Source organism: Coregonus clupeaformis, unplaced genomic scaffold (assembly GCF_020615455.1).
Source record: "Coregonus clupeaformis isolate EN_2021a unplaced genomic scaffold, ASM2061545v1 scaf0077, whole genome shotgun sequence".
In the NCBI taxonomy this organism is placed as follows: domain Eukaryota; kingdom Metazoa; phylum Chordata; class Actinopteri; order Salmoniformes; family Salmonidae; genus Coregonus; species Coregonus clupeaformis.
The window spans coordinates 133,894-278,072 of NW_025533532.1; the positions used below are offsets into that span (position 1 = coordinate 133,894).

Sequence of the window (144,179 nt, forward strand, 5' to 3'; positions counted from 1 at the left end):
CATATTACAACCTATGTGTTGTGATAATTGCGTTGTTTGCTCTGTAACCTGTTACTTCATATGACTTACGACAGTGTATGTACTGTATATACTGTAGGCCTAAGGCCGAGACAATAAAAAGACAAAGTGACAGAATAAATACAACCATACCTTTGTTTCATCACACAACCGGAGAGCAGCATCTGTCCGGTGAAGTCCACAAAGCATTTTGCATGTTGCATGTAACAGCTACATGACCTACAGCATGGTCAAGCAAGTTAATGTTTCCAACATTTTCGGACTCCTAAACAACTATTGGAGAGTTACCGCAAGTCGCAAAGAAAACAGGAGCTGCCTCCACTATTCCAGCACCATTTCAACTTCAACATTTCAACATCATCAAATCACCAATTTAGTCCAATCAACGTAAACTAAATATGACTTGGCTGTCCATGGTTCTGATTTGGGTTTGTCTGTGTGTATGTGTGTGTGTGTGTGCTTTCTTGCAAGTAGAAAAAACATGTTGACTCACCCTACTTGCAGAGAAACGCCAATGCCATCCTCCTCTCTTAAAGGTGAAAATAAATATTGACGAAAACGGTCTATCACTCTGTCATACATTACACGCTTTTATTTTTGTTGTCCTAGGCTACCTGGCCAAAATGCTTGTCGCTAGCCTAACTTCCTTTCATGGGAAATGTTAGCTAGTTAACTTTAGCCTTCTACATCTAGCTACATATTGAACTTCCATGCTCTCAGTCCAGGGGCAAAATGTATGAATTTATGGTTGGATCCGAATCGCCGTTATAATCATTGGCTAGTAGGGAGAATTAAGAAAAACTACAAGTCCAAATCCCTATCTGCATCCATGGCTAATTTAGGAAAGGGACCATTTTAGCTAGCTAGCTAGACACCGGAGGACAACAACACAACGTGATGCAGCAATTCAAGTTGTTTCTGTTAATGACGTATTTCTCTTGATGCGATGTGATAGGAGTGAAGCCAAATCCAAACTGGCTTCCCTTGACACTTTTTTGATGCACCAGGACCATTCACAGTTAAGCTCACTCAGTTTAACTCAACGCTTATTGGCTATTATTTTATACTTTCTTTTATCAAGGGAGGCCAAATGTTCGCTGGCTTCCTCTGCATTCAATGCAATGGCGGCAACAATGTCATACTCTTTATGACCAGACAGCATCAGAAAGATGGCTTACACATACATTCTGATGTTTTCTCCGGTGAGATACATTCAGCCTCTTGCGAATTGGGGGGGCTTCCCTTGGCATCCATGATTACATGCCACTGCATCAGAACAAATTCATTCTGATTCTTTAACAGACTAAGGGCATTCCAAAGGGCGGGGAATAATTGGACCAGTACCGTCAGGGTTAGGGGAGGGTTTGGCCAGCTGGGCTTTCCTTGACTCATCGCGCTCAAGCGACTCCTTGTGGCGGGCCAGGCGCCTGCAAGCTAACTGATGTGAACAGCTAAGCAGTGTTTCCTCTGGCACATTGGATCGGCTGACTTCCTGGTTAATTGAGCAGTGTGTTAAGAAGCAGTGCAGCTTGGAGGAGCATGTTTTGGGTGACGCATGTCCTAATCTTCACCTCTCCAGAGCCAGTTGGGGAGTTAACGCAATGAGACAAGGTCGTAACAACCAATTGGATACAACAAAATTGGGAGAAAAATGGGGGTAAAATGTAAATTGTGATTGAGATACATAATCTATATTTTTTATACAAATTAAAATGTAGTCTAATAAAGTTATATCAAATAGCACATATTATATTATTTTGCCATTTCAGGATAAATGTTTGAATTAAATACAGGCTTGCTACTTCTATATTTTTACACTCTAATAAGCATTTTGTACATTCATCAGTCTTACAGTTTTCGATACTCCTGATAGGTCGATATTTCATTGGGGGCAGGAGTGGAGAACCAAGACGCAGCTGTCTGTCACGGTTTCGACCGAGGCTGCTCCTCCTCCTTGCTCGGGCAGGCTTCGGCGGTCGTCGTCCCCGGAGTACTAGCTGCCACCGTTGTATGTTTTCGATGTTCGTTTGGTTTTTGTCTAGTTGTTGTACACCTGTTCCCTGTTAGTGTGATTATGTACCCTTTATACGTTCCATTAGTTTGTCATGTGTTGTGTGTAATTGTTTTCACCTGTCGTTTGGTGCAGTGCTGTTTGCCAATCGCTCATTTTTGTACCGTCACACTATTGTTTTGTGCGCAGTCGGTTTTGGAGTGTTTTACGCACTGTGGCGTATTGTTCGCCTCGGGTTGGTTAGACCCGTTTTGTTATTTTGTTTTGCAAGCAAAGTCTGGTTTGACTTAGCTCCTGTGTCCTGCATTTGATTCACACCACATCCGCATCAGAGTTCACGACACTGTCTGTCTAGTAACATTATCCAGAATGAAATTCTGATGTAACATAAGTTGGTTTGTAGTGTTTTGGAGCATTTTATAACATGCTTCAAATCTGTTATTTTTCCTGCAGTCTGAACAGCCAAAAAGCACTTGGAATCAGATATTTCAAGCCATATTTCAAACCACCTTCGTAGGTGGTTGAAATCAGATACAAATCAGATTCCTGGCCATGCGACTTGTGTCTATACATTCAAATCTGATTTATTTGCCCTAAAGTGGTTTTTAAACTATTATTTGAAATATATCTTGTTTCTTGCTAGCTACTCTGTTGACAGTTTGACAAGATGTGGTAGCTCATCATATCCTTTGAGGCTTTAAAAGTGTTCTTACACATTTAAAGCGAGTGGTAAATGTCCATGTCAGGCATTGTAGTCACCTTAACTTGCTACATAACTGCTGATTGATAGGAAGCACAAGCACCACCACCAATCAGTCTATACCACAGCGCATAAAGTGAGGGAAAAAAGAATTTGATCCCCTGCTGAATTTGTAAGTTTGCCCATTGACAAATAAATTATCAATCTATAATTTTAATGGTAGGTTTATTTGAACAGTGAGAGACAGAATAACAACAAAAAAATCCAGAAAAACGCATGTCAAAAATGTTATAAATTGATTTGCATTTTAATGAGGGAAATAAGTATTTGACCCCCTCTCAATCAGAAAGATTTCTGGCTCCCAGGTGTCTTTTATACAGGTAACGAGCTGAGATTAAGAGCACACTCTTAAAGGGAGTGCTCCAAATCTCAACTTGTTACCTGTATAAAAGACAACTGTCAACAGAAGCAATGAATCAATCAGATTCCAAACTCTCCACCATGGCCAAGACCAAAGAGCTCTCCAAGGATGTCAGGGACAAGATTGTAGACCTACACAAGGCTGGAATGGGCTACAAGACCATCGCCAAGCAGTTTGGTGAGAAGGTGACAACAGTTGGTGCGATTATTCGCAAATGGAAGAAACAATAAAAGACCTGTCGATCTCCCTCGGCCTGGGGCTCCATGCAAGATCTCACCTCGTGGAGTTGCAATGATCATGAGAACGGTGAGGAATCAGCCCAGAACAACACGGGAGGATCTTGTCAATGATCTCAAGGAAGCTGGGACCATAGTCACCAAGAAAACAATTGGTAACACACTACGCCGTGAAGGACTGAAATCCTGCAGCGCCACGCAGAAGGTCCCCCTGCTCAAGAAAGCACATATACAGTGGGGAAAAAAGTATTTAGTCAGCCACCAATTGTGCAAGTTCTCCCACTAAAAAAGATGAGAGAGGCCTGTAATTTTCATCATAGGTACACGTCAACTATTACAGACAAAATGAGAAATGAAAATCCAGAAAATCACATTGTAGGATTTTTAATGAATTTATTTGCAAATTATGGTGGAAAATAAGTATTTGGTCAATAACAAAAGTTTCTCAATACTTTGTTATATACCCTTTGTTGCCAATGACACAGGTCAAACATTTTCTGTAAGTCTTCACAAGGTTTTCACACACTGTTGCTGGTATTTTGGCCCATTCCTCCATACAGATCTCCTCTAGAGCAGTGATGTTTTGGGGCTGTCGCTGGGCAATACGGACTTTCAACTCCCTCCAAAGATTTTCTATGGGGTTGAGATCTGGAGACTGGCTAGGCCACTCCAGGACCTTGAAATGCTTCTTACGAAACCAGTCCTTCGTTGCCCGGGCGGTGTGTTTGGGATCATTGTCATGCTGAAAGACCCAGCCACATTTCATCTTCAATGCCCTTGCTGATGGAAGGAGGTTTTCACTCAAAATCTCCACGATACATGGCCCCATTCATTCTTTCCTTTACGGATCAGTCGTCCTGGTCCCTTTGCAGAAGTGTATGGTGTTCTTTGGATGCAACTCAGCATTCTTTGTCCTCCAAACACGACGAGTTGAGTTTTTACCAAAAAAGTTATATTTTGGTTTCATCTGACCATATGACATTCTCCCAATCCTCTTCTGGATCATCCAAATGCACTCTAGCAAACTTCAGACGGACCTGGACATGCACTGGCTTAAGCAGGGGGACACGTCTGGCACTGCAGGATTTGAGTCCCTTGCGGCGTAGTGTGTTACTGATGGTAGGCTTTGTTATTTTGCTCCCAGCTCTCTGCAGGTCATTCACTAGGTCCCCCCGTGTGGTTCAAACAGGTGTCATTAATATAGGTAACGAGTGGAGGAAAGAGGAGCCTCTTAAAGAAGAAGTTACAGGTCTGTGAGAGCCAGAAATCTTGCTTGTTTGTAGGTGACCAAATACTTATTTTCCACCATAATTTGCAAATAAATTCACAAAAAATCCTACAATGTGATTTTCTGGATTTTTTTTCTCATTTTGTCTGTCATAGTTGACGTGTACCTATGATGAAAATTACAGGCCTCTCTCATCTTTTTAAGTGGGAGAACTTGCACAATTGGTGGCTGACTAAATACTTTTTTCCCCCACTGTATATGCCCGTCTGAAGTTTGCCAATGAACATCTGAATGATTCAGAGGAGAACTGGGTGAAAGTGTTGTGGTCAGATCAGACCAAAATCGAGCTCTTTGGCATCAACTCAACTCGCCGTGTTTGGAGGAGGAGGAATGCTGCCTATGAACACCATCCCCACTGTCAAACATGGAGGTGGAAACATTATGCTTTGGGGGTGTTTTTCTGCTAAGGGGACAGGACAACTTCACCGCATCAAAGGGACGATGGACGGGGCCATGTACAGTCAAATCTTGAATTAGAACCTCCTTCCCTCAGCCAGGGCATTGAAAATGGGTCGTGTATGGGTATTCCAGCATGACAATGACCCAAAACACACAGCCAAGGCAACAAAGGAGTGGCTCAAGAAGAAGCACATTAAGGTCCTGGAGTGGCCTTGCCAGTTTCCAGACCTTAATCCCATAGAAAATCTGTGGAGGAAGCTGAAGGTTCGAGTTGCCAAACGTCAGCCTCGAAACCTTAATGACTTGGAGAAGATCTGCAAAGAGGAGTGGAACAAAATCCCTCCTGAGATGTGTGCAAATCTGGTGGCCAACTACAAGAAACGTCTGACCTCTGTGATTGCCAACAAGGGTTTTGCCATCAAGTACTAAGTCATGTTTTGCAAAAGGGTCAAATACTTATTTCCCTCATTAAAATGCACATCAATTTATAACATTTTTTTGACATGCGTTTACTAACCGTGCTTACCATATTTGTGCATAAGGTGTGTGTAAAATCAAATTGAGGAACATTTTTGCATTCATAATTTGTTAGTTATCAGGAATTTGTTCTACAGTAGCCTATGAAGAAATTCCATGACTACCTCAGACCTCTCGTAGGCCTACACACATTTCCTTGTCAATGGGGTCCAAAATTATTGGATCCCTTGATAAAGATGAGAAAAAAAGACTATATAAAATAACTATTATAAATACGGGAATCCAGCTTGGATTTGGCGTCACTCCTCTCAAATCCCAATGAGAGCATACGTCATCGACAGAAAAACTTGAATTGTTGCATCTGGTTGTTGTGTTGTTGGCTAGCTAGATACAGTGGGGAGAACAAGTATTTGATACACTGCCGATTTTGCAGGTTTTCCTACTTACAAAGCATGTAGAGGTCTGTAATTTTTATCATAGGTACACTTCAACTGTGAGAGACGAAATCTAAAACAAAAATCCAGAAAAACACATTGTATGATTTTTAAGTAATAATTTGCATTTTATTGCATGACATAAGTATTTGATACATCAGAAAAGCAGAACTTAATATTTGGTACAGAAACCTTTGTTTTCAATTACAGAGATCATACGTTTCCTGTAGGTTTTGACCAGGTTTGCACACACTGCAGCAGGGATTTTGGCCCACTGCTCCATACAGACCTTCTCCAGATCCTTCAGGTTTTGGGGCTGTCGCTGGGCAATACGGACTTTCAGCTCCCTCCAAAGGTTTTCTATTGGGTTCAGGTCTGGAGACTGGCTAGGTCACTCCAGGACCTTGAGACGGAGCCACTCCTTAGATGCCCTGGCTGTGTGTTTCGGGTCGTTGTCATGCTGGAAGACCCAGCCACGACCCATCTTCAATGCTCTTACTGAGGGAAGAAGGTTGTTGGCCAAGATCTCACGATACATGGCCCCATCCATCTTCCCCTCAATACGGTGCAGTCGCCCTGTCCCCTTTGCAGAAAAGCATCCGTTACAGACCTCTACATGCTTTGTAAGTAGGAAAACCTGCAAAATCGGCAGTGTATCAAAAACTTGTTCTCCCCACTGTAGCTAGCTAAAATTGGCCCTTTCCCAAATTAGCCATGGATGGAGATAGGGATTTGGTTTTACTTAATTCTCCGTACAGGCCAATGATTACAACGGCGATTCTGATCCAACCATTAATTCTTACATTGTTGTGCCCCTGGCCAGGGAGTCCAGGACAACAAAAAAGAAAAGCATGTACTGTATGACAGAGTGATAGACCGTTTCGTCCACATGAAAGAGAGGAGGATAGCATTGGCATTTCTCACAGGAATCAGAACCATGGACAGCCACATCATATTTAGCTTACGTTGATTGGACTAAATTGTTTTTGGTATCTTTTAGTTGTCACTGTATTAGACTAAGCAGAGGTGATTTGATGATGTTGACATGTTGAAGTTGAAATGGTGCTGGAATAGTGGAGGCAGATCCTGTTTTCTTTGCAACTTACGGTAACTCTCTGTGGTTCTAAACCAATAGTTGTTTAGTGGTCCAAAAATATCGGGGGGTGGGGGGGGCTTGGCTTCCACAGTGATTTTACCCACGCACCGCCAACTCTGGCATACATCTGTTCCGAAGGCTACGGCTGTAACCACTGGACCACACAGGCTACCGCAATTCATTCTACAGCAGGATTAATATGTGTTCCTCAGAGACGTGCTCTTTGTTTTAAAGAATGTAAACCAATCAGGGTTTAGGCCTGGGCTTAGCAGTATTACAGCAGCCTCTTTAGTTGTTAATTAAGGATCTTGTCAATGCTTTAGACACTAAAATGAAATGTGCTGCTTTGTTTGTGGTCCTGTCAAAAGCTTTTGATACTGTTCATCATGCTATTTTATTGAATAAGTTAACCTCGATGAGTCTGAGCTGACGCCTGTTCATGGTTTCATGATTATCTTAGTGACAGAACTCAGGCCATCGTGCAAGATCTTTTTGGGTAGGCACAAAACTACCTCCATACATCCATACATTTGTTCAACCGGTAGCGGTTACCTTCAGATGAATCCCATGACACTTGTGGGGGTCGTAGAAACACCATCGTATTCATGAGAATCACAGTGGGGTCACATTAGGTTCGGACGCTACAAACAGAGTTGGCACATCGACGGTACCTACGTCAGACGAGTCCCTTGGGAGAGCAGCACAGTGTTCATGAGTCTCATCTTTCCATAGAGTGGTCATATTGTAGGTAATTCAATTGATTGGACATGATTTGGAAAGGCACACACCTGTCTACATAAGGTCCCACTGTTGACAATGCATGTAAAAGCAGAAACCAAGCCATGGGGTCGAAGGAATTGTCTGTAGAGCTCCGAGACAGGATTGTGTAGAGGCACAGATCTGGGAAAGGGTACCAAAAAATGCTTGCAGTATTGAAGGTCCCCAGGAACACAGTGGCCTCCATCATTCTTAAATTTGAAGAAGTTTGGAACCCCCAAGACTCTTCCTAGAGCTGGCCGCCCGGCCAAACTGAGCAATCGGGGGAGAAGGGCCTTGGTCAGGGAGATGACCAAGAACTCGATGGTCACTCTGACAGAGCTCCAGAGTTCCTCTGTGGATATGGGCAAACCTTCCAGAAGGACAACCACCTCTGCAGCATTCCACCAATCAGGCCTTTATGGTAGGGTGACGGATGCCACTCCTCAGTAAAAGGCACATGACAGCCCGCTTGGAGTTTGCCAAAAGGCACCTAAATGACTCTCAGATCATGAGAAACAAGATTCTCTGGTCTGATGAAACCAAGATTGAACTCTTTGGCCTGAATGCTAATCGTCAAGTCTGGAGGAAACCTGGCACCATCCCTATGGTGAAGCATGGTGGTGGCAGCATTATGCTGGGTGATGTTTTTCAGCGGCAGGGACTGGGAGACAAGTCAGGATAGAGGGAAAGATGAATGGAACAAAGTACATTGAGGTCCTTAATGCAAAGCCTGCTCCAGAGCACTCAGGTCCTCAGAATGGGGTGAAGGTTCACCTTTCAACAGGACAATGACCCTAAGCAAACAACCAAGACAACGCAGGAGTGGCTTCGGGACAAGTCTCTGAATGTCCTTGAGTGGCCCAGCCAGAGCGTGGACTTGAACTTGATCTAACATCTCTGGAGAGACCTGAAAATAGCTGTGCAGCAACGCTCCCCATCCAACCTGACAGAGCTTGAGAGGATCTGCAGGGAAGAATGGGAGAAACTCCCCAAATACAGATGTACCAAGCTTGTAGTGTCATACCCAAGAAGACTCAAGGCTTTAATCGCTGCCAAAGGTGCTTCAACAAAGTACTGAGTAAAGGGTCTGAATACTTGTATAATGTATATGTGATATTTCCGTTTTTTACTTTCAATAAATTTGCACCATTTTTTTTTTACTGTTTTTGCTTTGTCATTATGGGGTATTGTTTGTACATTGATGAGGGAAAAAAACATTTAACCCATTTTAGAATAAAGCTGTAATGTAACAAAATGTGGAAAAAGTCAAGGGGTCTGAATACTTTCCGAATGCACTATATGTAAATATAGGTATGGATAAACTGACTAGATAACAGGATAAATAATAAACAGTAGCAGCAGCGTATGGGTTGAGTCAAAATACTATTTAACAAACTATTAGAAATATCAGTCGAATGTGAAACATTGATAAATCAGACTTGTAATTTTGTGCACGTCCATGTAAATCAATGTTCAATTCCATCATTGTTTGATACATGAGGGCTCAAATATAATTATTTCAAATGATACCAGCTGTAATACAAATGAGGCTTTCAAAGAGAACTTCGCAACACCTAACTGTGTCCCACAGGCTGATGTAGATAGTGACTGGAGGTTAGTCCTGATGTTCATCTCTGCAGACACACTGTGTGCTTGTTCACAACAGGTAAGACTGACATTCCCAGATTACATTTCCCTGTCAGAACTAGTTTGAGGTGTGTTATGTTATTGGTGTAGAAGCTATTGATGCTAATGTATTTCTTAGGCTAAGGCAGAAATTACTGCAGTTGTGCAGGATGTGGAGCAAGCCCTGCAGATTATGCAGATGAAGGTATGGTCGTGGCTTGTTTGTACGTTTTCATTATGGAATAGTAGTTAGCTTATGAAGTAGGACCTGCGATGCTTCAATCTCTACTAGCAGAAAGAAAAATCAAGCTCCTCCCCGTATCTCAGTTTACATTTAGATTACAATGTTTGTTTCCTGTGTTTGTTTGTTTTTTCAGTTATATCACACTCTGGTTAATGTTGTGGTCTGGAGCAGCCACCCTGATGTTGAATTTCCTCAGCGGAAAAAGTGAGTGTTTATGATTCCTTGTCTAAAACCATGCCAACAACTTCCTTCATGACAAAATGCAAGTGAATTAGGGACACTAAACATAAAGCAACTAAAAAAGTGTATTTTATTTGAACAATTATTCCCAAATTATATTTCTTCAAGATTGCTAAAGGTGGTGGAATTAAGTTTACAACCCCTTACAGTAAACATTTTTGAGTTGCTGTAAAAATAACCTCGTCCCCAGGCTCGAATTGCTGGTGCATAGAGCCTGGGAACACTGACGCAAAGTGGGACTTAAAAGGGGTGTGGTTGAAATTGAGGCGGAAGAGAGGTGAGCCTGCTAAAGCTGTATAAGATGGGACTTTGAAAAATGGTGCCAATCAAAATGAATGTTCTATCACATTGACCATCATTATTTTTGGGATGCCCAATTGATTTTGAGTTCGGGCATATAGAGCAAACTATTTTTTTAGTACTTTCAGATTTTCCAAACTCGCTTCCTTGTTTATATCACTTGCTGATTGTGCTCTGAAGTCCACAATGTAGAGGGTTATGTTAGATGGCGATGGACAGCGATCAGCCAATTAAAACCGGTGTTAGCTTTCACCACTAGACTCCCAGTCGAGTCCCGTTGTGAAACCATGGTGGACGAGACTACTGTAAATATAGCCTACATTGCTCGCTAGTTACAATGGTTTCCTTATTTGCAGGTTGTGTCAATGCGCAGAAGACTATAGAAAGAGCAAACACAGACTTGAAAGAGCCATTCTCACTAAAGCTCTACAGGTAAAGTGAACTTCTTTCAAGTGTGTGTTTGTGCAAAATTTTGTCTGTATTTGTGCCCCAAAAAATATGTGGCATTTTCAGGAATCTCTTCATCACCTGCTAGTGGACCAGCACTGGTACAGTGAAAGTGATGACTTCACAGTCTTTTTGCAGTCCAGTCCTGTGGTCACTGAACACATCTCTGTTTCAGTGAGTCAAATTCTAGAAGCCAAAATAGTTATCTGAACAAAACAGTTGGACTTTTGAGAAAGTATGTCCCTATGAAAAATGGCAACACAAAGTATTTATTTTTTTACAGGAAGAAAGTGCATCACAAGACTTAAACAATATTGTTCTTCAGTTATGGACAAACCTGGTGAGTTCCCACTAAGCATGACACTGTCTTTGATGGATACATTTTGAAATGAGACTGCTAACCTCCATGCATTTTTTAAATAATCTAATGACTGTATGTAGTGTAACTTAAATTGATAATACTGATAAAATAATGATTAAGGTAAAATTAATCCAGGTTATTTAAGTAAGGACTGAATTTACATTAGGGAGCTGTGGGCTCTGATAAAAAAAGAAAATGGTTCTCTGAAATACTGAAGTTCCACTGTCATGATAGCCTTGCAAAGCATGTCAATATTTAACAGCAGTAACAAAAGCCAAAGTGGAATCTAAAAGTTAACATAGTCCGTCTGTAAATGTACAGATGCCTGTGTTGTGACCAGTATGGCCCCAGAGTCTCTGTCATAAAGGGAGTCAGCAGAGAAGAGTGACCCAAATAAACCGGGGGAAGATGGGACTTTATGGTAGGATCACAAAGCCTGAAAGATTAGATAAGAGATCCAAAGATTACCTTTTAATATATATGGTTTGGTATATGGTGCACATGAATCAGCCAGTTTACAGGAAGTGTGCTTGATGACCTTACCCTCATCCTAACCCTAATCATCAATCTTTGTCTTTCAGCTCAAGCCAATCAGGGATCAGCCTGTGGTGAAGGACAATGATATTGTCAATATCCGTTGCCATGCTGAGGTAAGCCTTGCTTTGTTGCAACCACTCCATGGCTATGGCATTCTGTTAGATAAGATTGAAGAAAATCTAAAGATTCCCCCTTAAATTTTGTTAGAATCAATTGTGTGTAATTGAAAAGCATTATTAGCTAGGTTTCCATCCAATTGGCGACAGATTTTCATGCAAATATTCAAAGATCCGCATTAAATGAATATGCATCCCACCAAACGTATGTTTCCTTCAAACTGACTTGTTGCAGATAAAATGCTGTGCATGATGACGTAGTGCACATAAAAATCATTTTTGGGCTTCCATCGCATTTTCAACTCTACCAATGGTTTTGTCACAAAAACTATTGTGATAAATGGCAAACTTGCCCAATCTGGATTGGCATATGATCTCTAGACAACAGTTAGCTGATAAAGTGGATAGGGTAGATTATATGATGAGATATGGGTAAGAGGAATATAATTTTTATTTAATAATTGGAAGCATCATAATGTCACCATTATTCAACTAAAACCCTTGATATGTATTGGAAATTTACATCAAGCTCATCACCATCCATCACACCACCATGAAGTTCATCATAACTTATTTAATCTACCTATAAAATCTTAATGCTTTTCCACGTCGGAGTGGTAGTAAAACGTACAATTTCATCGCTTGACTCCAAGTTTACTTCAACATGATGGTTTATTATATCAATATTTGTGTATAAAGGACTTTCCACCACAATTGTCACATAATTAATTCTACCAACACAAAAAGATGTTGACATACTGACACTTCATCACACCTGTCATGATTTTTTTTGACATGGCATGACTTTACTCGCATTAAAACTGTGGATGGAAACATGGTTAGTGACAAACTTTGATGATGAGTTTGTTCATATCAGCACCACCCTGGAGACTCCCTGACCTATTGGCACAGTACAGCAGACAGTAAAAAAGACATAATTCCACAGTAATCAGATGTCAAGTCTGGAACAGGGCATTCAAATGTTAAAAGTTGTTGACAGTCAGTGATCTATGATTCTCTTCCCATCTACTGTACAATCCCAGGGACAGCCTTTCCTGCAGACACAGCGTAACTCCCACACCAAGAGTCAGAAAGATGTACATGCTTCAGTTAACAGCAGCGAGGCTATTCTTCTCTTTGACCCGGTGAGTATCTCTACATGGATTCCTTCATTATGAAATCAAATTAATAGAATTACATTTGTAATGGTGGGATGTGGGTGGACATATTTGGGATGGGAGAGGCTATACGGACATTCCTGGTGTACAAATCGATGATGTATCTCACGCAGCTAAGAGCTGAGTGAACTGAATCGCCCAGACCAACTTTTTTGGGCCAAAGAATGAACAGACTGTCGTGCACAAATTCCTTCCTTCCCCACATGTTCTTTGACAGGTAAGTTAAGTGACAAGTTCAAGTGGTACTGTTTTTGATTTGGACTAGTTTTTTATTGCTTATCAATACTTAGCTATGCAATTTGCTTGATATAGCCTCTCCAAATAGCCATTTGTCTGGGCTGATTGCGAGCTTTAAATCAGTATGTGCTACTGAAGCTAGGGCTAGCTTAGCCCTGTACCTGAATGTGGATTGTAGCTTTAAATCCACAATCCAAGCCAGGGCAAGGGCTGGCTAACAAGTGCTGTATCGAGCATATTACATAGCTAACTATTGATAAGTAAGTCCAAATTCAATTTAAAACCTGTCAAATCATGGACCCACGTCAGAGCACCATAGTGGGCTAGAGCAGAGCTCTATACGGTGCCCATCGGCTATGGCTAGAAGAAAATTAGCTAGCTAGCAAACAAATGTATGCATATAATACAAGCAAACAAATATTTGCGTGTAAACCACACGACTTGGCTATTTAATATACAATAAAAAACCTCACCACTTGAAATCGCCACTTAACTTAGCTGTCAAAGAAGACGTGGGGAAGGAAGAATTGTGCCAGTCTTTCGCCAAAGAAGTTGGCTTGTGTTATTCGGATCACTCAGATGTAAGCTGCGCGACATCAGTGAGCTCCAAAAGTATTGGGATAGTGACTAATTTTTTGTTGTTTTGGCTCTGTACTCTGTCACTTTTATTGTAAATAAGAATAGAATATGTTTCTAAACACTTCTACATTAATGTGGATGCTACCATGATTACGGATAGTTCTGAATGAATCGTGAATAATGATGAGTGAGAAAGTTAGATGCACAAATATCATACTCCCAATACATGCTAACCTCTCACCATTACAATAACAGATGAGGTTAGCATTTCTTGGGGGGTATGATATTTGTGCGTCTAACTTTCTCACTTCTTTCTGTGTGTGTGTGTGTGTGTGTGTGTGTGTGTGTGTGTGTGTAGGTAATGGGTAGCGAGCTACCCTGTATGGATCGAAATCCATCCACATCTACCCCCACTTCAGGTAAGGGGCATTGGCATTAGTTCTACTTGGAGTTAATAAGTGAGTGTAAAAATCAAGCATGCAGGTGGGAAGTGTCTGCAAGTTTACACAGGTATATATCTTTTTGACTATTTCATTGGGTTAAAATAGTTGAATCAGGTTGATAGACCTTCCAGGGGAGAGTTCTTAAACAATTACACCTCTATCACGCCCATGCCACATTACCAAAGTTACCGGAATCTTCTGTAAATTTGTTAATTAACAGAAAATCTACGGAAATCTATGGTAACTTTGGTAATTTATACTTTAATAACTTTAAAATGTAGTAAAAGGGCCTCCCGAGTGGTTCAGTGGTCTAAGACACTACACCGCAGTGCTGATGCGTCACTACAGCTTGGGGTTTGATCCCAGGCTGTGCCGCAGCCGGCCATGACTGGAAAAGAAAAGGGGCATGTGTTCTGCACAGGTAGAACCCTATCTGTGCATTTTCCTGTTTCCTACGACACATTGGTATGGCTGACTTCCGGGTTAAGCGAGCAGTGTGTTAAGAAGCGGCTTGGCAGGTCATTTATTTTGTATTTATTTAACCATTATTTTGACAGGGAGTCAATGCTGAGACGAAGGTCTCTTTTCCAGATGAGCCCTGTATAGCACCACAATACACATCAAAATACAATAAACACATTCAACTACACATTCATATACACATTAAAATACACGTTATTATACACAACAATACATGCAAAGCCAAACACAATAATAAAAAACAGACACATTCTTCAGTAAAAAGGTCCCCTAACAACTGCCTGAAATGCCCTATAGGCACCAATTCATAAAATGTTCAAGTAAATCAAGGTAAGGTACAAAAAAAGCAGATCTCCAGAGTTAACCATCCCAGAGCCCGGGTCCGGTAGGTTAGCAATGAGGTAAGTTATGGGCGGAAGTTTATGCAATAGGGCTTATAGACAAAAAGAGCGCAATGCAACAATCTACGAGACTTCGGAGGACACATGTCCAATTGGATATCAATTACAAGGTCGTAACTGCCAATTGAATTTCACAAAACTGGGGGGGAAATGGGGTAAAAAAAGAATTGTTTTATTTTTATTTTTATTTATTTTTATATCTGGGTCTATATTGTCCAGGAGATTCTAGTGGATAGACTATATGGTTCAAGAGAAAATAGCATCTAATCAACAATGGCATTATTTTAAATTCACTGCAACTCTTCCAACTATTGACTTTTTACACAACTGCCACCAGTTTGACACCAAAACATTTACAGCAACTACATCAATAAAATATGTAAAATTGTTTAAAAAAAAGAAGAAAAAAAGGACATTGCTTGCTGAAACCCTCATATTAAACACAAATGGTATTAACTAAGTTGAAGGTTTATATTTAGGATAATGTTTTACAGCTTTGTCATTCTATTTTTCTAAAATTATCATCATGATTTTGTCATTCTAAAATCATCTTATTTAATATTGTAGCAAACGGAGACAGCGGGAAGTGAAACCATGTCTCAGGAGTGAAAGGCAAACACCCTACGCCAATAGGGCTAACCCACTTGGTGGGAATTGTAACATGGTTCATATAGAGAGGATTGCTACACTGCCCTCTCCGAACAGGAAGGCAAGACCATGTGCTTCGACCTACCGTGGCACCCTCACATGTCCGGGCTGTGCGTTCCAATGGCCTCAAAGCCTACCAGCTCACTTCTGACACCAATGTAGCGAACAGAGGGAATGGGAAGCGAACCAGGGTCTCTGGCATGAAGGGCAAACACCCTAGGCATCGTTGCAACGTGGCTCATATAGCGAGGATCACTACGATATATTTTTAAATGTTAAGGCCACACAGATGTCCAGAGATAACTACAGACACCTGTGAAAGTCTGAAGTACCCAAAAAGGACACAACATGTCATATAAAACTCTGGTACTGCAGTTTACTGGTATACTTCAAACATTTCCAGAAAGATACTCTCTCTTTGCAACCCTAATCACAAGTGATGAGAGGAAAAGTAAAGAGTAGATGATGATAAAATGTCAAAAATGACCTTGATTATTACATTTAAGCACACAATAATGAAAAACACAAGATGTTTAAGGAAATATATCAAACGTTTTATTCTAAAACAGTCATACTGTGGTTCCAAGAACAGTAGTGTAAACTATACGTTGTTGGTTTATAATAGTAAAGGAACAGCGTGTAATATTTTTGATTTTGATTTGAAGAATACTGCTAGAAATGCCCCCCAAAAATGTTTTAGTAGGCTACTGGTGAAATAAGTTTGTAGGTGCGACAGTTTTAATGAGAGGTGTTGACATGTTGGGTGCACCGAGCTGTCTGTTTGAGCTACTGGCGCACAGCTCGGTCACCCATGCATACCCCACAAAACTGATGCAAGTAGTAAAATTAGATTTAAAAAACAGATACAAAAACACCTTATGGAACAATGGGGACTGTGAAGCAACACAAACATAGGCGCAGACACGTGCATACACACACACGATAACATACGCACTATACAAACACGTACACATGGATTTTTGAACTGTAGATATGTGGCAGTGGTGGAGTAGGGGCCTGAGGGTACACGGTGTGTTGTGAAGTCTGTGAATGTATTGTAATGTTAATAAAATTGTATGCACTGCCTTAATTTTACTGGACCCCAGGAAGAGTAGCTGCTGCCTTTGCAGCCACTAATGGGGATCCATAATAAATACAAATACAAAATGTAATTCATAATTTATTGCTCTCACATGCCCTATTAAAACCAATGTGATGCTACTCTTATTTTTTATTTTTTATTGTTTGTTTGTTTGCTTTTGAAGCGCTTTGAGATTGTCTGTTATGAAAAGTGCTATGTTGAATGAATTCTTATTCTTATTATTGTTTTTCAAGATCTGTGGACAAGCTCTGCTTCATTCTTTTTCAATTATAGTTCATGAACTCCGACCTGGGGATATCAAAGTGGTGGCAGCAGTAGGGGACTCTCTGACGGTGAGTTTCACTTTAGGCTGCATTTACACAGGCAGCCCAATTCCAATGTATTGGCATATCTGATCCCGTACGCAGCAAAAAAAAAAACTATTTATTCCACATAATACAACAGGTGGGTCTAATCCTGAATGCTGATTGGTTAAAACCGCATTCCACTATTCCACAAGTTACCACCGGCTAAATCTTTGACGTTAAAATGCCTATTTACTCTGTTCCATCTGACTGCGCAATCCACTGTCTAATCAGCCCAGCCAGGCAATTTATAAACTTGATATCCACTATAAAAAGCAGCTAGACATTATCTCACATTTCTTTTAGACTAACATTTAGTTTTCAACAGCTGAGATTTGTATAAATCTTGCTGTCTGTCTCTCCGACCTTTGCAACATTATTTCAAAATTCAAATTCGATCTCCAGCTGTCCCATAGTAATGAACGTGTCGGGAGTCGGGATGAGACAGACAGGCAGGCAGCTTTTCTCAGCCAGTTGAAATCATAAATCAGCATCATTTTTATGGATATATTCAAAGAACTATCAATAGAAAACAGGTAAAACGAGTGCAGCTAGTTTGCTGTCTTTCCAGCTTCAGTTTGAAGTGATTGTGTTAGTTGTGTTGTTGGCTAGCTCCTCTGAACAACAGTGTCCTGATGAGAGAGCACATTTTCTACGGCAGGCGAAATCGTGCATCATTAGCTCATTGTTATGGATGTATCCAAATAAATGTCACTAGAAAACAGCTTAAACAAACATAAATGCAGCTACTTTGCTGTTATTCTGTCTGCACTGTTTGACGTGACTGTAAGTTAGCCATAGTTGGCTAGCTAGCAAGCAAGAGATAAAAATGTTGCCAGCCAGTATGGCAATGGAACATTTAGAAAGAACGACTGGGTCGTGTCTAGGGCTGTTGCGGTGACAGTATTTCCGAGTAACGAAGGCAGTCAAATTCTACGTGACCATTTAGTCACGGTAATTAGGCTTCTTCAAGCTCTGATGCTGCTGATGGTCATTAGTAGCCTACCAAACCTGCTAAGTAACTGCCTGGTACTTAGCACTCTATTGTCCCTCTAATCACTCTGACATAAATGCTAATGTGATCGAAAATCTAATCAAACACTTCATGAGAGCCCATGAGCTCATGTTGCGCAACATTTCTATAGGCTATGCAATTGCGTGAGAAAACAGAGTGATGGTCTCTACTAAAAAAAGAGGAGGATCCCATCAGCTTTCTATAGACTAGGCCTACTATATTTATTTTCTCAACTTTCCGAATATTAAGCACATGAAAATGAACCACAGGAAGAACCTCCATTCGCTATTTAAGTGCATTTGGAGAAAATATTTATATTTTATTCAACTTTGTTCAATTGTATTCTTCATACTATAAATTAATATAAAATAATGCCATGGAATTCTAAGCAAATCTTGTCTGCTAAATGAACTAGTGTAGCCCACAGCCATTTGGCATAGCCACATCAAGACCTAACATAAGGACAACTCAGAGTATGCTATTATTTTCTTCTGAAATAGACTACATTTTCTTCATATCATGCTTCTTTAGACCTGTCTAAAATAAATAATGGATTTATTGTAAAGGTGTAGGCTATATTACATGGATTTATTATACTTTTTAAAATGTAGATGTTCCAAAGGTCTGCATCAGTTATGTGTGGAAGTCAGGAGATGCTAAATGTGTTTATGTTAATTAACTGTAAATTACAGTGAGACCGACAGTTATTTGCTTGACAATCACCAGTTGACAAAATGTTGTGACCGCCACAGCCCTAGTCGCGTCTATAGATACAGAACAAAAAGACTAAATGTCTGGGTCGCGTTTTTGGCAACAGAACCAATAGAATGAACGACCATCCGGCTTGGGTAGCAACCCGAGATTCGTGTTGGGACTATTCATTGAGGGAAAAAAGTATTTGATCCCCTGCTGATTTTGTACGTTTGCCCACTGACAAAGAAATGATCAGTCTATAACTTTAATGGTAGGTTTATTTGAACAGTGAGAGACAGAATAACAACAATCCAGAAAAACGCATGTCAAAAATGTTATAAATTGATTTGCATTTTAATGAGGGAAATAAGTATTTGACCCCTCTGCAAAACATGACTTAGTACTTGGTGGCAAAACCCTTGTTGGCAATCACAGAGGTCAGACGTTTCTTGTAGTTTGCCACCAGGTTTGCACGCATCTCAGGAGGGATTTTGTCCCACTCCTCTTTGCAGATCTTCTCGGGGTCATTAAGGTTTCAAGGCTGACGTTTGGCAACTCAAACCTTCAGCTCCCTCCACAGATTTTCTATGGGATTAAGGTCTGGAGACTGGCTAGGCCACTCCAGGACCTTAATGTGCTTCTTCTTGAGCCACTCCTTTGTTGCCTTGGCCGTGTGTTTTGGGTCATTGTCATGCTGGAATACCCATCCACGACCCATTTTCAATGCCCTGTCTGAGGGAAGGAGGTTCTCACCCAAGATTTGACAGTACATGGCCCCGTCCATTGTCCCTTTGATGCGGTGAAGTTGTCCTGTCCCCTTAGCAGAAAAATACCCCCAAACCATAAAGTGACAGTAAATGAGCATTGCACGTGTGCTGTATCAGAGGCTACATCAGTGTGAATATGTGAATAGGATATGGGTCACATGTAAAACTGAGTGCGGACATCGGAATTGGATTTTTAGGACGGCTGTGTATATGCAGCCTTCAATTATGTGTAATGCTCTATTCAGTCTGTTTTGGCATTGTTTACACAGCCACCACAATTCTGATATATTGGCATATCTGATACATATACAACATAAAAAAAACAGCAAAAAAAGACATGGAATCAGATATTTTGAGTTACAATTTATATCTCATTCGTATGTGGTTCTCAATTCTGATTCAATTCCTATACTTCATATGCAACCTCAGTCTGGACACAGATCAGATTGTTCTTGTGCTGGTGAGCTGCCATTACCACGACAACCACTCCAAAGTTTAAGGGAACAGCGATACTAAATGAGCATTATGTCTGCGTGCTATAGACAGGTTGGCTGACTGTCACAAAAATGAAGCGCGCGCATCGATGTGGCCGGAAGGTGTGTGTTGTTATGATTCTGAATGGTCAGATAGCTAGCAACAATGACAAGAAGCTGCCATGTGAGGAATCGTAGGTGGCTCGTTTCAACTCGTTGTGTTTTGTTATTGATACCATGTCTTGTTTTGACGTGTTTTGACTGATGTCATGCCTATGCTAATATGGCAAAAATTCGCTAGCTAGCTAGCTAACAACCATAACGATTTATTTGAGAGACAACAAGTGCTCATTGTGCAAATGTATTTATGTTTTCAATAAATATTGAGACAAAATATAGTTCACATGTTGTCAACAATCTAAGCCAACCCAGTCTGTTTTGCCCCATAGTTGCGCACGCATCAGTTTTGTTGATAAACAACCAACCCTTCTATTTCAGTGTGAATAAGGGTTGTCTACTTTTGAAGATAGCTTGGAATGAGATTATGACTTTGGTTGTTTCTATTACCTTACATCAGCTATTGTGTGAAAGACCAAATATTTTAAACAGATAATACAATCTCCTGAAGAGAAGATTACCTAAATCTGCACCTACACCTGACCCAAATTATGTTTACATTTATTGTACCCCCACTAGCATCAAAGTAAGCGTTTTGTTACAAATGTGCATCCAATCGCCTTGATCCCTTACATTGCTAAATGAATTACAAGCTTCGATCTGTGCAGTGGCAAGAAAATGATGGACATGTCATTTCCGCGGCCCGCCTGAAGCTTATATCTGCCGTGGTTACAATGCTGTTGATGTAAAATTGCAGGTGCATTTGTGATAATTGGCTTTTCTACAACAACAAACTCTACTTACGTCTCCCTGTCTTCCATCATCTCTTCCTCTGATCTCACTTCCTGGCAGGCAGCCAATGGAGTGGGTGCAAATACAGATAACATTTTGCTGGTAATGAACGAGTACAGAGGACTGTCATGGAGGTAAGGCACTGGTTTCTATACATTTTGGGTGTGTCTCAATAATATTTCCTTCCTCCTAGTGTGCACTCATTCTCCACTCAACACACATTTAAAGAGCGACTGAAAGCACCAATTCTGCATGAGTCTAAGCCCTGTCTATGCCAGGTTGGAGGGGAGGGGTTTAAGAATAAGAAAGGGGGGGTTAAGAAGGTCCTACCAAGGATAATTTAGCTATTTGATTTTGAATTTTAAGACCCCTTGATATATCAAAACAATATATAAAAAATTATTTGATGAAAAAAAAAATATATATATCTAAAGGAGGTTTGTTCTGAAGTGTCCCTCCTATATCTGAGAAATATAAGAAAGATTAGGGAATATTTTTAACCCCATATTTTTGGCATTAAACAGTCTCCATATATACTCGCATTCATTTCTTCAACTGGTACCAGGGGACCTTCAGACGAGGCCTGAACAACTGGCATGTACATGTTCGTGAGAGTCTCACCTTTGCACAGAGGGGTCATATTAGTGTGTAGGCCAAACTGTTCGGACGCTACAGACGATTTTCTGAGAAGACTGATGTCTCATGGTCTGACAAACACCGCTCTAGCTTTGTCAGTGATTGAGACGCATCCAATGCAAAAAAAACGGATATTTCTAGCTTAACCTGACAGATTTTTATGGGGATTAAATTTTTATTATGCTGATAATCGACTCTAGGGGGGTTAAGAAAAACAGGATTTCAGTCTAGGGGGTGTGGTTCGATGTGACAGTTACTGATGTTTGTCCCCATGAGACCCCACTGGAACAAAGCCAGTATCACTTCCTCAAAATATAATAAAACTAAGACAACTTAATTTTGATGTTTTCTTCGCGCAATTTTACATCTAGTTAAGGTGTTTGGTGCAGTATTTCTTAGTAAAAAAATGTGCGACATGTCGTCTTATGTAAACAAAGTCTGATCTGCTGTGCTGCTTGGCAGGTCTGTCTTACTGTCTGTGTGTTCTGCCGTACGATTGGAGCAAATGTTTTGGCACTGGAATAATGTTTCTGAATAATATCGATGTCACATACAGTGCCTTCAGAAAATATTCATACCCCTATTTTTCTCACCCATCTACACACAATACCCAATAATGTCAAAGTGAAAACATCTTGAATTGTTTTTGTAAAGATTTCTTGAAAATAAAATACAGAAATATTTAATTTACCTAAGTATTCACACCCCTGAGTCAATACATGTTAGAATCACCTTTGGCAGCGATTTCAGATGTGAGTCTTTCTGGGTAAATCTCTAAGAGCTTTGCACACCTGGATTGTACAATACAATTATTCAAGCTCTGTCAAGTTGGTTGTTGATCATTGCTAGACACCCATTTTCAAGACTTAAAGCTGATTTAAGTCAAAACTGTAACTTGGCCACTGAGGAACATTCATTGTCGTCTTGGTAAGCAACTCCAGCGTATATTTTGCCTTTTGTTTTAGGTTATTGTCCTGCTGAAAGGTGAATTTGTCTCCTATTATCTGTTTCCTCTACGATTTCGCCTGAGCTCTATTCCATAATAAATACAAATACAAATTCAGTTTATTTTTATCCTAAAAAACTCACTAGTCCTTGCTTATGACAAGCATACCCATAACATGATGCAGCCACTACCATGCTTGAAAATATGAAGAGTGGTATTCAATGATGTGTTGGATTTGCCCCACACATAACGCTTTGTATTTAGGACTTTACTTTAGTGCCTTATTGCAAACAGGATGCAGGCTTCCTTCTTTTCACTCTGTCATTTAGGTTAGTATTGTGGAGTAACTATAATGTTGTTGATCCATCCTCCGTTTTCTACTGTCACAGCCATTAAACTCTGTAACTGTTTTAAAGTCACCATTGTCCTCATGGTGAAATCCCTTAGTGGTTTCCTTCCTCTCCAGGCAACTGAGTTACTGTAGGAAGCAGTGACTGGGTATATTGATACACCATCCAAAGTGTAATGAATAACTTCTCCATGCTCAAATGTCTGCTTTAAAAAAAATTGTACCCATCTACCAATACGTGCCCTTTTTTGCGAGGCATTGGAAAACCTCCCTGGTCTTTATGGTTGAATCTGTGTTTGAAATGCATTGCTCAACTTAGGGACCTTACAGATACAGTGGGGGAAAAAAGTATTTAGTCAGCCACCAATTGTGCAAGTTCTCCCACTTAAAAAGATGAGAGAGGCCTGTAATTTTCATCATAGGTACACGTCAACTATGACAGACAAATTGAGAAAACATTTTCCAGAAAATCACATTGTAGGATTTGGAATGAATTTATTTGCAAATTATGGTGGAAAATAAGTATTTGGTCACCTACAAATAAGCAAGATTTCTGGCTCTCACAGACCTGTAACTTCTTCTTTAAGAGGCTCCTCTGTCCTCCACTCGTTACCTGTATTAATGGCACCTGTTTGAACTTGTTATCGGTATAAAAGACACCTGTCCACAACCTCAAACAGTCACACTCCAAACTCCACTATGGCCAAGACTAAAGAGCTGTCAAAGGACACCAGAAACAAAATTGTAGACCTGCACCAGGCTGGGAAGACTGAATCTGCAATAGGCAAGCAGCTTGGTTTGAAGAAATCAACTATGGGAGCAATTATTAGGAAATGGAAGACATACAAGACCACTGATAATCTCCATCGATCTGGGGCTCCACGCAAGATCTCACCCCGTGGGGTCAAAATGATCACAAGAACGGTGTGCAAAAATCCCAGAACCACACGGGGGGACCTAGTGAATGACCTGCAGAGAGCTGGGACCAAAGTAACAAAGCCTACCATCAGTAACACACTACGCCGCAAGGGACTCAAATCCTGCAGTGCAAGACGTGTCCCCCTGCTTAAGCCAGTACATGTCCAGGCCCGTCTGAAGTTTGCTAGAGTGCATTTGGATGATCCAGAAGAGGATTGGGAGAATGTCATATGGTCAGATGAAACCAAAATAGAACTTTTTGGTAAAAACTCAACTCGTCGTGTTTGGAGGACAAAGAATGCTGAGTTGCATCCAAAGAACACCATACCTACTGTGAAGCATGGGGGTGGAAACATCATGCTTTGGGGCTGTTTTTCTGCAAAGGGACTAGGACGACTGATCCGTGTAAAGGAAAGAATGAATGGGGCCATGTATCGTGAGATTTTGAGTGAAAACCTCCTTCCATCAGCAAGGGCATTGAAGATGAAACATGGCTGGGTCTTTCAGCATGACAATGATCCCAAACACACCGCCCGGGCAATGAAGGAGTGGCTTTGTAAGAAGCATTTCAAGGTCCTGGAGTGGCCTAACCAGTCTCCAGATCTCAACCCCATAGAAAATCTTTGGAGGGAGTTGAAAGTCTGTGTTGCCCAGCGACAGCCCCAAAACATCACTGCTCTAGAGGAGATCTGCATGGAGGAATGGGCCAAAATACCAGCAACAGTGTGTGAAATTTGACCTGTGTCATTGCCAACAAAGGGTATATAACAAAGTATTGAGAAACTTTTGTTATTGACCAAATACTTATTTTCCACCATAATTTGCAAATAAATTCATAAAAAATCCTACAATGTGATTTTCTGGAAAAAAAATTCTCATTTTGTCTGTCATAGTTGACGTGTACCTATGATGAAAATTACAGGCCTCTCTCATCTTTTTAAGTGGGAGAACTTGCACAATTGGTGGCTGACTAAATACTTTTTTCCCCACTGTAATTGTATGTGTGGGGTACATAAATTAAATAGTCATTCAAAAATCATGTTAAACACTATTATTGCACACAGAGTGAGTCCATGCAACTTATTATGTGACTTGCTAAGCACATCTTTACTCCTGAATTTATTTAGGCTTGCCATAACAAAGGAGTTGAATCCTTATGAAAATTGCAGTTGGCTCAGAACAGGGCAGCACGGCTGGCCCTTGGATGTACACAGAGAGCTAACATTAATAATATGCATGTCAATCTCTCCTGGCTCAAAGTGGAGGAGAGATTGACTTCATCACTACTTGTATTTGTGAGAAGTACTGACATGTTAAATGCACGAGCTGTCTGTTTGAACTACTGTCACACAGCTCGGACACCCATGCATACCCCGCAAGACATGCCACCAGAGGTCTCTTCACAGTCCCCAAGTCCAGAACAGACTATGGGAGGTGCACAGTACTATATAGAGCCATGACTACATGGAACTCTATTCCACATCAAGTAACTCATACAAGCAGTAAATTAGATTTAAAAAACAGATAAAAATACACCTTATGGAACAGCGGGGACTGTGAAGCAACACAAACATAGGCACAGACACATGCATACAAACACACGATAACATACGCACTATACACACACGTGCATGTGCAATTATTTCATCAATGCTTGAAATATTAGACATTAACTGCATGCAACATACTGTATGGTGGGTGATATAAAGGTTACCATATAGTACTCTGTGACCCCAAAATTAAGACTAACGTGTTGTGTCTGTCTTCCAGCATCGGTGGTGATGTGAACCTTACCAATGTCACCACTCTGCCAAGTATGTCCACTGTCTCAAATCTTACAGTTACATTATGTTGATGAATGGAAATGTTTACAGACCTAGCAATTATGACTGAAATAGATTTAAATGCAAAATAAATGTTGCCTATTAGATCTATGAATATCTATACAAGTAAGTTATCATGGTAATAATCTCAAGGCAAGTCTGTATAATAGTCTCAACCTGTATAATCTACATTATTGACGATATACTGTAGATTACGGTCGATGCATTCTTTTTTTTCAATAACTTTGGTAAATAATTTTAAGATGTAAGTGGTATATTTTCAAAACTCTAAGTACAAAACTCTAAACTGATAACCTTTCATTGTGCATTAATTTGAGTTGAACTCATCTTTCACCCCTGAGTCATTCAGGCAAAAGTTTTTTGTGAAATACAATGAAATCATTTTGTTCAGTCAGCAATACATCAGATAATGACATCAGCTTACACTGTATCAATGAAATTCAGATAATGAGTGGACTATAATGTGTACAACCTAGGTATTTCAGCAGCGCAATGTACACTGCACTATAATTTCAAATGGTAGCATAGAGTGACTCTTTCCACTTTGTCCTATGGAAGCAAACTGGCTGATGGAGGATGATGACGTAATATTTACAGCAACATCCATATACACTCCCCTCCGTATGTATTTGGACAGTTAAGCAAAACATTTGTCTCTATACTCCAGCACTTTGAATTTGAGATCAATTGTTTCATATGAGGCGACAGTACAGAACGTCACCTTTTATTTGAGGGTATTTTCATACATTCAGCTTTACCGTTTAGAAATTAAAGCACTTTATATATCTAGTCCCCCCATTTGAAGATCTCATGAGTATTTGGACAAAATGCACATTTAAAGTAGTCAAAGGTTTTGTATTTGTTCCCATATTTCTAGCACGTAATGACTACATCAAGGTTGTGACTCTACACACTCGCTGGATGCATTTGCAGCTTGTTTTGGTTGTGTTTCAGATTATGTTTTGCACAATAGGAAGTTAATAGTGAATAATGACTGGAGTAATTTTCTTTCTAAATGAGTAGATTCGATGTTTCTGAACACTTCTAAATTAATCCTGATAATGCTATGATTAAGAAAAATAACGAATGAATCATGAATAATGATGAGTGAGAAAGGTACAGAGGCTACAACAAAAAATGCTAACCCTCACCATTACCGTTAACATGGGAGATTAGTATGTTGGGGTGGGGGACCTTTGTCCCTCTGTAACTTTCTCACTTTTTATAATTCACAATTAATTCTTGATTATTCACATTAATGTGCACGTGTTCAGAAACATCTTCTATTTTTACTTACAATAAAAGTGACTGCAAAATGACAAAATGCATTATTCACCTATTGGGCAAAACATAATCTGAAACACAACAAGCTGTAAATGCATCCAACAAGTTTGTAAAGACACAAGCTTGATGTAGTCCCCTGTAGCTCAGTTGATAGAGCATGGCGCTTGCAATGCCAGGGTTGTGGGTTCGTTTCCCACGGGGAGCCAGTATGAAAATGTATGCACTCACTAACTGTAAGTCGCTCTGGATAAGAGTGTCTGCTAAATGACGTAAATGTAAATGTAATCCTTGTGTGCAAGAAATATGGGACCAAATAATAAACTTTTGACTAAGTTACCATTTGAAATTAACACTATAAGTGAATTTGTCCATATCTTCAAATGGGGGTACTTTCATTTTTAAATGGTTAAAAAGATATGTATGAAAATACATCTCATATGATCGAATCAAATCAAATCAAATCAAATGATTACTTACAAGTCCTTAACCAACAATGCAGTTTAAAGAAAAATAAGAGTTAAGAAAATATTAACTAAATAAACTAGAGTAAAATAAATAAATAAAGTAACACAATAAAATAACAAAAAACGAGGCTATATACAGGGGGTACCGGTACTGAGTCAATGTGTGGGGGTACAGGTTAGTTGAGGTAATATGTACATGTACAGTGTCTTGCGAAAGTATTCACCCCCTTGGCATTTTTCCAATTTTGTTGCCTTACAACCTGGAATTTAAATGGATTTTTGGGGGGTTTGTATCAGTTGATTTACACAACATGCCTACCACTTTGAAGATGCAACATATTTTTTTATTGTGAAACAAACAAGAAATAAGACAAAAAAACTGAAAACTTGAGCGTGCATAACTATTCACCCCCCCAAAGTCAATACTTTGTAGATCCACTTTTTGCAGGAATACAGCTGCAAGTCTCTTGGGGTATGTCTCTATAAGCTTGGCACATCTAGCCACTGGGATTTTTTCCCATTCTTCAATGCAAAAACTGCTCCAGCTGCTTCAAGTTGGATGGGTACCGCTGGTATACAGCAACCTTTAAGTCATACCACAGATTCTCAATTGGATTGAGGTCTGGGCTTTGACTAGGCCATTCCAAGACATTTAAATGTTTCCCCTTAAAATACTCTAGTGTTGCTTTAGCAGTATGCTTAGGGTCATTGTCCTGCTGGAAGGTGAACCTCCGTCCCAGTCTCAAATCTATGGAAGACTGAAACAGGTTTCCCTCAAGATTTTCCCTGTATTTAGTGCCATCCATCATTCCTTCAATTCTGACCAGTTTCCCAGTCCCTGCTGATGAAAAACATCCCCACAGCATGATGGTCCCCTGTAGCTCAATTGGTAGAGCATGGCGCTTGTGATGACAGGGTAGTGGGTTCGAAACCCGGGACCACTCATTAGTAAAAATTTATGCACACATGACTGTAAAATGGCATATTATATTATATTGTGATGCTGCCACCACCATGCTTCACTGTGGGGATGGTGTTCTCGGGGTGATGGGAGGTGTTGGGTTTGCGCCAGACATTATGTTTTCCTTGATGGCCAAAAAGCTCAATTTTAGTCTCATCTGACCAGAGTCCCTTCTTCCATATGTTTGGGGAGTCTCCCACATGCCTTTTGGCGTACACCAAACGTGTTTGCTTATTTTTTTCTTTAAGCAATGGCTTTTTTCTGGCCACTCTTCTGTAATGCCCAGCTCTGTGGAGTGTATGGCATAAAGTGGTCCTATGAACAGATACTCCAATCTCCGCTGTGGAGCTATGCAGCTCCTTCAGGGTTATCTTTGGTCTCTTTGTTTCCTCTCTGATTAATGCCCTCCTTGACTGGTCCGTGAGTTTTGGTGGGCGGCCCTCTCTTGGCAGGTTTGTTGTGGTGCCATATTCTTTCCATTTTTTAATAATGGATTTAATGGTGCTCCGTGGGATGTTCAAAGTTTCGGATATTTTGTTATAACCCAACCCTGATCTGTACTTATCCACACGTTTGTCCCTGACCTGTTTGGAGAGCTCCTAGGCCTTCATGGTGCCGCTTGCTTCGTGGTGCCCCTTGCTTAGTGGTGTTGCAGACTCTGGGGCATTTCAGAACAGGTGTATATATACTAAGATCATGTGACAGATCATGTGACACTTAGATTGCACACAGGTGGACTTTATTTAACTAATTATGTGATTTCTGGTAATTGGTTGCACCAGATCTTATTTAGGGGCTTCATAGCAAAGGGGGTGAATACATATGCATGCACCACTTTTCGGTTACTTATTTGTCTTAGAATGTTTTGAAACAAATTATTTTTTTCATTTCACTTCACCAATTTTGAATTTTTTTTGTATGTCCATTACATGAAATCCAAATAACCCTTTGTAGCGCCTTGCGGTTGGATGCAGAGCAGTTGCCATTTCAGGCGGTGATGCAACCGGTCAGGATGCTCTCGATGGTGCAGCTGTATAACTTTATGAGGATCTGAGGACCCATGTCAAATCTTTTCAGTCTCCTGAGGGGGAATAGGCGTCGTGCCCTCTTTACGACTGTCTTGGTGTGTTTGACCATGATAGTTTGTTGGTGATGTGGACACCAACAAACTTGAAGCTCTCAACCCGCTCCACTACAGCCCCATCAATGTGAATTGGGGCATGCTCAGCCCTCCTTTTCCTGTAGTCCATGATCAGTTCCTTTTTCTTGATCAGTTGAGGGAGAGGTGATTGTCCTAGCACCACATTGCCAGGTCTCTGACCTCCTCCCTATAGGCTGTCTTATCATTGTCGGTGATCAGGCCTACCACCGTTGTGTCGTCGGCAAACTTAATGATGGTGTTGGAGTCGTGCTTGGCCACACAGTCGTGGGTGAACAGAGAGCACAGGAGGGGAGCGTGCACCCCTGAGGGTCCCCGTGTTGAGGATCAGCGTGGCATATGTGTTGCTGCCTACCCTTACCACCTGGGGGCGGCTCGTCAGGAAGTCCAGGATCCAGTTGAAGAGGGAGGTGTTTAGTCCCAGGGTTCTTAGCTTAGTGATGAGCTTGGAGGGCACTATGGTGTTGAATGCTGAGCTGTGGTCAATGAACAGCATTCTCACATAGGTGTTCCTTTTGTCCAGGTGGGAACGGGCAGTGTGAAGTTCAATAGAGATTGCGTAATCTATGGATCTGTTGGGGTGGTATGCGAATTGGAGTGTGTCTAGGGTTTCTGGGATGATGGTGTTGATGTGAGCCATGACCAGCCTTTCAAAGCACTTCATGGCTACAGATGTGAGTGCTACGGATCGGTAGTCATTTAGGCAGATTACCTTGGTGTTCTTGGGCACAGGGACTATTGTGGTCTGCTTGAAACATGTAGGAATTACAGACTCGGTCAGGGACAGGTTGAAAATGTAAGTGAAGACACTTGCCAGTTTGTCCGCGCATGCTCTGAGTACACGTCCTGGTAATCTGTCTGGTCCTGCGGCCTTGTGAATGTTGACCTGTTTAAAGGTCTTACTCACATCTTTTGATCTCAAATCCAAATGCTGGAATATAGGGACAAATTTACAATTTTAGCTTTACTGTGCAAATAGATATGGAGGGGAATGTATGATTTGGTTTTATCTTCTGCGTAAATGGATGTCAATTGATACATTTATTATGTAAAAATATAGAATTTTACAGTGTTCAGCAATTATCAAAATATATAGGTAAACTATACACTATACAATTTTGGTTTAGTGGTTATTAGTTTTGAGCAGTTGATTAAGTAATAGTTAAATGTATTGTCAACAAATATCGAAGTAAATTGAAATTGCATTTTGAAAAGCAGATACTTTGATTGAATATCTATGCAAATTTAGTAACTTGGTGCAGTGAACAAGTGACTGTGAATTTGTTTGTTTTACTTAGTCAATTGAAAATGTGCTAAGAGTTTTGAAACAAGCCATTTTGAGTTACAATTTTAGCTTTACTGTCCAAATACATATGGAGGGGAGTGTATGATTTGAATTGACCTTCCGCGTAAATGGATGTCAATTGATACATTTATTATGTAAAAATATAGAATGTTTTTGTTCAGCAATTATAAAACTATATAGGTAAACTATATACTATACAATTTTGGTTTAGTGGTTATTTGTTTTGAGCAGTTGATTAAGTAATAGTTAAATGTATTGTTAACAAATACCAAAAGTAAAGTGAAATTGCATTTTGAAAAGCAGATGCTTAGATTGAATATCTATGCAAATTTAGTGAACAAGTGACTGTACATTTGTTTGTTTTACTCAGTCAATTGAAAATGTGCTAAGAGTTTTGAAACAAGCCATTTTGATGATCTGTTTTATTTTTGTGCTAAGAGTTGTACCACATTCTTGTGAAAATTGCACCAAAGTGATAAAAAAAGTATAAATAATTGTGTTATTACCATGATAACACAACATTAGAATGAGCTTATCAAATCAGATGAGATTATCAAGTTAATCAGCTTATCGTTAGCAATTAGCTACCTCGCACGCTGCGAAAAACCCAGATTGGCCACTTAGATACTATAGGTCACCGTCTCATAAAAAACATTGTAGGCCATATTATTGTTCGGCCAGACTGACATCCATGGTTGTGTTGTTTTATGTTATGCAGATATTCTGAAAGCGTTTAACCCTTCGATGACTGGATTCTCAGTGGGACAGGGGAATGAAAACTCTCCTCAGGCTTTCCTCAACCAGGCTGTACCAGGAGCCACCAGCGCGTTAGTCTCTCTCACCTTCTCTCTCTCATAGCTCTCATTCTCACATTAATTCAATTCAATAGACTTTATTGACATGGCAAGTTAAATCACTTACATTGTCAAAGAATACATATAACAACAATGGCCGAACTAACATTAATAAAGCAATAATAATAAACAGCAACTACAACATCAACAGCAACTACAACAACAATAATGAATATAACTGTAAGCAGCCATAGCGGGGTTCAAGCCCTGAGTCAAACAGATCAATAAATATAAATATGTGCTCGTTGTAACACCACCGTGTGGTCGATCTGAATGTGCTTGCAAATGTCGAGTCTTGACAATGTATATCATGTATATCAAGTGTTGTTAAAATGTGAATATCTGGCTCAGGTTAGGGACCTATGTACTGAATTTTATGACTAAGTCAAACGGGGTGAGGGGCATGCGCTTTCAAAATGTGAATTTTCAATCGCTTGTTATCGCGCCACCATGTGGCCAATTGTCATGGGAGGGTGTGGCCCATGGCCCTTAACCATAATGCAAGGTTGCATCGTCCTAGGCCCTATTATACCACCGGCATTTTAATTTTTTCACTAAATCGGCAGAAGATAATAAGCCTTTTGCCCTTTTCACTATAGGTTTTCTCGCCATATGTTTTCAATTGGATTCAGATCTGGACTCAGCGCTGGCCATTACAGAACAGTCCAGCATCTCTTCTTGAACCATTCCTGGGTGCTTTTTGATGTTTGTTTGGAGTCTTGTCCTGCTGGAAGACCCACAAAACACAGTTTTTGGATACCGGGTTGAACATTGCACTCCAAAATACCTTGATAATCTGCTGATTTCATGATGTATTGCACAGGAACCCCACAGCATTATTGAAACTCCCCATGTTTGATTTTAAGGAGGGTGTTCTTTTCTGTGAATACTTCATTTGGTCCTTCATAAACAGCAGTTGGTCCTCAAACAGCAGTTTGCAGCTGAAGAGTGGGCCAAATTGCCAGTAGAACGGTACCGCAAGCTCATTGACGGCTACAAGAAACATTTGTCGGCAGTTATCTTGGCCAAAGACTGTGCAACCAAGTATTAGCTCCAGGGTGCCAATCATTTTGTCAATGCCATTTGTTTTTATTTTCTACGTAAAAATTGTAAACGTACATTTCCCCAAAGAAAATTGATTCTGCAATGTAAATAATCCAATGGAGACCATTTGAAATTATATAGGGAATTATTCAAGAAATGTGCAAGGGTGCCAATATATTTGGCTGCAAATATCTCACACACAAACTTCGCCATATTATTTTGACAGACCAAGGTATTACAAAATCCATACTTCAGCCAGACCACATTTGCAGACCACATTTGCATTTTCATCCACGTGGATGGAGGAGAGAGGACACAGTAGTTGAGCAAAATCAAGTGAGATTCTCCCATAGTCTCCTGCCTATTATAAACAAATGTTTTGTCTGTTTCAGTGACATGACCACTCAGGTCCACATTCTAGTGGACAAAATGAAGAACGACTCTGTAAGTCAAATGCACAGAGAGAGAGAGAGAGAGAGAGAGAGAGAGAGAGAGACCCACAGATTATACAACCGTTTCCTTGTTGTGAATTTAACAGCTAAGATTTGGTGTATCTCATTTCTGCCTTCACAGAGCATTGATTTCCTGAATGACTGGAAATTGATCACCATGTTCATTGGGGGTAATGACCTATGTGACCACTGTGGTGACACTGTAAGCATCTGTACTATTGACATTATTAGTCTACAACGTTTAATCCCACCAGGCACTATAGTGACCAAAAATTTGCAAGAATTTAGAATATAATCAACAGTGTGAAATGCAGTATATTAAGCATTAAGTTGTCTTATATAATTTGGAACCGTTTCATATGATTTCTCAAAACAGTCAGAAGAGAACATATTACTGCAATAGGTTGTGCTGTTCAGTTTCTAGTTGCATAGTCATTCCCAGAGGTTCTCAATTGTACAAACTGCTGTTGTGAAGTTTCTTAAGACTATTTCTATACCTTATCCACAGGTTTTTTTCTCAGCAAATAATGTGGTGGCTCGCATCCGTCAAGCTCTGGATATCCTACATAAAGAGGTACACTAAGATTTCAATGCTTTTTCTGCTCGCATTCATTCTGTGGTCCAATTTCTGTAATATTATGGGTGTTTCAACGTTTAGAGCTTAAAAAATGATGTGTCACTCGTTGGAACACTTTTTGACACTTTTTGATGAATCAAGTGTGATGTGTTACCATAAAATTAGTCCACAAGTAGCCTAGTTTTAGAATGGCCTGCAATATGCTTTATGAATGTAAAATGTGGCCCGCCAATGCACGGATAGATAGAAAAAAACGTAGCGCCGGAACTATGGGTCATATCTTTTGAACGGTAATGGATAGAATCAAGCCGTTTTCTCGGAAGAAAAGAGGGAGACTTGGCTAGTACGTTGGCTACCAAACCTGGCTAAGAAACGTAGTGGGGAAAATGCGAGAGTTGAGCGAGACTACAAATGCTAAAACTTTTCTATACTCAAGGGGGAGAAAAACATAGCTAGACTGTTGTTTTACTATTAAACTTAATGCTGATATTTTGTTTAATTTCTTAAAGCAACTTGTGTTTCTTATCCAGGCAAAGGGTATCTAACTAGAAGGCTGGTGGTGACTGGTTAGCTAAGGGGAAGCAAGAGAGTCGCCTGTGCGATGTGTTAAATCGGAGGCAGTGCCGGAGCCTGTCTGCCCACACTCATCGCTTGCTCCGCAGCTCACTAGCTGATGTAGGCTAGGCTGCGTGTGCTGGGTGTGGCGCGTCTTTCCCACTGCTGAACAGAACTGCGCTGCACATCTGTGCTGCTAATATTAAATTGTGTTCATCACTGAAAAGCTCTCAGTCTCATCAAAAGCTCTTGTCCAGTCCATTTAGTAGTCAGATTATAGTCACAGAGATAATTTCATCTCATTTTAGTCAACTGAAATTATTTGTTGTTGTTGTTTAGTTATAGTTTATTCTGGGTCTATGTAGTCAGTGCCTTTGGTGCCGGGCATGTAATGTCCATGACCTCTTCATTGCAAAACTCCCTGATCTTCACAAAAATATACATTTTCCTTTTGATGTTACAACCTCGCAAACTTCTAAAATGAACATCTCAACAACTTCACCATCTGGTTTTGATCTGCATCTATTTCAATGCTAATGCTTGGACAGGGATTTAAGATCATATTTATATGTCAAGAAAGAGGAGAAAGTGAACTTTGCACTAGTGGGTGTTCATATTTTTGTGTAGTTAAAAAATGCACTATTTAATTCATTTGACATTTTTACAAAGTAGCTCACCCATAATGGAGGCAGTTTCCAACAATAAATAATTTTATTTTTGTATAAATACCTGGTTTGTACACAATGTACAGCACATGTTGCTTTGGTAAATTCTAGAGCAGGGTGTTTAGACTAAGAAACAGATAGGTATCCTTTTCTTAAACAGTGTCTGTCTAATGGTGAATAGTATTGTATTTGTATTTGTATTTATTATGGATCCCCATTACTCTTCCTTGGGTCCAGCAAAATTAAGGCAGTTATACATTTGTAAAAACATTACAATACATTCACTATGTTTGTGTTGCTTCACAGTCCCCGCTGTTCCTTAAGGTGTATTTGTATCTGTTTTTTTTAAATCTAATTTGAGTTACTTGATGTGGAATACAGTTCCATGTAGTCATGGCTCTATGTAGTACTGTGCACCTCCCATAGTCTGTTCTGGACTTGGGGACTGTGAAGAGACCTCTGGTGGCATGTCTTGTTGGGTATGCATGGGTATCCAAGCTCGGTGCATTCAACAGGTCAATACCTCTCACAAATACAAGTAGTGATGAAGTCAATCTCTCCTCCACTTTGAGCCAGGAGAGATTGATATGCATAATATTAATGTTAGCTCTCTGTGCACATCCAAGGGCCAGCCGTGCTGCCCTGTTCTGAGCCAATTTCAATTTTCCTAAGTCCCTCGTTGTGGCACCTGACCACACGACTGAACAGTAGTCCAGGTGCGACAAAACTAGGGCCTGTAGGACCTGCCTTGTTGATAGTGCTGTTAAGAATGCAGAGCAACGCTTTATTATGGACAGACTTTTCCCCATCCTAGCTACTGTTGTATCAATATGTTTTGACCATGACCGTTTACAATCCAGGGTTACTCCAAGAAGTTTAGTCACCTCAACTTGCTCAATCTACACATTATTCATTGCAATATTTAGTTGGTTTAATGAATAATTTGTCCCAAATACAATGCTTTTAGTTTTTGAAATATTTAGGACTAATTTATTCCTTGCCACCCATTATGAAACTAACTGCAGCTTTTTATTAAGTGTTGCAGTCATTTCACTCGCTGTGGTAGCTGACGTGTATAGTGTTGAGTCATCCGCATATATAGACACACTGGCTTTACTCAAAGCCAGTGGCATGTTGTTAATAAAGATTGAAAAAAGTAAGGGGCCTAGACAGCTGCCCTGGGGAATTCCTGATTCTACCTGGATTTTGTTGGAGAGGCTTCCATTAAAGAACACCCTCTGTGTTCTGTTAGACAGGTAACTCTTTATCCACAATATAGCAGGGGGTGTAAAGCCATAACACATCCGTTTTTCCAGCAACAGACTATGATCGATAATGTCAAAAGCCGCACTAAAGTCTAACAAAACAGCCCCCACAATCTTTTTATCAATTTCTCTCAGCCAATCATCAGTCATTTGTGTAAGTGCTGTGCTTGTTGAATGTCCTTCCCTGTAAGCATGCTGAAAGTCTGTTGTCAATTTGTTTACTGTAAAATAGCATTGTATCTGGTCAAACACATTTTTTTTCCAAGTTGCAGGCACTAGTTACAGTTTGAAGCTTTCTCTTGAGTGGGCAGCCTGATGAAAGCCAGTAAATATTTAAATCACCCAGAAAACATACCTCTCATATCACATACATTATCAAGCATTTCACACATGTTATCCAGATACTGACTGTTAGCACTTCGTGGTCTATAGCAGCTTCCCACAAGAATGGGCTTTAGGTGAGGCAGATGAACCTGTAGCCATATTACTTAAACAGTATTTAAAATGAGAATCTCTCTAAGCTTTACAGGAATGTGGTTCTGAATATAAACAGCCACACATCCACCTTTTGCATTTCTATATTTCTGTAGATATTATAACCATGTATTGCTACCACTGTATCATCAAAGGTATTATCTAAGTGAGTTTCAGAGATTGTCAGAATATAAATGTCATCTGTTTCTAGCAAATTATTGATTTCATGAACCTTGTTTCTTAAGCTACATATGTTAACATGGGCTATTCTTAGCACGTTTCAGGGATGCTTGATTGTTTTTCTTGCTTTACTGGGAAGCTTAACAGAGGTAGACATCCCCAGGTTATTTATGTTAGTGTGAGCTGCACACAGTGGACTTCCTGCGAGGGCACATCACCACAGTGCTAACAGTATAACTCTGGTTCATAGGCATATGATTACTGCATACAATAGCTGTAGGATCAGCAGAGGCATTCAGGGCAGTAAGTTACTTACATTGTGTCTTCCAAATCCCCTGGAATAATGTACATTTGCTGAAGCATTATGACAACTCAGCGACACAATGGTAGGATTAAATGAGCTGGGCCTGGGTCAATGCCACGATTTAGGGAGAGCAGAGGGCCAGATATTATGGGGCGTTTGTTGGTATCAAGTAGTGACCCAATCAGTTCTTTAAAATCCATCTTCAGCTGTTCTGAGCTACCCTTCATAATGTCATTCGACCCCACATGAACCATGACAGTATCAGCCCCCGGTGACTGATGCACAGCCTCTGGAACCAACCTGATGATATCCAGAACTTTTGCCCCAGGAAAACACAAAGTCTTTGCCCCAGGTACAGATATATGCCTCACCATCGAACTCCCTATCACAATAGCTGGAATGATCCGGCCTCTGCCGTGTCTCGAAGCTAATTGCGAGGCCAGAGCCACAGAACTCACCTGAGAAAAGGGCTATGGTGAAAGCTATAGTAAATTGTGAAGAGGCTGAATTCCATTAATTATCTGGACGTAATTATACAATGTTTATGTGCTATAAATCAGTCAATATTTGGTAGATTGTTTTATTTCAGCATTGTGTCTTACGCCATTATCCAGCTGTTACATTTATAATTACTGTACCTGTACTTGACCATTAAACAGTGCATGCCTACGAATGGTGTACAATGTGTTCTGTACGTGTTTAGGTCCCCCGTGTCCTGGTGAATCTAGTAGAGCTGATGTACATTATTCCCCTACGGAGCCTGCACCAGGACAAGAGTCTGGGCTGCCCTAGCTGGTTTGTAAAGTGAGTGGGGCCTTCATTACCATAAATACATAGTAAGTAAAAGTTATGTGAGAAAACTAACCACCTTTGTAATGAGGTATTGTATATCTAAGGTATTTATCATGTCAAAAAGTCAATATGTAAAGGAATCAATCAAATCTCCCATTTCCTTTTGTTTTCATATTTCTCAATGGGTCTGTTTATTCTAGCATATTGTGTCGTTGTGTGATGAAACCTACGGAGGGCTCGATTGAACTCCAAAAGCTCACAGACCTCAACAGAGCCTATCAGGTACTACACAGACCTCTCACTTTGGCTGTATTTGTATGGTTTTGGGCAAAGATATGGGTAGATGCATTAGCTGGTAGTATGGAAATAATGTCTGTGGTGATTCATTTATTTTTATGAATCAAGTTTTCTGCATCTGTCTGTCTGTCTGTCTCTTATCTGTCTATCTGTTTCAGCGTGGGATGAGGGAGCTAGTGGACTCAGGCCGATATGATACCCACCCCAACTTCACAGTGGTACTGCAGCCTTTCTTCAGAGAACTGGTACTTCCTCTGCTGTCGGTAAGAACCACTCTAGTTTCCTTTTGATTATCTCAACTTTGTATTTCCCTCAATAATCTCCTGTTCTGTTTCCTGTACTTAACATTACATTTTCCTTACTTGAGATACTTAAACTGGTTACACTTTATTGGAAGGGGTATACATAACGCATTCATAACACCTTTATGAAACCATTCATGTCCCCTTCGTAAATGTTGCAGTTTCATTCATAACCTTCATAACCAGTGGCAACACGTTATGTTTTGAGCCCCACCTGTTTAGCTAAAAATATATATATATATATATCAAATTCAATCAATCAATCAAATGTTATTTATAAAGCCCTTTTACATCAGCAGATGTCACAAAGTGCTATACAGAAACCCAGCCTAAAACCCCAAACAGCAAGCACAGTGGCTATGAAAAAAAACTCTAGAAAGGCAGAAACCTAGGAAGAAACCTAGAGAGGAACCAGGCTCTGATGGGGTGGCCATCTGATGGCTGTGCCGGGTGGAGATTATTTAAGGCCAGATTTTTCTCCAAGATGTTCAAACGTTCATAGATGACCAGCAGGGTCAAATCATAATCACAGTGGTTGTAGAGGTTGCAACAGGTCAGTACATCAGGAGTAAATGTCACTTGGCTTTTCAGAGCCGGGCATTTAGAGGTTGAAATAGCAGGTGCGGTAGAGAGAGGGAGTTGAAAACAGCAGGTCTGGGACAAGGTAGCACGTCCGGTGAACAGGTCAGGGTTCCATAGCCGCAGGCAGAAGAGTGGAAACTGGAGCAGCAGCAGTACAACCAGGTGGACTGGGGACAGCAAGGAGTCATGGTCCTAGGGCATGTTATTTTGGCACTAATATGTGTCACATATCAGTTTGCAAACAATGTCATAAATATATATATATATAAATAATTTGAGTTAATAAAGCCGCATACAAACATGGTCTCTTTTTTGCTTTCTTGAGTAAGGCAGCTCCAAAATGCAGGTGTTTCAGCCTAGCTCAGTGCTTCTGTGGTGGTGGGGCAGCCAGTGGAAAATACGGAGCGTAGGGGTTGGTAATGTTCTCTAGTCGCTCTGGGATTAGCTCAGTGTTCTGTCACTCATGGGGACACTACGTCACCGCAAAATCTATGGGTAGAGCTAGAAAATACAAGCCCCTTGGGTGCTGCCATAAACGTACATTAGAAGTGCCCATCCATGAAGGCTCAAGGTCATTGGCCACAGATAAAATGACGTCAAATCACGTTATATCTACCATAGTGTCACGATTGTTTACGGACGAGACGGACCAAGGCGCAGCGTGATAAGCGTACATGTTTATTTAAGTACTGAACACACGACAAAACAACAAACGTGAAGTCCAAGGTAGACTAATAACATACCTTTACGGAACAAGATCCCACAACTGACTGGTGCCAAAAGGCTGCCTAAGTATGGTCCCCAATCAGAGACAACGAGCTACAGCTGCCTCTGATTGGGAACCACCCTGGCCAACATAGATCTAAACGATCTAGAAACTAAACATAGAAATAAACGCCACACGAAATATACACACCCTGACTCAACAAATAACCGTCCCCTGAGTCAGGGCGTGACAGTACCCCCCCCCCAAAGGTGCAGACTCCGACCGCGCCACATAAACCTAACAGGGTAGGGGCCGGGTGGGCGGATCCGGCTCCGGGTGTGACCACCACTTATTCTCCACCTCCCCGTTGCGCCCCTGGTCTGGTCTGGACCTTGGCGCACTGCTTCCTCTCTCCTTCCTCCCATGAAGTACCACGCCCTGTCTGGACCCTGGTGTGGGAGACCCCGAACCTGGAGAGGGGCTGACGTCTGGGTCTGGACTGGAACCGCTGACTGGAACTTGACCCGACGACGGTGGATCGGACTGCTCTGGCTCCGGAGTGGAGCCGCTGACCGGAGCTGGACTGGACCCCGGTGGAGTGGATTGCTCTGGCTCCGGAGTGGAGCAGCTGGGGCCGGGCCGGACTGGGAACACGCACCACTGGCCTGGTGCGGGGAGCAGGAACGAGCCGGACTGGGCTGACGACGTGCACCACTGGCCTGGTGCGGGGAGCAGGAACGGGCCGGACTGGGCTGGGAACACCCACCACTGGCTTAGTGCGGGAATCAGGAACGGGCCGGACCGGACTGGCGACACGCACCACTTGATTGGTGCGAGGAGCAGGACTGGGTTCCTTCATTAACCCCCGCTCCTTCTGCTGCCTAACCAGCTCCTCTCGCCGTGCCTCTACACCTTCCTTCTGCTCCCTCTGCACCAATGACCCCCTTAATCTGGCGGCCTCCTCTGCTAAACGGCTGAACCGCTCTATCGCGGCCTCTTGCTGCCTCGTCGTCCACGGCGTGAGCCCCCCCCTAAATTTTTTCGGGGCTTGTCTCCTCCCCGTGATCATGGCCTCCATCCCTCTTGCCAGACTTTCGCTCATCTCCTCCCAAGTCCATCCTCTCTCCTCATCACGCTGCTTGATCCAGGATTGGTGGGATCTTCTGTCACGATCGTTTACGGACGAGACGGACCAAGGCGTAGCGTGATAAGCGTACATGTTTATTTAAGTACTGAACAAACGACAAAACAACAAACGAAACGTGAAGTCCAAGGTAGACAAAATAACATACCTCACACGGAACAAGATCCCACACAGACTGGTGCCAAACAGGCTGCCTAAGTATGGGTCCCAATCAGAGACAACGAGCTACAGCTGCCTCTGATTGGGAACCACCCTGGCCAACATAGATCTAAACGATCTAGAACCTAAACATAGAAAAACTTAACATAGAAACTACACACCCTGGCTCAACATTTAAGAGTCCCCAGAGCCAGGGCATGACACATAGCTTTGATTGGAATGATCATGTCAACATCACACTTTCAAAATATTAGCTAGCAAGCTAGACAAGCAGTCATCATCATGCATCAAATCAGCAATCTACTGGCAAATCCTTTTCAATCCTTGTCATATGAAGAGAAATTATAGATAAAAAGTATCGGTGCTCATCGGCCATTGGACATAAACATTACACAACAAGTTGGAAATCGCAAATTCAACAATGAGTTCTAAGGCGCCACTGCAGCCCCGGTTTCAATCCCAGGCTGTGTCACAGCCGGCTGTGACCGGGAAACCCATGAGGTGGTGCACAATAGGCCCAGCGTCGTCCGGGTTAGGGGAGGGTTTGGCCGGCCAGGATGTCCTTATCTCATCGTGTTCTAGCGACTCCTTGTGGCGGGCCGGGCGCCTGCAAGCTGACTTCGGTCTTCAGTTCGACAGTGTTTCATCCGACACATTGGTGCGGCTGGCTTCCGGATTAAGCGAGCAGTGTGTCAAGAAGCAGTTTGGCTCTTCTTTCAACCTTTGCTGAGTCCATAGGGTACTTGCAGTGATGAGACAAGATCGTAACTACCAATTGGATATCACGAAAAAGGGAGTAATATATTGGCCATGCTGTCAATCCAGCATGACTTCTGCCGGTTTCAAAACAACTGGAAACTCGGAACTGGGAAATCTCAGACTTCTGCTCCGACTGGGAAAATATGGAAAATAATATTGGATGGTCATCCTACTCGGAATTCCAAGTCGGGATTTCGGGCCTATTTCTAGAGCCCACAAGATGGACCGCTGTGCCACCTTCTTGTTCAAGTGTGCACAGCACAACGGTCGCTGTACATTTTAAAAGTGATGAACAAATAGTTATATTGACTACGTCCATCCTAGCTCGGTCATTAAATTACGGATTGCCGCTCATCGTTCCCTTATGCCATAGTTAGTACATCTCAATTGACAGTAGAAACCACATTTGATTAAGCAAGTCAGCCATACCAGCTATGTTTTTTTAAAAGGCAGTAAATGAGGTTGAATGAACTGTTTCGCTGCCAGACAAGGCTCCGCTGATAGCCAGGTGTAGCGGTGGTAAGGATTCACTCCTTACCAGGCAAGCTCAATTTTACAGTATAAGCACAGCTAGTTATAATACTTTTGTATGTGTATTTATTAAGGATCCCCATTAGCTGCTGCGCAGCATCTACTCTTTCTTGGTTCCAAACAAATTAAGGCAAAAACAAAATGTAAAATACAACATGTATAATACCACCATACATATGTGTGTGTATAGTGCGTGTGCTGGTGTGTGTGTGTGTGTGTGTGCGTATTCATGCGTGTGTGCCTCTGTGTGTTTGTCTCCTCACAATCTGCATTGTTCCATATGCTTTTAAAATCTGATTTTACTGCTTGCACGAGTTCCATGAGTTCCATGTAGTCATGGCTCTTTGCATTTTCCAGAGTCCGTTTTGGACTGTGAAGAGACCTGGTGGCATGTCTTGTGGAGTATGCATGGGTGTCTGAGCTGTGTGCTAGTTGTTTGACAGCTCAGTGCTTTCAACATGTCAATAACTCTCATAAAGACAAGTAGTGATGCAGTCAATTGCTCCTCTACTTTGAGCCTGGCAAGATTGACATGCACGTCATTGATGTTAGCTCTCCGTGTACATTTAACATCTTCTTCCAACCCCTACTGCCACTTTAAAGGGGAATCTCACCCTTGGGGAATCTGGCCTTGTTTTCATCAGGTCCGACGCATTTCTAGGACAGTGAGATCTATTTCACACATAATTGTGACAACGATGAGACAGCCTATGAGGAGGAGGTCAGAGACCTGGCAGTGTGGTGCCAGGACAACAACCTCTCCCTCAACGTGAACAAGACAAAGGAGATGATCGTGGACTATAGGAAAAGGAGGGCCAAACACGCCCCCATTCACATCGACGGGGCTGTAGTGGAGTGAGTCGAGAGTTTCGAGTTCATTGGTGTCCACATCACCAACAAACTATCATGTTCCAAACACATCAAGAAAGTCGTGAAGAGGGCACAACAATGCCTTTTCCCCCTCAGGAGTTTTGGATGGGTCCCCAGATCCTCAAAAAGTTATACTGCACCATCGAGAGCATCCTGACCGATTGCATCACCGCCCGGTATGGCAACTGCTCGGCATCCGACTGTAAGGCGCTACAGAGGGTAGTGCGTATGGCCCAGTACATCACTGGGGACCAGCTTCCTGCCATCCAGGACCTACAGTGGCTTGCGAAAGTATTCACCCCCCTTGGCATTTTTCCTATTTTGTTGCCTTACAACCTGGAATTAAAATGGATTTTTTTTTAGGGTTTGTATAATTTGATTTACACAACATGCCTACCACTTTGAAGATGCAAGATATTTTTTTTATGTGAAACAAACAAGAAATAAGACCAAAATAAAAGAAAACTTGAGCGTGCATAACTATTCACCCCCCCAAAGTCAATACTTTGTAGAGCAACTTTTTGCAGCAATTACAGCTGCAAGTCTCTTGGGGTATGTCTCTATAAGCTTGGCACATCTAGCCACTGGGATATTTGCCCATTCTTCAAGGCAAAACTGCTCCAGCTCCTTCAAGTTGGATGGGTTCCGCTGGTGTACAGCAATCTTTAAGACATACCACAGATTCTCAATTGGATTGAGGTCTGGGCTTTGACTAGGCCATTCCAAGACATTTAAACCACTCAAGTGTTGCTTCAGCGGTATGCTTAGGGTCATTGTCCTGCTGGAAGGTGAACCTCCGTCCCAGTCTCAAATCTCTGGAAGACTAAAACAAGAATTTCCCTGTATTTGGCGCCATCCAACACTCCTTCAATTCTGACCAGTTTCCCAGTCCTTGCCGATGAAAAACATCCACACAGCATGATGCTGCAACCACCATGCTTCACTGTGGGGATGGTGTTCTCGGGGTGATCAGAGGTGTTGGGTTTGCACCAGACATACCGTTTTCCTTGATGGCCAAAAAGCTACATTTTAGTCTCATCTGACCAGAGTACCTGCTTCCATATGTCTGGGAGTCTCCCACATGCCTTTTGGCGAACACCAAACGTGTTTGCTTATTTTTTTCTTTAAGCAATGGCTTTTTTCTGGCCACTCTTCCGTAAAGCCCAGCTCTGTGAGGTGTATGGCTTAAAGTGGTCCTATGGACATATATTCCAATCTCTGCTGTGGCGCTTTGCAGCTCCTTCAGGGTTATCTTTGGTCTCTTTGTTGCCTCTCTGATTAATGCCCTCTTTGCCTGGTCTGTGAGTTTTGGTGGGCGGCCCTCTCTTGGCAGGTTTGTTGTGGTGCCATATTCTTTCCATTTTTTAATAATGGATTTAATGGTGCTCCTTGGGAAGTTCAAAGTTTCTGATATTTTTTATAACCCAACCCTGATCTGTACTTCTCCACAACGTTGTCCCTGACCTGTTTGGAGAGCTCGTTGGTCTTCATGGTGCCACTTGCTTGGTGGTGCCCCTTGCTTAGTGGTGTTGCAGAGTTATTTTTTTTATTTCACTTCAGCAATTTGGACTATTTTGTGTATGTCCATTACATTAAATCCATATAAAAATCCCTTTAAATTACAGGTTGTAATGTAACAAAATTGGAAAAACGCCAAGAGGGATGAATACTTTTTCAAGGCACTGTATATACTAGGCGGTGTCAGAGGAAGGACCAAAAAATTGTCAAAGACTCCAGTCACCCAAGTCATAGACTGTTCTCTCTGCTACCGCACGGCAAGCAGTACTGGAGCGCCAAGTCTAGGTCCAAAAGGCTCCTTAACAGCTTCTTGCCCCAATCCATAAGACTGCTGAACAGTTAATCAAATGGCCACCCGGACTATTTGCGTTGAACCCAATTCATGTTTATGCCATGTTTACTGTAAATTGAGCTCTCTTAGCCGTCATCTTATACAGTGGGGAAAAAAAGTATTTAGTCAGCCACCAATTGTGCAAGTTCTCCCACTTAAAAAGATGAGAGAGGCCTGTAATTTTCATCATAGGTACACGTCAACTATGACAGACAAATTGAGAAAAAATAATCCAGAAAATCACATTGTAGGATTTTTTATTAATTTATTTGCAAATTATGGTGGAAAATAAGTATTTGGTCACCTACAAACAAGCAAGATTTCTGGCTCTCACAGACCTGTAACTTTTTCTTTAAGAGGCTCCTCTGTCCTCCACTCGTTACCTGTATTAATGGCACCTGTTTGAACTTGTTATCAGTATAAAAGACACCTGTCCACAACCTCAAACAGTCACACTCCAAACTCCACTATGGCCAAGACCAAAGAGCTGTCAAAGGACACCAGAAACAAAATTGTAGACCTGCACCAGGCTGGGAAGACTGAATCTGCAATAGGTAAGCAGCTTGGTTTGAAGAAATCAACTGTGGGAGCAATTATTAGGAAATGGAAGACATACAAGACCACTGATAATCTCCCTCGATCTGGGGCTCCACGCAAGATCTCACCCCGTGGGGTCAAAATGATCACAAGAATGGTGAGCAAAAATCCCAGAACCACACGGGGGACCTAGTGAATGACCTGCAGAGAGCTGGGACCAAAGTAACAAAGCCTACCATCAGTAACACACTACGCCGCCAGGGACTCAAATCCTGCAGTGACAGACGTGTCCCCCTGCTTAAGCCAGTACATGTCCAGGCCCATCTGAAGTTTGCTAAAATGCATTTGGATGATCCAGAAGAGGATTGGGAGAATGTCAGATGAAACCAAAATAGAACTTTTTGGTAAAAACTCAACTCGTCGTGTTTGGAGGACAAAGAATGCTGAGTTGCATCCAAAGAACACCATACCTACTGTGAAGCATGGGGGTGGAAACATCATGCTTTGGAGCTGTTTTTTCTGCAAAGGGACCAGGATGACTGATCCGTGTAAAGGAAAGAATGAATGGGGCCATGTATCGTGAGATTTTGAGTGAAAACCTCCTTCCATCAGCAAGGGCATTGAAGATGAAACGTGGCTGGGTCTTTCAGCATGACAATGATCCCAAACACACCGCCCGGGCAACGAAGGAGTGGCTTCGTAAGAAGCATTTCAAGGTCCTGGAGTGGCCTAGCCAGTCTCCAGATCTCAACCCCATAGAAAATCTTTGGAGGGAGTTGAAAGTCTGTGTTGCCCCAGCGACAGCCCCAAAACATCACTGCTCTAGAGGAGATCTGCATGGAGGAATGGGCCAAAATACCAGCAACAGTGTGTGAAAACCTTGTGAAGACTTACAGAAAACGTTTGACCTGTGTCATTGCAAACAAAGGGTATATAACAAAGTATTGAGAAACTTTTGTTATTGACCAAATACTTATTTTCCACCATAATTTGCAAATACATTCATTAAAAATCCTACAATGTGATTTTTCTGGATTTTTTTTCTCATTTTGTCTGTCATAGTTGACGTGTACCTATGATGAAAATTACAGGCCTCTCTCATCTTTTTAAGTGGGAGAACTTGCACAATTGGTGGCTGACTAAATACTTTTTTCCCCCACTATAAATATCTTTGCCAACTTACTTTCACCTTGTGCAGAAAATCCCTCTGATAATCTTTGGTCGCTTTTTCCCTTGGAGATCAGATAGCGCCCACGGCCCGCAAGCCGGGGGGTTCCTCTGATCAGAAGAAACGTAACAAAAAATACACTGCTCAAAAAAAATTAAGGGAACACTTAAACAACACAATGTAACTCCAAGTCAATCACACTTCTGTGAAATCAAACTGTCCACTTAGGAAGCAACACTGATTGACAATAAATGTCACATGCTGTTGTGCAAATGGAATAGACAACAGGTGGAAATTATAGGCAATTAGCAAGACACCCCCAATAAAGGACTGGTTTTGCATGTGGTGACCACAGACCACTTCTCAGTTCCTATGCTTCCTGGCTGATGTTTTGGTCACTTTTGAATGCTGGCGGTGCTTTCACTCTAGTGGTAGCATGAGACGGAGTCTACAACCCACACAAGTTACATTTACATTTTACATTTTAGTCATTTAGCAGACGCTCTTATCCAGAGCGTCTTACAGTTAGTGAATACATATATATATATAATTTTTTTATACTAGCCCCCCGTGGGAATCGAACCCACAACCCTGGCGTTGCAAACGCCATGCTCTATCAACTGAGCTACATCCCTGCCGGCCATTCCCTCCCCTACCCTGGACAACGCTGGGCCAATTGTGCGCCGCCCATGAGTCTCCTGGTCGCGGCCGGCTGCGACAGAGCCTGGATTCGAACCAGGATCTCTAGTGGCACAAGTGGCTCAAGTAGTGCAGCTCATCCAGGATGGCACATCAATGCGAGCTGTGGCAAGAAGGTTTGCTGTGTCTGTCAGCTTAGTGTCCAAAGCATGGAGGCGCTACCAGGAGACAGGCCAGTACATCAGGAGACGTGGAGGAGGCCGTAGGAGGGCAACAACACAGCAGCAGGACTGCTACCTCCGCCTTTGTGCAAGGAGGAGCAGGAGGAGCACTGCCAGAGCCCTGCAAAATGACCTCCAGCAGGCCACAAATGTGCATGTGTCTGCTCAAACGTGCAGGAATCAGGCTCAGACGTACAGGAATGTGCCGGAACACTCGCGGCACAGTACGTGGCTCCGCATAACACGGAGCCTGCCCAGTCACACGCTTCTTAGCATGAGTACGGGGAGTTGGCTCTGCTCTAACACTAGGCTCCGCCAACCACCCTTTTAGCCCCCCCCTAAAAAATTATTGGGGCGGTCTCTCGGGCTTCCTCCTCGGCCGGCACCCTCTGCGTTGCCGCTGCTCCTCTCTATAGCGCGCCTCCACAGTCTCCTCCCAAGGACGGCGATCCATTCCGGCCTGAATCTCCTCCCAAGTCCAGGATCCCTTCCCGTCCAGGATCTCCTCCCAGGTCCAGGCTGTCTGCTCCTGGACACGCTGGTTGGTCCTATTTTGGTGGGATCTTCTGTCACGCTCGTTTAAGGATTCGTGGAACCAAGGCACAGCGTGATAAGCGTACATATTTATTTAGTACTGAACACATGACAAAACAACAAACAAACGATACGTATAAGTCCAAGGTAGACAAAATAACATACCTCACACGGAACAAGATCCCACACAGACTGGTGCCAAAAGGCTGCCTAAGTATGGTCCCCAATCAGAGACAACGAGCTACAGCTGCCTCTGATTGGGAACCACCCTGGCCAACATAGATCTAAACGATCTAGAACCTAAACATAGAAAAACTTAACATAGAAACGACACACCCTGGCTCAACATTTAAGAGTCCCCAGAGCCAGGGCGTGACAAGGATGTGTTATTTTAGTGTTCCCTTTTTTTGAGCAGTGTAGTACAGTATGAAGACAGGCAGAAACTGCTTCTCCAATAGAAATCCCGATCACACTTGTAGGCAATTTCATAGCGATGATAGTTACCACAGCTCATGCGCAGAAACACATCATTGGTTCTAACGGTCATGTCGCACCGAACTGCATGTCTAGGCCATCAAATCAAAGGCACTCCTTCGATATAAAGTTGTTTTTGACAAAAATGAAAACGTGTCAGTTTATGACTTTCAGTAGGTTGTAGTAATGACAATTTCAACTACTTAAGACATTGGCTCGAATCTAGGTTTTGCCTTTAGATTTCGCGAAAATTTACAACTAAGGACACATTTTTCACTTCTCCCATTGACTTTCCAAACCCTGGTATGGTCTGTCGAGTCTGCTTCGCGACCCATTCCCGGAAGTATTGTGATGTTGCGCCTCTGGGTTTGAAAGCTCTGTGGTAACATCGTGAATGAGGAACAGTGTGCTTTGTGGCACAAGGTCAGTGTTTATCTTATTTTTGTTGGGTTGCGTTCAGCCTGAAGTGGTAGGCTAGTACAACCTACCTCACTGCACCCAAGCGTCAGTCAGGCCTGCAACATTAAAGAGGTATACCCACGATGTTGGTACAGGTACTTTTGTTTGGGTTCTTTTACATTGTGTATTTCTCATTATGATTGTATAATGTACTATTCCTTATTAGTATCAGTAGCTAAGGTGATATTTCTCAACCATAGTATACCTGGTTAAATGTGTTTTTCAACATTGACAAGGATGTTCATTTAAACGGATGTTCATGCCATTTACTGTATTACACCATGTTGATTACTGGTTGAGTGAATCCCTTTTATTGCCAGTGGCCATATCCTGTTCATTTTTGTCTGTCATTAAACTCTGAGTCCTTCTATGAAGGCCCGCTGGTATAAGAGTGTGTTGTTAATTCTAACCATTAAGAGTGCATTTTCCAACATAGTGAACTACAACATGTATGCTAATTATATGGTGGGGACTTGTTAACCTGGTTTAGGATATTACACAAAGTCAGAGGATTGTGTGTTAGTCACAGATCAATATTCAGGTCATATTTCTATTCTGCAGTAAACGGGGGGTGTTACATGACCATTCATGAATTTCAAACCATAGTTATCTAGTATGGCTGCATGAAAAAAAATTATGATCAAGAGATTCCGAATCAGAGTAGCGAAAAGACACAAGGTGTTTTGTCAAAATGTAACCTATTATGTAAAAATTCATTAACAGGGTAGCTGGAAGAACATTTTTGAAAGGCCCCCACCAGATGGCAATGCCGCCCCTTTTTCAATGTAATCGCTGTCCTAGAGCAGAAATGTTAGTTTAGGTTCCACCTCTGAAGAATGATGCAGGCTGCTAATACATTTCCACTAATTGGGGGTGGACACTTTGTGGTGATTTCCACATGGAGTGGATAAATAACAAGTAGTGTATGCAACATGACTGGTTTTAATGTGTATGATGTGAGAATGTATGTGTATGTGATCCTTTTAATGGAAGGTGATGCCAAAGAAAAATGTCCATCCTGGATGGACAATAACGTTTTATTCTATTCTATTCTAGTAGGGCACTGACAGCCGTCAGTGTAGCTAGCTAGCATGCTAACGTGATCTAGGTAGTTAATGTTATCTGTTGTTGCTGTTTTTTTGTTTTTTTTACTAGGCCTACACCATATTCCAAAAGATTAGCCAGGTATTGCAAAAAGCTATTTGGCTCAGCTCAGTTCGCGACTTTGCAGGTGTTTCTGATTAATAAACATTGCCATGCTGGTGGGTGGTAACATTCAAATAAAACCCAGCCCTGAAAAGAAACTTAGACTGAAAAATATTAGCACGTCATCTCATAGAGGAGAAACACGCAATTCACACAGAAAATATCGAAGTTCAAGCCCAATCATATCATGCTTTGACTAAAATTATGACTTATTGACAAATCGTTGTGCAACATTATGGGTAAGTTATGGGAATAGTTTTTCAGCTGAAAAAAAAGTGAATTTTCGCTCTTATGGGTGTTTTAAAATGGGTTTCTTTAACTTTTGGGATAACTGGACAGTAAAGGTAAAAGGTGGGTCTATCACAAAACATGGGTTTATCACTCCCATAGCAATAAACTTCATTATTATAATGTAATTAAATGCATTTATCCAAAAGTTCTACGTCATTAATTTGCAAATTTGGAAAAGTGGGAACAACCTCATAGTATAACGAATTGTTCTTAATAAGACCAACTAAACGAAGTGGCGTTTATTTGCAAACATTAATATAATCAGAAACTCCCAAGTGTTATCTAACAAATTACATACGAAACTGATACCCTTGTTAAGCTAAGTAAGGGATAAATGCCGACGATCTGTACATTACCTTGGAAATAATGTACGACACGGTGAGAGGCAACATTCATATACAGTATATGGAAGTATATTATATATGGAAGTTTAGTTGCTTACATCAAATGTTTTCTTAAATGTTTGTTGTATGGCATATATGAGGGGAGGTGTGCCCCTTTCTGTCCAATGAGGTCATTTCTGGAAAACATTTCTGAAAGTAAAAATATGGTCACACTTTAGAATTGGTATCACATATTCAGTTACTATGCCCTTATTAGTGCTATGTAACTACCTGTGCATTCATACCTATTTCAAGGTTATTACATCATGAATTCCCTTAACTTAATGGAATAATTATGCAGTGCAAAGTGTTATTTCTTTACTATTTGCATTGAGAGGAGCTCTAGCTCTGAGAGGAGCCCCTCTTGAAATGTATATGAATATCCTCCTGTATTGTATGCATGGATTCATACTGTTAACGACTGGACTATCATGCATGCAGGGAATAATTTTGTGATGTATTCTTCATATTGCCTCTTTTAGGATGGCCGTCCTGATCGTTCCTACTTCTCTCCAGACTGTTTCCACCTCAGTCAGAAAGCCCACTCCCTCATGGCCCGTGCTCTATGGAACAACATGGTGGGGGCTCCTTTCATACAATTACAATCATTCTACAGTTTTTAATAATATTAGCTGAAGTAGCCTTACGATGAATAGTGGAACTTAACAGTTACATATTTTAGCTGTGGGTTTTGTTTTATTCCCCTTCTGAGAAAAACTTCACAGGTGCAAGTACTTCATAAATCTTTTGCTGTAAAGTTGCACAAAGTGACTTGATTTGACCTTTCTCTCAGTTGGAACCAGTGGGGAACAAGACCTGCACCCAAGACTTCTCTCCTGGCCTCTCTTTGCAGTGCCCTTCTAAGGTAACATAGCATACAGATAATACACTGAAAAAGTGTGACATTTCACTGCCGGTGTCCACATTTTTTCTTCTTCTTTTAAAAACCCCTAGAGTCAATTGACACATCCTTGCGTCACCAAGTGAAGTCATTTTGAGTATTGAATAGCTCCCCGTGTGCTTATGCTAGAGACTTACCATAACATGAGGCTTGTAAAAGCCCTGTTTTTCCGGCCAAGAAAATAGTCATGAAATCGCCTGTAAAACCCAATCTGTTTGAGCTACAAACTAATAACAGTTTGAGCTACACCACCATTGAAAGATGAGACTCTCACTAACACGACAGTGTCATTTGTTTTGCTCTACGACATCCACAAGCTTTACGGCAGTTGTCTGAACTCTGACGCGGACGTTCTAATTTTTGAAGAGGTCTTCTCACAAAACTGACTGTCCAGACCGAACCGTTTGAGCTAAATGTATAAGTCACCAATGTCAAAACGGGAGACTCTCAAGAAGGTGTCGGTTGTTTTGCTCTATGACGCACACAAGCTTCAGGAGAGTTGTCTGAAGGTAGCCTTGTACCGGGCTGTAAAAATGGCACAACTTGCATAGGGGGTCAAAAGTGCCACTAATAAAGGGACCAAACATCGGTCATCTCTCAGATATAGGACAGACTCTTCAAAACCTTATTCCTTATGATACATTTTTTTACTATGTCATTTATGAATGTGTTATGGGATATAACAGTAAAGGCCAAATTCCATATTTGATTTTTTTAAATGTCTATATTTTTTTTATGCCTACAGGGGTCCTAAAATTCTAAATCAAAACACTGGGTGAGGCGGACCTGTCACTCCAAAACCAGTTGAACAATGCATTATCTTAGGCTCCCGCTTAACCCAACCTACATGGAATGAATGCGCCAAAACATTGCAACCCCCCAAAAAGGCAGTGAAAGCAAAGGGCAGGGTAACGTAAACCAAAGATATAAAAAAAAATGCAGGTAAAGAGGGAAGCGTTTCATCGCAATCGCTCCATCATTGAAAAGGTTTCACAGATTTTTTTTTTTTTTGCATTCATTTACAATTAATTTGTTCTTGCCTTTCCTAATTATTTTCTTGCAGCATTATTTATTTTGCTCTTATGGTGGAAATTCAACACCAGGGACACCTGAAGTCAATATTAAATGAATCACTCTTTATTATCACTTAACCGGAGAGGTTAAAACAAACACACGTACAATGTACAAGTCTGCCACAAGCTCCGCCAGGCGGTCCCTTCAGTCCTCTTATATACTGCTACACAAAAAAGCTACATAGGCAATGTTCATAGAGTTGGTTCCTGCAGGTGACTGGCTGTTATCGCGCGGGCTCCGTTTCCTAAGAAACTGAGCAACGTCTCCTATCTTAACTTCCAGAACATATTCTGGGACTTCTGCCAATTGGTTTGAGGAGGAGGTCACAGTTACCTGAGAGAAGATGCATACTGTGTACAATTCAAGGTCATCTCTTCAAACATAACATTTTCCATTATACTCCCTCCTTTTATCACTTCTGTGATAACGATTGTTACATTTTAAGGTAATCATTAGATTATGGCTTAAACTATCAAAGGAGGTTCTATAAAAATACTTCTATTAAAAGTAAGCGAAATGAACCCATAAAACCACAGACACTTTCAAACCCTTCATTCTGGGTTGTATAATCCAACTAGTAACTGATCCTTATTTCATAGCCCTTACACTTGTAAAACCATTGCAGTAGAATGGTTTAACTTAAGACCTTCGCTTCATACAGTTACACACATGCTTCATTACACAATTTAATTTATGGAAATACTATCATCATAATAAAGGTAAAATCTACAGGCAAGGTTATACTTCTATCAACGGGAGTGAATCTATAAAAAAAATACACACACATACACAAGGGATCTGTAGACTCAGAGGTAAATACATCTCTCAATGTTTATTGTTTCCATAGCTCTTACCACAATCGGGTTGCATTGACATATGTTCTGTACTAACTGTCCCTGGGATATCAACAAGTCAAAATATAAAACCTGTTGTTTAACAAATCCGCTAGGGCCTTCAAAAAGTTGGTGCTGACTTATCAGCTCAATATTCGGTACTAAAACATTTACTTGGATCTACTTCAATTATGGACAGTGTTCCACGTAATGGAAACAGATTCTTGATTTAGATGACATCACCTTCTAAACTTGTCAAACAAAAACAACCTTCAATTATCACTCATCGTCCTTATCTACATGGGGAAAGGGAAGCTCATCCAGCGTCGGCAGCTCATCAGTCTCACCATCCTCTTGAGGAGCATTAAACAAGTGCCCCCTTGACCTGCCCAAACCCACATACCCAACACTCTTTTTGCCCAGATGTAAGGTTAGCAATCATTTCTGCTCTAGAGAGGAACAGATTGACCTCATGGTTATGAGGGCCCAGCAGGGCTCTCCTTCTCGGATGACCATCTACTTCTGGGCCACTACTCCGGGCCTGCGTTCGTCCCTTTGGCTCAGGACTCATCTCACCCTCTGTCAGGTTTCTTACAAGAGGAATTCGAACCAGGATCTCTAGTGGCACAGTTAGCACTGCGATGCAGTGCCTTAGACCACTGCGCCACTCAGGAGCTCGTCTGCAGTGCGACACGTGGATCCAGGTATTCTTTCAGCAACCTTCACCGCAGTGGGGGTGGTCAGAAGAACTTGGTACGGCCCTCTCCAACGGGGGTCCTTCCAACTCTTTCTCCTGAAGTCTTTGACCACCATGAAATCCCCTGGGTTTAAACAGTGCTCAGCTCCACCTGCCAGGTTCAGCAAAGACGCCTTCAACCGGGGAAAGAGAGTCTTAAGAACACTGTTAAGGGTGACACAGTACTCAACCATGTCTTCCTCCATTCCTTGCAGGGACAACCTGTCCTGGGGTAAAGGTGTATTAGTCATCCACTAGGGACGGCCAGTCAGCACCTCGTGTGGAGAGAGACCAGTGACTGTATGGGATCTGCCTCTCATACTCATCAGTGCCAATGGAAGCACATTTAGCCATGTCAGGCTTGTTTCACCAATTAGTTCAATCAATTTTGTTTTCAGTTTGGTTCGCCCATTCTACCGCACCCCCAGATTGAGGACGATAGGCACAATGGGTTCTCAAATCAATCTGCAAAGCCTCTGACAGGGACTGAACAATCTCATTCACAAAATGTCGACCATTGTTGGAAGAGATTTTTTATGGCAGACCACACCTGGGTATGATCTCTCTCACGAGTGCTTTCGCCACAGCAGCCGCTGTGGCTTTCCTGCAAGGGAAAGATTCAATACATTTAGAAAACATGTCAATAATCACCAAACAATACTTGTTCCCCTCACAAGGGGTCAACTCAATGAAGTCCATCATTAAGTGCTCAAAGGGTCCTTCAGGCATTGGATGGGACGCAGGGTATACTGAAATGCCGCGAACAACATGGTTAGTCATGCAAATCAAACATTTCTTGCAGAAATGTTCTGCAACCCAGTAAAACCTATTGTACACCAATATTTATTTACAAGATTGACCATCCCTTATTTACAAGATCCACCATCCCTCCTTTTGACACATTGTCTTGACCATGTGACAATTTGGCAAGGAATTGGAAAGTACAACTGGGCATGGCTGTTCTGCTCCACTCATCCAGCCATACACCCGAGGCGTCCTTATGACAGCACCCAGCCCACTTGCGTTTCTCTGATGCATCAGCCGTTGCCTGAAGAGCAACGATGCCATTAACAGAGAAAGGGTTAGTGGAATCAGGAACTGCTGCCATCTGTAGGAGGGGGGAAACAGAAGATGATGCAGCCAATTTAGCTGCGCAGTCAGCCTTAGCGTTCCCCAGAGAAATGTTATCTTCAGAGGAAGTATGTGCCTGACACTTGATTACAGAAATAGAGGAGGGCAGTTGGACAGCCTGTAACAGAGACAAACAAGATTACTGTGTGCAATTTGTTTTCCAGACAAGATCAAAAACCCTCTATTCTTCCACAATGTTCCAAAATCATGCACTATACCTACTATAAGTGTAAATGTTAACAGAGCTGTCCTTTACCAAAATACAAGCTCTAGTCAAGCCAAATAGTTCTGCAGCCTGGGCAGATAAGTGTGAGGGGAGTCTAGCACTCCATAGTTTCCAAAACGGTCACAACAGCATAACCAACCAATGGTTCCCCTTTTTCATTTCTCTGAGCAGATCCATCTACAAAAAACTCAAAGTCCGGATTGTCTAACGTGGTGTCTCTCAAGTCCAACCTACTACAGTCAACTTCAATAGCTAAGTCACAGTCATGGTCTTCACTGGCCTCTGCTGTAGGGAGAAGAGTCGAAGGGTTAAGAATTGTACATTGTTTCAGAGTAACATGGGACATTGTCAACAGAATGTTCTGATAGTCTAGCAGTCTCGCAGGCATCAAATGAGCCGTTCTTGCCCATGCACAGCATGGGGCACATGTATGGTTAGAGGAGTCATTGCCACAATATCAGAACATGCCAAAACAGCCTCAGTTATAGCCTTTACCGATCTCAAACAGGAAACCATTCCCCTGTTTACAGTCTCCAGTATTTTAGAATAATAACCAACAGTATGGTCTGGCAAACCCAAGCAAGGGGTAGACATTAATGTTTGTTTAAATTTTACCAATGCCACCTCAGCCTTTTTACCAATGCCAGTCCAGACCACAACTTCACTCGCCTCCATCTTTCTCCCATGAATACAATCCTGCAGTGGTTGAATTATCTCTGCATAGTCTTTCAACTACGGACGACAGTAACCAGCCACTCCCAACAAAGACATCATGTGCTGCTTTGTAACAGATTTAGGCAAAGCTTTAACCTCTTAAGGATCGGACCCTTTTTTTTAAACTTCGCCTAAAATGACATTCTCAAATCTAACTGCCTGTAGCTCAGGACCTGAAGCAAGGATATGCATATTCTTGATACAATTTACATTTACATTTACATTTAATCATTTAGCAGACGCTCTTATCCAGAGCGACTTACAGTTAGTTATTTGAAAGGAAACACTTTGAAGTTCGTGGAAATGTGAAATTAATGTAGGAGAATATAACACATTAGATCTGATAAAAGATAATACAAACAAAGAAACATGCTTTTTCTATATATATATTTTTCTTTACCGTCTTTGAAACGCAGGAGAAAGGCAATTTACATTTTGGCCACTAGATGGCAGCAGTGTTTTTGCAAAGTTTCAGATTGATTCAGTGAAGCATTGCAATACTGGAGTATTTTGTCTCAAGTCTGCCCAAATGTGCCGAATTGGTCAATTGATACATTTTCAATTACATAACTATAGAGAACATATAAAAATGATATGGTAATACAAAATGTAAGTTTACACACTCCCAGGAATGTCATACATGATGGATCATTAGTTTATACCCTAACTTTCACACATCTAGATGACCGGGCTGGGTGGGTGTGGAGCCAGAGACAGCAAGGGTTCAAACTGTAGAACCCAGTTCCTACATTTGAATATAAAAATTGATTTTATCAAACATAACTATGCTACATTATATCTCTGGGACCCTCAGGATGATAAATTAGAGCAAGATTACTGAATGTAAGTACATTATTTACCTTCAGAGGTGAATGTATCAAACTAGTTGTAGTGATAATTTTGTTGTTGTTGTGCACTCTCATCAAACAATAGCATGATATTTTTTACACTGTAATAGCTACTGTAAATTGGACAGTGCAGTTAGATTAACAAGAATTTAAGCTTTCTGCCCATATAAGACATGTCTATGTCCCGGAAAGTTTGCTGTTACTAACAACAGTCATGCTAATCACATTAGCGCACGTTAGCTCAAACGTCCCCTATACGGGACACCGATCCCGTAGAGGTTCATTGCCTCTAATCTATCTTTGGAGAGGGCATGACCCTCAGAATTAATGTCATGACCCAAATATTTAATGGAGCTCCGGCATAATTGAATCTTACTGTTTCAATGTAGCCTTGAGGCATCACCGTCCATATAAATATTTTTTTTTACCAAGAAATGTAAATGAGAACCACTCCTGTGACTCTTCAGCCACAGGGATGCTAAAGACAGCATTAGCTAAATAAATTACTGAAAAACAACAACTACCTGGAGGCACCTGGGATACTATTACTTTTCTAAGGTCTTGCACAAAACGATAATCACCAGATGGTTTCCTAACAGGTAAAATTAGTGTGTTACAGGGCGAATTCGGGTAGGGAACCAGAGTGCCTCTTTCAACTAACGCACGATGAATGGGAATGATACCCTTTTCGGCTTCTTTGCTTAGAGGGTACTGAGCTTTGTAAGGTCTGTGGGTGCTTTTTGGAATGACCACAACTGGCGCAGCTCCTTTCATGTGTCCAATGTCGGTCTTTGATTTAGCCCACAGTTCTTCAGGTATATATTTTAGCCAATCAATGTGTGAATTATCTTGTAATACCACAGGCATGATTTCTACGGGAATTGGTTATTTTCTTGGTACTGTCATTGCAGTAGCCCAGTATTGGGAATAGAAAGTTGCTGTTGAAGCTGACCACTTTCCCTCTCCTTCCCAGGGCACCCAATCAGTTGCTTCCATCACTTTCTTCATCCAAACACCCACATCTTTTCATTGTGTTCCAGGAGCTTTTGATAAGCTACAATGGGGAACAGAGCCAGGGACTTCATACAGACTCATCTTAGTATCCGTCAGCAACACTCCAGCTGCTATGAAGTCTTCTCCTCTGTATATCTCATTCATGGTTATCTCAACTTTCTCTGTTTGTTTTGACCATCTCTGTTGGTATTCAGGGTAGCAATTGCATGAGGGAACAGCAGCAGTACAATGTACTGTAGGTGATCAGACACTGCCCAGTTAACATGCAACGGGGAAAAGAGGGATTGCTCTCTCAGCTCCCCCTCAACATGTTGATCATTCAGGTGCCAAGCATAGTTATGTTGTGTGGTCAGGTGCCACAATAAAGGAGTTAGGATAATTGCAATTGGCTCAGAACAGGGCAGCACGGCTGGCCCTTGTACAGCTAATATTAATAATATGCATGTCCATCTCTCCTGGCTCAAAGTGGAGGAGAGATTGACTTCATCACTACTTGTATTTATGAGAGGTATTGACATGTTGAATGCACGGAGCTGTCTGTTTGAACTACTGGCGCACAGCTACGTCACTCATGCATACTCCACAAGACATGCCACCAGAGGTCTCTTCACAGTCCCCAAGTCCAGAACAGACTATGGGAGGCGCACAGTACTACATAGAGCCATGACTACATGGAACTCTATTCCACATCAAGTAACTGAAGCAAGTAGTAAAATAAGATTTAAAAAAAAAGAAGATAAAAAACACCTTACGGAACAGCGGGGACTGTGAAGAAACACAAACATAGGCGCATACACACACACACAATAACATACGCAATATACACACAGATACACATGGATTTTGTACTGTAGATATGTGGTAGTGGTGGAGTAGGGGCCTTAGGGCACACAGTGTGTTGTGAAATCTGTGAATGTAATGTCATGTTTTTAAAATTGTATGAACTGCCTTAATTTTGCTGGACCCCAGGAAGAGTAGCTGCTGCCTTGGTAGCAGCTAATGGGGGTCAGACATTTTCAACACTGAGACTGCAGCCCCAGTGTCCACCAAAAATGGAATTGTATTAACTAAAATGTAAATAAGGGGGTTTTGGGATGACAAGGAGGTCAATTTGAGCATTTGACAGGTTTCTTCTGGTTCTGTTTCCACCTCATCCTATGTTTGGTAGCCCCCTCGTCTACCTCCTCTTCCAAATGGGTTGTCCACCTGCACGCCAACAGGTGGGGATGGCCACTTCCTTCTCCTGCTCCAGGACAGTGTCTTGAGAAATGCCTTAACTTCCCACAGTTGTAGCAGCTCCAGTCTCTCCCTCCATCAGCTCCAGCAAGGGCCCCTCGGCCTCTACCTCTTCCTCTGCCTCTTTGGATTCCACGGTTGCTGCCATTTCCTCAATGTCCTCTTCCTCCTCCAGAGTAGTACATAAGCTTTGCCTTCTTCAGTGTCTTTCCGTCCTTAGTTTCATTATCCTTCAACTGTCTTTCTGCATGGGTGAGATATGGCTTTACTTCAGACAGTGGTTTCGTTTCCCATGCAATACAAGTTGTAGTTACAGCTGTCTTCAGATCTTGTCTCAGGCCTGTCACCACAGCATGGCACAATAGGTTGCTGTATGAGTCTTGTTCAGGCACCAGGCCTGAGTGTTGGAGGAAGACTGTCTCCACACTTTCCATGTAGTCACTAAATTTTTCATCAGTTCCCTGTTTCGTGGAATGAATTTTCTGCCAGTCTGTGTGTTTGGGGAAAGTAGCCTTTATAGAGGTAAAACTGCATCCAGCTGGTCACCACGATTAGCCGCTAGTACATCGCGGTCCCACGTGTTTATAATCCTTCCATTTAAATTTCAAGCAGCGGATGAGTATTTCTTCAATTTCGCTGGTGGTGGGGTTGTACATGGAGATGATTGCTTTTACCTCTTCCTCAAACCTCACAGCATATTTTGCTGGGTCAGTGACATCGCCCACTATCGCTTTTATTTCATCAACATCCCACGGTCTCTCCATTTCCAACATCTCACCTCCATTGGGGTTGGGGTAGCATATTATTGGAAACATTCCCTCAGGCTTCTTTTTTTAAATTGATTTTTTTATCCTTCTTCTTGTCTTTTCTGCTTTTTCCTTCGTTGCTCTCCTAGTTGCTGCTTCTCTTTTCCTCTTCTTCTTCTTGACTGCTACATTCTTCCTGATCACGCTCATCATTCTTTCTACTTTTACTCTGTGTTTGGCTTCGGCTTCGCATTTTGCTCCATCCTCTCATTTCTTATTTTCTCTTCTGTTCCACTCTTTCCTTTCTACGTTCCTCTAGCTCTTCTTCTTCACGTTCTCTCTCCTCTTTTTCTCTCTGCTCGTTTGCTCTGGTTCTTGTCTAGTCTTGGCTCCTCAAACAGGCCCACCCCCAAGTGGGTTATGAGAGGGTGGGAGGCCACCATCTCCGTCTGCTGGTGGAGGATTTGGCAGTAGCGGATACAAGGGGGGCCCAATGAAAGGGTTCCCCTCGGAGAAAGGCCAGCCAGCCAGGCTTCTTCTTTCTTTTTTGTCTTTCTTCTCCGGTTCCACTTGCTTTACCATCTTAATCCTCTTACAGTTTTATCTTTTGCATTTTCTGCTTCTCTCTCCCACTTTCTGAAATTGTCCCACTTCACTTTAACTTTCTTGTATTTTCTTTCAAGTTGGTCTTTCACATACTCCAGTTTTTATGTGCTCAGTGTCCCATCAGCAGGGAAATCTCCATCTGTCCATCTTGTCCAGTGTTCTGTTTGGTCCAGTACCCACCCTTCCAATTTTTTTTGCCATTACACTACACAGCCATTTGGTTCCCAGCACAGATCCTCCATCCTACTCTTACTAGTTCCCTTTCCCATACTTAAACCCTTTGTTTAACTTTTTTTTTTTTTTATCCAGCTTAACACATCATCCCACACTTATACAACTCTCACACCGGGACTAAACCCCTGTTCAGTCAATTAGTCAATCACACAATACTCACATCCACATTCACTTAGTACTATTCCCAAACACACTCAGTAATCTCCCTTATTACTCCTTATGCATCTTCAACGATTCTCCTATGCATACATATGTATCTTCAACTGTTCTCTTGAGCTACTTCCTATACTTATAAAATAACACCTTGTGCTCAATAACACCTTGTGCTATTACCAGTGGTTCGCAGACCACGTAGACACTTCTCAGAAATGCCTACAGACAATTGTCAGAGGGGGTTTTCCTGTCCTCACTCTAGCTTTCTTCTAAGACTAGCTCTAGCCTTCTTCTAGGACTATGGTACTTTTCTTCATTTCTATGTTTAGCTTTATTGGTTTTATTATTATAATTTTTTTATATACAATTTCATTTAAATGGACTTACTGAAATTCAGTAAACAGGTCCCTCAGATGTTCGCGGATCAGGTATCTTCCCCCGGGCAGCTCACAGTAAAACTGTGGTCTGGGCGGGTCAATGTCGTCTTTGGTCAGACAGGAATTTCCCTCACGCCTTCACACGGAATGCGCCACCGGTGTTCCCTCACAGAACTTCACTGGGATGCTCAACAGGTGGAATCACTGATCCAAGAGTCTTGATGATCATCCAGGTGCTTCCAGGTGCTTTTTGGAAAACTTGAGTCAACTTTTTGGACGACATGGGAGCCCATTATGCCTGGCGAAAACCAAACACTGCATTACACAGTAAGAACCTCATACCAACGGTCAAGCATGGTGGTGGTGGTGTGATGGTTTGGGAATACTTTGCTGCCTTAGGAATAGGATGACTTGCCTTAATAGAAGGAACCATGAATTCTGCTCTGTATCAGATAATTATATAGGAAAATGTCAGGCCATCCGTCTGTGAGCTGAAGCTGAAGCACAGCTGGGTCATGCAGCAAGACAATGATCCAAAACACACAATCAAGTCTACATGAAAATGGCTAAAAAATAAACAAATTTGAAGTTGTGGAATGGCCTAGTCAAAGTCCAGACCTAATCCCAATTGAGATGATGTGGCAGTTCATGCTTGAAAACCCACAAATGTCGCAGAGTTAAAGCAGTTCCGCATGCAACAGTGGGCCAGAATTTCTCCACAGCGATGTGAGAGACTGATCAACAACTACAGGAAGCATTGGGTTGCAGTCATTCAATCAATCAATCAAATTCATATTTAAAGCCCTTTTTACATCAGCAGATGTCACAAAGTGCTATACAGAAACTCAGCCTTAAACCCCAAACAACAAGCAATGTACATGTAGAAGCACGGTGGCTAGGAAAAACTCCCTAGAAAGGCAGAAACCTAGGAAGAAATCTAGAGAGGAACCAGGCTCTGAGGGGTGGCCAGTCCCCTTCTGGCTGTGCCTGGGGGAAATTATAACAGTATTTGTATTTGTATTTATTATGGATTCCCATTAGCTGCTGCCAAGGCAGTTCATACAACTCTAAAAACATTACAATACATTCACAGATTTCACAACACACTGTGTGCCCTCAGGCCCCTACTCCACCACTACCACATATCTACAGGACAAAAATCCATGTGTACGTGTGTGTATTGTGCGTATGTTATCGTGAGTGTGTATGCATGTGTCTGCGCCTATGTTTGTCTTGCTTCACAGTCCCCGCTGTTCCATAAGGTGTTTTTTTAATCTGTTTTTTTAAGTCTAACTTACTACTTGCATCAGTTACTTGATGTGGAATAGAATTCCATGTAGTCATGGCTCTATGTAGTACTGTGCGCCTCCCATAGTATTTTCTGGACTTGGGGACCTCTGGTGGCATGTCTTGTGTGGTATGCATGGGTGACGAGCTGTGCGCCAGTAGCTCAAACAGACAGCTCGGTGCCCCCAACATGTCAACACCTCTCATAAACACAAGCAGTGATGAAGTCAATCTCTGCTCCACTTTGAGCCAGGAGATAATGTTAGCTCTCTGTGTACATCCAAGGGCCAGCCGTGCTGCCCTGTTCTGAGCCAATTGCAACTTTTTTGTGGCACCTGACCACACGACTGAACAGTAGTCCAGGTGTGGCAAAGCTATGGCCTGTAGTTCCTGCCTTGTTGATAGTGCTGTTAAGAAGGTAGAGCAGCGCTTTATTATGGACATACTTCTCCACATCTTAGCTACTGTTGTATCAATATGTTTTGACCATGACAGTTTACAATCCAGGGTTATTCCAAGCAGTTTAGTCACCTCAACTTGCTCAATTTCCACATTATTTATTACAAGATTTAGTTGAGGTTTTGGGTTTAGTGAAAGATTTGTCCCAAATACAATGCTTTAAGTTTTATAAATATTTAGGACTAACTTATTCCTTGCCACCCACTCTGAAACTAACTGCAACTCTTTGTTAAGTGTTTTCAGTCGCTGTAGTAGCTGACATGTATACTGTTGAGTCATCCGCATACATAGACACTCTGGCTTTACTCAAAGCCAGTGGCATGTCATTAGTAAAGATTGAAAAAAGTAATGGGCCTAGACAGCTGTCCTGGGGAATTTCTGATTCTACCTGGATTATGTTGGAGAGGCTTCCATTAAAGAACACCCTCTGTGTTCTGTTAGACAGGTAAATCTGTATCCACAATATAGCAGGTGGAGTAAAGCCATAACACATACACTACCGTTTGGGGTCACTTAGAAATGTCCTTGTTTTCCATAAAAACATACATGAAATTAGTTTGAATAGGAAATATAGCAAAACGCATAGGAAATGTAGTCATTGACAAGATTAGACTTTAGATTAGATTTTTAATAGAATTAATAATTGTGTCTCAATTTACAGCAATTACAGCCTTGCAGACCTTTGGCATTCTAGTTATCAATTTGTTGAGGTAATCTGAAGAGATTTCACCCCATGCTTCCTGAAGCACCTCCCACAAGTTGTATTGGCTTGATGGGGACTTCTTACGGTCAAGCTGCTCCCACAACAGCTCAATAGGGTTGAGATCCGGTGACTGTGCTGGCCACTCCATTATAGACAGAATACCAGCTGACTGCTTCTTCCCTAAATTGTTATTGCATAGTTTGGAGCTGTGCTTTGGGTTATTGTCCTGTTGTAGAAGGAAATTGGCTCCAATCAAGCGCCGTCCACAGGGTATGACATGGCGTTGCAAAATGGAGTGATAGCCTTCCTTCTTCAACATCCCTTTTACCCTGTACAAATCTCCCACTTTACCACCACCATAGCACCCCCAGACCATGACATTGCCTCCACCATGCTTGACAGATGGCATCAAGCACTCCTACAGCATCTTTTCATTTGTTCTGCGTATCACAAATGTTCTTCTTTGTGATCCGAACACCTCAAACTTCGATTCGCCTATCCATAATACTTTTTTCCAATCTTCCTCTGTCCAGTGTATGTGTTATTTTGCCCATCTTAATCTTTTCTTTTTATTGGCCAGTCTGAGATGTGGCTTTTTCTTCACAACTCTGCCTAAAAGGTCAGCATCTCGGAGTCACCTCTTCACTGTTGACGTTGAGACTGGTGTTTTACGGGTACTATTTAATGAAGCTGTCAGTTGAGGACCTGTGAGGCGTCTGTTTCTCAAACTAGACGCTCTAATGTATTTGTCCTCTTGCTCAGTTGTGCACTGGGGCCTCCCACTCCTCTTTCTATTCTGGTTATAGCCAGTTTGAGCTGTTCTGTGAAGGGAGTAGTACACAGCGTTGTACGAGATCTTCAGTTTCTTGGCAATTTCTCGCATGGAATAGCCTTCATTTCTCAGAACAAGAATAGACTGACGAGTTTCAGAAGAAAGTTCTTTGTTTCTGGCCATTTTCATTTTGAGCCTGTAATCAAACCCATAATTGCTGATGCTCCAGATACTCAACTAGTCTCAAGAAGGCCAGTTGTATTGCTTCTTTAATCAGCACAACAGTTTTCAGCTGTGCTAACATAATTGCAAAATGTTTTTCTAATGATCAATTAGCCTTTTAAAATGATGAACTTGGATTAACAAACACAACGTGCCATTGGAACACAGGACTGATGGTTGCTGATAATGGGCCTCTGTACGCCTATGTAGATATTCTATAAAAAATGTTTCCAGCTACAATAGCCATTGAGAACATTAACAATGTCTACACTGTAATTCTGATCAATTTTATGTTATTTTAATGGACAAATAAATTGCTTTTCTTTCAAAAACAAGGACATTTCTAAGTGACCCCAAACTTTTTAACAGTAGTGTAAGTTTTTCCAGCAGCAGACTATGATTGATAATGTCAAAAGCCGCACTGAAGTCTAACAAAACAGCCCCCACAATATTTGTATCATCAATTTCTCTCAGCCAATCATCAGTCATTTTTATAAGTGCTGTGCTTGTTGAATGTCCTTCTCTATAAGCATGCTGAAAGTTTGTTGTCAATTTGTTTACTGTAAAATAGCATTGTATCTGGTCAAACACAATTTTTTCAATAGTTTACTAAGGGTTGCTAACAGGCTAATTGGTCGGCTATTTGAGCCAGTAAAGGGGGCTTTACTATTTTTAGGTAGCGGAATGACTTTTGCTTCCCTCCAAGCCTGGGGGCACACACATTCTAGTAGGCTTAAATTGAAAATATGGCAAATAGGAGTGGCAATATCGTCCGCTATTATCCTCAGTAATTTTCCATCCAAGTTGTCAGACCCCGGTGTCTTGTCATTGTTGATGCACCTCTTCCACACTCACTTTATGGAATTCAAAATTACAATGCTTGTCTTTCATAATTTGGTCAGATATACTTGGATGTGTAGTGTAAGCAATTGTTGCTGGCATGTCATGCCTAAGTTTGCTAATCTTGCCAATGAAAAAATCATTAAAGTAGTTGGCAATATCAGTTGGTTTTGTGATGAATGAGCCATCTGATTCAATGAATGATGGCGCTGACTTAGCCTTTTTCCCCAAAATTTCATTTAAGGTGCTCCAAAGCGTTTTAATATCAATCTTTATATAATTTATCTTTGTTTCATGGCGTAGTTTCTTCTTCTTTTCATTAAGTTTAGTCACATTATTTCTCAATTTGCAATAAGTTTGCCAGTCGGTTGTGCAGCCAGATTTTATTTGTTATTTTTGGGGGGTAGATCAGCTTTAATATTTCAGATAGATTGTAACTTCCATGAATGTAATTATCTGCATCACTTCCAATCGCCCATATGTATTTCTTTTCTCGCAAATACTGTGGGGAGAACAAGTATTTGTATTTTTTTTTTAATACAATTTTTTTGGGGGGAAACATGATTCTTTGGGGATGCTTTTCTGCAAAGGGGACAGGACGACTGCACCGTATTGAGGGGAGGATTGATGGGGCCATGTATCGCGAGATCTTGGCCAACAACCTCCTTCCCACAGTAAGAACATTGAAGATGGGTCGTGGCTGGGTCTTCCAACATGACAACGACCCGAAACACACAGCCAGGGCAACTAAGGAGTGGCTCCGTAAGAAGCATCTCAAGGTCCTGGAGTGGCCTAGCCAGTCTCCAGACCTGAACCCAATAGAAAATCTTTGAAGGGAGCTGAAAGTCTGTATTGCCCAGCGACAGCCCCGAAACCTGAAGGATCTGGAGAAAGTCTGTATGGAGGAGTGGGCCAAAATCCCTGCTGCAGTGTGTGCAAACCTGGTCAAGATCTACAGGAAACGTATGATCTCTGTAATTGCAAACAAAGGTTTCTGTACCAAATATTAAGTTCTGCTTTTCTGATGTATCAAATACTTATGTCATGCAATAAAATGCAAATTAATTACTTAAAAATCAAACAATGTGATTTTCTGGATATATACAGTGGGGAGAACAAGTATTTGATACACTGCTGATTTTGCAGGTTTTCCTACTTACAAAGCATGTAGAGGTCTGTAAATATCCTTTTGCAGAATATCAGTCTGTCCCTGATGTTTTTCCTGGAGAGAAGTGGCATCTTTGCTGCCCTGACACCAGGCCATCCTCCAAAAGTCTTTGCCTCACTGTGCGTGCAGCTGCACTCACACTTGCCTGCTGCCATTCCTGAGCAAGCTCTGCACTGGTGGTGCCCCGATTCCGCAGCTGAATCAATTTTAGGAGACGGTCCTGACGCTTGCTGGACTTTCTTGGGCGCCCTGACACCTTCTTCACAACAATTGAACCTCTCTCCTTGAAGTTCTTGATGATCCGAGAAAATGGTTGATTTAGGTGCAATCTTACTAGCAGCAATATCCTTGCCTGTGAAACCCTTTTTGTGCAACATTTATTTTTGGGGAGTTTGTATCATTTGATTTACACAACATGCCTACCACTTTGAAGATGCATCATATTTTTTTTGTGTGGAACAAACAAGAAATAAGACAAAAAAACAGAAAACTTGAGCGTGCATAACTATTCCCCCCCATCTAGCCACTGGGATTTTTGCCCATTCTTCAAGGCAAAACTGCTCCAGCTCCTTCAAGTTGGATGAGTTCCGCTGGTGTACAGCAATCTTTAAGTCATACCACAGATTCTCAATTGGATTGAAGTCTGGGCTTTGACTAGGCCATTCCAAGAGATTTAAATGTTTCCCCTTAAACCACTCAAGTGTTGCTTTAGCAGCATTGTCCTGCTGGAAGGTGAACCTCCGTCCCAGTCTCAAATCACTGGAAGACTGAAACAGGTTTCCCTCAAGAATTTCCCTGTATTTAGCGCCATCCATCATTCCTTAAATTCTGACCAGTTTCCCAGTCCCTGCCGATGAAAAACATCCCCACAGCATGATGCTGCCACCTTGCTTCACCGTGGGGATGGTGTTCTCGAGGTGATGAGAGGTGTTGGGTTTGTGCCAGACATAGCGTTTTCCTTGATGGCCAAAAAGCTCAATTTTAGTCTCATCTGACCAGAGTTCTTCCATATGTTTGGAGAGTGTTCCACATGCCTTTTGGCAAACACCAAACATGTTTGCTTATTTTTTTCTTTAAGCAATGGCTTTTTTCTGGCCACTCTTCCGTAAAGCCCAGCTCTGTGGAGTGTACGGCTTAAAGTGGTCCTATGGACAGATACTCCAATCTCCGCTGTGGAGCTTTGCAGCTCCTTCAGCTTTATCTTTGGTCTCTTTGTTGCCTCTCTGATTAATGCCCTCCTTGCCTGGTCTGTGAGTTTTGGTGGGTGGCCCTCTCTTGGCAGGTTTGTTGTGGTGCCATATTCTTTCAATTTTTTAATAATGGATTTAATGGTGCTCCGTGGAATGTTAAAAGTTTCTGATATTTTTTTATAACCCAACCCTGATCTGTACTTCTCCACAACTTTGTCCCTGACCTGTTTGGAGAGCTCCCTGGTCTTCTTGGTGCCGCTTGCTTTTGTGGTGCCCCTTGCTTAGTGGTGTTGCAGACTCTGGGGCCTTTCAGAACAGGTGTATATATACTGAGATCATGTGACAGATCATGTGACACTTAGATTGCACACAGGTGGACTTTATTTAACTAATTATGTGACTTCTGAAGGTAATTGGTTGCACCAGAACTTATTTAGGGGCTTCATAGCAAAGGGGGTGAATACATATGCACGCACCACTTTTCCGCTATTTATTTTATAGAATTTTTTTATACAAGTTATTTTTTTCATTTCACTTCACCAATTTGGACTATTTTGTGTATGTGCATTACATGAAATCCAAATAAAAATCCATTTAAATTACAGGTTGTAATGCAAGAAAATAGGAAAAACGCCAAGAGGGATGAATACTTTTGCAAGGCACTGTATATTCTCAGCATTACGACCAATTTTCTACTCTGAAACACTTTGTGGATACGACCCCTGGTATCTAACTTGTTTGACACGGTAACAACGGGAGATGAACTGATCTGTTGGTTTATTCTTGTGGGGTTTTGGTTGCTAGCAAGTTTGTTTTAAGACACAGATGCATGTAATCTCCTGTTAGTAGCATTTTAAGAAATCCAACGCTAACCTGCAGCTGCATGTTCTGCCTGTTGGTTGCAATTGACCCACAGACGTTTGGTTGAGAAAATTGATTAAATGCAAAAAAAATATTACATATGGCGTGAACATTTAAAAATGTAACTGTAATTAATGTGTTAACTTTGACAGCCCTAATGGTGGAAACTTTCACTTTCCCAGTGCAAGAGAACTGTAAACAATGGCTGCATTTCATGCAAGGCATCATTACAGATAGGGTTTGGTTCGTGGTTGTTTGAAACGTAACAACTGCATTTACTTGACCCCTCCCCCATCTCTGTGTGTGTGTGTGTATGTATGTCTTTACTAGACTGCACCCTTCCTTAGGACTGCTCAGAACAGCAACTATACTTATCCGGGCCCTCCTCCATCTCCTCCACCAATCACGGTACGTGTACACTTTACAGTATGGTTTCCTGTCATTGTTCTTTGGTTGGCTACTGATTGATAATATTGTTGTTTCACGTCATTTAAACCTGGAGAATTGGGTAATATTTGGTAGATGAGATTCCAACCTATTTTCCCCCACTCAGAAAGACAGCCAAAACATTTGTTGGATTCCCAATGTGTTATCACTGTGCTTTCACCAACGTTCAAATTGGAATACAATGTCAGATATTTTGTTTATTTATTCAACAACTTAATGTGTTGTCACTATGCTTGATCTAATTGCACTACCAAATTACCTGGAATGCAGTTAGTTGAGATTACATTAAAGTGCATGGTGCAAGTGATCAATACCGTTTGAGATTCTCTGCAGATTATTATAGCAATTGTGAAGATTTCCACAGACCTGCAACCCTGAACATGCACGCTTTCTATGATTACATAAGACATTTATTGTTACAGTAACCTCAAAATGTGGCCATGGATGTGTTACTCATTGTAAGGTTGAATAAATCATATTACATAGGTTTGTAAGAGAGCCTTAACATTAGGCTATTTACTGTCTTACAAAAGTAATATTGAATTGTGTTTGGTTGACAACAGAACCAAATATCAACAGAGATGTATCTACTGCTTGGATAGTTCCATCTGAGCCACTGGCTTAATCCTATTCTTTAACTTTTATTTTTGGTTGAGATGGAGACGTGAATCCAACATATAATTTGTTATCTTGTCAAAAGTTAATAGGCTATTTACCGTATTGCAAGATATTGAATTGTGTTTGGTTGTCAACGCAACCAAATATCACCTTTTGAAGGAGATGTACAGTATCTTCTGCTTGGATAGTTCCATCTGTGCCACTGACTTAGTCTGGCTTTAATTCCAGTTTGTCTACAAATTAGTAATGGATATGGTGGATTCACGTCTCCATTTCAACCAAAAACATTAAATGTGCATTAAATACAGTTTGATTTGATCATATTCTTTAACTTTTCTTTTTGCTTGAGATGGAGACGTGAATCCAACATATTTATAATTAACTTGTTTTGTAGATTCCATTTTAAATCAACCAAAGTTTGAATCCCTAGGCCTATATGTATTGCCTATTTTAGTTTAATCTAGCTGTTGATGACTTCCCAAATGCTGTATAGGCCTAAATAGCATAATTGATGATACAGTACAGCGCATTCGGAAAGTATTCAGACCCCTTAATTTTTTCCACATTTTGTTATGTTACAGCTTTATTCTAAAATGGATTAAATAGTTTTTTCCCCCTCATCAATCTACACACAATATCCCAAAAAACTGCTGTCTGACGACGAACCCTTCAGGTCACCGTCAGGGTAGATCTTATCTAGAGGTGGAAGAGAAAAGGGAAAGAGATATGTTCCAGTGAATTTCTGTCCTTAAGATCAGATTTAGGATCAGCTTTAATTTGTTTTAGTTTTTTTATATTTTTGCAAATCTATTAAAAATAAAATACAGAAATATCAGATTTACATAAGTATTCAGACCCTTTACTTTGTTGAAACACCTTTGGCAGCGATTACAGCCTCGAGTCTTCTTGGGTATGATGCTACAAGCTTGGCACACCTTTTTAGGGAGTTTCTCTCATTCTTCTCTGCAGATCCTCTCAAGTTCTGTCAGGTTGGATGGGGAGATTCACTGCACAGCTATTATCAGGTCTCTCCAGAGATGTTAGATCGGGTTCAAGTCCGGGCTCTGGCTGGGCCACTCAAAGACATTCAGAGACTTGTCCGAAGCCACTCCTGCATTGTCTAGGCTGTGTGCTTAGGGTCGTTGTCCTGTTGGATGGTGAACCTTCGCCCCAGTCTGAGGTCCTGAGCGCTATGGAGGAGGCTTCATCAAGGATCTTTATGTACTTTGCTCCATTCAGCTTTCCCTCGATCCTGACTATTCTCCAGGTCCCTGCCGCTGAAAAACACCCCCAGAGCATGATGCAACCACCACAATGCTTCACCGTAGGGATGGTGCCAGGTTTTCTCCAGACGTGACGATTGGCAATAATGCCAAAGAGTTCAATCTTGGTTTCATCAGACCAGAGAATCTTGTTTCTCCTGGTCTGAGAGTCCTTTATGTGCCTTTTGGCAAACTCCAAGCGGGCTGTCATGTGCCTTTTACTGAGGAGTGGCTTCAGTCTGGCCACTCTACCATAAAGGCCTAATTGGTAGAGTGCTGCATAGATGGTTGTCCTTCTGGAAGGTTCTCCCATCTCCACAGAGGAACTCTTGAGCTCTGTCAGAGTGACCATCGGGTTCTTGGTCACCTCCCTGACCTAGGCCCATCTCCCCCGATTGCTCAGTTTGGCCGGGCGGCCAGCTCTAGGAAGAGTCTTGGTGGTTGATGGAGGCCACTGTGTTCTTGGGGACCTTCAATGCTGCAGACATTTGTTGTTACCCTTCCCCCAATGGACAATTGATTTGACCCCATGTCCAATCTATTGAATTTACCACAGGTTCTACAATCAAGTTGTAGAAACATCTGAAGAACGATCAATGGAAACAGGATACACCTTAGCTCAATTTCGAGTCTCATAGCAAAGGGTCTGAATACTTATGTAAATAAGGTATTTCTGTTTAAATTTTTAATAAATCTGCAAAGAAATCAAAAAATCTGTTTTCGCTTTGTCATTATGGGTTATTGTGTGTAGATTTATGAGGATTTGTATTTATTTAATCCATTTTAGAATAAGGCTGTAACATAACAAAATGTGGAAAAAGTCAAGGGGTCTGAAAATCTTTACTGATACATACTGTATGTAGTGGAGTGGAGTGATATACACCCGTGCACATGCGCAGGTACTATGTGTGACTGTGTGACTGTGAGCAAAGTCTTGCTCATCTCAATATCTGCCGTGTTGCTCATGCCAGCATTATAACACTGAGTCTACCTTTAATACTAGAAGCGCCAACGATGGCTTTTGAAGGTTACAATTGTAATATCTCTGGCATTTTTTACTTTACACTCAAGGGAATTGGCCTATATGGATAGGGCTACATTTAAATGTTTCTTACAGAAGAAATATGAGAAGCATATGCATAACCATGTTAGCAATTGAAAGGGAACTGTTTGGAGATTATGGGGAAATTATTAGACCAAAGGTGAGGACACAAGCACAATTTTATGTGCATTTTAACATTTACTGTAGTTTTCACAACACTGTAACACAATATGAATATTCTTGGAAATTTGGGGAAGCTGCAACATAAGACAAAACAATGACAAAGGTTTACGTTTATTTACTTATTTGTATACATTTTTATTTATTCAGGGGAACCCAATTGAGACTAGTGTCTCATTTACAATGGTGCCCTGAGGACAAAAATTGCATCAATACAACAACAAAAATATAAAAAAGTGAGAGGTCTAACTGGTCTCTCCAAATGGCCACACACCTCTTCAAAGTGTGTACAGTTCATAAGTAATTTCAATGCGCTTTTATGACTCAAGGAAAGAGCCTTCAACTATTCAGGTTTTTTTTCTCCTAGCTTTGCCATTGAGGAACTGAAGCAAGCACACTTGTAGTTGATTTGTTTGGAACACACAAAGCCCTGCATCCCAACCAAAATAGACAATTTATAAATCGCAATCTGGGTCAGATAGGCGTAATTTCAAAGCGTATTCTATTGCCAATATGAATAGCTAATACGATCTTACAGTATTAGTGGGAAGTGTACCCACCCCAGGACATTTTTTTAAAGTTGAAGCTCATTTACTGCATTTCTATACAATTGAACTTTAAAGTGCTATTTGGAGAACTGCAAAAACAAGCAAAGCATTATTATCTTGGCTGCTGTAGGTTCATAGCCTATTCAAATAAAATTAAATTGTATTTGCACCGAATACAACAGGTGTAGACCTTACCGTGAAATGCTTACTTACAAGCCCTTAACCAACAATGCAGAGTTTTTTTAAAACGTACACTAGATGACCAAAAGTATGTGGACACCTGCTCGTCAAACATCTCATTCCAAAATTATGGCATTAAAATGGAGTTGGTTCCCCCTTTGCTGCTATAACAGCCTCCAGTCTTCTGGGAAGGCTTTCCACTAGATGTGGGAACATTTCTGTATGGAAAGGGCCTTCCCCAAACTGTGGCCACAAAGTTGGAAGCAAAGAATCGTCTAGAATGTCATTGTATGCTGTAGCATTAAGATTTCCTTTCGGGCCTCCCTAGTGGCACAGCGGTCTAAGCTACTGCATCGCAGTGTTGCGGTGTCACTACAGCCTGGGATCCAACCCAGGCTGTGTCACATCCGGCCGTGACCGGGAGTCCCATAGGGCGGCGCACAATTGGCCCAGCGTCGTCCGGGTTAGGGGAGGGTTTGGCCGGGGGGCTTACTTGGCTCATCGCTCTCTAGCGACTCCTTGTGGCGGGCCGGGCGCCTGCAGGTTGACTTTGGTCGTCAGTTGAACGTTGTTTTATCCGACACATTGGTGCAGCTGGCTTCCGGGTTAAGCGGGCGGGTGTTAAGAAGCGCGGCTTGGCAGGTCATGTTTCAGAGGACGCATGACTCGACCTCAGGGCATTTGAAGCCAAGCAAAAATCTTCATGCCTTCTGCCAAACCTGGTCTGAAATTGCAAAGAAGATTTGTCCTGTCCCTTTGGGGATTTAGATGATAAACAGTATTTTAGGGACTGTAGATTACCTGCCTGGGTCTGTTTTTAAACACCAAAAATATGTGTTCTCTTTTGATGAAATCAACATTGCGCATGCCCTCGGTGACCGTCTGTTCGATTACAGCCAAAGCTGTGTCTCTTATAGAACGTCTGAGCGTTCAGTTGCCTCAGTAGGCTACTTTAGTCTTATAGACAGTGCAGTCTTGTACAGTAACAGCACCTCCCTTGCAGTAGCGGTTCGTGGGTAAAATCACTGGGGAAGCCAAGCCCCCCCCCCCAAATTACAACCTACACCGTATGTGTTGTGATAAATGTGTTGTTTGCTGTTAATTCATATGCCTTGCGACCGTGATATATAGGCCTAAAGGCAGAGACAATAAGAAAAGCGGCAGAAAAAATTCAACCACACCTTTGTTTTATCACAAAACCGGATTGCAACCTCTGTCCGGTAAAGTCCACGATGCATATTGCATGTAACGGACAGTTACATGACCTACAGCATGGTTGAGTAAGTTAATGTTTCCAACATTTTCGGACCACTAAACAACTATTGATTTAGAACAACAGAGTAACCGCAAGTCACAAAGAAAACAGGAGCTGCCTCCACTATTCCAGCACCATTTCAACTTCAACATTTCAACATCATCAAATCACCTCTGCTTATTCTAATACAGTGACAACTAAAAGATACCAAAAACAATTTAGCCCAATCAACATAAGCTAAATATGATGTGGCTGTCCATGGTTCTGATTTCGTTTGCACAAGTGTGCGTGTGCGTGCGCGTTCGTGCAAGTAGAAAAACATGTTGATTCACCCTACTTTTAGAGAAACGCCAATGCCATCGTTTCATGTTGACGAAACGGTCTATCACTCTGACATACATTACACGCTTTTATTTTTTGTTGTCATAGGCTACCTGGCTAAAATGCTTGCTCGCTAGCCTAACTTCCATTCATGGGCAATGTTAGCTAGTTAACATTAGCCTTCTACATCTTGCTACTGTACACATTCAAGTTGAGCTCGCTCAGTTTAGCTCAACGCTGATTGGCTATTTTATACTTTTTTTGTCAAGGGAGGCCAAATGCTCGCTGGCTTCCCTTGCATTCAATGCTACGGGTGGCAACAATGTCATACTAGTTTGGACCAGACAGTATCAGATAGAAGGCCTACACGTAGAGAGACAGAGGGACGCTGTTTCACTTACTTGGATGCTTTCTCATGTGAGATACATTCAGCCTCTTGCAAATTAAAGGAAATTAATGAAACACAGAGAGATGAGATACATTATTTTATGTTTATTTTTTGGCTACATTTTTGGGGGAAGCCCAAAAATACATGCCACTGCTCTCTTGTCCGCTGGGTGGATGACTATATTCTGGAGATTTAATAGTTTGTTTCTCAGAGCAGGTAAAGATATTCCTGACATAGGGGATAGAGGCCTCTAGCTTCGATATGTCTTTACGCACCAGTCTGTAGTACATATCCACAGCTGGGTCAATAGGCCCAGGTGGACTGAACGTAGATCAGTGGTCACCAACCGGTCAATCACTATCAACTGGTCGATCTTCAAGGCATTCCTAGTCGATGAAAAAACATGTAGAAAAGCCATGATAAAGGCTTGCGCTCCTTTTGAATTATTATTTTCGTGTTGCGCAGTTGGCGGTAGGTGCACTTGATTCAGATGACCTGCGCACCGAGTAGGCAAAGTGTTCCCATTTTTAACCTTTTAATTTCTCTGAAAAGACCAACTCCGCCTATCTGGCGGACCGGGAGATCTGTGGGTGAGTGGTAGATGAGTGGTAGATCTCGGCTTGCTTTTTGACTGCGAAAGTGATCTTGACTCAGAAAAGGTTGGTGACCACTGATGTAGATGGAGCCCTAAACACACTTTTCGTGGGGACAGAGGGGTTGCAATCTCTAAAGAACAGTTTCAGATGCAATGTGCATATGAATTATTAGTTGAAATGCGTTGCAGTTGTGCGTCCTGATATTCAGGCCATTTTGCTCCTGAGCTATACAGTATATGTATTCTTTTGTTTACATTTTCTGTAAATAGTTCACTAAAGTTTATTGCACCTTACAGGCCAGCTACTTGTTATCTTTCTCCAATCAAAATAGTTTTTACAAATAGCACAATAGACACTAAGAAATATCAGCATTTGAGAAATAGCATCCACACATGGGGCGGCTTCATCTCAATGTATTTTTTTAATTTTAAGCTTTTCAAATACAGTTGAAGTCGGAAGTTTACATACACCTTAGCCAAATACATTTAAACTCAGTTTTTCACATTTCCTGATATTTAATCCTAGTAAAAATTCCCTGTCTTAGGTCAGTTAGGATCACCACTTTATTTTAAGAATATGAAATGTCAGAATAATAGTAGAGAGAATGATTTATTTCAGCTTTTATTTATTTAATCACTTTCCCAGTTGGTCAGAAGTTTACATACACTCAATTAGTATTTGGTAGCATTGCCTTTAAATTGTTTAACTTGGGTCAAATGTGCCGGGTAGTCTTCCACAAGCTTCCCACAATAAGTTGGATGAATTCTGACCCATTCCTCCTGACAGAGCTGGTGTAACTGAGTCAGGTTTATAGGTCTCCATGCTCGCACACGCTTTTTCAGTTCTGCCCACACATTTTCTATAGGATTGAAGTCAGGGCTTTGTGATGGCCACTCCAATAGCTTGACTTTGTTGTCCTTAAGCCATTTTGCCACAACTTTGGAAGTATGCTTGGGGTCATTGTCAATTTGGAAGACCCATTTGCGACCAAGCTTTAACTTCCTGACTGATGTCTTGAGATGTTGCTTCAATATATCCACATAATTTTCCTTCCTCATGATGCCATCTATTTGTGAAGTGCACCAGTCCCTCCTGCAGCAAAGCACCCCCACAGCGTGATGCTGCCACCCCCGTGCTTCAAGGTTGGGATGGTGTTCTTCAGCTTGCAAGCTCCCCCTTTATCCTCCAAACATAACAATGGTCATTATGGCCAAACAGTTCTATTTTTGTTTCATCAGACCAGAGGACATTTCTCCAAAAAGTACGATCTTTGTCCCCATGTGCAGTTGCAAACCGTAGTCTGGCTTTTGTATGGCGGTTTTGGAGCAGTGGCTTCTTCCTTGCTGAGCGGTCTTTCAGGTTATGTCGATATAGGACTCGTTTTACTGTGGATATAGATACTTTTGTACCTGTTTCCTCCAGCATCTTCACAAGGTCCTCTGCTGTTGTTCTGGGATTGATTTGCACTTTTTGCACCAAAGTACGTTCATCTCTAGGAGACAGAAAGCGTCTCGTTACTGAGAGGTATGACGCCTGCGTGGTCGCATGGTGTTTATACTTGCGTACTATTGTTTGTGCAGATGAACGTGGTACCTTCAGGCGTTTGGAAATTGCTCCCAAGGATGAACCAGACTTGTGGAGGTCTACAATTTTTTTTCTTAGGTCTTCGCTGATTTCTTTTGATTTTCCCATGATGTCAAGCAAAGAGGCTCTGAGTTTGAAGGTAGTTCTTGAAATACATCCAAAGGTACACCTCCAATTGACTCAAATGATGTCAATTAGCCTATCAGAAGCTTCTAAAGCCATGCCATCGTTTTCTGGACTTTTCCAAGCTGTTTAAAGGCACAGTCAACTTAGTGTATGTAAACTTCTGACCCACTGGAATTGTGATACAGTGAATTATAAGTGAAATAATCTGTCTGTAAACAATTGTTAGAAAAATTACTTGTGTCATGCACAAAGTATATGTCCTAACCGACTTGCCAAAACTATAGTTTGTTAACAAGAAATTTGTGGAGTGGTTGAAAAACGAGTTTTAATGATTCCAACATAAGTGTATGTAAACTTCCGACTTCAACTGTATATTCCATTCTCCTTTCTGTTGTTTATATTATGGCTATATTCCCACCAATATTCCTTTATGTAATTAAGCTTTTACATGTGCATTTTTCTGTCTTTATTATAATAATAATAATATTTAATTTGTAGAGCGCATTTCCCACGCTCAGTGCTTCTGTACCAAATCATTTGACTGCTGCAGTTTGAGATTATTTATTCCTTTTTATTTATGAAAAGAATCTGATACTGGCCTTTATTATTTGACGATTTGTTTCTGATAGTTGTACAGAAGTCCAGAGAGGACACATGAATAAAAAAATGGTTCCCCCATTATGTTGAGATCACAACTGATTTATCTCATGGTTCTTACATAGCAAAAGTTGTTTTGTCCAGATCATGAGCTAATCAAAAGTACCACACATCATCCATTCATTTGTTCAGATGCAAGATATTCATGAAAGAGCCATGTGACTGCGTTGATCACAATGCAGGGCATTTAAGCACGATGCCTGACAGGCAGCTCTGTCTCCCAAGACGACAGCCAATTGCATGCAATGAACAACACAGCTAACTTGGCTAGTCTTGTGAGCTAGCTATTTACCTAGGTAGTCTTGTTAGCTAGCTAGCTAAGAAGGTAGCTTGTTATACTGTACATGCTGGTTGTTAGCTGGTTGTTATCATAATTATAAGGGACCCACATTTACAGTGGGTGAGCTCTATTCCTTGCAGGCTGATCAGATTCAATAGCAGCCTCAGAGGCTGATAAATCAGGATGCTGCCTTGTAGGCCATCGCAGTGCTAGCTGTGCCACTAGAGATCCTGGTTCGAATCCAGGCTCTATCGTAGCCGGCCGCAACCGGGAGACCCATTGGGCGGCGCATAATTGGCCCTGCGTCGTCCAGGGTAGGGGAGGGAATGGCCGGCAGGGATGTAGCTCAGTTGGTAGAGCATGGCGTTTGCAATGCCAGGGTTGTGGGTTCAATTTCCACGGGGGGCCAGTATGAAAAATAAAATAATGTATGCACTCACTAACTGTAAGTCGCTCTGGATAAGAGCGTCTGCTAAATGACTCAAATGTAAATATAAGGCTCCTTGCAGACAGCCTACAAGTCAGCATCCTGATTTATCAGCCTCTGAGGTTGCTATTGAATCTGATCATCCTGCCAGGAATAGAACACACCCATAATGCACTGATTGCTAATTAGCCTGCAAGGAGCTTTACTTTAAAACAGCCTATGTGGCAGAATCCTGACTTATCAGCCTCTGAGGCTGCTATTGAATCTGATCAAGCTCGGAGACTGAAATTGAATCTGATGAGCCTGTCAGGAATGGAGCTCACCAACTCTGTAAATGTAAATGTTATCCATAAAACATGTGTATAATTGTCCCTTACAATTATACACATATCAGTTATGCAAGCTAACAACCAGCATAGATAACAAGCTAGCTAGCTAACAAGACTATCTAGCTAACTAGCTCGCTCACAAGACTAGCCAAGTTAGCTGCGTTGTTTCTTGCATGCAATTGGCTGTGATCTTGGAGGTGGCACACAGCCTGGGAGACAGGTTGCCTGTCAGGCATCGTTCAGGGCTTAAATGCCCCACGAGGGCTTAGATGCTCCAAGAGCTCTTAGCTCAAGGTAAGGGACATTTAGCTTGCTAACATTCTAACTTATAAACTGATAATGAGTTCCAAACACAAATGAAAGCATGATGTTAGCATGAAATGTACCATCCCTTAGTGTAGCAATCAATAAAACCATATGTGCTGATCCATAGTGGGCTCTGCCGCCTCAGCCACACTGTCAATCATAGAGTTTCTCGTGATCTCGACAAAACAACTTTTGTTATCTCGACATAACGAGGGAATCATTTTTTTCTTCATTTGTCCTCTAAATAAATTACATTTAGTTATATTATGTTGTTTCTAGTCCAAGAAAAACATAGGTTAATACATTTGAAGTCCATCAAAATATAAACTAAATATCCTAATGTTAGAAAGTAGAATATAAACTAGATGGCCTACTGTGGGTGGAGTAGACTAAATAATTACAACTGAAAAGGGCTAATTAAAAGAATAGTGATAAAGGAAATGAAAAATGCTAGGCAGAGCATGCCCAGAGCTTGTGGTTGAGCAGGACCAGAGTGAAATTGGAGCGGGAGAGAAGGCCGACACCATTTTTATAAATGCTTGAATTACGCTCTGCTCCTCGCTCCACACTCGCCCCACTTACATGCTTTGGGATTTAAAAGCAGCCCTGCTTTAGGCTATCAAAGAACAGTCAATTAATAATCATATCAATGGATGGAATCAGTAAATTAATGGCTGCAGCAACCATTATGCGGTCTGATAAGCTGCATAACAAATTAGGCCTAATTAGACAAAATAACAATTAAGTCATTCAAACAAGATAAACGTAAATTTTTTGCTCAAATAATGCAAGAAAATAAAAACATTTAAATTATTTTTTTTTGTTTCCCTGCCTGACAAGGATATTCACAACTTTCAAGAATCCCCGATGCATGATTTTCTTTACATGCAACATTCCAGCGTTTCAATCTCTTAGACCATGAAAATACATGTATTGTCTGACAATATACTTTTTTATTATTTAATTGCAATGGTTTGAGATTGGTGCAATTGGTTGATGACCAAGGTCACAGGAAGTGGACACCTCTAAAATGTGTCCTTTTCTCACTTTTTAGAACTGGGGCAGTGACTTCTCCTGTGCAAACACGGTCCCCTCCGACACTGTGCCTACTTCAGGTGAGATGAAGAGGGGAGAACAGACCGAAACCATCTCATGTTTACAGAGGGGTTCCATCCCCTCTAGGGAGTTACTCACCCTTTCGTAAAATTTGCACTGGTAATAAAACAAACATTAATCATAGAAGATTACCTTAGTTAAGTTAAAATGTGACATACTGATGTTGAAATATATAATGTTGGTATGAGTGTAACTGTGTGTACTGTAGGTTGTGTAGTGTGGAGTTTGATTGTGTGAAGGTTCTGAAGTGTGTCTTGGTTATTATTTTTATGGAGTTGCTTAAGGCGTCCACATGCTTCCAGCCAAAACAGTTCGGAAGAGTTTGTGCATACAGTGCATTCGGAAAGTATTCAGACCCTGTTACAGGAGGGGGTCGCAGTTCCGGAGCGACCCACTAGGTGTCATCCTCCGACAACCTTAGTCACCTCCTTACTCACAGTCTGGACTAATCATTATCCTATTGGTGTCACCTGTGTCTACCTGTTGACCTGTGTATTTATGCCCTCACTTCCCTGTGTTCCCTTGCTCAGTTTTCTCTGCTAGTTACTCAATGCTCAGCTGTACTAATCAGTGTCTGATCGGAGAAGTATGTACAGGTACTCGAGAGGTGTTCTTCCTGTTTCTTTATTATTTCAGTCATAGTTACTATTTGGTATTTTGGCTGTCAGCCTGTTTTTGGAGACTTATTTGCTCCACCTTTCTTTTATTGTGTTGTCCGTTGTTTTGTATCCTGGCTTTTGGACAACCAGTAAAGATCCTTGTTTCACTATCTCTGCCTACTGCCTACCTTCTATCCTGCACTGCACCTGGGTCACACATCACACCAACCCTTAGAGAAAACTGAGCCAATATGGACCCAACGGAGGCAGCACAGAATCGGAGCGCATTGGCAACGCAGGGAGCTATGCTGAACCAACACAACCGCAGCCTGCAGCAGATCACCGAGAATCTCTGCCAGCTGACGATCGCCGCTTAGAGGCGGGAGGACAACCGACCAGCCCCGGTAGCCGGCGGAGCGGAAAACGCGGCAGCGGCGTCTCCAGTCTCGCCTGCGACATCGCGGGAACCCCACCTACCACCTCCGGAGAGGTATGACGGATATCCAGAAGGCTGCAGGGAATTCCTCACCCAGTGTTCCCTGTTATTCATCCTACAACCCTCCTCCTTCCCGACGGAGCAGGGCAGGGTGGCCTACATCATCACTCTGTTGATGGGTCGGGCCCTTTCCTGGGATACCGCGGAATGGGAGAGCCAAACTCCGACGTGCTCTGACTCCTACCAATTCACCCGGGAGCTACGCGGCCGGGAGGCGGCTCGCAGTTCCGGAGCGACCCACTAGGTGTCAACCTCCAACAACCTTAGGCACCTCCTTACTCACAGTCTGGACTAATCATCATCCTGTTGGTGTCACCTGTGTCTACCTGTTCACCTGTGTATTTATGCCCTCACTTCCCTGTGTTCCCTTGCTCAGGTTTCTCAGCTATTTTCTCTACGCTCAGCAGTACTAATCAGTGTCTGATCGGAGAAGTATGTACAGGTACTCGAAGTGTTCTCCCTGTTTCTTTATTATTTCAGTCAGTTACTCATTTGTATTTTGGCTGTCATCCTGTTTTTTGGAGATGTATTCGCTCCACCATTATTTTATCATGTTAAGTCTGTTGTTTTGTATCCTGGCTTCGGCACCACCAGTAAAGATCCTTGTTTCCACCTGTGGTAAATTGTATGGATTGGACATTACATTTTAGTAATTTAGCAGATGCTCTTATCCAGAGCGACTTACAGTTAGTGCATACATTATATATATTTTTTTTCTTCATACTGGCCCCCTTGGGAATCGAACCCACAACCCTGGCATTGCAAACGCCATGCTCTGCCAACTGAGCTACATCCCTGCCGGCCATTCCCTCCCCTACACTGGACGACGCTGGGCCAATTGTGCACCGCCCCATGGGTCTCCCGGTCGCGGCCGGCTATGACAGAGCCTGGATTCGAACCAGGATCTCTAGTGGCACAGCTAGCTCTGCGATGCAGTGCCTTAGACCACTGCGCCACTCGATTTGGAAAGGCACACACCTGTCTATATAAGGTCCCACAGTTGACAGTGCATGTCAGAGCAAAAACCAAGCCATGAGGTCGAAGGAATTGTCTGTAAAGCTCTGAGACAGGATTGTGTCGAGGCACAGATCTGGGGAAGGGTACTAAAACATTTCTGCAGCATTGAAGGTCCCCAAGAACACAGTGGCTTCTATCATTCTTAAATGGAAGAAGTTTGGAAACACCAAGACTCTTCATAGAGCTGGCCGCCTGGGCAAACTGAGCAATTGGGGGAGAAGGGCTTTCGTCAGGGAGGTGACCGAGAACCCGATGGTCACTCAGACAGAGCTCCAGAGTTCCTCTGTGGAGATGGGAGAACCTTCCAGAAGGACAACAATCTCTGCAGCACTCCACCAATCAGGCCTTTATGGAAGAGTGGCCAGACAGAAGCCACTCCTCAGTAAAAGGCACATGACAGCCCACTTGGAGTTTACCAAAAGGCACCTAAAGGAATCTCAGACCATGAGAAACAAGATTCTCTGGTCTGATGAAACCAAGATTGAGCTCTTTGGCTTGAAAGCCAAGCGTCACGTCGGGAGGAAACCTGGCACCATCCCTACGGTGAAGCATGGTGGTGGCAGCATCATGCAGTGGGGTTGTTTTTTAGCAGCAGGGACTGGGAGACTTGTCAGGATCGAGGGAAAGATGACAATTTAATCCATGTTAGAATAAGGCTGCAACGTATCAAAATGTGGAAAACGCCAACGGGGGTGAATACTTTTGCAAGGCACTGTAATTATGTAGGCAACCAGTAGACTGATTCCAACTTTAAGACATTACAATGTGACAGAGCATTTTGTGTAAGAGTTTGTGTAGCACGTCACAGAACGTTATATGGCGAAAAGGTGTCCTGGCGGGCAAGGCGAACATGACACTAAACCACTGCCTTCCTTTTAATCATGTTGTCTTCCCCTCAGTTCACAGGTTGCGACCAGGAGACATCAAAGTGGTGGCTGCACTGGGAGACTCTATAACTGTGAGTGTGTGTTTGTGTGTGTTTAGGGGGGGTCTATGTGTCTGAACTATTAATTATGGCCACCTGTGATTTATTTGTTAACACCGCGCCCCGCCAGACATTTGGACCATTGATGCTGAAGAAAAATATCTTACTCTGTTGACATAACAACCAGGTAGCTCCCATATCACTTTTCCTAAAAATGAAGATTTTACAGTCTGACATTATTAGAAGCTAAACAATGCAAACGGGGGAGGTGTGGCGAGAGTCAAATGGACTGCTATTATCACACGCTATGCAATATTTCGAATGCTGCATGTATACACTCCTCCCAAGTGGCGCAGCAGGCTAAGGTTGTGGCACAGCCGGCCGTGACCGGGAGTTCCAAAGGGCGGTGCACAATTGTACGAGCACCGCCTGGGTTAGGGGAGGGTATGGCCGGCAGGGCATTCTTTGGCTAATCGCGCTCTAGCGACTCCTTGTGGCGGGCAGGGCGCCTGTAAACTGACTGAGGTAGACATTCAAACAGTGTTTCCTCCGACACATTGGTTTGGCTGACTTCCTGGTTAAGCGAGCAGTGCGTTAAGAAGCAGTGCGGTTTCGGAGGACGCATGTCCCGATCTTTGTCTCTCCTGAGCCCGTTGGGGAGTTACCGCAATGAGTCAAGGTCGTAACTACAAATTGGATACCACTAAAATTGGGAGAAAATGGGCTAAAATTGTATTATCAAATAATAATTAAAAAAAATAAAAAGTTGTGTGGAGAAAACAACCCTTTTAATCCGAATAACCTTTTTGTAAAACAGGGTTCATGGAGGGTTTTTTGTAAGGCAAAGGGTTCTACCTAGAATCCTTCCAAAGATCCCTTTTTTGTAAGTCAGTGTTCTTCAAGGATTCTTTGGAAGGCAAATTATTCTACATACAGTGAGGGAAAAAAGTATTTGATCCCCTGCTGATTTTGTACGTTTGCCCACTGACAAAGACATGATCAGTCTATAATTTTAATGGTAGGTTTATTTGAACAGTGAGAGACAGAATAACAACAAAATTATCCAGAAAAACGCATGTCAAAAATGTTATAAATTGATTTGCATTTTAATGAGGGAAATAAGTATATATATTAAAGGGCACTTCATTTACTATGCAGTGCCCTCCATAATTATTCGGATAGTGAAGCATTTGTTCTTCTTTTGGCACTATACTCCAAAAGTTTGGATTTGACATCAAACAATGACTATGAGGTAAAAGTGCAGACTCATACTGGGTGAACCGTTTCGTACATAGTCCTCACATTTTAGGGCACCAAAAGTATTGGGACAAATTCACTTATGTGTATTAAAGTAGTAAAAAGTGAAGTATATTTGGTCCCATATTCATAGCACACAATGACCACATCAAGCTTGTGACTCATCATACCTTCAAGAAATGGTCAAGCATTTTTGGGGGGGTTTGATATTTGTGCATCTAACTTTCTCACTCATCATTATTCATGATTCATTCAGGATTATCCGTAATCATGGTAGAAGCCACATCAATGTAAAAGTGTTTAGAAACATATTATTTTCTTATTGACAATAAAAAAGTCTGTGTTGCCTGACAGTTTTCTCTTTGTCAGGCTGGGTTTGGAGCAAAGGCAAAAAATATCCTGCAACTGAGCACTGAGAACAGAGGGGTATCATGGAGGTGAGATATTAATACACTCACTCATTTAACTTGTAAATCACAAAAGGTGCTGAATACACCTTTCACATAATTACTTGTTCTTTTGTGTTAGCATCGGGGGAGACGAAACCCTGGAGACTGTCACAACATTACCTAGTGAGTTCCCTCTTTTCTCTGAGTCATCTCTTTTTACCACTGTCGCTGCGAAAAACATATCCACAAAGTGTCTCAGAAAAGGTCCTAGGAATCCTATTAAAACCTGTTATAAGCAATAATGTATATAAACACTAGACAAGCCACTGACGGGGCGCTGTTTTGAAGCCACTGCGCCACCATCTTTGTACTCCACCACCATTGTTTAAAAGGTTTTGGAAGATATAGAAATGCATTTACTAATGTCTTGCCTTAGTATATTCTATTACAGACACCTTTAACGCCTCATTAAAAATATAAAACCATTTTCTTAAAGTAGAATATTTAGAGAGTACTAATGTTACGGTCCTCACTACATTAAATAAAGACTTAATTAGTGTATATTATGTCCTTGAAACATTTTGAAATATTGTAGAATTCCATGAATTCCTATGGACGACTGCTCCTTCTGAGAAGCACTTATATGGTGAACGGTGGCGTCAGAGCCTCTCATTGGCCAATACATAGCATTGGTTATAAGACCAAAAAAAACTCCCAGCTCAGAGTAGGATTTTAGGATGATATTAAGACAGTGCTTAGACAAACTCTGAGCCAGTAGTAAAATCAATTCATAAATGTTTCTCAGTTGGTTATCATGACAGTTTGAGGTACCAAAAAGGAAGATTGTGGTGACACTCATTGACATTGTTGCAAATGATTGGGTATAACCAATTGTAATGAGGCATCATCGTCAGCTGTGAACTCCATAGCACACTTCAGACAACCACGATGAATATGACTGTACATCAAATGTTGCAACGGTGAAACATTTGATATAATTTTCCTGCCACGATTACTTTGCCAACTTTTTAAATTCTTGCCTAATATACTGGCATGCATACTTTTTAGGGGACACATTTGAATATTTTGAATAATGCGAAAGGCCTATTGCACTGAAATAATGCACTGATAAATGTGAAATACAATTATAATGTAGGGTATATTAATTAAAAGAAAGGGGAATATAAGATAATTAAAGAGTGGTTATACAGTGAGGGAAACTGTCACGACTGTCTGTGAGATGCGGTAAACGAAGTCAGGCGCAGGACACAGAACTCTCGGATACGTACTTTTAATACGAAAAGGATCCAAAAGGACACAGAAAATAACTACACGCAGGGAGGAAATAACCCGCTCACAAAATAGACAACCGTGAAGGGGAAAACAATCACACACAAAGTACAGATGAGAGACAGGGGTAATTATAAGGGAAACAATTAACATAATGACGAACAGGTGTAAACAATACAGACAAAACTAAACAAACACCGATAACAACGAATGGCAGTAGCTAGTACTCCGGGGACGACGAACGCCGAAGCCTGCCCGAGCAAGGAGGATGAGCAGCCTCGGCAGAATCCGTGACAGAAACAAGTATTTGATCCCCTGCTGATTTTGTACGTTTGCCCAATGACAAATAAATTATCAGTCTATAATTTTAATGGTAGGTTTATTTGAACAGTGAGAGACAGAATAACAACAAAAATATCCAGAAAAACTAAAAAAAATGTTATAAATTGATTTGCATTTTAATGAGGGAAATAAGTATTTAAACCCCCTCTCAATCAGAAAGATGTGTGGCTCCCAGGTGTCTTTTATACAGGTAACGAGCTGAGATTAGGAGCACACTCTTAAAGGGAGTGCTCCTAATCTCAGCTTGTTACCTGTATAAAAGACACCTGTCCACAGAAGCAATCAATCAATCAGATTCCAAACTCTCCACCATGGCCAAGACCAAAGAGTTCTCCAAGGATGTCAGGGACAAGATTGTAGACCTACACAAGGCTGGAATGGGCTACAAGACCATCGCCAAGCAGCTTGGTGAGAAGGTGACAACAGTTGGTGCGATTATTCGCAAATGGAAGAAACACAAAATAACTGTCAATCTCCCTCGGCCTGAGGCTCCATGCAAGATTTCACCTCGTGGAGTTGCAATGATCATGAGAACGGTGAGGAATCAGCCCAGAACTACACGGGAGGATCTTGTCAATGATCTCAAGGCAGCTGGGACCATAGTCACCAAGAAAACAATTGGTAACACACTACGCCGTGAAGGACTGAAATCCTGCTGCGCCCACAAGGTCCCCCTGCTCAAGAAAGCACATATTCAGGGCCGTCTGAAGTTTGCCAATGAACATCTGAATGATTTAGTGGAGAACTGGGTGAAAGTGTTGTGGTCAGATGAGACCAAAATGGAGCTCTTTGGCATCAACTAGCCGTGTTTGGAGGAGGAGGAATGCTGCCTATGACCCCAAGAACACCATCCCCACCATCAAATATGGAGGTGGAAACATTATGCTTTGGGGGTGTTTTTCTGCTAAGGGGACAGGACAACTTCACCGCATCAAAGGGACGATGGACGGGGCAATGTACCGTCAAATCTTGGGTGAGAACCTCCTTCCAATGACAATGACCCAAAACACACGGCCAAGGCAACAAAGGAGTGGCTGAAGAAGAAGCACATTAAGGTCCTGGAGTAGCCTAGCCAGTCTACAGACCTTAATCCCATGGAAAATCTGTGGAGGGAGCTGAAGGTTCGAGTTGCCAAACGTCAGCCTCAAAACCTTAATGACTTGGAGAAGATCTGCAAAGAGGAGTGGAACAAAATCCCTCCTGAGATGTGTGCAAACCTGGTGGCCAACTACAAGAAACGTCTGACCTCTGTGATTGCCAACAAGGGTTTTGCCACCAAGTACTAAGTAATGTTTTGCAGAGGGGTCAAATACTTATTTCCCTCATTAAAATGCAAATCAATTTATAAAATTTTTGACATGCGTTTTTCTGGATTTTTTTTCTGTCTCTCGTGTTCAAATAAACCTACCATTAAAATTATAGACTGATCATGTCTTTGTCAGTGGGCAAACGTACAAAATCAGCAGGGGATCAAATACTTATTTCCCTCACTGTATATATATATATATATATATATATATATATATATATACATACTACCGTTCAAAAGTTTGAGATCACTTAGAATTGTCTGTGTTTATTTTTTTTGGTCAATTAAAATAACATCAAATTGATCAGAAATACAGTGTAGACATTGATAATGTTGTAAATGGCTATTGTAGCTGGAAACGGCTGATTTTTTTATGGACGTCTACTTAGGCGTACAGAGGCCCATTATCAGCAACCATCAGTTCTGTGTTCCAATGGCACGTTGTGCTTGCTAATCCACGTTTTTCATTTTAAAATGCTAACTAATTAGAAAACTATTTTGCAATTATGTTAGCACAGCTGAAAACTGGCCTTCTTGAGACTAGTTGAGTATCTGGAGCATCAGCAATTGTGGGTTCGATTACAGGCTCAAAATGGCCAGAAACAAATTACTTTCTTCTGAAACTCGTCAGTCTATTCTTGTTCTGAGAAATGAAGGCAATTCTATGCGAGAAATTGCCAAGAAACTGAAGATCTCGTACAACGCTGTGTACTACTCCCTTCACAGAACAGCGCAAACTGGCTCTAACCAGAATAGAAAGAGGAGTGGAAGGCCCCGGTGGACAATTGAGCAAGAGGACAAATACATTAGCGTGTCTAGTTTGAGAAACAGGCGCCTCACAGTTCCTCAACTGGCATTTTCATTAAATAGTACCTGCAAAACACCAGTCTCAACGTCAACAGTGAAGAGGCGACTCCTGGATGCTGACCTTCTAGGCAGAGTTGCAAAGAAAAAGCAATATCTCAGGCTGCCCATCTTAATCTTTTATTTTTATTGGCCAGTCTGAGATATGGCTTTTTCTTTGACGAGTTTCAGAAGAAAGTTATTTGTTTCTGGCCATTTTGAGCCTGTAATCGAACCCACAATTGCTGATTTTACATTTTTAAAATTTTAGTCATTTAGCAGACGCTCTTATCCAGAGCGACATACAGTTAGTGAGTGCATAAATGTAAAAAAAAAAAAAGAAAATCTTTAGTTTTATTATTATTATTATTATTATTTTATTTTTGGGGGGAGTGATGCTCCAGATACTCAACTAGTCTCAATAAGGCCAGTTTTATTGCTTCTTTAATCAGCACATCAGTTTTCAGCTGTGCTAACATAATTGCAAAAGGGTTTTCTAATTATCAATTAGCCTTTTAAAATGATAAACTTGGATTAGCAAACACAACGTGCCATTGGAACACAGGACTGATGGTTGCTGATAATGGGCCTCTGTACGCCTATGTAGATATTCCATAAAATATCAGTCATTTCCAGCTACAATAGCCATTTACAACATTAACAATGTCTACACTGTATTTCTGATCAATTTGATGTTATTTTAATGGACAAAAATCTCTGGATAACATTCACAAAACTAATTATTACCTCATTATCAGTCTCATTCTGAATGTTGCATACTCCTTGAACCTGCAAGAACCCTAACCTTATTGATCAATCAGCAATACACAAATTGGCTTAATTATTTATTTACTAACTAACTTAATAATAACACAGAATACATAAACACACACACACGGTATAGGTTATTGATTACTAATGTAATACAATGAAAACAGGTCCCTAGTGGACTGGACTAATAGCATGACTGTTTGGTTATAAAAAGAGTAATCAGAAAGGGAGAGACAAAGAGATTCAACTATCGTGACATTTGGAAGCTACGCTCATAGAAATGTTAATACATAGCACCCTAACCACCGCTCATTCGGATTAGAAATGCAATATATATTTACACGTAGCTGTCCTTGATCATCTTCTCTCTGCTGAACCACTTTCTCAAAAAGGTTTTGAGTGACTCGGCTTGTCTTCGAATGGAGTATTTGCTAGAATAGATGCTTCAGATGTACCAACGGTTGTTTGAGATGGGATTGTCCTTCCCATCTCGTGTCTTTAGTGAAAGTTCTAGACTACTTTACATGCCAGCTGCAGACTGATATGATAAGGTCTAGTGTGTTTATCTGCTTCTTCACCTCGTGTAGAGGTTGAGAGTTTCAGAGTTTCACCATTTCAAACGTATGGACTACCGTCTCACGTTTTCTGGTCTGTAGAGTGTCAACCATTTGTAGCGCTCAGCTCCCGCTGCACGTCGGCATGTCTGTAGAGGTTTAACCATTTATAACGTGAGCTCGCGCTTCACGTCGGCTGGTCTTTCTCATTAAAAGTTCTAACCATTCTAAGCGTGCAGTTGCCACTCTCACGTTTTCTGGTCTTTCTGGTCTAACCACTTTAAGCCGTGTAGCCACAGCTCCGGCTTCCTGGTCTAATGTTAATTTGTCTTTCAAGCCTTTATGCCTTTTTGGTAAAAGGGGCGTTCCTACTTGCTGACACGATCTCCAATGGCACTTGGGGCGTGGCTAGTTACAGTACTGTGCAAAGGATATGATTAGAAGATATCTCTTATGACTCCTAATATCACATTCCTATTTTAACAAAAATATTTTCATCCATTTTCATATCACATAGACAACGTATTGGATGGAAACTTGACAGGTAAATGGGGTATCCTTCCTAAGTTACAGTATTTGGTTCATGCAGTTTTTAATAACATCACAAAATAATAAACAATATGACATGATTATTCTTTAGATCCCCACTGACCATTCCAAACAGTTGGAGCTCAGGAATAATGTTCCAATGTTCACTTTTATTGACGTAAGAGTTTTTAGGCAGCAAAGAGTCTCTGGAACAAAGAAAATCTCAGTCTTCCCATACTAGAGACCAAAAGGAGTCCTTTTCTGCAAACGTTTAAGTCATAAAACCGGCCCAACTCCCCTTCTCCTCTCCTGTGGGAGGGGGGTCTGGCTATCTGTCAGCCATTTGCCAAGCTAATCTGGCACCTCTGATCCTCACCAAGGAGAGAGTCATGACACACATTTCGTTTGAATGCATTCAGTTGTGCAACTGACTAGGCATACCCTTTTCCCAGTCTCCTTGCACTTGCCAAACACTACGCCACTCCAACGGACGTTAGTTTTTTCTCCACAATGAATCGATCTGAGTAACTCCCCAACCCTTCATCGAATGCAAACACATTCGGGGCTCTCTGATTGGTCCAGAAACGGATGGATTGGGCCAGAGCACACTTGGGTAAAACGGCGGTTAAATAATGTGTCATAGGCTTTCATACTCAGATTGGTTAGAGACGATACAATCGCTGATTACTTTGTTTTGTACAACACCCCTCGTGCCCCTTGTCAGCACAAACGACTTCAATGATGGCAGTCTCAGTGGAAGAATTTAGTGTGAGTCATCAGGCTAACTCCACACACCACTGGGCGCCAAAAAAATGGGTACAGAGGCTTCCTGCTCTGCCCCCCTGAAGGACAGTGTCACACAACTACTCACATGGGCCTACCTGACTTCTAAATAGGCCCCCACTGACTCTCCGCCATTCGAGGCACACCTGTCTGGGCCTCACTGCTGCCTCACCCTCCTTGGCCATCTCTGGAGGTCCAAACAGGACCCCACTGATCTGGTGACCACACCCCTGTCTGGGCCTCACTCCTCCCTCACCCATATTTGTATTTATTATGGATCCCCATTAGCTGCTGCCAAGGCTGCAGCTACTCTTCCTGGGGTCCACATCACAAAATAAACAAACAAAATAAAACAGTACATCACATAACATGACCACACCACTACATATCCACAGCACAACATTTACAATACCATCATACAACAATATTTAAATGTACGTGTGTGTCTTTGCTAGCATGTGTGTGCTAGCGTGTGTGTTTGCCTGTGGGTCTCTTCACAGTCCGCTTTGTTCCATAAGGTGTAATTTTATCCATTGTTGAAATCTAATTTTACTGCTTGCATGATAATAGAGTTCCATGTAGTCATGGCTCTGTGTAGTACTATGCGTTTCCGGGAGTCTGTTCTGGACTTGGGGACTGGCCCTCTCTGGAGCTCCAGACAGGCCCCCACTGACCTGGTGACCTCTCCCTACTCAAGGCACCCCTGTCTGGCCCTCACTGCTGTCTCGCCCTCTCAGGAGCTCCACAGTCCTGCCTGGCTACCTGCCTTCCCTGTCCCTGGGCCTGAGAATCCAGCTTACTCCCTGGACCTCCAGGACTCCACACCTACTCTCCCTAATCTTCCTACCGGGGCACATCCACTTCCAGAACCATGTGAACCGGGGAACCCGCAATTAAACACCCCATACTAAGACCTCTAAATGTTGGTGTTTTTACCAGGGATGTTTTAGTTGCACAATTTTACATCTAGCTAAAGGTGTTTGGTGCAGTATTTCTCAAGTAAAACAAATTGGGACATTTTGTATTATGTAAACAAAGTCTGAGCTGCTCGACAGGTCTGTCTTAATGTCTATGCTTTTGGACAGAGAGCAATCACCGCAGCTGTTCACCCCATGTTAGTGGGCAAATCGACATCATCAAATCTAAATAAAATTTTAATTTACACGTTGTGAAGCACGGATGTTCCAAACTCCGTTTTAGACGAGACTGACTTTATGACCAAAATTATCCTATTTGGACTTAGTAGTAAGTCTTGACACTAGAATAACTGTTTCTGACTCACACAGACCGTTTTCAAAGGGATTCGTTGCTTTTTAAAAGCAGCTGCTCTTTAACAACCCTATAGTCGATGTCTGTGCCCCCATGGAAATCTAATTAGCATAATACAAAAAAATCCCCATATAAATCTTTCAGTTTAAGCTAGAGATATCTATCAATCCACCGCATCCGCCGATGTTGCACTTCCACATCTGCGGGGAAAGGTGACAGAGCTAGACCTGTGTTTGTCAAACCATGAGACATCCCGAAAATCGGTCTTCTCACAAAATCGGCTGTAGCGTCCGAACGGTTGGACCTACAAAATATTATGACCCCTCTATGGAAAGATGAGACTCTCACGAACATGTTCTCTGTTTTTTCTCTACGACCCCCACAAGCGTCTTGGGACTCGTCTGAAGTCGGAACTGCGATCTGCCAACTTCTGTCTGTAGCGTCCAAACGGTTTGGGCTACACACTAATATGAACCCTCTGTGGAAAGGTGAGACTCTCACGGGGACGCCCACAGGCCTCACAAGACTTGTCTGAAGGTCCCCCGGTACCAGTTGAAAAAATTTATGGAAGTATTTGGAGACTGTTTAGTGCCAAAAATAAGGGGTACATGTCCCCCCAAAAAATCCTGATCTTTCTTATATCTCTCAGATATAGGACAGACACTTCAGAACAAACTTCCTTTTGATTCTTTTTTTGGGGGGGACTATGTGTTGTTCCATGTACTTAATATGTTATTCAATGTGTTGGTATGGGCTAATAGCAATAAGACCAAATAACATTTTTCATTTAAAAAATGTTTTTTGGGGGATACTTCAAGGGGTTTTAAAATTCAAAATCAAATAGCAAAATGATCCTTGGTATGACCTACTTAAAACAATTCCATATAGCTTAGATATATGAACTTAAAAACAAATTGATTGAAAAGCTCCTTGATCAATTCTGTCGACCAGCCAGTGGTTGTGTTTTCGGGGGTTGAATTAAATGTATTCTGTGTATGCAAAGGTAAGTTAATATCAATTACTAAGAAGTGCTTAAATTAAAACACATAGGAAAGGCGTACATTTCCTAAGCAGGGACGGCTTGTTCAATAGGGCGATATGGGCGACGCACTGCCAAACGGGAAAAGGAAGGGATTTTTTTCTAATCAATTATAAAAAATAAAAATAAAATAAAAAAATTATAATTTTTTTTTATAAATTTATAAAAAATTATATCACGGCAACAGCAGTTATCAGTGTTCACGTCTGATCTGCCAGCCACTAAATGTCAAATCAGGCTAAAGTCGTGCTTCAAATGGCCCCGCCCGTTTTTTTGGCGATTTCAGTCAGGTTGAAAATCGCCCAGAAGTCTCTCATAGCCTGTCATGTAAAATCTATTTTTTTCACATTTCAAAGCTTTCAATACATTCTCTATGGGTGTCTGTGTGCATGCACTTACGCGCTTTCGTCATACGTGACGTAACGTTGAACGTAACTAAGACAATGGCGGCTATCAGCGTCTATGTTGCGACCTGCAGTGTGGCGTTATTTTATGTTTTTAATTTGTAGACTTAGTTTACAAACATTCTGCAAACATTCTGCTTTGGACTGATCTTCGGTTTTGGACTGATCTTGTTGATCGTGTACATACCCGCTACGAACGGACTAAATAATGAAAACGCTGCTGGCAGAGAGGTGGAGCCGGCCACCTTCACCCTGGTCAGAGCGGACCGCGATCCTGGTAAGAGAGCGACTGTACCCCGACATTGAACTGCTTTCTGTGTCATTGAACCTTACTATTGTTGATAAAACAAGTTTACTGGAGAACGGAGAAAAAGTAGAGACTTTTGGACAAGGTGGATAATTGTATAATATAAGGCAGTTTATTCAGAGGTAAAGATATCTGCAATCGCGTTCACGGACCCGTTCGTCAAACTCTTAGGGAGCTATAAATCAAGCCCCATTACTTACCATATCAGATAAGAGAAATTGCTGCAGCTACATATATTTTACATCCTGGCCCTACATAGTTCACTATTTGCATCACTTACCAAAATATTACATGTGGTCATATATGCTTGGAAAGTGGAGATGCCATAGAACGTCAAAAAAGTAAACATTGCTGGAGACACATTGCGTTCGCTAGCGAAGAGATTTGTTGTGGCAAATGAACTTGGGCTGGGAATTGCCAGGAACCTCACGATAAGATATATGCATCAGCATTGCGAGTCTCATGATTCTATACGTATTGCGATTCGATACTGTGATTTTATTGCGCACCATATGTCTGTTGCAGAGGGATCAGAAAGCCATGAGAACGAGTTTTGATCAGTCATGGAAATAAAAGTGCTGAAAACAAATTGGCTCCCAATGTGAAAAGATTGAGAACAAGCTATGAAGGAACAATAATGGTGTTTTGGTGCAGGTACAGCCAACTAGCGCTAAAATATTGCGATATTGTCAATACAGTATATCGTAAAGTATCACTATGTAACTCGATTTCTTTCACCCCAATCCCTCAAATTAACGGTAAATAACTGAATTGTTTGCCCCACATTTAGCTAAGATGATTAGCTAGCCAGCTAAAATGTTTTATTTAGTTAGCAGTCGCATCTACAATAGTTTACTGTCAATAACATGTCTCCAAAAATGACGTGGTGTCTCCAATTGTGTTGACATTTTACAATTGCAATGCGCATCCATGAGTATCCACTTTCTGTAGCTCAGCTGGTAGAGCATGGTGCTTGTAACGCCAAGGTAGTGGGTTCGATCCCCGGGACCACCCATACACAAAAATGTATGCACGCATGACTGTAAGTCGCTTTGGATAAAAGCGTCTGCTAAATGGCATATTATTATTATTATTATTATTATTATCTGAAGAGAGCCCGAAACATTGTGTGCAGACATTTTATGCAATAAATGAAGTAGGTTCAATCTAGTAGTTCTGATCTTCTGATTGGTCCTGATGAGTTGGGCGAGGTCCCCTCCAGGCTACTGTCACTGTTGCATTGGCTCTGAGTCGGGTTCTCTGTCTTCAAATGTTCAGCCTAAGAGAGGGGATTTTTGTGTGTGTGTGTGTGTGTGTGTGTGTGTTTAACAGTGATGATGTGTGTGTGTGTGTGTGTGTTTAACAGTGATGATGTGTGTGTGTGTGTGTGTTTGTGTGTGTGTGTGTCCTCAGAGCAAGAACTCGTGAGTTGGAAGAACTGAGAGGCCTATGGCGTGGGTGTTGTCCTTGGCCACCTGCTGACAAGGCTGACAAGATAGGACCCTTTTGTCCATTGTTATTGGATAGGAACATAACTTATAACCAGCTCCTGACCTAAATAGATCTTAGCACAACATTTTACTCAACATATCATATTCCATATTCACTATAACAAATATATTTACTACGACATTAGCAAGAACCGCCACATCCTCAGCCGGCTAATCCAGTGTGTGAAGTTTTTGCGGAGTGTTTGAGTTAGCTTTGCGAGGCAAAGATGAAACTGAGGGCTCCACCAACCCTGGTAAGCCAACACTTTTGAGATCAGTCAATAAATGCTTCTGGTATTGACTTATATGCTGCCCCTGTCTTCATGTTGTTGCTGGACATATCTTTTTTTAAACGTGTGTAGGTCACCTAAATCATCAGAAAAATTGCCCCTCCTGAGAATTTTTTCAGGAGCCGCCACTGTTCCTAAGTTCGAATCGGTTCCCAAGTCACTTGCCAATAATGCATAAAATGTTTGAGGTCTATCATTCTTACTGAACACAATCAAAGTTAACATAGATGTCTTCAATTGCCTAACTTATAGATATGCCCAATTTAGACATATAAAAAAAAACGGATATTGGGCTCCAAAGGGATAACTTGAAATAACAATCAAATAATCAAAATAAAAATTTTAATTATTTAATAGCCTAGTGGTTATAAGTATTTAGGCATATCATGTGAAATAGGTCTTGTGAAATCATTGTCAAAAGCGCAAGAGATATTGTTGAATGTAAGTCTAGGTCATTTATGGGTTGATCATACAGAAATGTCACAACATTCCTACAACAATTCCAAAGCAATTGAGTGTCTATGCCATGGGAACCTCTGACTCGCTGACTTTTTATATTATCAAGACACATACTGGTACATCTTAACTTGTTTGGACAGCTCATGAGGTCTCCTATATATCTGTCGACTAGGTAGGACTTTCATGACTTAAGAGGCGTCATGCATATAGCTTTTTCGTTTACCGTAAGAGTAGGAGTTAAATGTCTCTATTCTCAGCACTTACGAGCAATTTTCTATTCTGAGACGCTATGTGGATACAGCCCCGGAGCGGAGAATGAACCGTCACTTATTTTAAGAAACACTGCGCTAACGTACAAGTTCCTGTTGTGTACTAGTGTCTATCTGGTTCCCTTGTGTCAGATATTCTGAGGAAATTCAACCCAAACATCGAAGGTGTCTCCAAGGGTCAGAGCAAGAAGCAGAATGGCTTCAATGTGGCTGTGTCAGGAGCCAAAGTAGCGTAAGTAGCCTGTTATAATGTCAACTGTCGTTAGGCCTAGAGAAAGCTACCATCAGCGCAACGTAACAGCTGATATGAGCTTTTAACACCATTATGTAGGACTTGTTTCTAACTCCTCCCTTTAACTCACACAGGGGAATCCCAGAGCAGGTCAGACGCCTCATCGATGCCATGAAGAACAATACGGTGAGAAGAGATAATATCTCTAGATAATATCTATACAGTGAGAAGAGATAACATTATATTATAATTAGGGCTGTCAAACGATTAAAACATTTAATCGAGTTAACTTGCAGAATTTGCTGCAATTAAGTGAGCTGTAATTTAAGATTTTTCATACAAAGAACATTACAATAATATTGCTGTCTTGATTTTGTCTAAATTAAATGTTAGCAAAATGTGTTAATTGAGAAAGCACACTTTATTTAACCTCAATGTCAACTTGTTTTTACATGGCATTGATTTTAGCTGTATAGATTATCTATTTCGGATGTTTTCAGCTTATTTTCAACGCATTCGGACAATGCGATAAAAAAAAACTAACATTTCAAAAAGTTAACTCGAGTTAACTGATTAACTCTGACAGCCCTAATTATAATAATGGCTTGCATTTATGTAGCAGCACCATAAAGGGCTTTACGATGTATGGGATTGTTGACTTGCCCATCCACCACCAATGTGTAGCACCATAGCCTTTTTAAGGATAGCTTTTCCACTCCCTATTTTGTATTTATTATTAATCCAATTCAAGTGAGTAAAACTTGCAGTACCTCTTACAGTGGCAGCAGAGGGGCTTTTCGGATGGCTTGCATACACCCAAAAGCTGACATATTGTGCATTTTTGGACGAACAATCATCTCTGTTGTGTGTTTGCTGCATCAATAATTGGACAACATTGTCTCCCTCTCTTATTTCCCTCTCCCTCTCTATCCCACTCACATACACAGGCGGTGGATTTCGAGAAGGACTGGAAATTGGTGACCCTCTTCATTGGGGGCAATGACCTGTGTCAGTACTGCAATAATAGGGCGAGTCTAAATAATAAGAATAATATCATAACCATTATAACTTTACTAGCAGCAATTTAATCAGCTGATTGGATAATGATAAATCAATAGCACGTTTTGAAAGGCTTTTCCCATTTAAGTCTGCATGAATGTTACATTGAAATGCATTTATATTTTAATATTGGTGTGCATGATTCATGCCACAATGAAATTGCAATGTTAAAATGAAAAAAATTGGAAATCATAAACTAAATGAAAATGGTAAACATAACATGGCAAATGTTAAACCGAAAATGTTAAATGCAATGTGTAAATTGAAATGGAAAGTGTCTGTCTTGGAGATTAAATTGGGATCATACATGCTCTGCTAATGTCGATTACTAAAAAGGAGTATAACGGTACGGCGAACTTAACAAACAAGCATTTGTGGTAAGTGCATGGAGGCCGCCATCTTTATGCACCTTGGCAATTTTTCTGGAGTCACGCAAAATTACTCATCACATGGTCTCCGAACCATCTCCGTTACACTAGCAGCTCCTTGACCACACAGCAGGCACACTTTCAACAGGGCTCAGATGGGTCTCTGAGTAGCAGGAGAAGGATGGTGAATTGTAACTGACGTAGTGCATTGACCACACATGCATGATTAGTAGTCCCAACCTTGCCTGAGACCTGAAGAGTTTCATTGGCTTCCTGAATCAATGCCTAGGCTTGGGTTTAGCAGACCAATTTGCTCTTCTGGTGCACAGGATACCTGGGTTCGCACCCTGTTGGTTACACTAGTCAAATATCAATTCACAGAGAGCTTGATATGGCTAGTATGTACTACATACAGTGAGGGAAAAAAGTATTTGATCCTCTGCTGATTTTGTACGTTTGCCCACTGACAAAGAAATGATCAGTCTATAATTTTAATGGTAGGTTTATTTGGACAGTGAGAGACATAATAATAACAAAAAATTCCAGAAAGATGCATGTCAAACATGTTATAAATTGAATTTGCATTTTAATGAGGGAAATAAGTATTTGACCCCCTCTCAATCAGAAAGATTTCTGGCTCCCAGGTGTCTTTTATACAGGTAACGAGCTGAGATTAGGAGCAAACTCTTAAAGGGAGTGCTCCTAATCTCAGCGTGTTACCTGTATAAAAGACACCTGTCCACAGAAGCAATCAATCAATCAGATTCCAAACTCTCCACCATGGCCAAGACCAAAGAGCTCTTCAAGGATGTCAGGGACAAGATTGTACACCTACACAAGGCTGGAATGGGCTACAAGACCATCGCCAAGCAGCTTGATGAGAAGGTAACAACAGTTGGTGCGATTATTCGCAAATGGAAGAAACACAAAATAACTGTCAATCTCCCTCGGCCTGGGGCTCCATGCAAGATCTCACCTTGTGGAGTTGCAATGATCATGAGAATGGTGAGGAATCAGCCCAGAACTACACGGGAGGATCTTGTCAATGATCCCAAGGAAGCTGGACCATAGTCACCAAGAAAACAATTGGTAACACACTACGCTGTGAAGGACTGAAATCCTGAAGCGCCCGCAAGGTCCCCCTGCTCAAGAAAGCACATATACATGCCCGTCTGAAGTTTGCCAATGAACATCTGAATGATTCAGAGGAGAACTGGGTGAAAGTGTTGTGGTCAGATCAGACCAAAATGGAGCTCTTTGGCATCAACTCAACTCGCCGTGTTTGGAGGAGGAGGAATGCTGCCTATGACCCCAAGAACACCATCCCCACCGTCAAACATGGAGGTGGAAACATTATCCTTTGGGGGTGTTTTTCTGCTAAGGGGACAGGACAACTTCACCGCATCAAAGGGACGATGGACGGGGCCATGTAACGTCAAATCTTGGGTGGGAACCTCCTTCCCTCAGCCAGGGCATTGAAAATGGGTTGTGGATGGGTATTCCAGCATGACAATGACCCAAAACACACGGCCAAGGCAACAAAGGAGTAGCTCAAGAAGAAGCACATTAAGGTCCTGGAGTGGCCTAGCCAGTCTCCAGACCTTAATCCCATAGAAAATCTGTGGAGGGAGCTGAAGGTTCGAGTTGCCAAACGTCAGGCTCGAAACCTTAATGACTTGGAGAAGATCTGCAAAGAGGAGTGGGACAAAATCCTTCCTGAGATGTGTGCAAATCTGGTGGCCAACTACAAGAAAAACGTCTGACCTCTGTGGTTGCCAACAAGGGTTTTGCCACCAAGTACTAAGTCATGTTTTGCAGAGGGGTCAAATACTTATTTCCCTCATTAAAATGCAAATCAATTCATAACATTTTTGACATGCGTTTTTCTGGATTTTTTGTTGTTATTCTGTCTCTCACTGTTCAAATAAACCTACCATTAAAATTATAGACTGATCATGTCTTTGTCAGTGGGCAAACGTACAAAATCAGCAGGGGATCAAATACTTTTTTCCCTCACTGTATGTATGTATGTATGTATTGTAGCAATCCTCGCTATATGAGCCACGCTACAATTCCCACCAAGTGGGTTAATCCTATTGCCGCGATGTGTTTTGCCTTTCATGCCGGGGACCCTGGTTCGCTTCCCGCTCCCTTTGTTTGCTATGTATGTTCAGTAACACTTCCATTCCCATCTCTCAATACAGGCCTCATTATCCCCCAAGAACTATAGCCGGCATATGATGGCGAGCTTGGACCTGCTCTACAAAGAGGTAATAGGACTTCTTTATCATTGGGCATGGAACCTAATTTTATGTGGGAAATTTGCATGGTTTAGTTTTAGGCTTAAAGGAAAATTCCACCCAAAAACAATATTTCATTAGTCCATTGTTTATATCCCACAATGTTTTGCATGTCAGCAATCACTGACAAGCAATAACTTTCAAAATACAAAAATACAGGTGGTATGATGCATTTTGCATCAGATGATGCCGCGTTTTGCATCATATGAAGCAAAATGCATAATTCCGGCTGTATTTCTGTATTTTGAAGGTTGTATATTTTGAAAACTTGAGTTTTTCTTTTAAGTACTCAGCTGTAAAAAATAAATAAAAAGGTGTGGCAACCCATGTAATCAAAATGTAACATGCACTCTGAAATGTATCTTTGACATGTTAAATGAACACGTTTGAATGGCAAACGGACTGTATGAACATTTCCAGTAGGGCCTACTTACTAATTCTTCATACTCATTTAAATGTAGGCAAACTTTTTGCTGACTCAATTAAATAAAAAGTAGCACAATTGCATGACTTTGAGAAGATTACTTGTAGCCTAGGCCTATTATTAGATTAGAAGACCTTTGCTATATTCAGTTTGGAATATGGTTCACACGTAATTACAAACAGAATAAATAAGAAGCAAGTCCATATACCATGGGGGGAGGGGAGGAGCTATGTACAGGGGATGGATAGCTCTGACAGTTCCAGCCGCTGGGATGAAGGTTTTTAGGTGTGGATTTGGTGCTCCAGGAATGGGTGGCTTGCATCATCCATTAGCTGTTTTGCTTTGTTCGTCATCAGCTTTCTGTAGAGTTCAGTCACAGACATTTGGGCACTGCCAATAATTTAGCTGGCTTGTCTGACCTCTCTCTCCAGCTTCTTATGGTCCTGGACACACATGTTACCGAACACACGTGAGGCAGAATGAAAGGATGCTCTGGACTACACTGCTGTAGAACAGGGTCATCAGGGTAATTCAAATAGTTCAAATTTCTCATGAAATAGAGGCAGTGCTGGGTTTTCAAAAGGCTCAGTTTTTTGTCAATTTCTAAGATCTGCTTGTTGTCAATTTTAAACCTGAGATATTTGTATGTATTCACTCTCTGGATTTCTGAGTCCCATTTTTTTGTGGAGGGGATGCCTGCCATATCTCGTTGGAAATTGATCACCAAGTCTTGTGTTTTCTTGACATTTATTTCCAGATAGTTATCACTACACCAGGGGTGTATTCATTAGTCAGACACTGTTGCAAAAATTTTTGCACCGTAGCAAAACGTTTTGCAACGGAAACCGTTTACTTCAAACATAAAACATTTTTCAATGAAACCAAGAGTTTCTATTGGACAAATTCAGGTAGGTCCCTCCCAGTTTTGTTCCATTTGCTTCTGTTTGGTTGTAGTGCACCCCATTCACCCCTCATTCACTAAACCTCAGCTAAATCTTATAATAAATAATATGGAAATTTAGTTACTTGAGGTGACTAAGCTGCTTGTAGTAACCCTGGATTGTAAACTGTCATGGTCAAAACATGTTAATATAACAGTAGCTAAGATGGGGAGAAGTCTGTCCATGATAAAGCGCTATCCTGCCTTTTAAACAACACTATCAACAAGGCAGGTCCTACAGGCTCTAGTTTTGTCGCACCTGGACTACTGTTCAGTCATGTGGTCAGGTGCCACAAAGAGGGACCTCGAAAAATTACAATTGGCTCAGAACAGGGCAGCACGTCTAGCCCTTAAATGTGCATGGAGAGCTAACATTAATAATATGCATGTAAATCTCTCATGGCTCAAAGTGGAGGACAGATTGACTTCATCACTACTTGTTTGTAAGAAGTGTTGACATGCTAGCACACAGCTCGGACACCCATGCATACTCCGCAAGACATGCCACCAAAGGTCCCTTCACAATCCCTAAATCCAGAACAGACTATAGGAGACGCACAGTACTACATAGAGCCATGGCTACATGGAACTCTATTCCACATCAGGTAACTGATGCAAGCAGTAGAATCAGATTTTAAAAACAAACAGCGGGGACTATGAAGAGACAAACACAGGCACAGACACACATCAATCAATCAATCAAATGTATTTATAAAGCCCTTTTTACATCAGCAGATGTCACAAAGTGCTATACAGAAACCCAGCCTAAAACCCCAAACAGCAAGCAATGCAGATGTAGAAGCACGGTGGCTAGGAAAAACTCCCTAGAAAGGCAGAAACCTAGGAAGAAACCTAGAGAGGAACCAGGCTCTGAGAGGTGGCCAGGCCCCTTCTGGCTGTGCCGGGTGGAGATTATAACTGTACAGTGTCTTGCGAAAGTATACACCCCCCTTGGCATTTTTCCTATTTTGTTGCCTTACAACCTGGAATTAAAGTGGATTTTTTGGGGGGTTTGTATCATTTGATTTACAACATGCCTACCACTTTGAAGATGCAAAATATTTTTTATTGTGAAACAGACAAGCAAGTCAATCCTTTGTAGAGCCACCTTTTGCAGCAATTACAGCTGCAAGTCTCTTGGGGTATGTCTCTATAAGCTTGGCACATCTAGCCACTGGGATTTTTGCCCATTCTTCACGGCAAAACTGCTCCAGCTCCTTCAAATTGGATGGGTTCCGCTGGTGTACAGCAATCTTTAAGTCATACCACAGATTCTCAATTGGATTGAGGTCTAGGCTTTGACTAGGCCATTCCAAGACATTTCAATGTTTCCCCTTAAACCACTCGAGTGTTGCTTTAGCAGTATGCTTAGGGTCATTGTCCTGCTGGATGGTGAACCTCCGTCCCAGTCTCAAATCTCTGGAAGACTGAAACGGGTTTCCCTCAAGAATTTCCCTGTATTTAGCACCATCCATAATTCCTTCAATTCTGACCAGTTTCCCAGTCCCTGCCGATGAAAAACATTCATGGTGTTCTCGGGGTGATGGGTTTGCGCCAGACATTGCGATTTCCTTGATTTACATTTTAGTCATTTAGCAGACGCTCTTATCTTATTTTTTTTTCATACTGACCCCCGTGGGAAACAAACCCACAATCCTGGCATTGCAAACGCCATGCTCTACCAACTGAGCTACATCCCTGCCGGCCATTCTCTCCCCTACCCTGGACAAATTGTGCGCCGCCCCATGGGTCTCCCGGCCGGCTACAACAGAGCCTGGATTCGAACCAGGATCTCTAGTGGCACAGCTAGCACTGCAATGCAGTGCCTTAGACCACTGCGCCACTCAGGAGGTGTGACCAAAAAGCTCAATTTTAGTCTCATCTGACCAGAGGACCTTCTTCCATATGTTTGGGGAGTCTCCCACATGCCTTTTGGCGAACACCAAACGTGTTTGCTTATTTTTTCCTTTAAGCAATGGCTTTTTTCTGGCCATTCATCCGTAAAGCCCAGCTCTGTGGAGTTTATGGCTTAAAGTGGTCCTATGGACAGATACTCCAATCTGCAGAGCCTCTCTGATTAATGCCCTCCTTGCCTGGTCCGTGAATTTTGGTGGGCAGCCCTCTCTTGGCAGGTTTGTTGTGGAGCCATATTCTTTCCATTTTTTATATAATGGATTTAATAGTGCTCCGTGGGATGTTCAAAGTTTCTGATATTTTTTTATAACCCAACCCTGATCTGGACTTCTCCACAACTTTGTCCCTGACCTGTTTGGAGAGCTCCTTGGACTTCATGGTGCCGCTTGCTTGGTGGTGCCCCTTGCTTAGTGGTGTTGCAGACTCTGAGGCCTTTCAGAACAGGTGTGTATATATACTGAGATCATGTGACAGATCATGTGACACTTAGATTGCACAAAGGTGGACTTTATTTAACTAATTATGTAACTTCTGAAGGTAATTGGTTGCACCACATCTTATTTAGGGGCTTCATAGCAAAGGGGGTGAATACATATGCACGCACCACTTTTTCGTTATTTATTTTTTAGAATTTGTTGAAACAAGTGATTTTTTTCATTTCACTTCACCAATTTAGACTATTTTGTGTATGTCCATTACATGAAATCCAAATAAAAATCCATTTAAATTACAGGTTGTAATCCAACAAAATAGGAAAAACACCAAGGGGGATGAATACTTTTGCAAGGCACTGTACATTTTTTTCCAAGATGTTCAAACATTCATAGATGACTAGCAGGGTCAAATAATCATCACAGTGGTTGTAGAGGTTGCAACAGGTCAGTACATCAGGAGTAAATGTCACTTGGCTTTTCATAGCCGGGCATTTAGAGGTTGAAATAGCAGGTACGGTAGAGAGAGAGTTGAAAACAGCAGGTCTGGGACAAGGTAGCACGTCCGGTGAACAGGTCAGGGTTTCATAGCCGCAGGCAGAAGAGTGGAAACTGGAGCAGCAGCACGACCAGGTGGACTGGGGACAGCAAGGTGTCATCAGGCCAGGTAGTCCTGAGGCATGGCCCTAGGGCTCAGGTCCTCCGGGAGGGGAGGGAGAGAGAGACCGAGAGAGAATTAGAGGGAGCATACTTAAATTCACACAGGACACCAGATAAGACAGGAGAATAACACCAGATATAACAGACTTAACCTTGCCCCCCGGCACATAGACTATTGAGGCATAGATACTGGAGGCTTAGACAGGGAGGGTCGGAAGATGATAAGACACGCACTCTACACACACGTACATATGGATTTTGTATTGTAGATATGTGATAGTAGAGTAGTGGCCTGGGGATCAAATCAAATTAAATCAAACTTTATTTGTCACATGCGCCGAATACAACAGGTGTAGACCTTACCGTGAAATGCTTCCTTACAAGCCCTTAATCAACAATGCAGTTCAAGAAAGAGTTAAGAAAATATTTACCAAAGAAACTAAAGTAAAAAATTATAAAAAGTAACACAATAAAATAACAATAACGAGGTTATATACAGGGGGTACCAGTACCGAGTCAATGTGCAGGGGTACAGGGTAGTCGAGGTAATTTGTACATGTAGGTAGGGGTAAAGTGACTATGCATAGATAATATACAGCGGGTATCAGCAGTGTAAAAACAAATTAGGGGGGGTCCTTAGCTTGGTGATGAGCTTTGTGGGCACTATGGTGTTGAACGCTGAGCTGTAGTCAATGAACAGAATTCTCACATAGGTGTTCCTTTTGTCCTGGTGGGAAAGGGCAGTGTGGAGTGCGATTGAGATTGCGTCATCAGTGGATCTGTTGGGGCGATATGGGAATTGGAGTGGGTCTAGGGTATCCGGGATGATGCTGTTGATGTGAACCATGACCAGCCTTTCAAAGCACTTCATGGCTACTGACGTGAGTGCTACGGGGCGGTAATCATTTAGGGAGGTTACCTTCGCTTCCTTGGGCACAGGGTCTGCTTGAAACATGTAGGTATTACAGACTCGGTCAGGGAGAGGTTGAAAATGTCAGTGAAGACACTTGCCAGTTGATCCGTGCATGCTTTGAGTAATCCGTCTGGCTCCGCGGCTTTGTGAATGTTGACCTGTTTAAAGGTCTTGTTCACATTGGCTACCGAGAGCGTTTTCACACAGTCGTCTGGAACAGCTGATGCTCTCATGCATGCTTCAGTGTTGCTTGCCTCGAAGCGAGCATAAAAGGCATTTCGCTCCCCCCACATATACACCCGCCCATACCCACATACTGTGCCTTCTATGTCCTCTGTTTGCTGTGTTTTTATCTCTACCATGTTTATTCCTACCTAATTTCGGGCTTTTGAGTACTTTTGTGTTCCAGCTCCTTATATTTCAAGATGTATTATTTCAATAATTGTTGTTTATTTTAATGCTGTCTTATCTATTTATAAATAATATAAATAGAAAGTTGAATACTAATTGAATACTGTTGCATTTTATTGTTTTTATTACAATCCCCACCATGGATAGTGTTGGGTGTTCCATTATTCGAGTCCTCTATGGGAACTTTATATTTATCTTTGTAGCGCTTTAACCTCTTTAGGATCACACCTTTAGGATCACACCTGGCGGCAGGTAGCTTAGTGGTTAAGAGCGTTGTGCCAGTAACCGAAAGGTCTCTGGTTCTAATCCCCGAGACGACTAGGTGAAAAATCTGTCGATGTGCCCTTGAGCAAGGCACTTAACCCTAATTGCTCCTGTAAGTCGCTCTGGATAAGAGCGTCTGCTAAATGACTAATTATTTTTTATATTTTTATTATTTAATTTCCGCCTAAATGACATATCCAAACCTAACTGCCTGTAGCTCAGGACCTGAAGCAATGATATGCAAATTATTGATACTATTTGAAAGGAAACACTTTGAAGTTTGTGGAAATTTGAAATTATTGTAGGAGAACATAACATAATAGATCTGGTAAAAGATAAAACAAACAAAAAAAACGGTTTTCTATTTTTATTTTAGTTGCATCTTTGACATGAAAAATAAAAGCCATAGATTACGATAACAAGAGGTCAACAGTGTGTGCAAAGTTTCAGACTGATACCTTCAAGAATGAGCGAGCTACATAACATTTAGTATGAAGTCACCCAGGTGTCCCTCATGAGTTTGCCCAAGTGGCCGAATTGGTAAATTGATACATTTTCAAGTACATACAGACATGATGAAAATTACAGGCCTCTCTCATCTTTTTAAGTGGGAGAATTTGCACAATTGGTGGCTGACTAAATACTTTTATTCCCCACTGTAACTATAGAGAACATACAAAAATGCTATGGTAATAAAAAATACAAGTTTACACACTCCCAGGAATGTCATACATGATGGATCATTAGCTTCCCTACATAAGACACTAACCTTCACACATCTAGATGGCCGGGCGGGGTGGGTGTGGAGCCAGAGACAGCAGTAGGGGTCCGACTGAATGAACCAATTTCTAATGGAGGACTTGAATGTGGTGTCTTTAGTGTTGGCTCCCAGAGGTCATTTGAGTCAGAGTCTCTAGCACTATAGAATATATATTTTTTAATCAGTAAGAACTCAAGTTTACTATTACTTATTTTATTGAACCTGTATTTTAGCAGTTGGTGAGCCTTGCATCAATACTTTTACGGATGAGTCCTGCATCAATACATCAAATAAACAACATATACATTATTTATATACATATATTATATAGAGTTTGGGGAACACAATCACTATGATGAAATGTGTTTACCAATAGTAAATAGGGCACAGACCTACAATGTATTTATACAGAGCTAAGATGTATTAGCATAGCCATTGTGTATTTTATGTTGACTGAGTCTCTAGCACTATAGAAGATTTTTTAAATGCAGTAAGAACTCAAATTTACTATTACTTATTTTATTGAACCTTTATTTTAGTAGGGGGTGAGCCCTGCATCAATTATTTTAGCAGGGGGGTGAGCCCTAGCCAATGTGTATTTTATGTTGACTATCACATGCTGTGCCTGTGGTTTTCGAGTGCCCTATTTACTATTAGTAAACTTATTTCATTATAGTGAACACTGACAAAGACATGATCAGTCTATAATTTTAATGGCAGGTTTATTTGAACAGTGAGAGACAGAATAACAACAAAAAAATCCAGAAAAACGCATGTCAAAAATGTTATACATTGATTTGCATTTTAATGAGGGAAATAAGTATTTGACCCTTTTGCAAAACATGACTTAGTACTTGGTGGCAAAACCCTTGTTGGCAATCACAGAGGTCAGACGTTTCTTGTAGTTGGCCACCAGGTTTGCACACATCTCAGGAGGGATTTTGTTCCACTCCTCTTTGCAGATCTTCTCCAAGTCATTAAGGTTTCGAGGCTGACGTTTGGCAACTCGAACCTTCAGCTCCCTCCACAGATTTTCTATGGGATTAAGGTCTGGAGACTGGCTAGGCCACTCCAGGACCTTAATGTGCTTCTTCTTGAGCCACTCCTTTGTTGCCTTGGCTGTGTGTTTTGGGTCAATGTCATGCTGGAATACCCATTCACGACCCATTTTCAATGCCCTGGCTGAGGGAAGGAGGTTCTCATCCAAGATTTGACGGTACATGGCCCCGTCCATCGTCCCTTTGATGAGGTGAAAAACACCCCCAAAGCATAATGTTTCCACCTCCATGTTTGACGGTGGGGATGGTGTTCTTGGGGTCATAGGCAGCATTCCTCCTCCTCCAAACACGGCGAGTTGAGTTGATGCCAAAGAGCTCGATTTTGGTCTGATCTGACCACAACACTTTCACCCAGTTCTCCTCTGAATCATTCAGATGTTCATTGGCAAACTTCAGACGGGCATGTATATATGCTTTCTTGAGCAGGGGGACCTTGCGGGCGCTTCAGGATTTCAGTCCTTCACGGCGTAGTGTGTTACCAATTATTTTCTTGGTGACCTATGGTCCCAGCTTCCTTGAGATCATTGACAAGATCCTCCAGTGTAGTTCTGGGCTGATTCCTCACCGTTCTCATGATCATTGCAACTCCACGAGGTGAGATCTTGCATGGAGCCCCAGGCCGAGGGAGATCGACAGGTCTTTTATGTTTCTTCCATTCGCGTATAATCGCACCAACTGTTGTCACCTTCTCACCAAGCTGCTTGGCGATGGTCTTGTAGCCCATTCCAGCCTTGTGTAGGTCTACAAACTTGTCCCTGACATCCTTGGAGAGCTCTTTGGTCTTGGCCATGGTGGAGAGTTTGGAATCTGATTGATTCATTGTTTCTGTGGACAGTTGTCTTTTATACAGGTAACAAGCTGAGATTTGGAGCACTCCCTTTAAGAGTGTGCTCCTAATCTCAGCTCGTTACCTGTATAAAAGACACCTGGGAGCCAGAAATCTTTCTGATTGAGAGGGGGTCAAATACTTATTTCCCTCATTAAAATGCAAATCAATTTATAACATTTTTGACATGCGTTTTTCTGGATTTTTTTGTTGTTATTCTGTCTCTCACTGTTCAAATAAACCTACCATTAAAATTATAGATTGATCATTTATTTGTCAGTGGGCAAACGTACAAATTCAGCAGGGGATCAAATACTTTTTTCCCTCAATGTATATATATAGCAATCAAAGAAAAATATCTCAGATGAATAATATGCAACCATTTAAACAATGGCATTAGCATGAGAAGAAATAAAGTGTTTTACTTACCAGTCTAAAGTTACGTCTTTCCCATCCAAAAGAAATCAGCGTGCGTCTACAGTGTAATCACTGAGTCCTCATCAACTTCTATGTCACATTCCCGATCGATTTCTGCAATAATCTCATCCAAATCTGTATACTTTGTCTTCGATTTAAGATTTTCCTGTTTTATTAGCCATGTTCTACTTCCTAAAATAGCAATAAACTTAGTAAAAGTAATCGAGCGTGCGTGTGTAATATGTGTCCCTCTTTGTTCTCTCGATTTTATCTGCCCGATGTAGGTTGCACAATGGCAAAATGGCTTTTACTCACACAAAGGACCATCACATACTCCTGTAAAGCCAATCTCATTGGCTATCTAGCTAGCTATGTTTCAAAATGGTAGGTGGTCATTGGACCAAGATACAGTCAATCAAGTGAACACCGCCCGTCTCATTGGTGCGTAATTATGTCAATCCTTGGTGGGCTAATATACCTTTTGATTAGCCAATGGGTTATGCAGAATTATGAAACAAGTTCTGTCGCCTTCTAGAGTATCTGAGGATTGCAGAAAAACCCAACCTGACTGGGTGAAACAAGGTGTAGCGTTTTATATTACGTTGAAATGTTTTGTTGCAAGTTCAACTAGTTGGAATTCAGGCGAAACGCTGTATAAAACAAGGACCGTGTTAGGATATAAAAATGGATTTTATCAAACAAAACAACACTACTTTTTATCTCTGTTACCCTCAGGATGACAAATCAGAGCAAGATTACTGAATGTAAGTACATTATTTACTTTCAGAGATGAATTTTCAGGATGTCTCCTGGTCTGACAAACAGCGCTGTAGCTCTGACACCTTCCACCGCAGATGTGGAAGGACGACATATGCGGATGCTGTGGATTGAGACACAGCCCATATCTCTAGCTTAAACAGACGGATTTTGTGGGAGATTATTTTATTACGTTTGTCGTGATGTAACTTTAACATTAATCTGAAGACTGTTATCATTAATTAACTAACTATGTTTAATTGTTACCCAATTTAAATTAATCATGTAACAATTAACTCATTAGGATCTGGGGCACCACGAGAGTGGTTCTTCAAAGAGTTACCATCACCCAAATTAAACTCTATCACATCTATAAACAGTCAACTTATTAATCATAGCCTCGTACCATATCATCACTCTGAACGTCGTAACCTCCTTACATCTCCAAAAACCCAAACCTTACTTTTGATTCAGTACTACACAAATTAGTTTAATTATTTATTTACTAGCTAATTAAATGGGAACACAGGATAAACATACACACTCTGCACCAGTTATTGACTGGAGAAAACAGGTCCCTAGCGGAATGACAACAACATGGCTGCTTGTTAACAAGAAGAGATGGAGAGGGAGAGAGAGAGAAGGACAGAGATAATACTTCGATACATTCAGAAACTACACTCACCTACAGTACCTATATACTTTGCACACGAACCGCTGCCCTCTTTGAGTAAGAAATCCTGAATGTATTTACTTGAAATGTCTGGTTCACCGTGTATCTCTCGGTGGACAGGACCGCCCTGGAAAGGGAGTTGGGCCTTCTACTGTTGTTCTCCTCTGTAGTTGTCCGGTATCCGGTGATGAGAGTAGTGTAACACGATCAGAGTAACAGAGGATGGTCCTACTTAAATTCGCTTTCGAAGATACTTTACTTAGGACAGCTAATCAGCCGTACCAATGATTGTCCGGAAGGTGAGTTTTCCTTCTTCACCTCGTGTTGCAATTCAGAGTTCCAACCACTTTAAACGTGTAGCTCCCGCTTCACGCTTTTCTGGTCTAAATTTGAATTTCTTTACCAATCCTTTTATGCACTCTGGTTGAAAGGGGTGGTTCCGTCAGGCCGACACGCTCTCTGACCTCACTCGGGGCGTGGCTACCTACTGTGCAAAGTTTTGTGTAAAACCATTATCTCTTATGGCTCCTTAAATCACATCCCTATCTTAACAAAAATACTTTCATCGTTTTTCAGATTTCAAGCACAACGCATCGGATGGAAACTTTGTACATGTAGTGGGTATACTTAATAAGTTACAGTATTTCCTTTATAACATTTTTAATGACATCACAAAATAACCAACCAAACAACATTTGTTTTCTATAGATCGCCTCTGACATTCCCCACGTTCTCTGTTAGGAATATTGTTCCAGTATTCGCTTTTGAATTTGTTAATGTTTCAGCGGGGAAAGGCCTCTAGAGACAAAGACCATTCCTTTGTGAATTTGGAGAGGGAGACCCTGGATCTCCTCTCCTTTGACTTACAACAGGGCGTGAGGTGTCAAACCCCCACAGTTCCCTCCTCCCCCTCTCTGTGGGTGAGAGGGGTACTGGTTGAAGTTATTAATTGCAAACCTGATCTGACCTATTTGGATCCTCACAGGACAATCATGACATGTTATTAGATTATTAGATTGACGCTCGGGAATCGACTCTAGGGGGTCCAGTGAAAATCTAAATTTTCAGCTCATACCCAAATAATTTGGTTGACTTGTCCTTTACTTGTAGTTGTGGCCAAAGCATAAATTAGAGAAAAGCCACTCAGTAAAACCCCATCTCAAACATGTTTTTGAAACAAACTGTTTCAAAAAGTGCTTCAAATTTGCTTGGAGAATGACATCATTCTTCTTGGCCGAGACAGGCCGTACGTGATTGATCCAGCAACTTATTCATTTTTTCCCCAATTTCTCTGGTGGGGAGAAGGACTAGGTTAGACATGGGCACATGAGTCTGCACAAGCTGGGGAAGCAGGATGAGTCACAAGATAGCGGGTACGCCCTAATGGTTGTTGGACTTGGAGATGGAGTCAGGGGAACCGATTGAGTTCAGTAAGAAGGCGGGCAGGAAAAAAAGGAAGAAAGTGGAACATACTTTATTAAAAGTAAATATGGAGTGCTGCAGAAGGAAATTGAACATTAATTAATTGCACTCTGGAGTGCTCTGGAGCAGGTTTTGATCAAGGATCTCTCTGTACTTTGCTCTGTTCATCTTTCCCCACAGCATGATGCTGACATTATCATGCTTCACTGTAGGGATGGTATTGGCAAGGTGATGAGCGGTGCCTGGTTTCCTCTAGACATTACACTTGGCATTCAGGCCAAAGAGTTCAATCTTGGTTTCATCAGACCAGAGAATCTTGCTTCTCATGTTCTGAGAGTCCTTTAGGTGCCTTTTGGCAAACTCCAAGCGGGCTGTCATGTGCCTTTTACTCAGGAGTGGCTTCCATCTGGCCACACTACCATAAAGGCCTGATTGGTGGAGTGCTGCAGAGATGGTGGTCCTTCTGGAAGGTTCTCCTATCTCCACAGAGGAACTCTGGCGCTCTATCAGAGTGACCATCGGGTTCTTGGTCACCTCCCTGACCAAGGCTCTTCACCCCCAATTGCTCAGTTTGGCCGGGCGGCCAGCTCTAGGAAGAGTCTTGGTGGTCCCAAACGTCTTCCATCGACACAATCCTTTCTTGCAGCTTTACGGACAATTCCATTGACCTCATGGCTTGGTTTTTGCTCTGACATGCACTGTCAACTGTGGGACCTTATATAGACAGGTGTGTACCTTTCCAAATCATGTCCAATCAATTGAATTTACCACAGGTGGACTTAGGGCTGTGGCGGTCACGAAATGTAGTCAGCCGGTGATTGTCAAGCAAATAACTGTCGGTCTCACGTTAATTTACAGTTTAATTAACATAAACACATTTAGCATCTCCTGGCCTCCACACATAGCCTACAGCCATTTTAAAAAGTCTAAAAATCCATGTAATATAGCCTATATCTTCACAATAAATCCATTATTTATTTTAGAAAGGTCTAAAGAAGCATGATATGAAGGAAATGTAGTCTTTTTCAGAAGAAAATAATAGTCGTTATGTTAGGTCCTGATGTGGCAATGCCAAATGGCTGTGGGCTACACTAGTTAATTTAGCAGACAAGATTTGCTTAGAATTCCATGGCATTATTTTTTATTATTTTGCAGTATGAAGAATACAATTGAACAAACCTGAATAAAATATAAATATTTTCTCCAAACAATTTGAAGGAGTGCGCACATGCGGCTATTATGTGTTGAGCGGTTAACAAATAAATAGGTACTCCTATATGCTTAATTTAGAGTTAATAATGTAACTTTAGTTATTTGATAAACGTTGGGCTATATGTTTTTATTTTTAATACATTGTAAGGCTGCATGATGAGACTCTAATGATGATTTGAAAAAAGTCGCTTGAAAGGTATGAGCTCTGCTTAGTTTTTTTTGCGCAGGCTGTACACACTCCAATAGTCTCTCATTCACAATTTGACAAGCACTTGATAATGCCTCGAATTTCACAGCAGCATCCCCTTTGTGGCCGTAATGCACCCTAAAAAAATCCATGCCTTTTGCGGCCCTGAGTGCTGCATTGTGCCTTTTCTCCCTGAGTGTGCTGCGCAATCCGAAGCAACTCTCACTCACATGGCTCTCAGTCATGTGATCGGGTCTTTCTCACAGGCTACAAGTGTAGACAGACACATCGGGGACGCAACTGCGTGCGTCCTTATCCAATTCCGATGTGCATATTGAAGATATTGGAAGAACAGTCCACATGTACTTTTCGTCAGCCAACAAGATGAGTAGGCCTAACGAACAGCAAAAGCATTAGCCTATGTCAATCTACTATCCCCCATAGTACAAAAGTCGACCTATTCTGTGCGATAAATAAATATTCCAAACGTAGGCTGGGACAGTTGTGGGATGCGATAGATCCCAAATTAATACAACCACTAGCATCAAAAAACATTTTGTATGCAATGTGGCTGACGCAACAGATCAGAACGTTTAGCTTAAAATGTTGATAAACTATTAGGCTATTTCTTCACATTATAAGCGCAGCAATGCGCACATGGTAGTAGGCTATAAGCGCGAATGTTCCATTAGCGGAAAACACCATTATTAAAAAATACTTTATATAATTATATAATATATATGTGACAATTGTTTTGATTTAGAATAGTCCATTATCACGCACCTGTATCGAAACATGTCATCTATGCACTTAAATGGCGAATGGAGGACGCTTTTCCCCATGGTTTATTTTCATGCCAGCCAGGTAGGCTATACTCCTGTTGTAAATATAAGCAATGTGCTTAATATTAGGAAAGTTGAGAAATAAATATAGTAGGGCTAGCCTATAGAAAGCTGATGGGACCCTCCTCTTATTATTAGCGGCCTCCCAAAATTGCATAGCCTATAGAAATGTTGCGCAACATGAGCTCATGGGCTCTCATAAAGTGTTTGATTTGATTTTCGAATACACTTGCATTGATGTCAGAGTGATTAGAGGGACAATAGAGTACTGAGTACCAGGCAGTTAGCAAGTTTGGTAGGCTACTAATGACCAGCAGCAGTATCAGAGCTTGGAGAAGCCTACTTACCGTGACTAAATGGTCATGTGGAATTGGACTGCCTTCGTGACTTGTGACCGTCGGTGTGGCGGTAATACGGTCACCACAACAGCCCTAGGTGGACTCCAATCAAGTTGTAGAAACATCTCAAGGATGATCAATGGAAACAGGATGCACCTGAGCTCAATTTTGAGTCTCATAGCAAAGGGTCAGAATACTTATGTAAATAAGGTATCTTATTTTTATTTTTAACACATTTGCAAAAATGTCTAAACTGTTTTCGCTTTGTCATTATGGGGTATTGTGTGATTGATGAGGAAAAAAATGTACGGCTGTATCGTAACAAAATGTGTAAAAAGTCAAGGGGTCTGAATACTTTCCAAATGCTTATATAGTGCCAAACATAAGGGGTTAAATACATGTAAAAAATGTATAACTAATACATACTGATCTTTCGTATATCTCTCAGATATAGGACAGACACCTCAGATCAAACTTCCTTTAGATTTTTTGGGGGACTATCTGTTGTTCCATGTAGTAAATCTGTTATTCAATGCTTGTGCATGGGCAAATAGCAGTAAGGCCAAAAATATTTTTTCATCACTTATTATTATTTTATTTTCTGATACTTCAACGGGTCTTAAAATTCAAAATCAAATAGCAAAATGATCCTTGGTATGACCTTCTTAAAATAATTCCATATAGCTTAGTAGTGATGTTTTTGCAAATAATATCAGCGACCACTGCCCTATTGCTTGCATTAGAGATACCAAATTTAATAACTCTGACCCTAATTGTGAAGATATATTTTTGGAAAATTCTCGCCCCAGGCGTTCCTTCATGATACATATTATTCAGAGCTTTTTTCTACTAGCTGCATACCAGACCCTATTTTGGCACTTGAATTTTTTTCAACAATTTTACTTCTCTGGCTGATAAACATACACCTTTCCAGCGACTCAAAGTCAAAAAAACGAACTAACCCATGGTACTCTCCTGTACTCTCAGACCTCCTCTTGATAAGAAATCAAGCCTTGGCCAAGGCTAGACAAAATGGCTCGTTAGCTGATTGGCAGCTATTTAGGCAATTGAGAAATAGGTGCAGTGCCTCGGTTAAACTGGGCAAATCGCCCCTCATTGCTGGCTCAATATCACACATTTTTTATTTAACTTCAGTATCAGGAAATATTCCAAAAGTGTAGAAAGCAGCTTTTGTGCTACCACTCCATAAGGGCGGGGATAGTATTGATCTTGATAATTATCGACCCATTTCCAGACCCATTTCCAATACTAGTCATTGGTCAACAAACAGCTACGTTATTTTCTATCTGTAAATTGTATTCTTAATGTTAATCAATCCAGATTCAGACCTAAATATAGTACCACTATGGCTACCATGAAAATGGTATTGCAAATGCCTTGAGATGATAGAAAGAATTGTGCTGCCATGTTTGTAGACTTGCCAAAAGCTTTTTATACTGTAGACCATGTTATTCTGTTGAATAAGCTTTCCTCGATAGGCTTGGGTACTGATGCTTGTGATGGTTTCATAATTATCTAAACGACAAAACTCAGGCCATCAAGGTAGATGGGGTCAAATCTGAGTTCCTTGAGTTACATAAATGAGTACCCCAAGGTTCAATACTCGGCCCACTACTGTTTACAATCTATATAAATAAACAAAACATAAAGTCAAAAATACAAACATATTTTATAAACAGTGTGTGCGAATGTAGTAAGTTATGGAGGTAAGGCAATAAATAGGCCATAGTGCAAAATAGTTACAATTTCGTATTAACACTGGAATGATAGATGTGCAAAAGATGATGTGCAAATAGAGATACTGGGGCGCAAATTAGCAAAATAAATAACAATATGGGGATGAGGTAGTTGGGTGGGCTAATTTCAGAATGGCTGTGTACAGGTGCAGTGATCGGTAAGCTGCTCTGACAACTGACGCTCAAAGTTAGTGAGGGAGATAAGAGTCTCCAGCTTCAGAGATTTTTGCAGTTCGTTCCAGTCATTGGCAGCAGAGAACCGGAAGTTACGGCGGCCAAAGGAGGTGTTGGCTTTGGGGATGACCAGTGAGATATACCTGCTGGAGCGCAGACTACGGGTGTGTGTTGCTATGGTGACCAGTGAGCTAAGGTAAGACAGGGATTTGCCAAGCAGTGATTTATAGATGACCTGGAGCCAGTGGGTTTGGCAACGAATATGTAGTGAGGGCCTGCCAACAAGAGCGTACAGGTCACAATGGTGGGTAGTATATGGGGCTTTGGTGACAAAACGGATGGCACTGTGATAGACTACATCCAATTTGCTGAGTAGTGTGTTGGAGGCTATTTTGTAAATGACATCGCCAAAGTCAAGGATCGGTAGGATAGTCAGTTTTACGAGGGCATGTTTGGCAGCATGAGTGAAGGAGGCTTTGTTGCGAAATAGGAAGCCGATTCTAGATCTAACTTTTGATTGGAGATGCTTAATGTGAGTCTGGAAGGAGAGATTACAGTCTACCCAGATAGGTAGTTGTCCACATACTCTAGGTCAGATTCGCCGAGAGTAGTGATTCTAGTCGGGTGGGCGGGTGCAAGCAGCGTTCGGTTGAAGAGCATGCATTTAGTTTTACTAGTGTTTAAGAGCAGTTGGAGGCTACGGAAGGAGTGTTGTATGGCGTTGAAGCTCGTTTGGAGGTTTGTTAACACAGTGTCCAATGAAGGGCCAGATGTATACAAAATGGTGTCGTCCGCATAGAGGTGGATCCGAGCTTCACCAGCAGCAAGACGAACATCATTGATATACACAGAGAATAGAGTCGGCCCGAGAATTGAACCCTGTGGCACCCCCATAGAGACGGCCAGAGGTCCAGACAACAGGCCCTCCGATTTGACACATTGAACTCTATCTGAGAAGTAGTTAGTGAACCAGGTGAGGGATATTATCTATATGCATGCAGCAGCATCTACACATAAACCACTAGATGCTGTTTTTTACATTGTGCCCTTAGGTTTATTACTGGTGATGGTTATCAAACTCACCATTGTGTTTTGTATGAAAAAGTGGGTTAGGCCTCTTTGTATGTAAGGAGAGAGCAGCATTTTCTTGTGTTTATCTACAAAGCACTCATGCAGAAACGTCCTATGTATCTATTATCATTAATTCAATTTAGACTTACAAATGACCAAACCCGGTCTCAGGCTTGGGTAACACTGCTTTTAGTTTTTTTGTGCCCTTTATGTAGAACAACTTACAGAGCTCTCTGAAATTAGATGTTCTGGTCCCCCTTGGTCAGTTCAGAGTAATGACCGGAGACCTCTATGTTGATAAATGTGTCTGTTTTTCTGAATATAATTTGTAATTTTCTATATTGTATGTGTTTGTTGTATTTATGCAGGGCTCATATGTAAAAGAGACCCTAGTCTCAGTATAACTTCCCTTTCAAAATGAAGGTTAAATAAAAGTGTGCAGGAGGAAAAAGTTGTGTGTGTAAACTGTAGGGATACCCATGGTGCTGGAGATCAGAGGTGTCCGGTGAGAGAAATGCAGGTTGAGGTTGCCAGGATCAGAGCAGTGCAGAAGGTGTCGTATGCTCAGGCAGTGGAGAGAGTAGTAGAGGAAGATGGTTCCAGGGTGAGGGATCCTAAAATAATGCCTGTGAGAAGGCCGAAGTCAATAGAGAATGATTGGAATAACTTGCTTCAGTAAGTGTAACGCAGGAATGGAATGTACTGTAAATCACAAAGGATAGATGTGGTGGCAGATGCAGAGAAGTACTTGGGTGTACGAGATTTTACTGCAGAAGAGTTACAAGGTGTTTTGAATAATAGTGTCCCTTCCTCCCAGGCTACTGGCTTGGTATAGGATCACATAGGGCCAAAGTAGTGGAATACTAGTGATTAGGTTTTAATGGGTGTAGGGTTAGTTGGTAGGGGAATTTTTTCACAAAGTGTAATGAATTCCTATTACAGAATAGTAGGCTGATACACAGTCAATACAGTATGTGGCGGCATGCACCTATAACATTTGATTGCGGACCGCCATAATAGCAAAGAAAAAGAAGTGCACACAAGCTAGCTAGCAAGCCAAGCGATCCACAACTCGTGTTAGCAAAAAGGACAAAGCCTATACAACAGGGATCATCAACTAGATTCAGACGCGAGCCAATTTCTTCTTGAGCGGATGGTCGGGGGGCTGGAACATAATAAAACAAATTAGATTAGATTGCAAATTGACTTCAAGAAGCCTAAACATATATAATTTTGACTAAAACATAATCATTTCAAACCTTGATTACGTTTGGGGACATTGCCCTGCGAAGGGTGGCGTCTTTCGGATGGAACGTTAAAATGGGTGTCCTGACTCTCTGTGATCATTCAAAATCCCATGGCACTTATTGTAAGAGTAGGGATGTTCACCCCGGTGTCATGGCTAAATTCCCAACCTGGCCACATTTCATCATGGCCACCTAATCATCCCCCTCATTCCTAATTGGCATATATCACTCCTTACCTCTCCACCTGATAGCTGAGCGTTCTGGCACAAAGATTACCGCCGTGCAATTATAAGTGATAAATTCACAGCAGACCGTAAAGACCTTGTAGAGGCAGCTAAGAAATAAAGCATATTTTTCTTATAGACCCTTTCCAGTACACGAGACACTGATGTCACGAACTGATGTGCGCGACTCTTGGCGGCAGTAAGAAAGCCGTCGCCATCTGCACCCATTCAATTTAGCCTAGATTTAAGTTTTTATTACATTCTAAACAAAATAAAGTTTTTGGGTTCTCATACACTTACAATGATGTTTTGATTCTTGCTTGAACAGTCGCTAAGATTATATTTGGTTGTGATCTTTGCAAAATAACTATTTTGGATGTAGCAGTTGTTAGCTGGAATGCTAACTCTCATTGATACAGGCTGTAGCAAAAGCTAGCCAAAGAGCCATTTTACTGGCTGAAGTGTTTTTAAGGTATAATGCAGTTGATTTGTGATGATGACACAAACATTATATTAAGCAGGAAATTCAATCCAAAAGTAGTGTGAAATGCACTCATAAGCAACATGTAAATAGAGGCTTTTTTTGCTGCCGTTCTACAAGAACTCCCCCTTGTTCTGCCGTGCGACAATGTTTGCAAACACAGAAAGGGGTCTATTAATTCCAGAGATCAGTCTCAAACCTGCCCCACGCTAATTGTTGGACTTTCACATAGAGGTTACTAGGTCACACCCATTTCAAACCACATTTGAAAAAAAAAATGTGGCTTGTTTATCAAGTGTTCTGCCTTGCAATAATAAATAAACTCAGCAAAAAAGTAACATCCCTTTTTCAGGACCCTGTCTTTCAAAGATAATTTGTAAACATCCAAATAACTTCACAGATCTGTAAAGGGTTTAAACACTGTTTCCCAATGCATGTTCAATGAACCATAAACATTTAATGAACATGCACCTGTGGAACGGTCGTTAAGACACTAACAGCTTACAGACGGTAGGTAATTAAGGTCACAGTTATGAAACTTAGGACACTAAAGAGGCCTTTCTATTGACTCGGAAAAACACCCCAAAAAAGATGCCCAGGGTCCCTGCTCATCTGCGTGAACGTGCCTTAGGCATGCTGCAAGGAGGCATGAGGACTGCAGATGTGGCCAGGGCAATAAATTGCAATGTCCGTACTGTGAGATGCCTAAGACAGCGCTACAGGGAGACAGGACGGACAGCTGAGTGTCCTCGCAGTGGCAGACCACGTGTAACAACACCTGCACAGGATCGGTACATCCGAACATCACACCTGCAGGACAGGTACAGGATGGCAACAACAACTGCCCGAGTTACACCAGGAATGCACAATCCCTCCATCAGTGCTCAGACCGTCCGTAATAGGCTGAGAGAGGGCTTGTAGGCCTGTTGTAAGGCAGGTCCTCACCAGACATCACCAGTAACAACGTTGCCTATGGGCACAAACCCACCATCGCTGGACCAGACAGGACTGGCAAAAAGTGCTCTTCACTGACGAGTCGCAGTTTTGTCTTACCAGGGGTGATGGTCGGATTCGCGTTTATCGTCAAAGGAATGAGCATTACACCGAGGCCTGTACTCTGGAGCGGGATCGATTTGGAGGTGGAGGGTCCGTCATGGTCTGGGGTGGTGTGTCACAGCATCATCGGACTGAGCTTGTTGTCATTGCAGGCAATCTCAACGCTGTGCGTTACAGGGAAGACATCCTCCTCCCTCATGTGGTACCCTTCCTGCAGGCTCATCCTGACATGACCCTCCAGCATGACAATGCCACCAGCCATACTGCTCGTTCTTTGCGTGATTTCCTGCAAGACAGGAATGTCAGTGTTCTGCCATGGCCAGCGAAGAGCCCGGATCTCAATCCCATTGAGCATGTCTTGGACCTGTTGGATCGGAGGGTGAGGGCTAGGGCCATTTCCCCCAGAAATGTCCGGGAACTTGCAGGTGCATTGGTGGAAGAGTGGGGTAACATCTCACAGCAAGAACTGGCAAATCTGTTGCAGTCCATGAGGAGGAGATGCACTGCAGTACTTAATGCAGCTGGTGGCCACACCAGATACTGACTGTTACTTTTGATTTTGACCCCCCCTTTGTTCAGGGACACATTATTCAATTTCTGTTAGTCACATGTCTGTGGAACTTGTTCAGTTTATGTCTCAGTTGTTGAATCTTATTATGTTCATAAAAATATTTACTCATGTTAAGTTTGCTGAAAATAAACGCAGTTGACAGTGAGAGGACGTTTCTTTTTTTGCTGATTTACCTCAAAATAACTAATAATTCAAAACAGCAAATACTTACCTAGGTTTTGATAAAAACAAAAACAAGAATATGCAATTTAGTACGTTAATGGTATTTACTAACATAATATAATTAGTGTTGTAGGCTACTTTACCCTAGAATTGGGGTTATGGCTAGGGTTACTGTCTGTTCAGGGTTACGGATACGGTTAGGGTTAAGGCTAAAATAGGTTATACCTAACTTTTTTAAGGGATATACCTAGGGTTAGGTTAGCGGAAGGTTTCGGTTTCTATTTTTTTCTGCAAAAAACAGTATGGGTTTATACCTCTTTTGCTCTCTTGCTCCTCCCCGTGGCCATCTGTGGGTACTACATACTTCATTCACGATACTCACTGGGTTCATAATCTGACGTAGCAACTGCGTCAGAATTACAAATCAATGAGCTAGACCCACCCATTTGGTTTGCAACTCAGTGAACTTGCATAGCATATGGTCAATTTGATGCCTACAAATGAACAGATTTCGATGCATATCAAATTACCCAGCAGCCATTTAGAAACAACAAAAATCATCAAACAAAATGTTTTTTCTTTATCAAAAATTTTATTCTGCCAGTTTAAATGGGCAACATCTTGAAAAAGAGGACAGGGACACGGGTTCAGTTTAGGTTTTACACCTTCTCCTGGAAAAATATGGTAAACCATGACCAGAAAATGTTTCATTTTTGAAGGGTAGGAGCCAGCCATCTCTGCCACTGTGGGTTACCACAATGTGTACCCAGGTGGCACTAAGTAGCTGTGTTAATATTAAGTTACCTGAGATAAGCCTTCAAGGTTTATGTGGGTAAATCTCATTGCTAACAATAGCGAAGCTGGCATTGTGATGCAGAACAATGGACTGGGAATAGAACATTTGGAATATGAGTTGGTGCCTGTGCTCAATAGAACTAATATGAGCTGGCAGGGTGAAAAATGTCCTAAAATAAGGCCAGTTTTTTTGTGATTACTTCAAAACTATGGCAAGCAGCTGGGACATATGGTAATATTATGAAACTTGGCTCCATGGTGGATGGAATTAACTAGTTTTTATCAGAAAAAAGCGTTGTTAAAAATGTCATGTGTCAAGCCTAATATATGTAGAAGCAGCTAACTAGCTTAGCTGCTAGCAATCCCTACTAGCTAGCTAACAACCACATCAGGAATAGTGACAAAGCCATGGACAGAAACGACTCATGCTTGTGAAATAATCAGTGCATGTATTACTGTTATAGTAAAGTGCCCTAGTAGTTCCATTGAGATTGGGAGAAATCTGTCCATAATAAAGCGCTACCTTCTTAACAGCACTATCAACAAGGCAGGTCCTACAGGCCATAGTTTTGTCGCACCTGGACTACTGTTCAGTCGTGTGGTCAGGTGACACAAAGAGGGACAATTGCAATTGGCTCAGAACAGGGCAGCACGGCTGGCCCTTGGATGTACACAGAGAGGAAACATTAATAATATACATGTCAATCTCTGCTGGCTGAAAGTGGGGGAGAGATTGACATCATCACTGCTTGTGTTTATGAGAGGTGTTGACATGTTGAAAGCACAGAGCAGTCTGTTTGAACGACTGGCACACAGCCCAGACACCCTCTTCACAGTCCCCAAGTTCAGAACAGACTATGGGAGGCGCACAGTACTACATAGAGCAATGACTACATGGAACTCTATTCCACATCAGGAAACTGATGCAAGCAGTAGAATCAGATTTTTTTTTTTTAACAGTTAAAAATACACCTTATGGAACAGCGGTTACTGTGAAGCAATACAAACATAGGCAAACATACAATCAAATTGTATTTGTCACATACACATGTTTAGCAGATGTTATTGCAGGTGTAGCGAAATGCTTGCGCTTCTAGCTCCGACAGTGCAGTAATATCGAACAAGTAATATCTAACAATTTCACAACATATACCCAATACACACAAAACTAGTAAGGAATGGGATTTAAGAATATATACATATATGGACAAGCAATGACAGAGCGGCATGGACTAAGATACAGTAGAATATTGTAGAATAGAATGCAGTATATATATATAGGCAGCAGCAGCCTCTAATGTGCTAGTGATGGCTATTTAACAGTCTGATGGCCTTGAGATAGAAGCTGTTTTTCATTCTCTCGGTCCCAGCTTTGATGCACCTGTACTGACCTCGCCTTCTGGATGATAGCGGGGTGAACAGGCAGTGGCTCGGGTGGTTGATGTCCTTGATGATCTTTTTGGCCTTCCTGTGACATCGGGTGCTGTATGTGTCTTGGAGGGCGGGTAGTTTGCCCCCGGTAATGCGTTCGGCAGACCGCACCACCCTCTGGAGAGCCCTGCGGTTGTGGGCGGTGCAGTTGCCGTACCAGGCGGTGCTACAGCCCGACAGGATGCTCTCAATTGTGCATCTGTAAAAGTTTGTGAGGGTTTTAGTTGCTAAGCCGAATTTCTTCAGCCTCCTGAGGTTGAAGAGGGTCTGTTGCGCCTTCTTCACCACACTGTCTGCGTGGGTGGACCATTTCAGTTTGTCGGTGACATGTACGCCAAGGAATTTGAAGCTTTCCACCTTCTCCACTGCGGTCCCGTCGATGTGGATAGGGGGGTGCACCCTCTGCTGTTTCCTGAAGTCCACGATCATCTCCTTTGTTTTGTTAATGTTGAGTGAGAGATTATTTTCCAGGCACCACACTCCCAGAGCCCTCATCTCCTCCCTGTAGGCTGTCCCGTCATTGTTGGTAATCAAGCCTACGACTGTTGTGTCGTCTGAAAACTTGATGATTGAGTTGGAGGAGTGCTTGGCCACGCAGTCATGGGTGAACAGGGAGTACAGGAGGGGGCTGAGCACGCACCCTTGTGGGGCCCCAGTGTTGAGCGGCCCATCAGGAAATCCAGGACCCAGTTGCACAGGGCGGGGTTCAGACCCAGGGCCTCGAGCTTAATGATGAGCTTGGAGGGGACTATGGTGTTGAATGCTGAGCTATAGTCAATGAACAGCATTCTTACATAGGTATTCCTCTTGTCCAGATGGGATAGGGCAGTGTGCAGTGTGATGGCGATTGCATCGTCTGTGGGAAAGGGAGAGATTCAATATGTCCATGAACACACCAGCCAGCTGGTCTACACATGCTCTGAGGACGCGGTTAGGGATGCCGTCTGGGCCGGCAGCCTTGCGGGGGTTAACATGCTTAAATGTCTTAATCACGTCGGCCATGGAGAAGGAGAGGCCACAGTCCTTGGTAGTGGGCCTCGTCAGTGGCACTGTGTTGTCCTCAAAGCGGGCGAAGAAGGTGTTTAGCTTGTCTGGAAGCAAGACGTCGGTGTTGGCGACGTGGCTGGTTTTCCTTTTGTAGTCCGTGATTGTCTGTAGACCCTGCCATATACATCTTGTGTCTGAGCCGTTGAATTGCAACTCCACTTTGTCTCTATACTGATTATTTGCCAGTTGAATTGCCTTGAGTGAGTAGTACTACAGATGGATGTACATGTGTTGTAGATATGTGGTAGTGGAGAAGGGGCCTGAGGTCACACACAATGTATGCGCACATGACTGTAAGTCGCTTTGGGTAAAAGCGTCTGCTAAATGGCATATTATATTATTATAGTGTGTTGTGAAATCGGTTATAAATGTATTGTAATGTTTTTAAAATGGTATAACTGCCTTAATTTTGCCGGTCTCCATTAGCCACGGCAGCAGCTAATGGGGATCTATAATAAATACAAATACATTGTGCGTTTCCAAATCCTGAATCCATCCATAGTATTTCTATTTGACTTGGTTTGCTGCAGCCTTCCTGGCGGGCAGTCTGGATATCCAAGTGTATGTGCTAAGCATTGGCTGAGCTGGCAAATCAGCTGTTTTTGACCGGTATACACCAAAACCACTCTGATGTTTCCTAACAGGCCGAGAAGGGTCACAGAGAAAAGCTGCTTTTTAACATCCATAAATATAATTTTTTATTCATATTGTAATTCATTTTAGGTATTCTCTATATACAGTATTTCAATAAAGAGCTATTAGCAGCATCATTTAGTGGATTTAGTTGATTTTGAGTTCTCAAACCAGTGAGCATGCCAACATTCGTCATCAATTGCTATTTGGAGTTATTTACAATGAAAGAGGTGGGAATTTGTTCCCTTGTCATATAATTGCTACAGTCATTATGAATACAGCATTTAAAATAGTTTAAAAATAGTAAACATTTTGGTCCTGAGGCAAAACCAGTTGAGAACAACTGGTTTGACAAACATCCATCTGTAGTACTAGTCTTTTAATATTTTACATTTACTGATAGAACTGACTCTAAATCTAACCGCCAAGATATGTTATGTACAGTGAGGGAAAAAAGTATTTGATCCCCTGCTGATTTTGTACGTTTGCCCACTGACAAAGAAATGATCAGTCTATAATTTTAATGGTAGGTTTATTTGAACAGTGAGAGACAGAATAACAACCAAAAAAAATCCAGAAAAACGCATGTCAAAAATGTTACAAATTGATTTGCATTTTAATGAGGGAAATAAGTATTTGACCCCTCTGTAAAACATGACTTAGTACTTGGTGGCAAAACCCTTGTTGGCAATCACAGAGGTCAGACGTTTCTTGTAGTTGCCAACCAGGTTTGCACACATCTCAGGAGGGATTTTGTCCCACTCCTCTTTGCAGATCTTCTCCAAGTCATTAAGGTTTCGAAGCGGATGTTTGGCAACTCGAACCTTCAGCTCCCTCCCCAGATTTTCTATGGGATTAATGTCTGGAGACTGGCTAGGCCACTCCAGGACCTTCATGTGCTTCTTCCAGAGCAACTTACAAATTGGTGCATTCAACTTATGCTAGCCAGTGGGACAACCACTTTTTTTTTCTTTCTTTTTTTTGTGTGGGGGAGAGGAGGTAGAAGGATTACTTTATACTTTATATATTTTTCTTTATTTTTCTTTTTTCTACATTGTAGAATAATAGTGAAGACATCAAAACTATGAAATAACACATGAAATCATGTAGTAACCAATAAAGTGTTAAACAAATCAAAATATAGTTTATATTTGAGATTCTTCAAATAGCCACCCTTTGCCTTGATGACAGCTTTACACACTCTTGGCATTCTCTCAACCAGCTTCACCTGGAATGCTTTTCCTACAGGTTTGAAGGAGTTCCCACATATTCTGAGAACTTGTTGGCTTCTTTTCCTTCACTCTGCCGTCCACCTCATCCCAAACCGTCTCAATTGGGTTGAGGTCGGGGGATTGTGGTGGCCATGTCATCTGATGCAGCACTCCATCACTCTCCTTCGTGGTCAAATAGCCCTTACACAGCCTGGAGGTGTGTTAGGTCCTTGTCCTGTTGAAAAACAAATGATAGTCCCACTAAGTCCAAACCAGAAGGGATGGTGTATTGCTATAAAAATGCTGTGGTGGCCATGCTGGTTAAGTGTCACCAGCAAAGCACCCCCACACCATAACACCTCCTCCTCCATGTTTTACGGTGGGAACTACACATGCGGAGATCATCCGTTCACCCACACCGCGTCTCACAAAGACTCGGCGGTTGGAACCAAAAATCTCAAATGTTTCTCCAGACCAAAGGACAGACTTCCACCGGTCTAATGTCCATTGCTCGTGTTTCTTGTCCCAAGCTGCTGTAGTGGTTTCTTTGCAGCAATTCGACCATGAAGGCCTGATTCACACAGTCCCCTCTGAACAGTTGATGTTGAGATGTGTCTGTGACTTGAACTCTGTGAAGCATTTATTTGGGCTGCAATTTCTGAGGCTGGTAACTCTAATTAACTTATCCTCTGTAGCAGAGGTAACTCTGGGTCTTCCTTTCCTGTTGCGGTCCTCATGAGAGCCAGTTTAAGGCATAGCGCTTGATGGTTTCTACGACTACACTTGAAGAAACTTTCAAAGTTCTTGAAATGTTCCCGAATTGACTGACCTTCATGTCTTAAAGTAATGATGGACTGTCGTTTCTCTTTGCTTATTTGAGCTGTTCTTGCCATTATATGGACTTGGTCTTTTACCAAATAGGGCTATATTCTGTATACCCCCCCTACCTTGTCACAACACAACTGATTGGCTCAAACGCATTAAGAAAATCCACAAATTAACTTTTAAGAAAGCACACCTGTTAATGGAAATCATTCCTGGTGACTACCTCATGAAGTTGGTTGAGAGAATGCCAAGAGTGGGCAAAGCTGTCATCAAGGCAAAGGGTGGCTATTTGAAGAATCGCAAACATAAAATATATTTTGATTTGTTTAACACTTTTTTTGGTTACTACATGATTCCATATGTGTTATTTCATAGTGTTGATGTCTTCACTATTATTCTACAATGTAAGAAATAGTAAAAATTATGAAAAACCCTTGAATGAGTAGGTGTGCCCAAACTTTTGACTTGTAGTGTATATATAATCAAATTATGAATGTGAAACAGTCAGAATTTCACATTTTTTAAGGGTGTATTTTCACGCATATCTGTTTGACCGTTTAAAAATAAAAGCAATTTTTCTAGCCATGTTGTCTCTTAACATCATTGCTGTTGTTTTTCTGTCTGTGATCCCAGGTGCCCAGGGTGTTGGTTAATGTTCTGGAGATCTTACAGATTGATGGCCTCCGCAGGATCAAGAGGAACAGTATAGGCTGCAGCCTTTTACAAAAGTATGCATGTTCATCAGTTAACCTGTCAATCTATTGTCAATAACATTGAAGTTTACTCTGTTATTCAGTCGATTAGCCTATTGTTATATTTGCATATTTGTTGTGGATTATACTACTGTATATCACAAATTAACTAACGATTGCACCCAAATGGCGTCAGAGGGGAGGGCTGCCGTTTTACGGGCTCCTAACCAATTGTGCTATTGTGTGTGTTTTTTCGCGTAATTTGTAAAGTATTTTGTACATAATGTTTCTGCCACCGTCTCTTCTGACCGAAAAGAGCTTCTAGATATCAGGACAGCGATTACTCACCTCGTACTGGACAAAGATTTTTTCTTTAACGAGTCGGACACGAAGGATTTACTTCAGACACCCGACATGGCCCAAATCCCTGTCATTCGCATGAAGAAGAGACAGAGATATCGAGGAATTAGGTTGGGGTGCCTTGTAAGGATCCGACGGCGAGTGGATAATCTGCCTCTACCATCAGTCCTATTAGCCAACATACAATCATTGGATAATAAAATGGACGAGCTACGATCAAGACTATCCTAACAACGGGACATTAAAAACAGTAATATCTTATGTTTCACAGAGTCTTTGCTGAATGACGATATTGAAAACATACAGCTGGCTGGGTTTTCGGTGTATCGGCAAGATAGAAAGGCTACCTCCGGTAAGACAATGGTTGGCAGTCTGTGTATATTTGTAGATAACAGCTGATGCACAAAATCAAATTTTAAGGAAGTCTCGAGGTTTTGCTCGCCTGAGGTAGAGTATCTGATGATAAGCTGTAGACCACACTATTTATCAAGAGAGTTTTCATCTATATTTTTCGTAGCTGTCTATTTACCACCACAAACCGATGCTGGCACTAAGATCGCACTCAACAAGCTGTATAAGGCCATAAGCAAACAAGAAAATGCTCATCCAGAGGCGATGCTCCTAGTGGCCAGGGACTTTAATGCAGGGAAACTTAAATTTGTTGTACCTAATTTCTACCAGCATGTTAAATGTGCAACCAGAGGGAAAAAAAAACTCTAGACCACCTTTACTCCACACACAGAGATGCGTACAAAGCTGTCCCTCGCCCTCCATTTGGCAAATCTGACCATAATTATATCCTCCTGATTCCTGCTTACAAGCAAAAACTAAAGCAGGAAGTACCAGTGACTCGCTCAATACAGAAGTGGTTAGATGACGCAGATGCTAAGCTACAGAACTGTTTTGCTAGCACAGACTGGAATATGTTCCGGGATTCTTCCGATGGCATTGCGGTGTACACTACATCAGACACTTGCTTCATCAATAAGTGCATCGATGACGTCGTCCCCACAGTGACCGTACGTACATACCCCAACCAGAAGCAAGGGATTACAGGCAACATCCGCACTGAGCTAAAGGGTAGAGCTACCGCTTTCAAGTAGCGGGACTCTAACCTCCGACGAACCATCAAACAGGCAATGCGTCAATACAGGACTATGATTGAATCGTACAACACTGGCTCCGACGCTCGTCGGATGTGGCAGGGCTTGCAAACTATTACGGACTACAAAGGAAAGCACAGCCGCGAGCTGCCCAGTGACACGAGCCTACTGGACAAGCTAAATGACTTCTATGCTCGCTTCGAGGCAAGCAACACTGAAGCATGCATGAGCGCATCAGCTGTTCCGGACAACTGTGTGATCATGCTCTCCGTAGCCGATGTGAGTAAGACCTTTAAACAGGTCAACATTCACAAGGCCAGATTACCAGGATGTGTACTCTGAGAATGCGCTGACCAACTAGCAAGTGTCTTCATTGACATTTTCAACATGTCCCTGGCTGAGTCTGTAATACCAACATGTTTCAAGCAGACCACCATAGTCCCTGTGCCCAAGAACACTAAGGTAACCTGCCTAAATGACTACCGAGCCGTAGCACTCACGTCTGTAGCCATGAAGTGCTTTGAAAGGCTGGTCATGGCTCACATCAACACCATTATCCCAGAAACCCTAGACCCACTCCAATTTCCCACCTGGGAAAAAGGAACACCTACTTCCTTACACAGGAAGTGGCACAGGTCCTAATCCACTGGCTATCATAAGGTGAATGCACCAATTTGTAAGTCGCTCTGGATAAGAGCGTCTGCTAAATTACGTAAATGTAATGTAAATGTAAATATTTGAGAATGCTATTCATTTACTACAGCTCAGCGTTCAACACCATGGTGCCCTTAAAGCTCATCACTAAGCTAAGGACCCTGGGATTAAACACCTCCCTCTGCAACTGGATCCAGGACTTCCTGATGTGCCACCCCCAGGTGGTAAGGGTAGGTAATAACACATCCACCACACTGATCCTCAACACTGGGCCCCCTCAGGGGTGTGTGCTCAGTCCCCTCAGGTATTCCCTGTTCACCCATGACCGCATGGCCAGGCACGACTCCAAAACCATCATTAAGTTTGCCGACGACACAACAGTGGTAGGCCTGATCACCGACAACAATGAGACAGCCTATTCACCCTCAGGAGACTGAAAAGATTTGGCATGGGTCAGATCCTCAAAAAGTTATACAGCTGCACCATCGAGAGCGTCCTGACTGGTTGCATCACCACCTGGTATGGCAACTGCTCGGCCTCCGACTGCAAGGCACTACAGAGGGTAGAGCGTACGACCCAGTACATCACTGGAGCCAATCTTCCTGCCATCCAGGACCTCTACCAGGTGGTGTTCAAGGAAGGCCCTAAAAATTGCCAAAGACTCCAGCCACCCTAGTCATAGAATGTTCTCTCTGCTACCGTACGGCAAGCGGTACCGGAGCGCCAAGTCTAGATCCAAAAGGCTTCTTAACAGCTTCTACCCTCAAGCCATAAGACTCTTGAACAGCTTTTAAAATGGCTATACGGACTATTTGCATTTCCCCCCACCCATACCACTCCATCTTTTACGCTGCTGATACTCTCTGTTTATTATCTATGCATAGTCAGTTTACCTCTACCTACATGTACATATTACCTCAATTACCTGTACAGGTAACCCCTGTATATAGCCTCGCTACTGTTATTTTATTGTTGCTCTTTAATTATTTTTTATTTCAGTTTATTTTAGTAAATACTTTCTTAACACATATTTTTCTTAAAACTGCATTGTTGGTTAAGGGCTTGTGAGTAAGCATTTCACTGTAAGGTCTAAACCTGTTGTATTCAGCACATGTGAGAAATAAAATTTGATTTGATTCTATTATTCACTAAGGGGCCTATTCAGACTTGACATACTGTTGACTTAACATTGACTTAGGTAAAACAAATGTTGACTTTATTGACTTAAGTCCATGTTTAAAAAATTTTTTAAATCATATTTTCTTTGCCACATGCGCCGAATACCTTACAGTGAAATGCTTACAGTACTTACAAGCCCTTAACCAACAATGCAGTTTTAAGAAAAATAAGTGTTAAGTAAAAAATAGATAAGTAAAAAATCAAAAGATAACAAATAATTAAAGTGCAGCTCTAAAATAAAATAACATTAGGGAGGCTATACAGTGGCTTGCGAAAGTATTCCCCCTCCCCCCTTTTTTTCCTATTTTGTTGCCTTACAACCTGGAATTAAAATGGATTTTTTGGCGGTTTGTATCATTTGATTTACACAACATGCCTACCACTTTGAAGATGCAAAATATTTTTTATAGTGAAACAAACAAGAAATAAGACAAAAAAATTTAAAACATGAGCGTGCATAACTATTCACCACCCCCAAAGTCAATACTTTGTAGAGCCATCTTTTGCAGCAATTACAGCTGCAAGTATCTTGGGGTATGTCTCTATAAGCTTGGCACATCTAGCCACTGGGATTCTTGCCCATTCTTCAAGGAAAAATTGCTCCAGCTCCTTCAAGTTGGATGGGTTCAGCTAGTTTACACCTATCGTTAAGTCATACCACAGATTTTCAATTGGATTGAGGTCTGGGCTTTGACTAGGCCATTCCAAGACATTTAAATGTTTCCCCTTAGACCACTCAAGTGTTGCTTTAGCAGTATGCTTAGGGTCATTGTCCTGCTGGAAGGTGAACCTCCATCCCAGCCTCAATCTCTGGAAGACTGAAACAGGTTTCCCTCAAGAATGTCCCTGTATTTAGCACCATCCATCATTCCTTCAATTCTGACCAGTTTCCCAGTCCCTGCCAATGAAAAAAAAAAACATCCCTACAGCATGAACTGCAACCACCATGCTTTACTGTGGGGTTGGTGTTCTCGGGGTGATGAGAGGTGTTGGGTTTGCACCAGACATAGCGTTTTCCTTGATGGCCAAAAAGCTCAATTATAGTCTCATCTGACCAGAGTACCTTCTTCCATATGTTTGGGGAGTCTCCCACATGCCTTTTGGCGGACACCAAATGTGTTTGCTTATTCTTTTCTTTAAGCAATGGCTTTTTTCTGGCCACTCTTCCGTAAAGCCCAGCTCTGTGGAGTGTGCAGCTTAAAGTGGTCCTATGGACAGATACTCTAATCTCCGCTGTGGAGCTTTGCGTGTCGTTCAGGGTTATCTTTGGTCTCTTTGTTGCCTCTCTGATTAATGCCTTCCTTGCCTGGTCCGTGAGATTTGGTGGGCGGCCCTCTCTTGGCAGGTTTGTTGTGGTGCCATATTCTTTCCATTTTTTAATAATGGATTTAATGGTGCTCCGTGGGATGTTCAAAGTTTCTGATATTTTTTAATAACCCAACCCTGATCTGTACTTCTCCACAACTTTGTCCCTGACCTGTTTGGAAAGGTCCTTGGTCTTCATGGTGCCGCTTGCTTAGTGGTGTTGCAGACTCTGGGGCATTTCAGAACAGGTGTATACAGTTGAAGTCGGAAGTTTACATACACCTTAGCCAAATACATTTCAACTCAGTTTTTCACAATTCCTGACATTTAATCCCAGTGAAAATTCCCTGTTTTAGGTCAGTTAGGATCACCACTTTATTTTAAGAATGTGAAATGTCAGAATAATAGTAGAGAGAATGATATATTTCAGCTTTTCTTTCCTTCATCACATTCCCAGTGGGTCAGAAGTTTACATACACTCAATTAGTATTTGGTAGCACTGCCTTTAAATTGTTTAACATGGGTCAAACGTTTTGGGTAGCCTTCCACAAGCTTCCCACAATAAGTTGGGTGAATTTTGGCCCATTCCTCCTGACAGAGCTGGTGTAACTGAGGTTTGTAGGCCTCATTGCTCGCACACGCTTTTTCAGTTCTGCCCACAAATGTTCTATAGGATTGAGGTCAGGGCTTTGTGATGGCCACTTCAGCACCTTGACTTTGTCCTTTAGCCATTTTGCCACAACTTTGGAAGTATGCTTGGGGTCATTGTCCATTTGGAAGACCCATTTGCTACCAAGCTTTAACTTCCTGACTGATGTCTTGAGATGTTGCTTCAATATATCCACATAATTTTCCTTCCTCAAGATGCCATCTATTTTGTGAAGTGCACCAGGCCCTCCTGCAGCAAAGCACCCCCACAGCATGATGCTGCCACCCCTGTGCTTCACGGTTGGGATGGTGTTCTTCGGCTTGCAAGCTACCCCCTATTTTCCTCTAAACATAACGATGGTCATTATGGCCAAACAGTTCTATTTTTGTTTCATCAGACCAGAGGACATTTCTCCAAAATTACGATCTTTGTCCCCATGTGCAGTTGCAAACCGTAGTCTGGCTTTTTTATGGCGGTTTTGGAGCAGTGGCTTCTTCTTTGCTAAACAGCCTTTCAGGTTATGTCGATATAGGACTTGTTTTACTGTGGACATAGATACTTTTGTACCTGTTTCCTCCAGCATCTTCACAAGGATTGATTTGCACTTTTCGCACCAAAGTACGTTCATCTCTAGGAGACAGAACGCGTCTCCTTCCTGAGCGGTATGACGGCTGCGTGGTCCCATGGTGTTTATACTTGCGTACTATTGTTTGTACAGATGAACGTGGTACCTTCTGGCATTTGGAAATTGCTCCCAAGGATGAACCAGACTTGTGGAGATCTACACATTTTTTTGAGGTCTTGGCTGATTTCTTTTGATTTTCCCATGATGTCAAGCAAAGAGGCACTGAGTTTGAAGGTAGGCCTTGAAATACATCCATAGGTACATCTCCAATTGTCTCAAATTATGTCAATTAGCCTATCAGAAGCTTCTAAAGCCATGACATCATTTTCTGTACAATGCAAATAGTCCGGGTAGCAATGATTAGCTGTTCAGTAGTCTTATGGCTTGGGGGTAGAAGCTGTTAAGCCTTTTGGACCTAGACTTGGCGCTCCGGTACCGCTTGCCGTGCGGTACCAGAGAGAACAGTCTATGACTAGGGTGGCTGGAGTCTTTGACAATTTTTAGGATCTTCGTCTGACACCGCATGGTATAGAGGTCCTGGATGGCAGGAAGCTTGGCCCCAGTGATGTACTGGGCTGTACGCACTACCCTCTGTAGTGCCTTGAGGTTGGAGGCCGAGCAGTTGCCATGTGATGCAACCTATCAGGATTTCTCTCGATGGTGCAGCTGTATAACTTTTTGAGGATCTGAGGACCCATACCCAATCTTTTCAGTCTCCTGAGAGGGAATAGGCTTTGTCGTGCCCTCTTCACGACTGTCTTGGTGTGTTTGGACCATGATAGTTTGTTGGTGATGTGGACACCAAGGAACTTGAAGCTCTCAACCTGTTCCACTACAGCCCCATCGATGAGAATGGGGGCGTGCTCAGTCCTCTTTTTTTCCTGTAGTCCACAATCATCTCCTTTGTCTTGATCACGTTGAGGGAGAGGTTGTTATTCTGGCACCACACGTCCAGGTCTCTGACCTCCTCCCTATAGGCTGTCTCATTGTTGTCAGTGAAAAGGCCTACCACTTGTGTCGTCAGCAAACTTAATGATGGTCGTGCCTGGCCATGCACAGGGAGTACAGGAGGGGACTGAGGACGCACCCCTGATGGGCCCCCGTGTTGAGGATCAGCGTGGCAGATGTGTTGTTACCTACCCTTACCACGTGGGGGCGGCCCGTCAGGAAGTACTGGATCCAGTTGCAGAGGGAGGTGTTTATTCCCAGGGTCCTTAGCTCAGTGATGAGCTTTGAGGGCACTATGGTGTTGAACGCTGAGCTGTAATCAATGAATAGTATTCTCACGTAGGTGTTCCTCTTGTCCAGTTGGGAAAGGGCAGTGTGGAGTGCAATAGAGATTGCGTGATCTGTGGATCTGTTGGGGTGGTATGCAAATTGGAGTGGGTCTAGGGTTTCTGGGATAATGGTGTTGATGTGAGCCATGACCAGCCTTTCAAAGAACTTCATGGCTACAGACGTGAGTGCTACGGGTCGGTAGTCATTTAGGCAGGTTACCTTAGTGTTCTTGGGCACAGGGACTATGGTGGTCTGCTTGTAACATGTTGGTATTACAGACTCAGCCAGGGACATGTTGAAAATGTCAGAGAAGACACTTGCCAGTTGGTCAGCGCATGCTTTGAGTACGCGTCCTGGAAATCCGTCTGGCCCTACGGCCTTGTGAATGTTGACCTTCTTAAAAGTCTTACTCACATCGGCTACAGAGAGCGTGATCACATAGTCATCCGGAACAGCTGATGCTCTCATGCATGCTTCAGTGTGGCTTGCCTCGAAGCAAGCATAGAAGTGATTTAGCTCGTCTGGTAGGCTCGTGTTACTGGGCAGCTCGTGGCTGTAATAGTTTGCAAGCCCTGCCACATCCGACGAGCGTCGGAGCCGGTGTAGTACGATTCAATCTTAGTCCTGTATTGACTCTTTGCCTGTTTGATGGTTCGTCAGCGGGCATAGTTGCATTTCTTATAAGCATCCGGGTTATTGTCCCGCTCCTTGAAAGCGGCAGCTTTAGCTCAGTGTGGATGTTGCCTGTAATCCATGGATTCTGATTGGGGTATGTACGTACGGTCACTGTGGGAACAACATCATCAATGCACTTATTGATGAAGCCAGTGACGGATGTGGTGTACTCCTCAATGCCATCGGAAGAATCCCGGAACATATTTCAGTCTGTGCTAGCAAAACAGTCCTGTAGCTTAGCATCTGCATCATCTGACCACTTCCTTATTAACAGAGTCACTGGTGCTTCCTGCTTTAGTTTTTGCTTGTAAGCAGGAATCAGGAGGATATAGTTATGGTCAGATTTGCCAAATGGTACGCGTCTCTGTGTGTGGAGTAAAGGTAGTCTAGAGTTTTTTCGTGCCAGCATCGGTTTGTTGTGGAAAATAGACAGCTACGAAAAATATAGATGAAAACTCTCTTGGTAAATAGTGTGGTCTACAGCTTATCATGAGATACTCTACCTCAGGCGAGCAATACCTTGAGACTTCCTTAATATTAGATTTTGTGCACCAGCTGTTGTTTACAAATATACACAGACCGCCAACCCTTGTCTTACCAGAGTCAGACGTTCTATCCTGCTGATGTAGCGTATATCCCACCAGCTGTATGTTATCCATGGGAGGGAGATTACTCGCTCGCCGTCGGATCCTTACAAGGCACCCCGAACTACGTCCACGATATCTCTGTCTCTTTCTCATGCTAATGATGGAGATTTGGGGCTTGTCGGGTGTCTGTAGACTATCCTTCGCGTCCTACTTGTTGAAGAAAAAATCTTTGTCCATTACGAGGTGAGTAATAGCTGTCCTGATATCCAGAAGCTCTTTTTGGTCATAAGAGACGGTGGTAGAAACGTTATGTACAGAATAAATTACAAATATCGCGAAAAAACAACCATAAAAGCACAATTGGTCAGGGGGCCGTAAAACGTCAGCCATCTCCTCCGGCGCCATTCTGAACATATTGACTTAAGTCTACTTACAGTGCATTCAGAAATTATTATAATAATAATAATAATATGCCATTTAGCAGACGCTTTTATCCAAAGCGACTTACAGTCATGCGTGCATACATTTTTCAGACCCCTTCACTTTCTCCACATTTTGTTACGTTACAGCCTTAATCTAAATGTATTTTGTTTAAATGTCCTCATCAATCAACACACAATACGCCATAATGACAAAGCAAAAAGCATTACATTTTTTATATATACATACAATACCTGTCAAAAGTTTGGACACCTACTCATTCAAGGGTTTTTCTTTATTTGTACTATTTTCTACATTGTAGAATATTAGTGGAGACATAAAAACTATGAAATAAGTGTTACGACTTCCTCCGAATCTGCCTCCTCTCCTTGTTCGGGCAGGCTTCGGCGTTCGTCGTCACCGGCCTTTTAGCCACTTCTGCTCCATATCTCATCATTCTATTTGTTTTGTCTTGTCTATTACACACACCTGGTTCATATCCCCTCATTAGTCCGTGTATAAGTGTTCCCTCTGCCCCTTTGTCCTTGTGGGTGATTGTTTATTGTGAGGAGATAGTTGCTCGGTTGAGCTCAGTGTATTTTGTATTGCCACGTATTTTCCCTGTGTGCCTGTTTGTTCCAGTGTGCCTGTTTTGCGCACTGGATTGGTTAACACTGTATTACGGAATAAACTCTGTATACAGTGATATACCCTCCTGCGCCTGACTCCTTCAAATCACGCATCACAATCAGTAGGTGTATCCAAACTTTTGACTGGTACTGTATATGAAATATCACATTTACATAACTATTCAGACACTTTACTCAGTACTTTTTTGAATACATGAGGTTGGTGGCACCTTAAACTCGATCCTGACTAGTCTCCCAGTCCCTGCCGCTGAAAAACATCCCCACAGCATGATGCTGCCACCACCATGCTTCACCGTAGGGATGGTATTTGCCAGGTGATTAGCGGTGCCTGGTTTCCTCCAGACGTGACGCTTGGCATTCAGGCCAATGAGTTCAATCTTGGTTTCATCAGACCAGAGAATCTTGTTTTCCATGGTCTGAGAGTCCTTTAGGTGCCTTTTGGCAAACTCCAATGGGGCTGTCATGTGCCTTTTACTGAGGAGTGGCTTCCGTCTGGCCACTCTACCATAAAGGCCTGACTGGTGGAGTGCTGCAGAGATGATAGTCCTTCTAGAAGGTTCTCCCATCTCCACAGAGGAACTCTGGAGCTCTGTCAGAGAGATCATCGGGTTCTTGGTCACCTCCCTGACCAAGACCCTTCTCCCTCGATTGCTCAGTTTGGCCGGGCGGCCAGCTCTAGGAAGAGTCTTGGTGGTTCCAAACTTCTTCCATTCAAGAATGATTGATTGAGGTCGCTGTGTTCTTGGGGACCTTCAATGCTGCAGATATTTTTTGGTACCCTTCCCCAGATCTGTGCCTCGACCTAATCCTGTCTCGGATCTCAAGGACAATTCCTTCGACCTCATGGCTTGGTTTTTGCTCTGACATGCACTGTCAACTGTGTGTGCCTTTCCAAATCATGTCCAATCAATTGAATTTACCACAGATTGATTCCAATCAAATTGTAGGATCATCAATGGAAACAAGATGCACCTGAGCTCAATATCGAGTCTCATAGCAAAGGGTCTGAATACTTATGTAAATAATGTATTTCCGTTTTTTATTTTTAATACATTTGTAAAAATGTCTAAAAACCTGTTTTCGCTTTGTCATTTTGGTGTATTGTGTGTAGATTGATGGGCATTTTTATTTATTTAGAATACTTTCCTAATGCACTGTGTCTTAAGTCTGAAAGGGGTCCTAAATTATTAACTGTTCAATCAGTCAACTTATCAATTAGTTCAAGATGAACACACAGTACAGATTCCAGAGCTCACAATGAAACATTCCTTAAGACAGCAGTAGTCCAAAGTCCTCCTTGTTGTGTCTCAGGAACGTCTGTCCTTGCTTCATAATACCGGGAGAGGACTCACTGGAGCTGTCTGAGATCAAACGGATCAATCGGGAATTCCAGGTCAGTGAACTTGAAGAATGGAGACATGAATTGCTTACACACATATTTTGGTCCTACACAGGTCAGGGTGTATATTATATAATTGTTATCATATATTTGGACACACCTTGGTCAGGAATCTATCGAAGACGCACTATAGCAGAGGTCACTACAGCTGACAATGCGGCTTTTTCAAAGGCGTTCGCGGCGATCACATTCATGGTAAACGCAGGGTAAACGCTCAAGCGTAAATTACCTTTAACAGGCTGTTATAGTGCTCTGCGCTATTGCCCGCCTTGAATTTAATCCAGGCACTTGTCTTTACAACTAAGGCATTACTTCATTTTGTTATACAAATACATTCATGTAAGATTAAAAGGCAATGAGCTTGTATAATTGTATCCAGTTTATTGTTTGTTGAAACTGTTTTTACGCCCCTCAGGATGAGACAGAGTGTCTGGTCTATGGGGGTCGCTATGACAACCGTGAGGACTTTACTGTGGTCCTCCAACCCTACTTCCGAAACTCCATCGTCCCTTTGAACTCAGTAAGTGTATGTTCAGGGTTTATCTACAGTAATTGTGGCCAGTACTGAAAGTTTCACAGACATTCAAACGGCTGTAGGTCATCAGCATCTTTCGGCTGCATTGCTCATAATCAACGTGTGTAGGTACTTACATATTGATATGCTACACTATATATACAAAAGTATGTGGACACCCCTTCAAATTAGAGGATTCGGCTATTTCAGCCACACCCGTTTCTGACAGGTGTTTAAAATCAAGCACACAGCCATGCAATCTCCATAGACAAACATTGGCAGTAGAATGGCCCGTACTGAAGAGCTCAGTCACTTTCAACGTGGCACCGTCATAGGATGCCACCTTTCCAACAAGTCAGTTCGTCATATTTCTGCCCTTCTAGAGCTGCCCCGGTCAACTGTAAGTGCTGTTATTGTGAAGTGTAAATGTCTAGGAGCAACAACGACTCAGTCGTGACGTGGTAGGCCACACAAGCTCACAGAATGGGATTGCCGAGTGCTGAAGCGCATAGCACGTACAAATTGTTTGTCCTCAGTTGCAACACTCACTACCGAGTTCCAAACTGCCTCTGGAAGCAACGTCAGCACAAGAACTGTTCGTTGGGAGCTTCATGAAATGGGTTTCCATGGCCGAGTAGCCGCACACAAGCCTGAGATCACCATGCGCAATGCCAAGAGTCGGCTGGAGTGGTGTAAAGTTCACCGCAATTGGACTCTGGAGCAGTGGAAACGCGTTCTCTGGAATGACAAATCACGTTTCACCATCTGGCATTCCGATGGACGAATCTGGGTTTGGCAGATGCCAGGAAAACGCTATTGCCCAATGCATAGTGCCAACTGTAAAGTTTGGTGGAGGAGGAATAATGGTCTGGTGCTGTTTTTCATGGCTCGGGCTAGGCCCCTTAGTTCTAGTGAAGGGAAATATTAACGCTACAGCGTACAATGACATTCTAAACGATTCTGTGCTTCTAACTTTGTGGCAACAGTTTGGGGAAGGCCCTTTCGTGTTTCAGCATGACAATGCCCTCGTGCACAAAGCGAGGTCCATACAGAAATGGTTTGTCGAGATCGGTGTGGAAGAACTTGACTGGCCTGCACAGACCTCAAACCCATCGAACATCTTTGGGATAAATTGGAACACCGACTGCAAGCCAGGCCTAATCGCCCAACATCAGTGCCCGACCTCACTAATGCTCTTGTGGCTGAATGGAAGCAAGTCCCCGCAGCAATGTTCCAACATCTAGTGGAAAGATGAGTGAAGAAAACAAGATTCCCAGAAGAGTGGAGGCTGTTATAGCAGCAAATGGGGGACCAACTCCATATTAATGCCCATGATTTTGGAATGAGATGTTCGACGAGCAGGTGTCCACATACTTTTGGTAATGTAGTGTATTTGACTGTGCAAAACTGTAAAGATTACTCAAGTAATGGCTTGAGTTCGATATATGTTCTCTCTCTCAGGAAGGTAAGCCGGACATTACTTACTTCTCCGTGGACTGTTTTCACTTTAGTGAGCAGGGACATGCTGAAATGGCCATTGCACTATGGAATAACATGGTGAGTCTGGTTAGGGAACTGATGATTGAGTAATCACTGCATGTGCTTGGGTAGAAAGGGCACCTTTGGTACTTTATTGGGTTGGTACATTTTTGTGACAACAGTACAATGGTAGGTGGAAGCCTTAGTCATGTTTCATTGTTGTTTCATTTGCAGTTGGAGCCAGTGGGCCAAAAGCAGACCCACAATAACTTCACATATGACCGCAGCAAGATTCAGTGCCCCATAGAGGTAGGATGTTACCACTGTACAACAGTCACACATTGTAACACTCAGTTATTTTTATATAAAATATAAACGCAACATGTAAAGTATTGGTCCCACGTTTCATGAGCTGAAATAAAAGATCCCAGAAATGTTCCATACGGCAAAAAATATTATTTCTCAAACAATTTGAGCACAAATTTGTTTACATCCCTGTTAGTGAGCATTTCTCCTTTGCCAAGATTATCCATCCACCTGACAGGAAGTGGCATATCAAGAAGCTGATTAAACAGCATGATCATTTCACAGGGGAAAATAAAAGGCCACTTTAAAATGCGCATGTTTTGTTACACAACACAATGCCACAGATGTCTCATGTTTTGAGGGAGCGTGCAATTGGCATGCTGACTGCAGGAATATCCACAATTTCTCTAGCATAAGCCGTTTCCAACATCATTTTAGAGAATTTGGCAGTATGTCCATCCGGCCTCACAACCACAGACCGCATGTAACTACGCCAGCCCAGGACCTCCACATCCGGCTTCTTCACCTGTGGGATCGTCTGAAACCAGCCACCTGGACAACTGATGAAACTGAGGAGGATTTCTGTCTGTAATAAAGCTCTTTTGTGGGGGAAAAACTCATTCTGATTGGCTGGGCCTGGCTCGCAAGTGGGCCAAGTGGGTGGGCCTATACCCTCCCAGGCCCACCCTTGGCTGGACCCCTGCCCAGTCATGTCGAATACATAGATTAGGGCCCAATGAATTTATTCAATTGACTGATTTCCTTATATGAACCGTAACTCAGTAAAATCGTTGAAATTATTGCATGTTGCGTTTATATTTTTGTTCAGTATATATCCTAATACTATCCTGTACTGGCTATATATAAAAAATAATTTAACATGCCTGCTACTGTAAGGGTGCCTTCAAGCCAAAGCACATGAAAAGTATGTCAGTATGTGGTGGGGAAGAATTATAAGATAGAAATGCTGTTCTACGTTTTAAATTGGTTGACGGATACGTCTATTCTGTTGGGCAGTGCAACACAAAACTAGGCCCTCCCCCAACGTACTTCTCTCACTGAGGGTAAATTCAATTAAGCTGACCCGGGTTGCACTGGGCTATGGCCCGTCACGTGACTGGGTGAAGCCGGTGAGGGAAGCACGCCCTGCTCAGATCTAACAATAATCTGTGCCGCTCGGTCATATTTTCAACTAGGCAGCATAATGCATTGCTCAGAAACATACACCTCTTTTTCATAAAATATATGTTTGAATTTTCCAAGTAGTTTTCATTGGGAAGGCATATAAAGTGTTTTTATAAAAAGCCATCACTTTTGCATGTGAAAACATACAATCCTGTCATTACTACACGTGCTTTACCTAGGTCACTTTTGTTTTGAGCCGACTTTAGCTGTCGACCAGAAGGGGGCATCCGGCTCAAACCCGGGAAGCAGCCCGGTTCCAAAACGAATGCAATCACTTTTCACCCG

The 144,179-nt window shown here is 41.9% G+C and overlaps 3 protein-coding genes across 3 annotated transcripts in view; all 3 read left to right on the plus strand.

The window, feature by feature from the left end:
- The first annotated feature begins 9,440 nt into the window (after positions 1-9,440).
- LOC121538951 (phospholipase B1, membrane-associated-like) lies at positions 9,441-21,117 on the plus strand. The gene is made up of 11 exons (XM_045213093.1): positions 9,441-9,505; positions 9,605-9,670; positions 9,843-9,913; positions 10,606-10,681; positions 10,763-10,870; positions 10,980-11,036; positions 11,639-11,707; positions 12,754-12,855; positions 14,063-14,123; positions 17,052-17,110; positions 21,040-21,117. Exons 1-11 carry the CDS (start codon positions 9,464-9,466, stop codon positions 21,115-21,117), a joined length of 789 nt encoding a protein of 262 aa, XP_045069028.1. The 5' UTR covers positions 9,441-9,463.
- A 4,466-nt stretch (positions 21,118-25,583) lies between these two features.
- On the plus strand, positions 25,584-99,062 carry LOC121538952 (phospholipase B1, membrane-associated-like). The gene is made up of 18 exons (XM_041847110.1): positions 25,584-25,642; positions 31,565-31,673; positions 33,137-33,188; positions 33,318-33,398; positions 33,705-33,770; positions 37,920-38,020; positions 38,209-38,290; positions 38,464-38,568; positions 51,602-51,697; positions 51,913-51,984; positions 69,781-69,858; positions 81,051-81,111; positions 84,124-84,182; positions 85,776-85,843; positions 85,935-85,978; positions 97,875-97,974; positions 98,109-98,160; positions 98,922-99,062. The coding sequence occupies exons 2-18, from the start codon at positions 31,591-31,593 to the stop codon at positions 99,060-99,062; spliced, it is 1,341 nt and encodes a 446-aa protein (XP_041703044.1). The 5' UTR covers positions 25,584-25,642; positions 31,565-31,590.
- A 2,548-nt stretch (positions 99,063-101,610) lies between these two features.
- Positions 101,611-144,179, plus strand: part of LOC121539683 (phospholipase B1, membrane-associated-like) — a 43,400-nt gene continuing 831 nt past the window's right edge. The window contains exons 1-6 of the mRNA XM_041848362.2: positions 101,611-101,671; positions 129,468-129,562; positions 140,323-140,404; positions 140,826-140,930; positions 142,386-142,481; positions 142,638-142,712. Of these exons, the coding sequence (XP_041704296.2) occupies positions 101,639-101,671; positions 129,468-129,562; positions 140,323-140,404; positions 140,826-140,930; positions 142,386-142,481; positions 142,638-142,712 (486 nt within the window). The 5' untranslated portion in view covers positions 101,611-101,638. The remainder of the gene's footprint in view (positions 101,672-129,467; positions 129,563-140,322; positions 140,405-140,825; positions 140,931-142,385; positions 142,482-142,637; positions 142,713-144,179) is intronic.

Coding starts and splice junctions, on each gene's coding strand:
- LOC121538951 (XM_045213093.1), top strand. CDS start 9,464: ATGTTCATCTCTGCAGACACACTGTGTGCTTGTTCACAACAG. Junction 9,506..9,604: donor TGTGTGCTTGTTCACAACAG/GTAAGACTGACA, acceptor TGTATTTCTTAG/GCTAAGGCAGAAATTACTGC. Junction 9,914..10,605: donor GAATTTCCTCAGCGGAAAAA/GTGAGTGTTTAT, acceptor CCTTATTTGCAG/GTTGTGTCAATGCGCAGAAG.
- LOC121538952 (XM_041847110.1), top strand. CDS start 31,591: ATGACTGGATTCTCAGTGGGACAGGGGAATGAAAACTCTCCTCAGGCT. Junction 33,771..37,919: donor TGGATATCCTACATAAAGAG/GTACACTAAGAT, acceptor GTACGTGTTTAG/GTCCCCCGTGTCCTGGTGAA. Junction 38,021..38,208: donor TGCCCTAGCTGGTTTGTAAA/GTGAGTGGGGCC, acceptor TGTTTATTCTAG/CATATTGTGTCGTTGTGTGA.